Genomic DNA, 144,179 nt, shown 5'->3' with positions numbered 1-144,179 from the left:
TTTGACTGCATGTTTCCTAAATAAACAAATGTTATCCGCAAAAATCAACATATAAATAACTGAATCAAATCACTATGAGATCAATCTAAACAATTATTTTAGTATTGAGGAACAAACTAAATGGTACGGATAAGATTGGTTTCCTTTGCTTTAAACCAATACTGACAGAACAAAATCGGGCGAATGATATCACATTTGCGTATAAATGGATTTCAACAATGAAATGACTTTGCAGCTTATATACGATCGACATAGTTTTAAAAAAAGCTTCACAAACAACCGTGTCGCAAGCCTTTTCATAATCTATAAAAACACAATTAATTTAGATTTGTTCAATAAAATATTTTAAATCAATATATATAACAAAAATATACAACCACTAGTACTAAATGTTTATCTCTGAAGCCAAATTATGAATTCAAGACATCATTATATTCACACTATTTATCAATTCTATTTCGAAGAGTGGTAGAAAATATTCTTATTGACATGTATTTACGTAATTCCCCAATAATTACTTGAGTTAGCTCCATCGCTTTAACAACAAGATCTGACAATTTGCAGTAGATATAGTCTCGCCAAACTGCATGGATGCCAGACTAGCCGGGCAGTGCCTTGATAACGTGGACGACATTAATACTCATCTTTACTGGCGCTAGTGACATATCAACCATTTACTAACTAAATAATAGATAGTGTATATTTCAAAGTAATAAAAGAACACGTCACATTTCTATGATTTGTTTAATAAATAATAAGCCAGTATGTAGTTATTATGTATTTATTATAGAAAAACACCTTCTCCGAGTTATTTGTGACTTTCCATTAAGGATGTAATAAATGGACTTTTATCATATCTTAAAGTGAATTGGTTTATAACAGAAGGTCTGTATTACAATACATAATTATGTTGATAGTCTTTAGTATCATACATGACAACAAACCATGATCAGTTATATATGTTTACTGTTGGTGAGGGTGGAATATATGATCCGACTATATATACATTGTATGTACTTATATAGCATTTCATTTCCTTTTTTTTGTATAGCAAATAATAAAGTGCTCTAGAACAAAATATTATCAAATCATTATAATTATAAGTAAAAAATTATAATTATAAGCTCATACAAAATCACTTTAGAGTTTGGTCAATGAATATTTTGTAAGTATATCCAAATATTTCATTTCTACTGTTTTTATCAATATTTGAAAAAACTTATTGAAAATTTGCCCATTCTAAACTATCCACATCAAACGATGCGTATTACATTAAATCAAGATAAAATTTAAACACACAGCGAGCTTGAAATAAATTAAACCCTGGGACGAGAACTTTATATCAAAACACTATTTTGATAGACATTTTCTTTAATTTTCTAATAATATTGAATAAGAATATGCATTTTTCAATTGAGCCACCTTTAAACGCATTTAATGTATTGATCCGCTTTTGAAATAGCACGGCGAATGGGTAAAGAAAATAATACGGTGTCATATATACGTCGGCTTTGACGATCGCATCTTTTCAATGGTTTTATTTATCCGCGTTTCTTTACATCGTTCCCATGTGCGTTCAATTAATATTCAATTTAGTTTACACTTGACGATGTTTAGGCAAATACATACCAAATATTTAATATTTTCTTTTTGATTGTTTGAAAATGAATTGAGTAGGAAAGCACCAGGTAAGAATTGATATCTTCTTAAAAATGAATATAGTTTGTTTTTTTATTTATATACCGTAGATCGTTATTAATTTGTGTTTTTTGTCTTTTTGTTTCACAGTTATACGTATTATACTATATATTTGACACAACTATATGACGGTTTTTTTAATTTGTTTGTTTGTTGTTGTTTTTTTTTCATTAAATAAAAACAAACTATGTATTGCATGATGTTAACGAGACACAAAATCTAAACACACATAAATCGCAAAATCTGTATATTCTTTTCATTATTTCAAGTGACCTATTGTCATATTATACACCTTTTTCTTATTTTGTTTTATTATAAAAATATATAATTGTCATTCTGTATAACCTACAAAATATAAATATATTTTAGAGAAGTAAGATCATCCTTTATGTTTATTCTTTTACAGATTTATAGAATGAGCCGGTCACCTTACCAATTCAAAGACAATTACATCAAATGTCCGTTATGTTCAAAAACATTTACTGGCCCACGAATCTTGCCATGTCTCCATTCGTTTTGTTTGACATGCTTAGAAACTTACGTAAAGGAAGGCTCAAAAGATGGTCGCTATGACAAATCAACGGTAGATAAGAAGACAAAGAACAGTAGTCCGGTAAACCAAAGTACAGGCAGTAAAAGTGCAAACACAAGTCCTACCGATCAAAACAATCTTCCCGATGCTAAGAGTCGGCCATCAGGTAGTAAAACTGCAAATACCAACTCAAGTCCTACTGGCCAGAGCAATATAGCTGATGGTAAAAGTCGATTATCACCAACGAAAGCTAAGTCGCCAACCAAGTCAAAGTCACCAACGCGACAAGTGCCAAAAACGAGTCGTGACCCAATCGATGGAGCATCGTCCAAATCTGGCAATGTTCAGTTCCAGGGAACTTCGAAGGGATTCCCATGTCCGTGCTGTAAGAAATTTACTACAACGCCGCAGTTGCCTAAAACATCGCCTGACAAATGGGCTGAATTATTCCCAGAGAATAATCTACTTGCAGACCTTGTAGATTTACATTCAATGAAAGTCGGTACCAAAGTTTGCGACCCCTGTAAACGCAACAAGTCGACATCTCAGGTTCATTCATATTGCAAAAGTTGTCGAGATGCAATGTGTGAACCATGTGCAAAGACACATAAAGGGTTACGAAGCGTCGATAACCAAAGGTTCAACAAACGCTCAGATTTGCGATGCTAAAATTCTTTAAAAGTAGAGGAGAGTTATTAACGACAGTGAAAACTGAAAGAGCACTATTGTTATGTTCATTCCACTCTCTGCTGTTCGCAATGTTTGACTGAGAATCACAGGAAGTGTGACCGTGTTGTCACAGTTGCGGAAGCAGCGCTAAAAAGTAAGACCAGTGGAAATATTTCATCTTTAGAAAATGCACTGGACAAATACAAATCTCATATGGATATCGTACATAAGGATCGGTCCAATCTTTTAAAAAAGTTAGATAACAAGAAGTCAAAATTAATGGGAGAGTTTGTAAATGTTAAGAAACACATCATATCTCAGCTCGAGAAGATGGAGAAAGATCTCAACACGATATTAGACTCTACACATCGGCAAGAGACGAAGAAAATCAAGCAAGATATCACTAAATGCAAAGAAATTCAGTCAGCCGTTACAAATACAAATGAAATTCTATCTGTCGCCGACAATCACGGATCAAATTCTCAGATCATTGAAATGACCGAGAAAGTCCGAGGAGAGTGTGAATATTACGAAGAAAGTATTTCGATACTCTGTTCGCGCATGCGCACGGTCGACTACGATATTGCCCTAGATAACTCATTGCAGCAAGTGATGAAGAGACTGAATCAATTCGGTCGTATCGATGTTAATACTACCGCTACAAAACTCCCGCCAGCACCAAAACTTGCAGCAACGTTGGGTCTCCAGAGTTCAACGACTAAGACAAAGGCAGTTAAACCAGAGTTCACACTGTCTGGTAAAAATGCAAACGAGATAGGTGAATTCTGTGCAAGATTTGAGGAAGACACTCAAGACTGTTGGTTTACTGGAGCGAAGTAAGCATATGTTTTTATTTCCTTCATTGAAAATCATATTTTACACGTCTTTAGACGAATGCAACGGATACATATAGACATATACCAGAATAAAAAAACCTAGAATTTATCTATGATTTGAATTACTCCTAGAATATGATAACGGTTTTGAGCTTAAAAATCTGTTACACAATCATTTAAAATGAAATAATTAAATTTATTAAATATTGTAATAAATATAACGCTTATTTGTAGATTTTTATCAGACGGTCGCATATTACTAGCAGACAGAACAAATCGGAAGCTTAAGCTGTTTACAAGCAATTTCATGCCTATAAGAGAATTTCCTCTATCATCCAAGCCATGGGATATAGCACTTGTCACCGATAAAGAGGTCGCCGTTTCGCTACCGGCGGAATGCAGGATTCAACTCATTAGTGTTGATGGGGACTACCTAACCCAGACTCGATCCATTCCAACCGATGAACCATGTTTTGGTATATGTTACACTGATGGGAAGTTCCTCACTGTCACCTATGACGGAGATCCGCCCAATTTGAAAATCCTGTCTCCCACAGGGCAAGAGTTAACGTACGTATGCGTTGATGACGACGGGTTTACTCTGTTCTCTAAGCCCCTGTATGTCACATGTACACCTAAAGCCGAGCAGATATGGGTGTCGGATGATCGCCTGGGTTGTATTGTAAACTTGAAGGAAACTGGGGAGTTAAACTTTAACTACTCGGCAATAGACTTAGGAAGTGCAGGGGGAATTACTTTAGATCAGGAAGGTAATAAATACGTATGTGGTACCACGTCAAATAGCGTACACGTGATTTCTCCATGCGGTAAAAGAGTAAAAGTCCTCGTGACAGGAGAATCGATCTCGTACCCACGTGCTGTTGCATACGAACCACGTGAAAAGAAACTGCTTGTTACACAGGGCGATAAGGATATTGTTAAGGTGTTTAGTTTGGCATGATAGTTGTGTTCTTGTGAGAGTAAAATGTGCAAACAGTAAAAGATGATATTCCTTTAAAAGGAATCCGTATCTGTTCTGAAAATAAGTTGTATAGCGACCAAGTTCATTATTCTGAAAATTTGGTTTTTGTATAAAACATGCATATTTACACGTACGTTAATTATCGAAGCACATTTAACTATAATTACAACGACAACAATTCTCATTTACTAGTATTCATTTCTGAATATCCTAGATGTAATTTATTTCAGTTTAGAATTATATTTATTAAATTACTTGTATTTGTAAAGTAAATTGATCATATCATTCGGTACAATAATGCTCATCACATTATGTCTGCAATTGGTGTTTGTATCAATGGCTTCATCCAATAAAGTTCCATATAATTTCTTAACATGTTCATTAAATATTTCATTCAAATATGTTATAAATACATTTGATGTTTTTAGGTAAAAGGTCAGCTTGACCGGCATTCAGATAATTATCTCCTCTTAACGTCTAACATTCTCAGTGGTTTAGTCACCATTGTTTCAGCTGAGTGATAGTAGGTTCGGTCACGACCATGCATGTTCGTTATATGACGACTCCAAATTGCTTCATTAAGTTTCAAGTTAACATATATGTTTATTTAAATATGAATGAAAGAAAGTCATGAGCGGAAAATTGTAGACAGAAAAATAAATGTGTAAATATATATATTTAGATTCCTTTCGTGAATCACGCTTATTTGATTACGGAACATCCGAAGCACTAGCTTGCAAGTTGATATATGCTTACAATAACTAAATTCCCGAGTGCAATTAGAAGAATAATAGCAAGGAAATTTCAGATCTTATCATTTGACGATATGTTTTGAGATGTTTGCAGTTGTAACGAATATATTACGAATATTTTGAGCTACTCAATTATGTACATATATGTTCAGATTACATGATCAAGTCGGATACAAAGAAAGTAGAACAAGTGGTTAATTTGCTATCTTAAATGCTCTAGAAGCCACAGTGGAGAAAAGAACAATAACAGGAATAATGGTTCTTGTCATTCCTTTACTATCAATCACTTCAAACTTATACAATGAAAGTCCCTTGCCCATAATACATTATTGCATTAATTAGTTTCATTATGACAGTGCAAAATCAAGTTTGTTTCCAAAATAAATCAATTATAGGATTTAAGTACTCATATACACTAGCTAAGAAAAACATAACTTTTTTAAACTTGCTTTAGCTTAATTTATCAAATTTTTAAACTACAAAATGACGGGCTAGGCTGCTACTATAAAGTATTACCGTGTTTTAAATCAATTGCAATTAAAACAATAAGATATACTTTCAATGTAAGGTAAACACCTCGTCAAGAATATAGTCACAATAATAAATTTCTTCTCATATTTTTATGTAAAAAGAAAATCGGTGTAAAAGAATTTCCATAAAATTGTCCAGCAACATACGAACAAAATAATTTCGTTTTTGTTCTGTTGTAAATGATGTGAAATTCCCCCGGCAACGCCGCACCGTCTTGTTTGGATGATAACTTGAAACTTGAGAAAAACTTCTTCCGAACCATGTGTTATTGTAACTGACAGGCTGTAGAATTTTATTTTCACCACGGAGGCTGAAAGAAAAAGGTAATGACGTTTTTGAAAATAAGTATCAATTTAAAAAACAGTATATATGCATCAGTAAGGGAGAGAGGATGGGTAACTGGTACGGGGATTGACCAGACAACCTGGATAGAGGGAGTGGAATCAAAATACAAAAAAGTGTTTACTGTAATAAGCATATTTCTCATTCTAAAACGATATTTGCTATTTGTTTCATTGTTGCTCTGAAAGATGTTGCTAACTATTTATACCTGGGCAATTTGTTTGTAAAATATCTCCCTTTTAAGTTAAATTCTTAATAAATTTACAGCCATGTTGTGATTTAGTACAGACCTTAACCTTACCTCTTAAAACCAGTTGTGATTTTTCATTGATTTCAAAAGTACCAACCGGATATTGCGTCATGGAGAACGTCAGACCACTAGTGACAGTGCAGTTAAAATTATCTAATATAACTCCACCCAACTCTACAAAACATTTATATTTTAATGTAAATAAACCTCAGGTATGAAATATTTATAAGGTATATACAATTTATCTAAATAGTTCCTGTTTTCTAGTAGGTTAGGCTATCGGGTAAATATATTTTTTTCAGTGTTTTTTTCAGGTCTATATCTTAGTCATACAATTTAATGCCCTTTTTCTTGTTCCGTTTGAAAGAATTTTAGTCTATATAGACATAAACATTGATTTATATAATTTACAAAATATTATACTTTTATCATATGGCTATAAACCGTATATTGCTCTTTGTTTTTATGAAGCATGATGGGATACCCACGGCCGAACTATTAACATTTATCATGTTAATCAACAGTGGGTATCCGACGATGAGAGACATACAGAGAAGCCCATAAGCCTATTTTGGATAAATATACAACTTACCTTGATCCATGCGGACATACAAATTCCTTGGGTTTGCAAGACACGATATGGTGGTAACGTTCATTTATATACTGAATGTAACCTGCAAATTAGAAAATCATATTCTTACCTTTGGTTTACGAAAATCATTTTACTTTATCCTCAATATATACGCTTATGAAATAATAAACAACTTAAGGTATGATTGTTATAAATGTCATCACAAATAAAAGAGGAATGTTAATAGTATGTTTCATGTTTATTTATTGGATTTTTGTAAACAATCGTACGAATAAAATTGTTTCAATTTAATGTTGTTTTTGTTGTTTTTTGTGTGTTTTTTTATCAAGCGCTCAAACATATATTTTAAAATACAGACATGCATGGAGTTAAGGACAAAAAAAAACTTGGAAAGATTGGAAAACAAGCAGAAATATGACTGTACCGTTTGATTTATGGCATCTTTAACAGCAATATCTAGCATAAACTGTCTGTTTGGAACTTCGGCTGACGATATAGTGCGTAAAAGTGAGACAGTCCCGGTTGAAGAATCAATAGTAAATGCTGATGTCAAATTTGGACTGACTAAATGAAACAAAAGATTCAAAGACGCAAGTTTAAAATAATGAAATGAACGAAAGATGTTGAAAGAAAGGCTTTTGATTTTTTAGTCAACAATATTCGTAGTATATCTCTTTCCCTTAACTAGTACTCCATGTTTGAAATTAATTATCGAAGATTTGAAAAATAATCTTGGCTTAAATAGATGACCTAATTATTTGGATAATTCAATAAGCTATAACTCGTTGGAAAATATATTTGAAATATGAAATTTGTAATTAATTTGTTACTGATTTCTAATATCAATTCAATGATATACCAATGATATGTATATACCAAGATACTATTGGAATAGACCGAATACGTTTAAGTTTTTAGAATTGATTAAATCTGATAACAAAACTGTTATTAGAAATTCAGGAATATATGTATACAACGCTTTTGCTATTAGAAATAACGTTATGTACGGGCAATGATACATGTAAAATAATGTATATATCTCAGCATTTTTCTTCTTCTCTTCTTTTGGTTGCCACAGCACAGTGGAAATATTACTCCTTTCAAGGTATAAAATTCAATACTAAAAGTTTCAAAGAGAAAAAATATAATTAATGATATTTGAATCAATCTACTGTTATTTTGATGATGATGTTTCACGAATAGCCAATGAGTTGACCTTTTCTCTTTTGTTTTCGATTTCGATAAAGCTTGATTAAAAATTGGAGTTCTATTCCCATGATTGCATATATATTATAATGTATTGTATTGAATAATTGTTTTTTAAGGTTGAGTTTCAACCTTCTCCTATATTTCAAATATTTGAAAAAGAAATGTATTATTATCATTATCATGCATTACTCTGTCATGTCATATATAGTATGTTTGTAATATGTTGTCCTCATGGGCTTATTAGCCTATTGGAAGTGAAATAAATAAATTCAAAATTATACGAGTATGTTACCTGAAACTATGCTGTATGTCATCGTATCCCCTACATCTGAACAGCTCCAGGAATCAAAGAACTAATTGTGTTAGAAAAGAACATAACAATAATGATGATATTTATGATAAAGAGGAGGTGGAAGGATGGGAGGAGGACGATGATGACGACAACGATGATGACAGATAAATTATATAAAGGAACTGTTAAGAAATGCGCATATTTCCTTGCTCTAAATACATAGTACACATACATTACAAGTGATGATTATAAAATAGCTGTACTCGTTCATTTTCATAAACCATCGTTAAAAAACAATGTAATGATTACAAATTGTAATCAACACAAATTGTGGCGAAATTTAACGATCGCAACACGGTAGTTAAAAAAAAAGTTTAAATAACAGTTTCTTATATGCTCTCACAATGTTCATTCCTTACATCAAATATATAGCAAAAAACTCTTTTGACTATTATTGGTAGTTGTAAAACTATTTTTGCGATGATAAAATGGTAGCAACTTTTCACCAAATGTTATTATAATAATAAAAATAATAATAATGACTTTATTTAACAAAAGAACTCATTTGAACAAACATATCAATCTTCCATGAGGCCCTCAACAAGGAACAACATAAATTTAACATATTCAAACTATTAAAATACATAAATGTAAAAACAATTTGTATACATCAACGTGTGATATTAACCTCAAGTATAATGTTTTAAAATGGTTCACAGATGTAGCAGACTTAATATAATCAGGAAGGCCGTTCCAAATACAAGATACAAAATAAACAAAAGACTTACGAAATTGTTCAGTATTTGGTCTAGGGGTATAAAGTTGAAAATCAGATGATGAACGCAAAATGCGAGTATAAACATCTGACGATTAAATGAAATTATTCAATAAATAGGAAGGTGCCTGATTATTCATTATTTTAAACATCATAATAGCTTTTTGAAAAACAACCCTCTGTGAAAAGGTCATCCAGCAGTTCAGACAAAGTTCATAATCTTTGTCTATAGAATTACTCGTGCAGATCTTTTTTGGAACTTAGTGAGTTTATCTTCTAGAAAAGACGTACAAGTCCCGTAAATGAAGCACCATTAGTCAAGATGTGGTAAAATATATGCATTGTAGAACATTTTACGTACAGGTATAGATATGAATAATTTTATACGAGATGATAAATGTAACAATGAGAACATTATCAATATGACTTTTCCAAGATAAGGTGTAATTTATGGTAATACCCAGTGCTACAAACAATTTGCTCTGTTTTATATGAAATACAAGAATTACTTTCATACATATAATTTTGCTTGTGTTTTGAGGAAATATACATGACCTTAGTTTTGTTAACATTGATAGACATGCGATTCAAATCACACCATTTGTTGCCATTTAAAAGATCATGAGTAAGAGATTCAACTACTCTGTTAAGGGATACATCAGAGGTTGAAAAGGTGGTGTCATCAGCAAAAATATCAGTTTCTGTTTTTTTCCATAGACCAAGGCAGGTCATTGATATAGATTAAAACAGTCTAGGACCTAGCACTGAGCCCTGAGGAACTCCAGTAGTTACTGAATTTGACTCTGAATATAAACCGACTATGTAAGTTTGTTGGGTTCTGCAATCTAAATAGGAGGAAAACCAAGCAACTGATGTAGGGTCTAGGTTATACATTCTAAGCTTTTCAATAATAATAGAGTGATCCACATAGTCAATAGCTTTAAATAGAGATATCAAGGAAAATTGAACCAACTATTTCATTTTTGTCAATAGCTGTAATCCAATCATAAGGTGTATATTCAAAACATTCAACATAAAAGAACCACCCTTTCAACCTCTGATGTATCCCTTAACAGAGTAGTTGAATCTCTTACTCATGATCTTTTAAATGCCAACAAATAGTGTGATTTGAATCGCATGTCTATCAATGTAAACATAACTAAGGTCATGTATATTTCCTCAAGTCCTAGATTTTATGTATATCTGTATTCGAAATGTTCAAAAATTCTTTTCATCTAGTAAATAGAGGATATTGAATAAGTGTAAGTTCAATACTGAATTTATTGAACGAGTTGAAAAAAATATCATAGGCGAGCAAAATATTATTTTATTCAAAAAAGTCAATGAATATAGCTCTATTAATCACATACCCAAAAAAGAACTGTTTACAGTGAGGAACAGAATAACGTTTTCATTGACGTGCATATAGTGAAATGCTGAAATTAAGCACGTCTTTACGCTAAGTTGGTATAACGCAAATGAAGTTACATTAAAATAATTATATGCACGGCAGTGCAATACCGTTTTTACGAAGTCGCTAAATATGTTATAAAATAAGTTTATTGTCAGTAAATATTCACTTACTGTTATTATAGTTCCAACGGTCGCAGTGTTTATATCGAGACTGTTGGCCCATACAGTGTCGTGGGTGCAATTTGGGGCGTTGTTTGGGACAATGACAATAAGTCTTGCAGAATTCTCAATAGAAGTGTTTCCTAAATGAAAAAATATTTTTTTATATAAATTTCCATAACGAAATGTACTGTTTCTTTTCTATTGTGTGAATAATATTAACATTGTTGAATGTTAATTCTCACAAATCAATACATAACATTTCCCGATAAGAAACATTCTACGCTTCACTCATATCTGAATAGTGTATCTTGAAAGGGACTCCGTGAAGTTTTTTTGTCATGACTGGACTGGAATTTTTTTTCGAGATTTGTGTACCATCTGATGTAGGTCTGAACTAATTATTTGTGTTTAAATTTTCAGATCATTCCTCACACCGTTTTTTTTTATTCATGAATATTTTTTATTGTGCAAAATGACCAAAAAGTGAAATATTATCACTTTGATCGGACAAAGAATTTCGAATATGTTTCTTTATTATCCTTTGCAGATTTTTTCCATTAAAAGTGCTTCACATTGATCTTTTTTAAAACTTTCATATTTTATGTGTTTTAGGCTTTTTGACGTCAGTGGAATGAAAAGGGAAAAAACAGAGGAAAATAATAAGTTCTTACCACTGTATGCTGAGATATTGAGGGAGTACTGGTCGACAGTTGGTGGTATCTGGTTAGCATCCTTTATAAGCTTCACTTCTCCACTTGTATTATCAACGCTAAATATCCCATCTTCATTCCCGGCTTGAACAAAAATTCAAAATTTATTGTTTAAACTATATTAAGTATTGATTTATAGAAAAAAGATAAACTGATCATACAATGTTGAAAAACCTTACATACAATTTTTTTATTGTTCCAGACTTGAACAATATGAATAGCTTAAACATAAAAAATTAGTTCAATAAGTAAAATTTTCAATTTATAAAAGGCAAAAACAATCTTTTATTAATAAAATCTCATTATCGTTCTAGAAACAGTGGACAACAACAACAACAAAAAATGACTGTTTTCGCAAATTATCTCCTAAACTTTCTGAATCCGCTTTAAATTCATGAAAAGAGTACTTACATACGATTCGATAAGCTATTACTTGATTTTCAACCGTCCCATCAGCGTCTGTGCTATTTATTGTATAAATGTGATGACCTTAATGAAAGACAAAAAAGCAACATTTGTATAATAGTTACGTACTGTTTAGCTACATTTTTTTCTTATGATAGAATTTCGTTTACAGATTATGATCTATTTCAAAAATCGATTATAATCTAGAATTGAATAGCTTGAACACGGTAATTTTCAATACTGCAAACGTTTGAATATTGGGATTTATTATACGTCGCGTAAAAAATCTACTATGTAGCCTAATGTGACGTGACATGGTGCTATTTCAATTTATCATCTTGGAAATGAATACATGTACACCCGATCAATATTTTTGCAATATTCCCAAGGAGCAAGTAATCTATATAGACTTAAAAAACGTATTGTGTCCTAAGCGGTGTCCTAGTGATCAAGGTGTCTGCCTCACAACCTAGGGATCTAGGGACCTAAAGCCCTATTGCAGTCGCGACAATGTTTCCTCGTTTGACATCAGTACTGGTAATTTTTAGGCAACTCGAGAGTTGTTTAAATGAATTAAAACCATTGTAAAATCAAGGTGAAATGAATAATGCTTTAACTATAACAATTAAATGACCACAATTCTCCAATACGTACCGTCTTTATGACGTACCAACAAATGAGCATAAACCCACAGACATAAAGTACATATTTGATTAAATATTTGTACTTGTAAGTAATAAATTTAGTCCCTGCTACAACGGTTTTTCTTAAGACAGCGTAACTATTGCAAATATATGTCCGACATAGAATTGTTCGCTTGAAGAAATAAATATCGTACGCAGAGCATAATAATATATATATATATGTATTACCTTTTACCTCATCCCTTGTAAGAGTGACGTTCTCTGGTAGGTTTAGAATAACGGGGGCTACGTCATTGACGTCAGTTATCGTTATATCAAAGGTGACAGTATACGACACACCGGTGACGTTGGTATCACTTAGCCTGTAAAATGTAAGCTGTTTTAATATTATAGTTGGCGGACATGTTCTTCGTGAGTATCAATTCAAATTCATCAACATTAGTTCGTATTAATTCGAGAAGGCTGCCACTTTCCGTATAATACTGCTTGTTTGTATCGTAATATTTATACAATATATATTATAAAAAATACGCGAAGGAAAGGTCTCTTATACCATAAATCCAAATGCTGATAGTGTATGGTATCATAAATGAGATGAAATCATATACAATGTATTAATAATATATTAATGTTTTACAAAATGTGAAATATATCATACAATAATGCATTTCTATAGAAAACGATATATTGTTCTATAGCATACTTTTATATTAATTCATACTAAATCAATTTGAACTCAAATTATTTTCTTAACGAAATATGTTATAAGAATATCTAAATCATATATCTATATCGTTTTTATCATTTATTTGAAAACTAACTTATGGGCAATGTGCCCATTAAATTATAGACTAATCCACTTCAATTGTATTCATCAATTATTAATTAATTGATTAATCACTTTACGGCGGTGTGTAGACAGTAGTTATCAAATATCGATCATTGGCATTTCTAGTTTATAATCCAAAAGCCATATAAATTATAGGCCTTAGAATTTATCAATATATAGTGATTTGTATGAAAAGCTTCAAACTCATACTGTGGTGAAATTTCTCTAATAGTTATAGTCACAGATATTACTTTTTAAGAGCGGGACCTCAACCCGTTTTTAGTCACTTGACTAGCTGAGCAGAATTTATTTTGCAAAAGTTGTTTTCTGTATAAATAAATATCTTGTATGTATGTGGCTGATTTGGTACATTTTGCGCGTTGCGTTGTCGGTAGTGACAACACAACCTGTATTGTTATCGCCTTTTCAAACGGCGCATTGTCTCACTCGCACTGTTGTCTTGTCATCCTATCGCTAGCGAAGCACGCCAAACGGCGCGTTGTCGTGCGGCGCGTTGTTCCGATGTCGCCCTGTCGCTTGACAAATAGCCAATCCTCAGGTTTGAAGCTAGCGACAAGACGACAATGCGAAAAGGCGATAACGATATAGGTTGTGTTGTCGCTATCGACAACGCAACGCGCAAATTGTACCAAATCAGCAACCATAGTTAGAACTTTCGATTCAATTTAAATTATACCACAAGCATTTCACTTACGTCACAAGAAGACTAAACTTGTCTATCTTTTCATAATCTAAGCTTTTTCCCAAGAAGAGGTAATAATAAGGAGAATCTGTTTCAGTAAAGGAGAAGACTTGAACATCGTTGGCCATGTCAATTGGTTGATCTGTAGTGGATTCATACTAGAAAAAAGTAACAATATGATAATAATTAAAATCTGAAAGCGGCATACCTGAATACAAAGAAATATTATTGTTTGAAATTAATTTCTGTCCAATAGGAATGCAGTATTTCAAATGAAACGTAACACATTTACTTTGGTAAATCGGCAAACTGTTAATAAGTCTAGTAAAACACTAGGCCAGTTAAAATTCATTAGTATGTATTTACAAAATTGAACAGTTCGCGCGGACCAATATAATTTTGTAAATACAATATACGTACTAATACACTTTAACCCATACATAAAATGTGATACACGAGTTTTCTTAATTTATTATCAAAATTCTCCCCCGTTACAAACGGACATTTACAGACTACAAAACTCTTGACGTGAATCTTGGTATGGATTTTAAAAATTTAGATATTGTAATAAAAATAAATACAAACGGGAAAAGTATTAGTCAGACGATACCAACAACTAACCAATCATTATTGACCAGCGGGCTTCAATAGAAATGGCTCGCAAACATTACTTTAACCATCGATTTCTTTTCTATTTATTTTTATTTAAATGCTGACCCTTAATTATGTTTATATTTGATTAAAATTGTCATGTAAGGACAAATTCATAAGTTTTGATTTTCTTTACTTCACATTGTAATCAGCTACCTACCCTCGGATCAATTTTCAAATCTAGAACTCCAGTGGTGGTCAAAATAATCGCAGCAACAGATTTATTCACGAATCCAATTGACGTGTTCTCGGGTAAAGAAAATTGAACGTACGCTAACGGATACGTTAAATTAATTCCGAGTTGATCTTGCGTAACTGTTGTATCTGCTACCGCTGTTGTGCCCGCAACTGTCGTTGTTGCATCTGGAATTGTTGTTGTGCCTGCAGCCGTCGTTGTGGTATCCGGAGCTGCTGTTGTGCCCGCAGATGCCGTTGTGGTATCCGGAGCTGCTGTTGTGCCCGCAGATGCCGTTGTGGTATCCGGAGCTGCTGGTGTGCCCACAGACGCCGTTGTTGTATCCGGAGCTGCTGTTGTGCCCACAGACGCCGTTGTTGTATCCGGAGCTGCTGTTGTGCTCGCAGCCGCCGTTGTTGTATCCGGAGCTGCCGTCGTTGTTGTGTATCCGGAGCTGCTGTTGTGTCGGCAGCCGTCGTTGTTGTATCCGGAGCTGCTGTTGTGCCACCAGCCGCCGTTGTGGTATCCGGAGCTGCTGTTGTGCCCACAGACGCCGTTGTGGTATCCGGAGCTGCTGTTGTGCCCGCAGCTGCCGTTGTGGTATCCGGAGCTGCTGTTGTGCCCACAGACGCCGTTGTGGTATCCGGAGCTGCTGTTGTGCCCGCAGATGCCGTTGTGGTATCCGGAGCTGCTGTTGTGCCCACAGACGCCGTTGTGGTATCCGGAGCTGCTGTTGTGCCCGCAGATGCCGTTGTGGTATCCGGAGCTGCTGTTGTGCCCACAGACGCCGTTGTTGTATCCGGAGCAGCTGTTGTGCTCGCAGCCGTCGTTGTTGTATCTGGAGCTGCCGCCGATGTTGTATCCGGAGCTGCTGTCGTGCCCGCAGCCGCCGTTGTTGTATCCGGAGCTGCTGCCGATGTTGTATCCGGAGCAGCTGTTGTTGTATCAGGGGTTGGTGAAGTTGTAGTAGATCCTGAAAGTACATAAACCGTTCAGTTATGCTCTTTTTTGAATGTACAACACTCTGATTTGATGACAAACTTTGGAATTATATCACTACTGACATTGGCATGGATATAAATATAACTGACAGGGTATGTTTAGCGTTACAATATTCATTTCTACAAAGTTTCATTACTTCTTTTACTGACATGACTTTATGTTACACATAAGTACATGTATATAATATTGTCTTACCTTTTGTAATGATATGAAAAATGAAAATTAACGTGGCAAGTTTATGTAAGTCTGAAAGTACAAATTTAAAAATTAGTAATAAATCCATGATGGAGCACGTTTTCACTGAAACCATTTACATATGAAAATCATAGCACCTGGTGTGGCATTAAACAGACAATGATTTAACACTTTACACCCGTTCTTTTGATTTATTGTTGACTTAATCAAGATCTTTGAATGCACCGAATCAAAAATTACAAAGAAAAAAATTAGACTTACAACCATGCACGTGTTAAACAAGGATACCTTTGATAGTTTAAATATAGGTTTATCATGTGTAATCAGACACCATTGATAATCGGAAATACGAAAAATGATTTCGGAAAATAACATGCTTTTCAGGTGTCCTTTTGCATACATTGTATCTTGTACAAAGGCCAGCTACGCGTACGTTTGTACATATTTTTCTCTTTGTTTAACAGTATAAGTACCAATATGAACTCTTAGGGCTATCGGTTATTAAAGGGATGTCATAGAGGCTAATTATTCTAATTTTGATAATAAAAATAATTAGATTAGGTCCCCAATGTGCCTCTAATATTCTAGTATCTGATTGGTTAATTGCCATAATACACATTTTTGAAATTGTTTTGCATCGGGATTGGAATCGTTTGTGCAGTTAAAGAATTAAAACTTAAGGATTTGAAATTGAGATAAATTTGATAAACAAAATGTAGTAAATTAACACGGTCTTTAATGAGGAAAAAAAATCTTGATTAAAATGCAATGATACTAATAGTTATAATAAAAAAGAACATGTTTAATTTATGTGTTGCGTGTAATGATTTTTGTAAGCATATCTCAATCAGTTAGATGGTCGGTCAGATGGCCAGTCAATAACAATATACGTGTGAGTAGGCGAATGAATGGACGGACAAGTAGGTGGTTTGCTAGCTACATGGTCGGTCGTTTATAAAATTACAATTAGTAAGATAGTTCGATAATTAGTATATTCGTTAATTTAGTAGTTAGGTAGGTAGGTTGGTTGGTTGTAGTCAGTTAGTTGGGGTTTAGTAAGTTTGTTTGTTAGTTAGGTTTTTACTGGGTAATTTACTTAGTAGAGTTAGTTATTTAGCTAAATGGATAGTTAGTTAGTTCGGTAAGTTAGTAAACCAGTCAGTCAGTTAGTAAGATTAGTGAGTGAGTGAGAGAGTAAGAGAATCAGTTCTCAAGAATATATCAAACGATTAGGTGTGTTAAATGCTCACTATTTTGAGATTGACAATACTGTGGTACAAAGATGTCATGTGTATGTTTTTATTTACTCCTGTCCATGAGTTACTAAGTCTTGTGCACGAGATAATAAACCCATTGCTTCATGAGCAATTTCGTGCGCATGAGATACTATATCGTGCACACGAATAACTTACTCGTGCATAAGAGATAACGAAGTCGTGCACACGAGTTACTGTATCGTAAGTACGAGTTACTATGTCGTGAGCACGAGTTACTATGTTGTGAGCTGTAAGGTCACTTACGATTGACATAGTTTTTCATGCGTACGACATAGTATCTCGTGCACATTAGATAGATAAAAACACAAACATGTCACCTCTGTCCTACCATATGAAAACGGTGACAGATTTTAAACTTTTAAGTACGGGAAATAACGGTCAGCAATTTTTTTAGTCAATCCTTGATCCTTCTTCCAGTATTGTACATAACCCGCTCTGGGGCATTAACGCACAGGGTTTATGTACAAAGTTTTGTGCGGCGAATAAGTGAAAATTTAAAAGAAGAACAGGGTAGAAATGAAAACAATTCCGGCATATTAGGGCCCCATGACTAGTTCTCCTTTGAAGTCCTCAAGGTTGACTGCTGTGGCTAAGTGTTCTGGAAGCTGGTTCCACAGGCGGATGGCTGAGGGTACAAAGGAGAACTTCATGGTGTCAGTTCTGCAGAATGGGACATGGAATCTGTGTCCGTAGCCATGGCAACCAAGTGTCAGGGGATGGAGGTACTGTGTAGGTGGGATATCTATAAGGTTGTGCGTGATCCTGTAGACCATCACTAGCTTGGTATTGGAGCGGTGATGCTGTAGTGTTGGCCAGCCTAGGTCGGCCATTATTGCAGTGGTACTGCTGGTAGTCTAGTAGTCGCCTTTCACAAATTGGGCAGCTCGCCTTTACACAGCTTACAGCTGGTTGATGTTAATGGCAGTGTATGTGTGTGTGTCAGACTGTACCTGCGTACTCCAGGATGGGTCTCACAAGGGTCTTGTCGGACTTGGCTTTGTTATCTTACAGCTGGTTGATGTTGATGGCTGTGTGTGTGTGTCAGATTGTACCTGCTTACTCCAGGATGGGTCTTACAAGGGTCTTGTCGGACTTGGCTTTGATGTCTTGCGGGCAGCTTGTGATATTTCTTGTAATGAATGATAGGGCGTTGTTGTTCTTCTTGGTGGTAGATTCCATGAGAGATTTTTTGCAATGTTGACACCAAGGCACTTTCCACTTTAGACTGATTGAAAAGTTGATTGATGGACCTTGTAGGCATGAATGATGTTTTTTTTTCTTGGTGATGTATATTACTTCACATTTGCTGGGATTAAAAGACATCATCCACTTCCGTTCCCATTCCTGAAGTCAATCAAGGTCTTCTTTGAACAGCTTGTGCGTCATCTTCTGATTCAATTATTCTGTAAATCAGGCTCTCGTCAGCAAATAAGCGGCTGATGGAAGTCACACACCTTGGTAGGTCGTTGATGTAAAAAGGAACAGCAACGTACCTAATACTGTTGCCTGGAGTGACTGAGGAAGATGCTGACGACAACTTGTTGGCTGAGTTTAGACAGGGAGCTCCGGGTCCAGCTTCGGACTGTTCCTCTAATGCCGGGTTGGTTCACCTTGGAAAGGAGTCGTTAGTGAGGCAGAACGTCGAACAACTTACTGAAGTCTAGTAGTAAAGCGTCTACTTGTTCCTCTTGATCCAGGGCTGATGACAGGTCTTGAAGATTGGGAAGAAAATGACTTCCAGTTGTGCGTTGCTTTTTAAAACCATGTAGATAACTAAATAAATAGAAACACGTGAAAGTGTCAAAGAATTTATTTTAAAAATCACTGCTAACAGATCACCATTTTTCTTTGAACTATAGCGAAGTGGAAAGGTAACACTGTTAATTCATATCTTATAGAACAAAGTCATCGTAATAATTGAAAACTAACATTTGTCGCATGTATTCGCGACAGTGAAATGAGTTAATCTGATAGTCATTTAAACTTGAAGATAGAAAGATATCAAATAAATTCAGAAACATAGCGGAAATAGTGGACCGCGTTAATAGATATACCGGGTATCTTGTTTTCAGTCATTTCCAACAAAAAGAGTAACAACAAAAACATACCTTTTTCGTTCCAAGATGGCGGCGTTTGTTTACATTTAAGGATGCACTTTTGATTCCCAGCCCTGACCTGGCTTCTTTTATTATACTACGGTCTTTTTCATCACGATTATTTATTTAATGTACCACGAGATGGAATGCGTGATACTGAACGCACGGGACGTGGAATCGGGAAATGAGGAAACCGCTTTAGCTTTGATATTTGTCGTAATATGTTGCACTTAAAGTTATTGATATTAACACAGAGCTGTATTGAATAATAAGTCTCTTTTATTGATTAATAATTTCATAAAATCATAAAACATATTGACAGGAATATTGATTTAATTTTAGCTTGAAATATGATAAGAGCAATATACTAGTACCAGCCTGAACATTAACTAAAATTGAAATACGTGGAAAGGGCGTACCAAATCCCTGGAAATTTTCCCAACCACTATTACGACACGTGACCACATTGAATAAATAATCTTTTCTATTTATATCGGCTACTGCGTAAGTAACGCAAAAGATTATGCTACGAAGAAGCACAAATAACTGACAGTTTTTTCAACCTTCTTTCTTTCAGTAAAGATAGATTTATCGTTTACTTTAATTTTTTTGTTATCATTTTTTCTTATTTTATTTCATTTCATTTTTTACCATCTGAAGGCAGGATGCTATAATTTGTTAATAATTTCGCCAGCCTGTTTTAGACTCAATATTTTCTACAAGTACAAGAATAAAATTACCAACACCTTGCAGGAACGCAAACATGAAACCGTATCCAATAGCGTCTTGGCTTACTGTCCATTCTACATATGCATTAGAACCGGTAGTACTAATTGCAGGAAATTCATATACAAAGGCTGTTTCACATTCCTGAACAAGCAAGTTGCTGTCAGAAGAGGTCCCTGAAATGATCATATATACGCATTTAAAACGATGCTATAACGGTTCTTGAAATTCCAAGATAAAGGAACCGGAATGATTGGATAGTGGTTCTAGTAGTGGCCGATATGGGATAAATGTTTTTGAAGTGATATGGAAAAGGTTACACAAATGACGAGATAAGGGATTACACAAACTATGAGGTAACTGTTACTGAAGTGATGAGGGAAAAGTTACAGAAATGAAAATAGAAGGGACTACACAAACTATGAGATATGTGTTTTTGAAGTGATGAGGAAAAGGATACCGAAATGACGAAATAAGACTACAGAAATTACAAAATACCGATTAGACAACGGCTATTTGAGATTTAGTTAAGATGTTATTCAAACGAGTTTGCACTTCTATGAACATTTAACATAACGTTAGATATTTCTTACAAAAGTTCCTGTTAGATTTCAGCTGTCACAATTATAACAATGTAATAGTGAATGATGTTAAGCAAAAATGCGGAAGTGATAATCAAAACTGACTTGCCCATATAGAATGATAGGAACTCCGTTTTACAACTGGCCATATCCATGAATAAAGTTTCCTTTTAAAAGGAAAGGCTTGCACAGTTGTGCCTTCATAAAGTGTTTATTTAGTTGTTTTTTTTTTGTAAAAACGAATATTTTTTTGTCAAAACAATTTGAAATCTATTCTCTATTGTATAAAACTTGTAAAGAAAATAATCAATCATAAAAATACTAACTATTCTATCATACTGAAAAGGAAACAATTCTTTTCTTTTATTCATTTGTTCTTAAAAGTTCTAATGTCAACTAAATGAAGACTTATAGTAATTAAATACAGTTGTGGATTTGATAAAAGTTATTTTGATAAATTTGTATTGTTCTTGAGTGTTAGAATTCAAGATGGCAGCATATGTTCTTATCTTTAATATAGTTATTCCTAGAAATCACTGTTTCTATTTGTATTGCACTGATGTTTGTAAATTACAGTTTACAGCATAATTAACAGCACAGTGAGACAGGTGTGAGTGACAGAGGTATATTTACAGAGTCTGATCCACAATTGGTATGTTATATTATATTTATATGTTATTGTTTATATATTTTTAGAGCTATATGTATTTCTTAAGTTGAACATAATGTATATTGTTTTATAAGTAAATGATTAAGTGGTCACTAGATGCAGGTACAATATGATGTAATACATTAAAAGATGTACTTTATGTGTACATGATTTATTTACATGAGATAAAATGAATGGTCTATCCCTATAGACTGATCTGTTGATAGAATATTAGATTACGTATATTTAAGGTACTGTAGTATATACAAATGTATAAAACTATATATATTTCATGATAGTATGGGATGTTTGGTATTTATACTTTCAGGGCTTGATAGATGTGATATAGATGTGATATAGATGTGATATAGATGTGATGTAGATGTGATGTAACTGTGATGTGTATGTTGTATGATGTATGACATATGATGTTTGATGTTGAGATGTACCAAATTGGAATTATATATAAAGCTAGTGTCCACTACAAATTAAATTGATGAACCAGTAACCCTCAGTTTGTTCTTTACTTATACAAGGCAAAAAGACATCGGGGTCACAAGGAACATTTCATTTCAAGAGAAATCATTCGTTTTGGCAGTTGCTAATTTCATTTATATAGCATCTTTATGGACAAGTAAATGCACTAAAATACTTCGTTACGTGGTACCAATTAATAAGCATGTATCAACTATGTTACACAACCACAGATACGGTAAGGTTAATGATATGCATGGGCTATTTTTAGATTACCTTACTGCGTTCATTAGATCTAAATATAACTCGATCATGCACTAATATTCTCTGTGATTTGGTAAGCAAGACCACCCTTTGGAGACGTAACCATCCTCTATTGTATAAGGTATATATGTCAATTAACATACAAAACTAATACAGACAAAAACAATTATAAAAGAAACTAACTTTTGCGTCTTGAAAAAGAATTGAAACGTAACAATTTCGTTTATAATTTATTACGGTTTAAACCGATAAATCAAGTAAAAATAGGAATCCTATTTATATAAACAAACTGGGATTACCGAAGTAACTAAAATAGCTTAGATTTCCGTAATATTACCTCGTCTGATTCCGCAGTATGACGGAATCGCCCGAATTGTCACGATTGCAATCGGAACTACATCGGCTATAATCATTAAACCGAAGAGTGACGGAAAGGGCCAAAAAGTTGCGATTGGCACGATTGCAGTTGGTTTCTCGTTCAATCATGCACTAACAAATGTAAGCAGGAAACCACCTAACCGGAACAAGTTTTCCAAAACAAATGGGCTTGCAGCCGTGGCTGCAAGCCAAAAATATCTGAAACGAAATGGCTCCACTGGCCGATGTGAAAAGCCAATTACAACCATCGTCGCTGAAATCAAAGATTTTCCCATTGTGTCAGTATCCCGGTGTAACCTAAATTCGGCGATATAAGAACAAATGACAATGGCATTTTCAATAAATTACAGTAATATATAATTATACTTGATATAATTTTACTACAAATATTTAAAAATTACTTGAAATTGATTTCTAACAATGTAATCGTTCAGGGGTTGCCAAATATAAACATATATGGCTGATGTAAAATCTTACTACGATCTGAAAACGTCACCTAAATTCGGCGACTCTGATTGGTTGCAGTAATTTTTTTATTTTGGCGGGATTGTGACGTAGTATGTTGACCTAGATCGGCAGTAAAAATAGTTAGTTTAATATTAGATAAAAACGGCGACTGTCAAATTATTTTAAGCAACAACATCAATCAAATAGAGGAAAGTATATATAAACTTAAAATTGCATCAGGTAAAACACACAATTTTCTCCATGTCATATACAATTTTTAATGTTTACCAGCCGTATCTCCATATTTAGCGCAGAAAATCACTGGAGTTGTAAAAATAGACCGTGGGACATAAACATGATTGACCTTCACCTCTGAAATCTCACGTGAATGATGAAAAACAAAACAATGCCGAATTTAGGAGAACGCCGAATTTGGGTCACGGTAGAAAGCTAATGATTTTTAAGAGATGCATCACCTCTATAAAATGAAATGTGATAACGTTATGCATGTTTCATAAAGAAATACTTTAGTAAATAATAAAATATCTTTTTTGACTTTTTTGTATAGCTTGTACTTACGCTGTAAACTGATTTGGTAAATTCGGGGACATAAATATCTGTGGTGCTGATGAAACTGTTATAGTCTCGCCACACGCATGCTGATTGGCTTAAATAAAATATTATACATTGTATTTCGTTATATGATTGGATAACTAACAATAAAGAAAATTACAATACATGTACAAATGTGTTTTTCATCCATGAATCGAGTTTATTTTTATTCAATGATTTGGACATTGTACTTGTACTTGATTTGATTTTGAAATGATTGTTTTCAGCAATGATGTAAGATAATTAATTTTCGTCATTGCCTATCAATGGTTTAAGAATAGTGTAATGGTGTAAATGCATATCAGGTTAATGATAATACGCAATAAATTAGGTAATTTTGACATACACATATACCTGATTGATTCGAGAAGAAAAGAATATTGAAACCAGTAGCCTCATTTTCCCCGTCAGATTGGAACGTGAAATACAGTTCATCACCAGGACTAACAAATGCATTGGACTGTTTCTGATTTGTATCATCTATCTCTGCCAATAGTGTTCCAGTCACAGTTCCTGAACATAAATCAAAACCGATCGAACTCACTGAATAAATACATGTAAGACACGCGACTCGAAGTTCCCTGTCTCGAAACACGGGTTTAGTCTAGTAAAAGATAGTTTACAGATTTAAACAGAATTAAGTGGCGGCGTAGCCGAGTGGTTAACGCGTCGGACTAGCAATCTAAGGATTGCTTAACGCATGGGTTCAAACCCTGTCAGGGGCAAGCCGTTGTTTCCTTGAGCAAGAAACTTTACATTCATTGCTTAGTACTGGTTGGTTCCAGGAACGGATTTGAGAGTGTTTCTATAAGCTTATAGCTTCCAATACAATCAAACTAAAATAAATTTGTATAAACCAACAGAATTAACTACTTTAGAATTATAACAGATAATCAATAACATTATACTTAAAGCTCAAACATAAATTATCATCTGGAACAAGAAATAAAAAGGCATTACAAAGAAATTATATATCTAAAAACATGATGTTAACTATGGAAACTATTTACCGCCATCATATATCTTGAGAAACTCATCTTGTTGTGTACGGAACAGCTCTACATTCAAAATAATCTTGTCGTATTCATTCGGGGCCTGTATGTGCCAGGTACAGTCCGCATTCCTGGTGAAAATATTTAAATGATATCACAAAGAAGTAACCCGGGGGATAAAGTAAACACGCATCTCATTAACTATGATTATGAAGCGGAAAGTCATTAGATTTTAATGTAGGGTCTGAATATGTATTTTGCTATGATTGTACACGTCACAATAACACTTCCGCGGCAATGACTTAATTAGGAATGACTCTCCCGTAAAATCAGTTGAATACTCATAAAGCGTAATACATATTTTCTGTCAAAAAAGAAAGAATTAAATAACTCTAGTGTGATTAAAACACTAGAATTGTTCTTTTCGATAAAACCCTGAAATGAATGACGAAAAAATCAATTATGTATGTTTGTTTGTTTAATTATTTTTAACACATTTTGGGTCATATCTCGGGGAAGGATCCACATACCCGGCTTTCCTGGATAACTTGCCAGTAATTACCAAGTTCTCAAATTGTGACCAACTGATAATCTCACATGAGTTCTCAATTTTAAAGCACTGAGAGACAAATGACCGTTACACTCATTCAGAGAAATTACACATCTCCTGAGGGTCAAACCACCAACCCCTGGATATCGTTACTAACTCTACTCAGATAAACGCCTACGAGTAGACTTTGGTAAAGTACATACGGAGGATAGTCAGCCGGATACGCTGGAGAGGAGAAGTATTGGATGGAGTTGGATGAACTTAAAACGAGGGGCCTTGTATCGCTTGTACATTGACCTTCAGCTGAAAATATAATGAAACTCACAGCTAGATCATCACAAGAGTGATAAATATTTTAATATATTTTAAATGAGATATTCATCCATCTATTGCTTGTCAACTTTAACACATTCCAAATATAATGCTTTATTTGTTTCACCCTAGGAAGTTCGATCCTCTGCTTCTGTAACTAACCCGAATAATAATTTCTAGTTGTATCCGTTGCACTTTTCTCCATAAACTTTAATCATGTACAGTCTTAAGCTGGAATGGGTCGCGTACATGCGAAAATTTTTATTTGGAACTCACGTCGATTGTCCATAATCATCTCGGAAACAACAGGGTATAGAATTTAAGTATGATAGATATACAAGTTCCTGGATGTTCTAATTGAGAACGTGTCTAAAAAAGATTTGTGACGTCATAATTAGCATCCGCACGAGGGCACATTAAATACAACAACAACAACGAAAATAAAGCTGACGAAAAATACGGTATAAACTTTTAAGAAGTAACATACACTTCATTAGCATCTTTTTTATCCATACATTTTATTTTTATTAAATGGATTTATGTGTTTGTTTAGAACTTAGTCGATATGTTGTAGTTCACAATGGCATAACGTGTCTCTTTATTTTTTTTACAAGGAGTAGAATCTAGACCTAATTCTACATATACATGTAGATCTATGTGAGAATGTAGATTTTTTCTGAGCAGTCTGCTAAGATTAATTAATTATTTAAATTCTGTATGTAGATCTTTAAATGATATATAATTATTTGTGTTGCTTTATATTTTAATAGGATAGCTAGTAAGTAAGTACTGTTGTGGAACAAGAAGTGCTGAACGCCTTGAACTGCTGTATAGATCTATAGAAACTGGAGCAAAATACTTACAGAAATAAGAAGGGGATGTAATTTCAGGACTTCCATACAGATCGTTGAGGTTTGTTTTCTTAAACAATACAATAGATTCGACAATATTTAAATTCCAACATTGGTCTTACTCTTATATAAGTACTGTCTTTAACTTATACGGTTCTGTTGATCCCTTGAAATATCTATGAATACCTATGTGGATAGAACAATCAAATACTTAGCAAGTGTTGGAAATATAAATTATGTACATGTAAATAATTTCTATTTATATTTTCCAGGATAACGAAGAAGATGATTTTCCAGCTAAATTTATAGAGACAAATGAAAACACCCCACACAAACTGATGATATTCAGAGGAGAGGACAATTGCTGTGGATAGTGTTTGTTTGTGTTTAAAATTCAGTGACTTGAAATTAACTTTGTTTTCGACATAAAACATTGTTTATTGTTTATGTTTTCAAGACTCTCACAAGTTAACATGTACTAAAAATTACCGTAAGGACTTTGTAAAACATAATTTATGTTAATGTGTTCTAATCATAATTGTTAAAGTCTTTTAGATATTTTTTCTTTATAACTGTTTATAAGGCTTAGAGTTAGAAAAAATAAGAAATTTTGAATAACATTATTCATTTTGTTATTGTGAATAACTGAAAATAATTAAATAAATCTTAATATGATTTCTCCGTGTTCTATGCGTTCAATATCTGTTGCATCGGAATTGAACGCGTCTGGCATTTTAAAGTAGAACACCTGAATGTTCACAACATATTCTTTAATGGAATGGTTTTGTGTTAGGATTTTAACGTCAACGTTAAAATTTGAACACTAGATGTTCATTAGGCGTTAATATATGAACAGTTGGAGACAAAAATTGAACACTAATATTAAGAAATAGAACGCGTCTTGGCGTTCAATATCTGTTGCAAATAGGCGTTCAAGATTTGTTCTATTCTTTAACATTTACACTTACAGTGTATTAAATGATACTATTGTCCTGAGACATTTGAATATTCAATGACTTTTTTTTCGATTATCGTATTCCGAAGCAGTCTTACGAATTTTAAAGTATGGCATAACGGTAAACATGGTTAACGTATAACTTAACGTTAGTAACAAAACACTTGCCGAAAAAGTCTCACTGACAATGACTTAAAACTTTCGGATTTAATTTGAATCTTAGTGAAACATTATTTCATTGTTTTTTTTTTCTTCTTTTCTTTATTTTTCGAAACTTGATTACTATGTTTTTTACATGCCAATCACCCATTATACGACATTACATATTGAAATTATGTAAAATTACTAAGGCATATACATGTTTAATTAAAAAAAAATACCGAGAAATAATCAAATAATTTATACAATAATGTCGCATATAATTACAAAAAAAAATATAAAAAAAATAGTTTATCGAGGATTCGAACCTACAGTTTCGCGATAGCAATGTCATCATACTTAAAGCTGCTGTCTCAATTACATCCCGGCAGAGCCCCGGAAGACGTCCGGGGTGATCCAGGAACGGCCGGGAACAACCGGAGTACGTCCGTAACTCTGCCGGCAACGTCCGCGATGATCCGGGAACATCCGGCATTCGACCCCGGATGGAATAAAATATTTAATATCACCGGGATGATCCGGGAAGTATAGCTTTTCCCGGTTCCTCCTTAGCTCTGCCGGGAACGACCGGGGTTACACCGGGGAAGCATCGAAGCTCTGTCGGCACAAACCGGGGATGATCCGGGGTACGATATAGCCGGTAGAACTACAGTAGAGCCCCGGTGAATGCCAGGGAGCTCCGGTGAATGACGGCAGAGCCCCGGATGATGCTGGCAGAGCCCCGGAGCATGACGATGGTGCTACAGTTGATCCCGTTAGAGCCCCGGCAAAGCCCGGTTCATTTAAAAAGAATCACTACAATTTGCCTGCAATTGATTGCACTTGTTTGTATTAAAACCCCTCCCCGTTCCCTTCATAAGGGTTATTCAGAAAATCATCACGAATCTCTGTTCTGGAACAAGAGATATTATATTAAATGAAAATTATGTATCAACGTAATCATTTTCACGCGTTTTCAATCCAACGGGGCTCTGCTGGGATCATCCTGGGCTCTGCCTGGATCGACCGTCGCTTTGCCTTGGTCAACCGGGGCTCTGCCGACGTCATCCGGGAACGACCGGGGAAGCACCGGCATGAACTTTAGCTTCACGTGGTCTCTGCCTGGATGGTCCGGAGCGCATCCTGGTGGTAAGTTTGGAATTACTGAGTGCTGCCGGAGTGTGACCACAACAATAATTTCACCCCGGATCGACCCTGATCATCCCAGTAACTTACCGAGGTGGTCCTGGGCTTTGCCGGGAGTAAGCTAGTGAGACCGCGGGTTCACCACTAGGTTATCAGGTCACAATAATTATTATGCATATCAATGTAAACTTTACTATCAATAAAAATTAATGGGTAAATCGTAATGAATTACGGAAACTAACGAAACGCGTCTCGAAAATTTATCAGTCTCATGTCAATATTGCCAAACAATACGCTGTTGTATGTAAAACATCAAAGCATCTGCCTATCTTTTACTTACATCATATTATATCAAAGTTGTCTTACCTATTCTTATGATATGAACAATGAAAATAAACGTGGCAAGTTTATGTAAGTCTGAAAGTACAAATTTAAAAGTTAGTAATAAGTCCATGATAAGGCATGTTTTCACTGAAACATAAAAATCATAACGCTTCATGTGGCATTTTACAATGATTTAACACTTTACACCCGTTTTATTGATTTATTGTTGACTTAATTAAGATCTATTATTAATGCACCGGATCAAAATTAACAAAGACAAAATCAGACTTACACCTACGTGTAAGGATACATTTGATAGTTTAAATATAGGGTTATCATTGTGATCAGACACCATTGATACGAATAATTTATTGCGATGATTTAGGAAAATATCATGCATTTGAGGTGTTATTTTGCATACATTGTATCTTGTACTTGTACAAAAGGTCAGATACGCGTACGTTTGTACATGTTTTTCTATATTTCTAACAGTATATATACACCGTAGGGAACGTGTTACAGTATCGCGTTTTCCGGTTACAGTATAGAATTTTAAAGATGGAGGGTTATTTGTTTGGAGGACAGGTAGGTAATTTTTATTCAGGTCCATACTACAAGTAGTTTAGTTTCTAAAAGATGTTTTTGTGCTTTGCTTGTAAGGAACAGAATCCGGTATCTAGTCATATATTTCTTCAGACTCTGCACCGCAGATTTATCTCTATATTGTCTCGTAAAAATGCAGATTTGACATTTTGAAAATTTGAATCGAGAGACCAACGCATTTTTCTCCCATTCCGACATTATTTATGCATGCCTAGAAAAAGTAAATCTGCAAAACGTTAGTCCTTTATGTTAGAAAACGTTTATAAAAGTAAATGACCAGTTGAACCTATTTTCCTGTTCGTTAAATGCGTTTGAAAAAATAAACAATGTTACAGTATAGAGCGAGGTGATTTGTGCAGTGTTACAGCATAGACCTAGCAATTTTTTTCCGATTTTGTTACAGTTTATACCCAGATTTCGGTTACAGTTTAGACTTCGATATTTTCTATATAATATACAAGGTAAAATGTATGAATGTTACATAGACTTTTAAAATTGGTCCGATGGCTATTCGTCCGTATGTCGTACACATGTGTGTGCAATCTCATCCGCTCAGTAACTTCTTGACTAAATGTGATGAAATTTACATGACTTTCTACCAATTAAGTTGTTAGACTTCAATATTTTCTATATATACAAGGTAAAATGCATGAATGATACATAGACTTTTAAAATTGGCCCGATGGCTATTCGTCCGTCTGTCGTACACATGTGTGTGCAATCTCATCCGCTCAGTAAATTCTTGACTAAATGTGATGAAATTTACATGACTTTCTACCAATTAAGTTGCTTTGGTAGTTTAGCGCGGAGGAAGGTAGTCTAGTACTGGTGAAACTCTCCAGGAACGATGGTAAGGAAACTACCCGCCTATATGACTGAAATACTGTTGGGAAAAGGCGTAAAATGAAACAAACAAACAAACAAACAAACAAGTTGTTCAAATAGTTTCGGTTGCAATCGGAGATACGAAAACCTAAAACATAGATTTTATGAAAAGGCAATGTTTAAAGACCCTTCTCATCTCGAACCAAAATCATTCAAATAAAATCATGATCATGGCGTCATTTCGAATGCTTCTTTGTTGAAGTTACGATTATTTTGTCATTATTAAATTAAAAGTCGTTTTTTTTTTATTTCAGACATCCTGTATAGCAGTTTTCATGTTTCTGAAAAAGAAAATAATATTGAAAGTTATAGAGTATAAATTAAGGTCAGACAATTACAATATCTTCTCTAGTGAGCCTGATTGAGGTACATAATAGTGGCAGAGTCGGGATAAGGCCGTCCACATCAAATCATCTTTCATTTACTGCTGTAGTTGAAATCCAATCATGACTTTGGATTCGTTGTTTGTGAGGAATCTATCAAGCTAATTTACGGAAGGTCGGTGGTTCTAGTCAGATGCCCACTCGTGTCTGAAATGTTTCACAAAGGGTATCTGGGGTCTTTCTTTACACTAAAGCAGGAATGTTTTCACATGACCTCAGTGTCGTTGAAACTTAAAATCCAAGAAAGCCAACAACAAACCCTTTAAAATACTTACAAAATACATTATTCCAACTTAAAATAAAATTTAAGGTTGCAGTATTGCTCACTTAAATACTGTTTAATCATTCTTAGGGTATTGCCTGCTTGTTAATTGTGTCTTTTGGCAGCTTATCTATGGTATGCAGGCTTCATAACCTCTGATCCCCTCTCAAAATTTCATTTTATTTAGTTTCACTCATTGTATTCTCTTTTAGGGCACACGCAGTTTTTAACCTGGGAGTAATATGCCGCTTTTCATAGAATGGCAATAACGTCTCACATTGAAGGTTCCATGATAACCGCCATATGAACACATCCACAGCCGGTGCTAGGAGGCGTGGACGGTAGGTTGCAGTTACCACTACCGTCCATGAACAGGTTTAATCAAACTGAGCCTGCAACATTTTCATGTTTTCTGTGTTGGACTTCTGTTAAGGATTCTTTTTTCTCTATATTATTACTAATGGGCATTATTATAATGTGTAATGAAATCAAGCAATAATCTTTCTTCTCTCAATACAATTCGATAAAAGTTACTGTTGTTGTCGTGAAAACAGTCCTTACTTAGGACATTACTTATTCTGCAAAAAGTCTCAATCTGAAACTTAAAGTAAGAAAAATAGCAAACTATAACTTTTCTGCTGAAGAAAAAAAGTAATACAACCTTTCAAGAATGTATTAAATAGAAGGATATGAGTCATTTCATAACGAACTTTGTTTGAAATTTGGCAAGTATCTAAACTGTAACCGAAATCTGGGTATAAACTGTAACAAAATTGGATCATGTACTGTATTGAAAACTCAATATAAACATTCTATTCTAAGATTTATTTACAAGAGTATTCACAGAGATGTTGCTACATTGCATGTGTAATCCAAACTGTCTATCAAAGAGGGCTCAGAGAGAGAGTTCTCAGAGTGTGCATATTTAATCAAGTAGGCGGAGCTAATCTCTAAATACTAACAACACTACATCTCCGCCTTGCTTAGGTTTAAAGTTCACTGGTCAGTCCTAATGAAGGACATTAATTATTTGTCTGACAGTAATGTTATTGTCTCAGATATCCATTGATTCACAGGTGTTTATTTCACGCTGGCGCTGCCACTACAATTTAATGATTATTTTATATCCAGTAATGATAGTCTCTTGATTGCTATCACATTAAATCTCAGTTTATGTTCTAGAGGCAATAAGTCTAGAAAGTTACTGACTGTCCGTAGTCCAATAAATTAACTTAACGTCTAAACTGTGTTGAGTAAATTTTCAATGTTTACAGAATACAAACAGGTTTTATCAGCATGAAATAAAACAAATTAGAATAAAGATTGAAGATAGAATCTAAATGATACACAAATAGTTTAAGTATCAAAATGCTAATTGAATGTTTCATTTATACTTGTATTCCATTTTCCTCTGGAGATTTAAGCACATAGTAAAGAATTGTATGATTATCAGCAGTTATATTAAATCCCTGTTTTGAATGTTTGTGCACACCGACAGTTAAAATAATCGAACTCGTTTGTTTGAATGAATGTTGAAGCTAATTTTTAGTGGATTATTATGCCACTGTTTAACACTGTTTATACATTTATTCTTCTAAATAGTCATATATATCATATATATACAGGTGGTTTTCACTCATTTAGCTAACTTTTAGTGGATTATTATGCCACTATTTAACACTATTTACACATATAATCCTTTAAATAGTCAGATGGTTTTCTGTGCCTTTCAGATCTTCGCAAAGAGGTATACTCATTTGATGTAGGTAAGGTTTCAAACATTGTGCTTTCATCGGATTGTGATTCTATGCTCGTTTCGTTGTAAATTGGTTCTGTATTGCTGTGTTCACCCTCGACATTTAAAGGAGAATTTCCATTTAGACTTTGGGGTTGAGAGTTGCCGACACGTTTAAAATGTGATGAATTTCTAGTGATGTGTTTGTCTTCTCGCTCTGCCGTTATCATTGATCCTTTTTTCTTGGTTACTTCATACGGTTTAGGGTCGTATGGAGTTGTGAGTTTGTTTTGTTTGGTTTGCTTTACTAACACACTGTCGCCTATTTTAACTTCAGTTTTCCGAGCGTTTCTTCGTTTATCAGCGTATTCTTTCATTTTTTGTTTTGATTTTCTGTCATTTTCTCTGGCCTTTATGTCATTTTTAGATTTCTTTTGTTTTTGAACCATGGGAATTTTGATGTTAATAGGCCTCCCGTAGAACAATTGTGCAGGAGTTTCGGCCGTTGTCCCATGTGGTGTAGATCTATAATTCCTTAAAAATGCATACATGTCTTGTTTCCAGTTTGTATGGTGCACATGAGAAGCTCGTATTGACTTGCCTATGGTTTTCATGAATCGCTCACATTCGGCATTTGCTTGTGGCCATAATGGGGTTATTTTCCTATGTTTGAAGCCCATGTGTTTTGCAAAGCTTTTAAATAGGTGAGAGTTCATAGGACTGCCGTTGTCTGACTTGAGAATTTCAGGAATTCCGGTTTCTGAGAATATTTTGTCCAGCACAGGGATCACTGTATTTCCTGTTATGGAATTTAAGACTTCTACGAAAGGAAAACGTGAATATTCGTCAATTAGTACAAGCAGATATTTTCCATCTGGAAATGGGCCACAAAAATCCAAACTAATCATTTGAAATGGGTATTTTGGCATATCACTCATGTTTAAAGGTTCATGCTGTTTTGAATTTGTTGCTGCTAAGCACGGAATGCAGCCTTTGCACATATTTTCAACTTGTTGATCCATGCCTGGGAAGTACACTTTCTCTCTTAACAGTTGTTTGGTTTTAACAATTCCCTGATGACCTTCATGAGCTAATGATATCGCTTTATCTTGCAACTGCTTAGGAATAACAATTCTTGATTCATGCAGTAAGATTTCACCTCCCTGGAGATTTACTACCGATAATTCATTCTTACAGCGAGAGAACGTATCAAATACTTTATTTTTATTGGTGTTGCTCCAACAACCCGTCTTTATGGATTTAATGGCCATTTGGAGGTCATTGTCCGTAGAAGTTGCCTGAATAATTTCATTCATGTTCATTGCAACAGGTACATCATGATATGCAAGAAAACTTACATATTCTTCAGCTATGCTTGATTTGCTGCCTTGTCCTGTGTCTGGATGTCTGCTTAGATAATCTGACATGTTTGACTCTCCAGGTTTGTGCACGATCCTGAAGTCATATGATAACAGACGCATTCTCCAACGTTCCAGTCTTGCAGATCCAAGTTTTGATTTAGGATTATTGTAGATATTCTCAAGAAATTTTGCATCAGTTATGACTGTGAATTTATGTCCAAATAAGTATATGTGCCAATGTTCTAATGACCAAACTAATGCTAAGTTTTCTTTCTCTTGTTGACTGTAAGAGCTTCGTTCAACATCTGTCAGTGATCTGCTTGCATAACACACAACTTTACCTTCTTGGAGCATAATTGAAGCTACTCCGACTGGAGATGCATCTGTGATTATTTGTGTTTCCTTATTAGGATCAAAGTATGTCATGACTGTATCACTACTCAAAATAGATTTCAGTTTGTTGAATGCTTCGTCTTGTTCATTTTGCCATGCCCATTTTGCGTTTTTCTTTATCAGACGACGTATTGGCTCTGCTATAGTGCTGTAATTTGGGATAAAGCGTGACACGTAATTTGTCATTGCTAGGAAACTTCTGACTTCTGAAACTGTTTTTGGAGGCTGTGTCTTTTTAATTGTGTCAATTTTCTTAGGGTCTGCTGACATTCCATCTTTACTGAAAATGTACCCAAAGAATTCAAGTTTTTGCTTATTAAACTCACATTTGCTTTTATTCAAAGTTAAGTTTTTCTGCTCAAGTCGCTTTAACACTGCCTCAAGTCTTCTGTCATGTTCTGCTTGGTCGCCAGCCCATATAATGACATCATCGGAAATGTTTCTCACGCCGTTCAGACCTTCTAGAGCCGTACTTAAAGCATTTTGGAATATTTCTGCTGCACTATTGATTCCGAAACTGAGGCGTTTATATCGTCTTAATCCAACATGTGTTGTAAATGTTGTAATGTTGCGTGATTCCTCTGACAGTTCTAATTGGTGATATCCATGATTTAAATCGAGTTTAGAGAAAACTTTGGCACCACTTAAGTCCACAATCATGTCATCAATTGTTGGAATAATATGTCTTGTACGCTTTATGGCTTGATTCGGTAGCCTCATGTCGACACATATCCTTATTTGGTTAGTTTTTGGCTTTGGAGCTACTACAATGGGTGATACCCAGTCTGTGGGACCCTCAACTTTTTCAATGATATCTAGGTCCTCAAGCCTCTGAAGCTCATTTTCAACTTGTTTTCTTAAGTGGAAAGGTATTCGTCTATGTGGTTGCGTAACAGGTTGAACATTTTTATCCACATATAGTTTGACTTTTGTTGCTTTCATTTTCCCCATGCCTGTGAACACGGTTTGGTACTTTTTGCAGAGTTCATCGACCTTGCTGTCTGTGACTGTGTTTATTTCTGGAATGATATTGAGGTCAACAGATGTCTGATAAGAGAGAAGATTACCGCTGGCGCCCTTTGTCACATATACTGGAGCTGTTGTTATTTTGTTTTTAGATTCAATTTGTGCTTGGAACTTGCCTAATAAGGTAACTTTACTAGCACCATATGCATAGACTTTGGTGTGTGCTCTCTTAAGATGAACTTTATTTTGAAGCTTTGAGTACGTGTTTTCGTCAATTACATTTATTGATGATCCTGTATCAATTAATGCTTTAATTTTACAGCCGTTGATATGCACTTTCAGCCTTGGTCTTTGTAATTGCATAGAATTGACAGATAGTCCATATATTTCGTTTTCATCTTCACTTTCTTTGTCCTTATCACTTTCACTTTGTGAGCTGTCATTAAGCTGGCATGTGAAGTTATTGTCCCGTTTCTTTGACAAGCACACTGCTTCAAAATGATTTTTCTTTGAGCAATATGTACATGTTTTTCCACTGGCTGGGCATTTTCCTGATTTGTGTGGATATTCATAGCCACAGTATCTGCATATTGATTCCTTAATGATGTGTCTGCGTCTTTCTTTTTGCGCCTTTTGATTTTGTCTTTTTCGTGATTTCATAGCATTAACGGCGTCATATTTTGTTTGACCTTCAATTTCAGATGCTTGTTGATCTGATAGTTCTAGTGTCCTTGCTTCTTTGATGAGACTGTCTAATGTCAGGTCATCGCGTAGTGCTTTGCGACGCAGTCGAGTTGAGGTGCAGCCTTGAATGATTTGTGACTTAATTTCTTTGTCTGTTTCCGAAAATTCACAGTTTATACTTAAGTGTCTTAAACGTGTGTGAAAACTATCAATGTTTTCATTAGATTCCTGTTTTGCCTGTCTAAATTTATATATCTCAAATTCTGTGTTTTTCTTGGGGGCAAAGTACTCTGTTAGCTTTATCTTTGCTGATTCGTAGTCATCCCCTGTATTCTGCAGTACGTCGAAAATGTCATTTACCTCTTCCCCTGCATAGTGTAGAAATAAGGCTCTCTGACGTTTTTTATCTTTAATGTCCATGCCAATCATTAAGTTTTCGAATCGACCTGTCCACTTCCTCCATCTTGTGTCAACACCAGGTTCACTTACACCAAATGATGGAAAAACTGGCAATCCTTGTGCCATACTGTCACTGTATCAGTATTATTGATAGAGCTAAGTTGTAACAAAGTCCAGGAAAAGTGTTTTAAACTTTAAATTCCAAAATGTGTAAATTTCCGGTGTTCACTTATTTAATTTAATCAACAAATATCATGTTATCCAATTTTCTTTTTAAATCCTCGTCGCCATTGTACTGTATTGAAAACTCAATATAAACATTCTATTCTAAGATTTATTTACAAGAGTATTCACAGAGATGTTGCTACATTGCATGTGTAATCCAAACTGTCTATCAAAGAGGGCTCAGAGAGAGAGTTCTCAGAGTGTGCATATTTAATCAAGTAGGCGGAGCTAATCTCTAAATACTAACAACACTACAGGTCAAAGTCGCTAGGTCTATGCTGTTACCCTCCAAAATTAAACTCGCTCTATACTGTAACATTGTTTATTTTTTCAAACGCATTTTACCAACAGGAAAATAGGTTCAACTGGTCATTTACTTTTATAGACGTTTCTAAATATAAAGGACTAACGTTTTGTAGATTTACTTTATCTAGGCATGCTTAGATAATGTCGGAATGGGAGAAAAATGCGTTGGTCCCTCGATTCAAATTTTTAAAATGTCAAATCTGCACATTTATGAGACAATATAGAGATAAATCTGCGGTGCAGGGTCTGATGAAATATATGACTAGATACCGGATTCTGTTCCTTACAAGCAAAGCACAAAAACATCTTTTAAAAACTTAACTACTAGTAGTATGGACCTGAATAAAAATCACCTACCTCTCTTCCCATAAATAATCCTCCATCTTGAAAATTCTATACTGTAACCGAAAAACGCGATACTGTAACACGTTCCCTACGGTGATATATGAACTCTTAGGTCTATATGTTAGGGTGTTTATAGAGGCTAATTATTCTTATTTTGATAACAATAATTAGATAAGGTTCCCAATGTGTCAGTCAGTCAGTCAGTCAGTCAGTTAGTCAGTCAGTCAGTCAGTTAATTAGTTCTTAGTAAGTCAGTTAGTGGATTGGTTAGTTAGTTAGCCGGTAAGTTAGCGGGTTAGTTATAGTTAATTAGTTGGGTTATTTAGATTGTTGGTTAGTTAGTTAGTCAGTTGTTAGTTAGTTAGTTAGTTGTGTTAGTTAGTTAGTTAGTTGTTATTTAGTTGGGTTAGTTAGTTAGTTAGTTAGTTAGTTGGGTTTGTTAGTTAGTAAGTTAGTTAGTTAGTTAGTTGGGTTAGTTAGTTAGTTAGGTTAGTTAGTAAGTTAGTTGGGTTAGTTAGTTGGGTTAGTTAGTAAGTTAGTTAGTTAGTTGGGTTAGTTAGTTAGTTGGGTTAGTTAGTTAGTTAGTTGGGTTAGTTAATTGGGTTAGTTTGTTAGTTGGGTAAGTTAGTTGGGTTAGTTAGTTGGGTTAGTTAGTTAGTCAGTCAGTCAGTCAGTTAGTTAGATCGTTAGTTAGTTAGTTTAGTTAGTTAGTTAGTTTAGTTAGTTGGATTAGTTATTAGTTGGGTTATTTAGTTAGTCAGTCAGTCAGTCAGTCAGTAAGTTAGTTAAACTAGTGAGTGAGTGAGAGAGTAAGTGAGTCAGTCATCATAGACCTACTATTCTCATGGGTATAACAAATGATTAGATCTATTTAATGCACATTATTTTGAGATTGACAATATGGCACAAAGATGATATATGTATGTTTTTATTTATCTCGTGCGCACGAGATAATATGTCGTGCGCACGAGATACTTTGCGCACGTGTTACTAAGTCTTGCGCACGAAATAAAAAGTTGCTCACGAGGTGCTATGTCGTGCGCATGAGATACTACATCGTGTACACGAGTTACTTAAGATCGTACGCACGAGATAAAATTTTAAGTTGTGCACACGAGTAACTGTGTCGTAAGCACGAGTTATTATGTCTTGAGCACGAGTTAGTATGTCGTGAGCTTTGAGCTACTTACGTTGACATGGTAACTTGTGTGCACTACATAGCATGAGATAGATAAAAAAAACACAAACATGTCACCTCTGTGCCACCGTATGAAAACGGTGACAGACTTTAAACTTTAAAGTACGGGAAATAACGGTCTGCAATTTTTTAGTCGATCCTTGATCAAAGGGAGATAACAAAGTAAAAAACAACAACACGTGAAAATGTCAAAGAAATTAAAATCACTTCTTACTGACCACCCTTCTTTAAACTATAGCGAAGTGACTGGAAAGGTAACACTGCTAATTTATATATTATAATTTTATTTTCTTATAGAACAAAGACATCCTAATAATCGGCAATTTACATTTGTCACATGTATTCGCGACAGATCTGATATTCAATTTAACTTGAGGTAGTGCTCCACAGTTAATTTCAAGTTCCTGCCGTCAATGTCCATACCAAACTACACAACCTAGAAAAAGAAAACACATTTTGTTGAGAACATATACGACATAAGATTGCAAATCTACAATAAAATGAGGAAAAGAGTCAACTCGGCCCTATACCAACTCGGCACGGGTCAACTCGGCCCACTTTGCAAAAGTATATATAACGTTTTAACTTTGCTTTGCATGTTGTTAAGGTAAATGAATAATAAGAAATATCTTATTATTATATAATTATTCACATACATTGTACTTCTTCTGAAATAAAGTATATTTAGAAAAAAATGTTATTTATCTGTCTTGCAGATTCGATAAAATTAATATAGATGTAGATTCTAATAAAATGTGTTTGTAAAATAATATTTAAAAAATTAAACAAAAACGTGTTTACTTAATATCATGACATAAGCTTCTAATTAAATCTTCCGTATAAGCGCATTGATTGTTGCCGAAATTTATTTGCATGTGTCATACGTTTTTTTTTCTTCTATCAAATAGAAAGACCTTGTCTGTGCATTATCTAGAACGTTAAAGTAATAAAGAACAGAACAGAAGTTAAATATGTAGAAATACAGTGAGATACGCTATTGGTTATCTTTACTCGCAATTCTACTGATAAGAAAAGCTTGCCTGCTGCTAGTTCGAAACTGTCAATCCGTGCATGTATTATAAATAATTACAATAATTACAATAAATAGTGTTAACACAAACCTAAATATTAATAATTGAAAAGTGGGCCGAGTTGACCCGTGCCGAGTTGGAAAAGGGCCGAGCTGACTCGGGGGCCGAGTACGTTTTAGGGCCGAGCTGACCCGGATTCTTAAATGATCCCATCTGCAATAGGCAGGCAGTCAAAAAAGTTGCAATTCATTCAGTTGAAGCCCAAAATATACAGTCAGTGATTTTCCTACATATATAACAGACTCCGGAAAAGGGCCACTTCCCAATTGAAATTTTCTTTAAAATCATGCAGTTTTCCCAAAAATCTGAACTGAAACATGCTTTTTTCTTCCCAAATTGGCAATTTTAGCGATAATTTTTCCCAATTAAGCGAGAAAAATCACTGACGGTGACCCAAGACCCAAAACAACACATTTCATTTCTCTGGCAAAAAATCCATGCGACTATACAGGCCAAAGGAACACTGTCTTTGCTTTAGCACAGGAACTTGAAATTCTATCAATTTTAATGATAATATCCAAAATATACCCCCTAGACTGTATAAATAAACACAAGGAATGAAATGCCTTTTCCCCACCCCAACATAATCTACGCCGAACAAATCAACAAAACAATAGATCAAAATAATCTATCGGGCCATTTCGATAAACAATACATAAATGCATCAAATACCACCTATGATTTTTAGCTCGACTATTCGCAGAATAATCGAGCTAATGCAGTCACCCATTTGTCGGCGTCCCTGTGGTTAAGTTTTTGTATGTAAGCTGGTATCTCCATAACTACTGAAGGGAATGGATTGAAACTTCACACACTTGTTCTCTGTGATTATCTAAGATGATTGGCACAAGTCCCCATAACTCTGAATTGTTTTATTTCATAATTATGCCCTTTTTCGAACTTAGAAAATCTTTGGTTAAGTTTTTGTATGTAAGCTGCTGGTATCTCCATAACTACTGAAGGGAATGGATTGAAACTTCACACACTTGTTCTCTGTGATTATCTAAGATGATTGGCACAAGTCCCATAACTCTGGTTTGCTTTTTTTCATAATTATGCCCCTTTTTCGACTTAGAAATTCTTAGTTAAGTTTGTGTATGTAAGCTGTTATCTCCATAACTACTGAAGGGAATTGATTGAAACTTCACACACTTGTTCTCTGTGTTTATCTAAGACGATTGGCACAAGACCATAACTCTGATTTGCTTTTTTACATAATTATGCCCCTTTTTCGACTTAGAAATTCTTGGTTAAGTTTTGCGTGTAAGCTGGTATCTCCATAACTACTGAAGGGAATGGATTGAAACTTCACACACTTGTTCTCTGCTGATTATCTAAGATGATTGCCACAAGTCCCATAACTCTGGTTTGCTTTTTTTCATAATTATGCCCCTTTTTCGACTTAGAAATTCTTAGTTAAGTTTGTGTATGTAAGCTGTTATCTCCATAACTACTGAAGGGAATTGATTGAAACTTCACACACTTGTTCTCTGTGTTTATCTAAGACGATTGGCACAAGTACCATAACTCTGATTTGCTTTTTTACATAATTATGCCCCTTTTTCGACTTAGAAATTCTTGGTTAAGTTTTTGCGTGTAAGCTGGTATCTCCATAACTACTGAAGGGAATGGATTGAAATTCACACACTTGTTCTCTGTGATTATCTAAGATAATTGGCACAAGTCCCATAACTCTGATTTGCTTTTTTACATAATTATGCCCCTTTTTTGACTTAGAAATTCTTGGTTAAGTTTTTGCATGTAAGCTGGTATCTCCATAACTACTGAAGGTAATGGATTGAAACTTCACACACTTGTTCTCTGTGATTATCTTAGATGATTGGCACAAGTCCCATAACTCGGATTTGCTTTTTAACATAATTATGCCCCTTTTTCGACTTAGAAATTTTTGGTTAAGTTTTTGCGTGTAAGTTGGTATCTCCATAACTACTGAAGGGAATGGATTGAAACTTCACACACTTGGTCTCTGTGATTATCTAAGGTGATTGGTACAAGTCCCATAACTCTGAATTGTTTTATTTCATAATTATGCCCCTTTTTCGACTTAGAAAATCTTGGTTAAGTTTTTGTATGTAAGCTTGTATCTCCATAACTACTGAAGGGAATGTATTGAAACTTGAAGAGTTTGTACCTTTTCGGACAATTTTATGTATTCATATAGGTAAGCATTATTATACTCAATGAAACACCCTTGTGACAAATTTTGAATAGTCGAGCTTTACTGTCCTCCGACAGTTCTTGTTTAAAATCGCATAGCTATGTAGGAATAATTCAACATTTTCTGATTATTTCCCGCGATCTGAGTTTGTCGCTGACTCCATTTCGTGACGTCACTCGATTTTGATATGAGGAGAATAATATATATTAAAATTATTTTTAACAAGTTTTTAACAGTTTGTTCCCCTCTCAAAGAAATCATATGTATTTTTCCCCTATCTCAGAATAAAATCCCTTCCAAATTCTAAATCAAATTTCAGGATTAACAATTCCATTTCAAGAATAGGATATCGTGAATCAGGAACCTACCGGAAGTTGATATTGACTCGGCATCTATTTTCTATTTATTATACCCCCACAAACGAAGTTTAGGGGGGGTATATAGGAGTCAGCTTGTCGGTCGGTCGGTCCGTCCGTCCGTCCGTCGGTCGGTCCACATCATGGTTTCCGGACGATAACTAGAGTTTGGAATGAGGTATTGTAATCAAACTTGGTATATAGCAACCTTATGTGGAAACTCCGGTTGGTATTGCATTTGGACCCCCTGGGGTCAAGGTCAAGGTCACCGTTACTAAAAATAGAAAAATGGTTTCCGGACAATAACTAGAGTTAGGAATGAGATATTGTTATCAAACTTTGCGTATAGCAAGCTTATATGAAGACCTGGGTTGGTATTGCATTTAGGCCCCCTGGGGTCAAGGTCAAGGTCATGGTTACTAAAAATAGAAAAAATGGTTTCCGGACAATAACTTGAGTTAGGAATGAGATATTGTAATCGGTCGGTCGTCGGTCGGTCGGTCCACATCATGGTTTCCGGACGATAACTAGAGTTTGGAATGAGGTATTGTAATCAAACTTGTATATAGCAACCTTATGTGGAAACTCCAGTTGGTATTGCATTTGGACCCCCTGGGGTCAAGGTCAAGGTCACCGTTACTAAAAATAGAAAAATGGTTTCCGGACAATAACTAGAGTTAGGAATGAGATATTGTTATCAAACTTTGCGTTATAGCAAGCTTATATGAAGACCTGGGTTGGTATTGCATTTAGGCCCCTGGGGTCAAGGTCAAGGTCATGGTTACTAAAAATAGAAAAATGGTTTCCGGACAATAACTTGAGTTAGGAATGAGATATTGTAATCAAACTTGGTGTATAGCAAGCTTATATGAAGACCTGGGTTGTTATTGTATTTGGACCCCCTGGGGTCAAGGTCACCGTTACTAAAATTAGAAAAATGGTTTCCGGACAATAACTAGAGTTAGGAATGAGATATTGTTATCAAACTTGGTGTATAGCAAGCTTATATGAAGACCTCGGTTGGTATTGCATTTGGACCCCCTGGGGTCAAGGTCACCATTCCTTAAAATAGAAAAATGGTTTCCGGACAATAACTAGAGTTAGGAATGAGATATTGTAATCAAACTTTGTGAAAAGCAAGCTTATTTGGAGACCCCAGTTGGGATTACAATTAATTGAAATATTTCTTTGTACACAGTTGATAGTTTGTGTTGAAATTTTTCTTCAGACTACTTATTTTTCAAAAAGTTGCTGGTGGGGGTATTAATCACCTTCAGTGATAGGTCTAGTTCTATATTATCTGGATAAGTTCTGTATAAATAAGATTATTTGGACTGTAATTTATTAAATAATAAACTGTGTACTTGAATCAATCAAAATTTAACGTTTTTTATGATTAATTCATCAGAAGATCTTGAACATGCTAAGAGCTCCATTTTTAGAAAAAAGTTTGTTCGAGAAACTTCATATTTGGACTGACGGTAATTTTAGGCAAGGGATTCAGAATATCAATTTGAAGGGAAACCATAATAAGATAGGAAACAAGTAAAACTTATCTCCAGTGTCCTTCGATTTTTGAAAGATTTAATTTTAATGTTAGATTATTTCATATTTTATCTGTATATATCGCTAAAAAATTAGTTTCAAATCACAGCTAAACTAATAGACTTTTAATTTTAAAATACTTCCAAATTTCTATTTACAGGTAACATGTTCACTATCTGGTCATGAGATGCCATATAAGGAAGAAGCTATCAGAAGTTATGTTACCGGGAAGAAGTACATAAAACTCTTGGAAAGAGAGGACAAAAACTATGAGAAGTACAAGCCTCATCTGGTACCCAGCACAAAGAAACATCATGAGTGAGTAGCTTTTTAATGAGAAATTATCATAACATCTTGCTTAGTTTAAATACAAATGCATGACAGTTCATGACAATCTGATAACAACATTTTAATAAAAGTAGGCACTACTTGTTCACTTACCAATCCATGTGCCAACATTTATCTTTAGGCATCAGTTGTTCTGTGCATTTATTTTCGTGTCAACATTTACTTTCAGGCACCAGTTGTTCTGTACACTAACCATGTGTTGACATTTACTTTCAGGCATCAGTTATTCTGTACACTTACCATATTACAGCATCAGTTGTTCTGTACATTTATTTTCGTGTCAACATTTACTTTCAGGCACCAGTTGTTCTGTACACTAACCATGTGTTGACATTTACTTTCAGGCACCAGTTGATCTGTACACTGACCATGTGTCAACTTTTACTTTCAGGCATCATTTGTTCTGTACACTGACCATGTGTCAACTTTTACTTTCAGGCATCAGTTATTCTGTACACTGACCATGTGTAAACATTTACTTTCAGGCATCAGTTATTCTGTACACTTACCATGTTACAGCACCAGTTGTCCTGTACACTGACCATGTGTCAACATTTACTTTCAGGCATCATTTGTTCTGTACACTGACCATGTGTCAACATTTACTTTCAGGAATCATTTGTTATGTACATAGACAATATGTCAACATTTACTTTCAGGCACTAGTTGTCCTGTACACTGACCACATGTCAACATTTACTTTCAGGCACCAGTTGTTCTGTACACTGACCACATGTCAACATTTACTTTCATGCACCAGTTGTTCTGTGCACTTACCATTTGTCAACATTTACTTTACGGCACCAGTTGTTCTGTACACTGGCAATGTGTCAATATTTACTTTCATGCACCGGCACCAGTTGTTCTGTACACTGGCAATGTGTCAATATTTACTTTCATGCACCAGCACCAGTTGTTCTGTGCACTTACCATTTGTCAACATTTACTTTACGGCACCAGTTGTTCTGTACACTGACCATGTGTCAATATTTACTTTCATGCACCAGCACTAGTTGTTCTGTACACTGACCATGTATCAACATTTACTTTCCACTTGCCCCTCACCGCTGTGGGTTCGAATCCCGACAGGGACTTTGGATTCTTTCATGTTAGGAAGCTATCCAGCTAGCTTACGGAACGTCGGTGGTTCTACTCATGTACCCGTTCCTGCCTGAAATAATGCACGGAAGGGCACCTGAGGTCTTCCTCCACCAGTAAAGCTGGAACGTCGCGATATGACCTATACTGTGTCGATGTGACGTAAAACCCAAATCAAACAAACAAACATTTACTTTCAGGCACCATTTGGTGTATACACTGACCATGTGTCAACATTTACTTTCAGGCACCAATTGTTCTGTACACTGACCATGTGTCAACATTTACTTTCAGGCACCATTTGTTCTGTACACTGACCATGTGTCAACATTTACTTTCAGGCACCATTTGTTCTGTACACTGACCATGTGTCAACATTTACTTTCAGGCATCAGCGGTTCTGTACACTGACCACATGTCAACATTTACTTTCAGGCACTATTTGTTCTATACACTGACCATGTGTCAACATTTACTTTCAGGCACCAGTTATTCTGTACACTGACAATGTGTCATGTAAATAAGACATTAGCTCATGTAGAAAGACATGTTAATGGAGGAAAATTCAAGAGATTTTTGGCAAGATGTGAGTAATAGATTACAAATGTTTTATGAAGTATAAAGAGGATATTTTATGAGTTGAGTATCAAAAATACTGTTTGCTTGTATGGCAAAGCAACAATTGAAAGTAATTTTCTGATTTGAATTATGCCATTAGATCAAACCATAATTTTATGTTAAATCAAACACAACTAAAATTGTTTCATGTTGTGCTGTGTTAAAAGTTTTAGCATAAAGATATACAAATTGGATGCTTTGAATGTCATATGATATGGCATCATGCCTTCTTACCAAAGCTGTAACTTTCTATCAAATTGTAAAATGCATGGATTCAGTGATTACTTGCAGATAGGTTAAACAAATTTTTATGTTCCCCAGCATAAAGTGAGGTTAAACAAATTTTTATGTTTCCCAGCATAAAGTGTTTTATTATATATTATATAACATCCATCTGTCTACTCATCTGGACAAGGTTAACATCCACCAGCCTGTTAGATTTTTCCTGTACCAAAGACTTCATAATTTACACACAATACAAAGTTCATAATCTTGGCAAGTTACATAACTTTGGTTTCCATTTTCCCCAGTTATTTCTCTTTAAAGTACTTTGTAACTAAGTATGGTTAAACTGTTTTGAAGAAAAATGAATACATCTAAAACTTTATCTATACCAAAATTTGTATATTACACACTCTTATAAGTATAAAGTATCATAATTGTTACATCAATTTTTCCACAATTATTTTCCTTTTTATCACCTGATATGTTTTAACCTACTAGTATTCTGGCAAGTTTAATATATCTTAAGTTCTCCAATCAACTTCATTAATTGACTATAGTCTTTCATATTTGGTTGGTAGAAACCTTGGGTCATCGTCCTTAATCTTTGAGTGTAATTTTAGGTCACAGGGGTCATGGTTAAGGTCACTAGTTTTACCATTTTGCTCATACAGACTTTATTTATTAATTGATGCCTCTCATAAAAAAACATACCTTTGGTAGTTCTCTACCTTAGTATGGAGTTAGGAGTTACTGGGATCAAGGTCACTGGTGCTTAAAAATATATTTTTACACTTAAGCTTGTACAGGTCTGAGTTACTAGTATTGACTAATTTCTTTCATTAACTTGGTAGTAAGATACAAAAATATGTACCCTATTAACTGTTGGTCTTACAACATAGGTGGGGTTTGAGGTCACCTAGTTCAACGGCTTTCTTTGGGAATTGTTTAACATCATCAAATAGCAAACATGCCAGTTAACATTTTTTTTCGAATAAAAATAAAGACACAAGTCTGTAAAGTAATATAACTTTGTTAACAAATTTTATTGAACAGACTCCCCTCCCATAGTTGAGAGACTGGATGAACCGTTTTGGCAAATTGGTTACTGACTCAGGCTTTTGTTGTAATATCTATACTTACAGGATTTTTTTATGCAATGCATGTCACTTATATGTAAATGTTGACAAATGAACCAGCTTTTAATTATACCCCCACAAACAAAGTTTTTTTTTTTTTTTTTTGGGGGGGGGGGGGTATATAGGAGTCAGCTTGTCGGTCTGTCCACAGCATGGTTTCCGGAGGATAATTAGAGTTTGGAATGAGGTTTTGTACTTGGTATATAGCAACCATATGTGGAGACCCTGTTTGGTATTGCATTTTGAACCCCTGGGGTCAAGGTCAGCATTACTAAATATAGAAAAATGGTTTCCAAACAATAACTAGAGTTAGAAATGAGATATTGTAATCAAACTTGGTGTATAGCAAGCTTATATGAAGACCCCGGCTGGTTATTGAAATTAATTGAAATAATTCTTTGTACACAGTTGATACTTCATTTACTATAGCTTGTGTTCAAATTTTCTTTAGACCACGTATTTTTCAAAAAGTCAAAGTTGCTGGTGGGGGTATTAATCACCTTCAGTGATAGGTCTAGTTGAACCTGCTTGAGGGTGTTATGCATCTAACTAAGTTTTTGCATAATTGAACATTTTCCAGGGGAGGAATGCCAGAGAACTGGGAAAGAGTATCGTCCACCAAGAGGTAGAAGGAAAGTTCAGGAAAATCTAGATTTGAGAAAGAGAGCTTACTCTGTGGAGGAAGGTGGAGAGGATGATGAAGGGGAGATAAGTGATACTGACAGTCTAAGTGATCTATATCCAGGTAATTTTTATGCCCAGTCTTTATAAAACTACTGGAAAACAGGTTTTATGTGGTCTCAGTCAAACCTAGTATTTTTTAGCTCTCCTGAGCATGAAAGTGAGCTTTTGTGATAGTTTTGCGCTGATCCTCCCTTGTTTGGCAATTTCTTTAACATGACATCCTAAATAAACAACATTTGTGCTTTTTATCCAAACTAAATGCAAAAGTTTTTATGAATGTTTCCAGTCTAATGCATATGTACATGTGCGTAAAGTCAAAATGGTTAACCTTGGTGTCATTTAGTTTACATAGATTTATTTTTTAATTAGCATAAAATGTAGTTTACAAGTCTTTAAAGTCTTATTTAAAACAACGAAGCCCAGTACAGAAGTATTTTAAAGATAGCATCACATTGTAGCTCCCTAGGGTCAAAACTACTATGTCCTGGTAGTCAACTTAGTGGCTGATATTAACAGATTTAAAACCCTGCAGAAAACTACAATGCTCAGAGCTTAGATATTTGAAATGAAGCATTTCCTAGCACACCTCTACAAATATTTTACTAGTCATGCAGGTGGTGTCAAAAATGAGACACCTTAAATTTGACATATCTATTTTCTTTATTAATGAAATAAGAGTTAATTTACTAAGAGTAGTGTCAAATACTGTATAGTAACTGGATATGATGTGTATTTCAGCAGCTGATAAAGTGACTTTAGAGGATCAGGTTGAGCACGGGGAAGTAGCTGGTGGTAGTCAGGTAGATGAAGATGATGATTCTGATTTTGAGTTTGAAGAAATGGAAACAGAAAATATCAAACAATCTCCAAATAAAACTGATACAGAACAGAGAGGACAGAAAAGAAATGTATGTTCCTAAATCTTATTCTGAAAAAAAAGTTATCAGATATTTTAGTAACTTGAACTTATTTTTATATTCACTGGCCAATAAATATTTTTATGCTGAACTTATCAGGACAGGTTGGGTGGTGCAAGAATGCAAATTTTCCTGTGATATGTTTTAAAATTGACTTTGTGTTCTATCCCCTAAAGTTTAATGTTTATTTGGTTTGTTATCAATGTAAGATTTTAATGAATACATTAAAAACATGCATGAGTTTGCTCATATAAAATAGCTTGCTGTAATATTTTACTGATATATAAGAAGAAAAGAATCTTACCAAACTGAGCAGGATGTCTATAATCATGTTGTACTTAAGCATTAAGTCAAACCTTTGCCAATTTCAGTTTTTAGCTCACCTGAGCTTGCTCAGGGTGAGCTTTTAGGATCGATGAATGTCCGTCGTCCGTCGTCCGTCCGGCCGTCCACAATTGCTTGTGAACACTCTAGCGGTCGCATTTTTGCCTCAATCATCACCAAACTTGGTCAGGATGCTTATCTAGTTGAAAGCTCGGATGAGTTCGAACATGGGTCATCTCAGATGAAAAACTAGGTCACAAGAGCTAAAAATAGAAAAACCTTGTGAACACTCTAGAGGTCACATTTTTGAACCAATCATCATCAAACTTGGTCAGAATGCTTGTCTAGTCAATTGCTTGGATGAGTTCGAACATGGGTCATCTCTGATGAAAAACTAGGTCACAGGAGCTAAAAATAGAAAAACCTTGTGACCACTCTAGTGGTCACATTTTTGACCCAATCATCATCAAACTTTGTCAGGATGCTTGTTTAGATAATAGCTCGGATGAGTTCGAATATGGGTCATCTCGGATGAAAAACTAGGTCACCGGAGCTATAAAATAGAAAAACCTTGTTAACACTCTAGCGGTCACATTTTTTGCATCAATCATCATCAAACTTGGTCAGGATGCTTATCTAGTTGATAGCTTGGATGAGTTCGAACATGGGTCATCTCGGATGAAAAAGTAGGTCACCGGAGCTAAAAATAGAAAAACCTTGTTAACACTTTAGCGGTCACATTTTTGCATCAATCATCATCAAACTTGATCAAGATGCTTGTCTAGGTAATAACTCGGATGAGTTCGAACATGTGTCATCTCGGATGAAAAACTAGGTCACAGGAGCTAAAAATAGAAAAACCTTGTTAACACTCTAGTGGTCACAATTTTGACTCAATTGTCATCAAACTTGGTCAGGAAACTTGTCTAGGTCATTGCTGGGAATAAATCGAACATGGGACATCTCGGATGAAAAACTAGGTCACAGGAGCTAAAAATAGAAAAATCTTGTTAACACTCTAGTGGCTACTGTTGTGATCCAAATATTCTGTTAATTGGTCTGAAAGTTTGTTTTGATGATTTCTAAGTCAAGATCGAACATGGGTCATCTTGGATGAAAAACTAGGTCACACCGCCCAAATATGGAAAAACCTTGTTAACATTCTAGTGGTCACATTTTCGACTCCATTATCATCAAACTTGGTCTGTATGCTTGTCTAGGTAATTGCTTGGATGAGTTCGAAATCGCATGTGAAACTAGGTCACCGGAGCTAAAAATAGAAAAATCTTGTTAACACTCTAGTTGCTACTGTTTTGATCCAAGTATCCTGGAAATTGGTCTGAAAGTTTGTTTTGATGATTTCTAGGTCAAGTTTGAATATGGGTCACCTGGGTAAAAAACTAGGTCACACTGCTCAAATATGGATAATCCTTGTTAACACTTTAGTGGTCACATTTTTGACTCACCTGTCATGAGACTTGGTCAGAATGCTTGTCTAGGTAATTGTTTGGATGAGTTTGATAATTCAGGTGAGCGATCTAGGGCCATCATGGCCCTCTTGTTATTAAAATCACATATTGCAGATATAAAACATGTAGCAGGAGAAAATCTGCGGCAGATAATGTTAATCTTGTGTGTAACATCATCATATAAGCTAGAGCCATGATAGGAACAAAACATGCCCAGAATATACCCAGAACATACCTGTAGCCATTAACTCTACTCTCATCATTCAAGTTTGATTTTGCACTGTCAATCAGAAATGAACTTTATCTTCAAGGTCAAACTTGAATTTCAAAATTTTGATTTGAAACATAAGTTTAAGTCATAACTTTTCTATGCATGTGTTGTATGTATATACATGTATATCGTTTCAGAAATTCAAGGCTGGAAGACATTCAAAGCAATCTAAGAAGAAAATGCAAAAGATAACCTGAAAGTTCTGTAATTATTTATTTTTGATCATAGCTAATAAAGTCACTAAACATTGTGTTTGTATTGTTGTAAATTTTTATACCTCCGCACAACAAAGTTGTAATGGGGCTATACTGAAATCAGCTCGATGGCCGTCCAGCGGGTTTTCCTTGTCTGCCCAATAACTTAAGATTCGTTTTACCCACAGTCTTCATATTTTGCATGCAGGTTAGTCATGATTAGTAGATGACCCCTATTAATTTTAAGGTCAAGGTCACAGGGGCCTTGACTAAAAAAATGCTTGTCTGCACAGTCTTCATATTTGGCATGGAGGTTATTTATGACTAGTAGATGACCCCTATAGATTTTTAGGTGACTGTGTCAAAGGTCAAAGGGAATTTTTACTATAATAAGATTGTCGGCTTAAGAATGCCTTTAACATTACTTTACAGCAAGAGGCAGTCAATGAAAACTTGGTTAATATTTCAGGTTTTGCAAAACGTATCAGTTTTATGTGCCACCAAAACTGCTGCCATTTTGAATCAGACAAGATGACTTGTATATTTCGAAAATTTCTATATGCGTGTTGAAAATAATTCCTGCCATAATCGGATGTGCATTTCTTCTAAATATACACTTATGATCTTGTTGAGTATGATGTATTCTTTCAATATGGCACCTATCTTGGAATCATCTTAAATGTTTCTTTTTGTCCAGTTGTGCTAGATTATTCATTCAACATTGAAAGAACTATAATTAATAAATTCAAAAACGTTACCTCCCTTTAATAATATAACAAGAAGTAAGGTAAATCCAGATTTTAATGGGTCCTCAACAGATCCTATCTTAGAATGAACTGGTTTTTAATTAGATGGAAATATGTGTGATAATTATCGACACACGGTAAGACTTAAATGATATGTTATCAAATGTATCATTACACACTATCAAACATTTTTATACTTTAAGGCCACTATCCTATGAGATCAATAATTAAATTATTATAATAAATTGCAACCCTTTTTTAGATATAACAAATTTAAATAATCTGTCTGCTATTACTGACTTAATACATTTCGCCTACTTCCTTCCTTGTTTTTAGTTTTCAATTGGCATTTAAAACATCACTTAAATTCATTGATTAATTTTTATGACCCCAAAAAGACTCTAACTTTTCACTTCCACTCGCCCTTTTCATCCATTAAGTACAAGTACTCTCCTTTATGGAAAAGAAAATTTATCAGTCGAGGAAAACTCTTTTTTATTTCATGAGGTTCAAAAATATATAAAAAATACACATAGATTTAAATAATAAGAAATAAGTACATGTAAAAATAACAATCGTTGTTCCAATTTTAATTCTTCTAATTCCCCTTATAAATGACATATTTTGACAGCCATACAAACCATCACATACTGCAAGTGCAGGAAAATTACTATTATTTTTTTATATTTAAAAAAATTGATAAGATGTAATAATGTTTTCTGGTTTTTTTTCTCTTAAATTTGATGTCGAATTCTATTTGCTACTTTGTTTTTGTATCCGTCTTGATATTTGTAATTGCTCATGTGTATAGTGTTTAAACATGTTTTCGTTTCTATATTTTATAATGCTTAAGGGAAGGACAGTTACTAATGTTGCTAGATCTTGTTGTTCAACCCTTTTGCCGTTTGTTATTTGTAAAAATAATGTTCTAAATTGTATTCAAAGAGCAATAAAATATTATTAAACTAAACCCCAAATAACGGTCGTTTGCCTGATTTTAAATATGCATATTAACTGAGTAACGCACTTTGGGGTCAAACCTCGACACCAAAGCGCGTGACGCACTTTGGGGAAGTGCGTAACGCACTTTGGGGTTGGACGTACTTTGGGGTCGGACCACAAAGTGCGGTGTTACAGGGCTATACCTGAATCACTTTTGTCAGGTTTGTCCGTTAGTCCAACAGCACTACTGAATGAAATAAAAGGCAGGCTGTCCAGCGTCCCTAAAATTCCTAAAAAATTCTATTTTTTTCAGTTTGGCTAAAATTCCTAAAGAAATGAAAAATTCAAAGGGAATTCCTAAAAATGCCATATTTTTTCACTTAAATTCCTATTTTATATCTTTTGTGATGAATATATCCCGAAATAACCATGTTTAAATCACAACCTGAATTCAAACACAGTCAGTGGAGCTGATGTCATGTCTGACTAAATTGCATAAAGTCACATGTATTTACTTCAACTCCTGCAGATATGCTATACTTGAATGTCAGATGTTATCAGAAAAATAATAAAAACTGTTTGTTTTAAATTGAACAATGAAAATTGTACGACTTTGACTATATCAAAATAGTCACCTGTTTAAAATTGTGATAATTTTTTTTTCAAGGAAGTTACATTTTATTGGCTACAGAGTTTTACCATTTACCTCAGTCTTAGGTGTATTGAAAGCAGCTATTTACATGATGTATCACTAAATTTCATCAGACTTTATGTAGGGGTCCTTATTAATAAAATCTTAATTTATAATCAAACCATTTTCAAGTGATGACTGTAGAACAGATCTTTTGTAAGTGATACCAGCTGGCAGATCTAGACAAGTTTCCATATTTGCTAATTATAAAGTGGATAAGATAAACTGGCAGTAATGATTTGATGCTTTAACCATTTTGCTACCGAATAAGAAGTGACACCTTCAACTGCCCTTTTTGTACACATTAACATGTATTGAACATAAGTTATAACATAAAGTGTAAGTTTTTTAAAATTGGGGAAAAACATCTATTGAAAATCATTGAAAAATCTGACACTGTTGTGAAATTTTCTACAATTTTTAGTAGCCTGATTTATCTTGAACAAATTCTTCATAGGTGTATACCCTGCTGTTTGAATTTGAGTTTTAATATTCCTGGGAATAACTTGAGTGGGTCATTCGTTTTTATTGTTTTTTTTTAAGAAAGATCAAGACTTGTTGAAAATTTTCCAACCTTAAAATGAATAGATGTTGATAAGAAATGCATTTATAGCTAAAATAAATTTAAAGCATAATTTCCCCTTCCATTTATTATTGGCTAATCATAGCTTAACAAATTGAATATTGGTTGTTCAGGGATACTTATAACTTTGAAAATGTTTTCATTCTAGTTATGTTTTAATGTAGTTTTATCAGCTATTTTTAAAGGCAGTTGACCAGTGAATCCATTCATTCACTGGTGACTATGGAACACTGGTAACACCTTATAATCAAACTAGAGCATTATTTGTGCGCTACTTTTGTGTCAAATAATTATGCAAAGTTGAGCCCATATCATGGTCTTTTGAGGCCATATTTTAAGTATAAAATTCCAAATTCTAGCCCTAAAATTTCTTTTATTTTCTCTTAAATTCCTAATTTTAGCACTAAAATTTCTTAAAAATTGCCCTAAAATTTGCCCTAATTTTTTGTCAGAAGGTACTGGACAGCCTGAAAAGGTCATCTAAATGTAAACTATAAACATAACAAAATATAACAATAGAGTTTATTCCGTTACAGTAGTATAAGGGGACAATTGCCCTCTATTAAACAGGGGGGAAAAGAAGAAATTGCCCTTTTTACCAGTCCGGTCACGTTTCCGTCCGTCTCTGTCATGTCTGCTCTCTAAAAGTCCAATATGACCTGGAAAGACTTTCTTAACGCTTTGTTCTTAATGGTCTTTTAAATAAAGCGATGTACAGAACTCATGCCACCGCTGTATAGACTTAAGGTCACCATTAAAGGTCAAATATCCTATCGGACAATTTTGTGTCCGCTATTTAAGGCATTTTCTTCAAACTTGGCAGCAAGGCGGTGTTAAAACCATGCTATCAAGTCGAGGTCACTTTTCCAGGTCAAACCCTAACATTTTGTGTCCACTTATTCTATCCTTTCAAAGGCATTTTTTTCATACTACTTAAATATTTTCTTTATAATATATATATATATATATATTATTCCAGATACACTATATACGGTTCATTCAATCCAAAACACAACTAAATAAATGTACAGTATAATGTATTGTTTCATTGAAAACCAAAAGTCATATTGGACTCGCCTATCGGCTCGGCCAATATGATTTTTCAAGCTGTTTACTCGTCCAAATATATTCCCGTATTGTACCGTAAAATGTATAATAACCGATGAATATTTACTGTCGCAGCCCTCCAGTTTATCAATGAACTAAGCAAATTTTGCTTACTTTAGAAACACAATTTTCTACAATATGTCAAATTGTGGTATTGCAGTTAAAATATATACCACAGACAAGTAGGGTTGATGCCTGTTAGTGTCTTAAAGCGCGAGTCGAGTCTACCTCAAAGCGAATAGCTAGCTCGGCCAGTATTGTCATAATATATTTTACATCTGATAAAATGTTCCAACAGGGACCATCTTTAATATATTGACAGATTTTATAGTTTTAGTATTCAAAATTCAAGGTCTGCTCATTTCAATACCTGATTTGAAAAGAAAAATTCTTAGCTTGAATTTACTGCTTCTAGCATTATCTGAAAAATTTTGCATCTTAACACAGTGTAAAATTAGCAAACTCGTTTACTTTTGTACTGCTAACATCTATTAAATATTAAGATGCGGGTATCCAATGCATTTTACTTGCTCCCGTTGATTGTTGTGCCCTGTCATGCATTTTGCCGATCGGATTAGACCATAAGGAAGGTGTTACGATATTCGCATATATTAGACAAGAGCACCCTTCCAGTTTCCTACAGTAGAAATGTCGGTTAGTCAGCCAAGTAATGGCCATTCCTATTTTTATTATCCCCCGCCGATGGAATCGGGAGGGGGATATAGTTTTGGCGTTGTCCGTCCATCCGTCCGTCCGAATTTCGTTTCCGGAGTAGTTCTCTGCAACTACTGGCTGGAATTCAACGAAACTTTATGGGAATCATCAATATCAAGAGGAGATGCGCATATCGTCGGCTTGTTCCGGTCCGACCCTTTAACTCAGAGTTATGGCCCTTGATTAGTTATGTAGTATGCATATAAAGTAAAAATAGTTTCCGGAGTAGTTCTCTGCAACTACTGGCTGGAATTCAACGAAACTTTATGGGAATCATCAATATCAAGAGGAGATGCGCATATCGTCGGCTTGTTCCGGTCAGACACTTTAACTTAGAGTTATGGCCCTTGATTAGTTATGTAGTATGCATATAGAGTAAAAATCGTTTCCGGAGTAGTTCTCTGCAACTACTGGCTGGAATTCAACGAAACTTTATGGGAATCATCAATACCAAGAGGAGATGCGCATATCGTCGGCTTGTTCCGGTCAGACACTTTAACTCAGAGTTATGGCCCTTGATTAGTTATGCAGTATCCATATGGAAAAATATTTGTTTCCTCGCTACTTCTCTGCTACTACTGGCTGGAATTCAATGAAACTTTATGGGATACTAAGAGGAGATGTGCATATAGTCGCCTTGTTCCAGTCAGATCTCGATACTTATATCTCAGATTTATGGCCCTTGATTAGTTATGTAGTATGCATACATCTCATTGGCATTTCCAGATTTTACTATTTAACACAAAGTTATGGCTCTTTTATTTCCCTGAATATTTATCAAGTTCAAAGAATATTACTGTTTATGCCATGATTAATATATAAATAACGCCTTATGTCTTCAGTTGTTGTGTTAATAATAACCAGTACTCGGCGGGGGATATAAATTCAACGAATTTGCTTGTTTACCTTAATTTAATCACTTAATTATATAAACGTCAAGCAGAAAAAATTATAATTTTCAAGAAATAAATAGAGAACAATGTATAATATAGCCAAATGATGACAATTTTGTTAGTAGTCCAATTTTATATGTTGACAAGAAATTATCAAAAAATAAATAAAGAAAAAAAGCTGGGACATAAAATACATTTATTATACATATTGGTTTAAACATATTTATTTAAGCTCGACTGCGAAACAAGCTCTTGCAACTTATATTAATCACTTTCGAGTCCGCTTCCTGAAACCAACCAGTACTGGTGTCATATGAAGAAACATGGTCGTGACCCGAGAAGAGCTCGAATCGATGAACTCTGGATTGAGAGGCAGACACCTTACCCACTGGCCCTTTATACATATTATTACAATACATGGTTAAACTCAACCGAAGATATGTAACAGTAACCCACTTTAGACAGTCCACTTTTTGGCTTTATGTCCTTTTAATGATAACAACAAATCTTAGAAATATAAAAATCGTTTTATTTTGTTACATGAAAATATCGTACAGTAATTATAACAAATGCTGACACATTTAACTAAGAAATCTTAACAGATAAATTAACTATAAATACAAAACAGATCTACAAATCTTAGATATGAAAAATTGCAAACCTGTAACATATAAAATAAAATAAAACTGAAATTTAATTTATCTCCCTTTTTCTTTTACATATCAATATATCACTTGATGTTTAATAAGAAATGTTCTATTTACGGTATGTATTAAACTAAAAGTATTTACGATACTTTTAACAACAATCAAAGTATATTTGAGATAAAAGAGAGGTAATTAACATTACTGATATCTCATTTTTGTCGACATTTTTGTAACAACGACATTTAAACTAAAATAAAAATAACCTTATATTCTAACATTGAAACTTAAAAAAATAAATATATATTGTGCAGAAAAAATTGATGCTATGCAAGCAGGAGTGTTATATTTATACACAAGCAGACAGAAGTTCATAGACTACATTGCGTGCCCAGTGAATATGGTCACACGGTTTAGTTTCCAGATAATCAAAAGGACAATACTAAATTTCCATATTTTATCTGATACATTACATGTCACTTGCAGTTAAATTTAAATAATAGTCATGTTGGCTAGTTCAAAAGCAAAGTACTAAAATTTTAAAATACAAAATCATGAATAGATGGTGAACGAATATATGGTCTCATTGCGAATACTTTACCCGTACGTACGTTGTACATATTGTAACAAACATATATAATATACTCTAGGGGTAAAACTTTATAAAGTAATTATAGTGTTTTATTCTGTATATTCGTATATTTTACTACTCCATTTTTTAAAGATAAAAATGCAATGAATAACTGGCTATCACACATTTCAAGCAATTTTACTATTATGATATGCTGCCAACAAGAAAAAATATACCATTTAAAACAGCTTAAACGGTGGGGACTGGAGCAGAGCAGCATACTTTGGTTGTTTATCCAAATATAAATGCCAATTTTACATGGACACTATTGAAGGGAGGTTATGGGAAATAGACAGTCGGAAGTTTCTTAAATAATGCCCTCTCATTGACGATAAAGTTGTGCAAATACTAAAATGAATAATACTAAATAAAGCTGATATCTTTAATGGTTTAGTCAATCAGAAAACTTTACATGAGAACTAAAAATGAAGTGAAAAAAAGCTTAATATTACAGAAAATGAAAATACAACAAAATGAAGCGCAGTTGAGCAATTTTTTTCCGACAAAGTTTTTTCAGAAGACATACTAAAGTTATAAGCACCATGATTACCCAGTAGACATATTTTACTAGCGGTTTAGATACCATGTATATGCACCTTTAAAATTTGCACCAGCAACTTCTATATATAGTGATATGAAAATTTAATTTGTACTATGATAAGTAGTCAAGTATACAAAACAGCAAAAAGAAGTATTCTCCGAATAACAAAAGCGTTTACGTCCATTTTAATTTCTATATTTCATCGCTAGTAAATAAAATGTCCGCTATCTCCAAAAAAACACAAATCTTTGGTTTCCAGTAAGACACTTAATACGGCATATAATCATGCGCGGACGCATATGAAGCCAGGCTCAAACTGCTGTAAGGTTTATCGGCAATCGTCTTGCTCATCTGCTCCGTGAGTGTCCCGCCCGGCATACGCATGTTGATAAAATCCCATAATGCTTTGTAACAAAAACGATATTGATCCTGAAAAAATCAATAAAAGAAATAAAGTAGTCCTTAAAAGAATCCATTCAATTGCAATTTAAATAAATAACATACATATAATATACTTTTTTTCTAAAACCACACGTGTAAAAATTAAAAAAAATGTCAAGGCCATATCTAAATACATGTATAGCAAAGTCTGTATAGTATAAATTATGGTCAAGATTTTTAAATTTATGTAATAATGGCTAGGCGACCTGATTTTTTAAAGAAGGTATATATCAGTGTGTAACAGTGAGAAAATATATATCTGATCGCATAGTTAACAAATTAAACCTACCAGCATATCAACAATCTGAGTTCTGCGACGCTTCAAATGCTTTATTGTATGGAAGACATCCACCTCGCCTTCATCTAGGACTTTCTCGCACAGAAGACTCACCGCAATAAACAACCCACTGTGCGTAGCACCATCCTTACAGTGAACCAGAATAGGCGTAGAATCATTGTTATTGACGCGCTGCCAGTCGTCTACAAGATCAATAACATCAAGAAGCATGGATTTAGACTTGGGTACAAACTCCGAATCAGCCCAAGCGTTGAACTGAAACTGACGGATATGGCGGGTATCTTTTGGATTTCCCATGCTGGTAAGTTTGAAATTACGTATGGTGATGTTTTCTTGTTGATAAACATCGGCAGTTTCAACAAAGAAAGGTTCGTACTGTTTCATGTGATCTTCCGGCCAATATTCCGCGCTTGTATCGTCATCAAATGTCATAGGCTCCATCATTACGATTGTATAAATGTCATGGTCGTAAACAAGCTTCCAAAAGTCTATGACGGTCGTATGCAGGGGTGTTTGTGTGATCACATAGTGGCAGGACTTCCTGTGACTGTCTAAGTAGACAGCGTTTATGTAATCAGTTCTACCTAAACCTCCAGGTGTCGTTAGTATTGGTCTGAATTGGTCAGGTGGGACTATTTCACAGAAACGATTTTTGTTCACATTCGCCGGAAAATAGGCATGAGAACACGCGGATGGATACAGTTTTCGCGTATACTCTTCTAGACAATGGAATTGTCCATGCAAGTAAGAATGCTTAGTGTTTGGATTTTTCTTTGTTAGACTTTCGTACATTTCTTTAAGATCACCAGGTCCAGTTAGTGTGTCACCGACCACCATGGCTTCAAATATAGCCTCGTAGATAAATATGTATTGTTTTGCTGTTCTAACCATAGCTGGTCTGTCTTTTCGCATTTTCTTTACAAAAGAGTACACACTAATTCTCCCCTCTTGTTCGTATTGCTGCAGCAGAGAATCAACTGCTATGTAAACACCGCTTCTACTTACGCCAGTTCCGCAATGAACAACAATTGGTGTAGTGTACCTATTTTGGTAAACATTTATCTTTCTTCTCATTTCAAGTAACGGAATTGCGTCACCGGGAACACCATGCTCGGGCCACGAAGTATAGTCAAATATATACACCATTTGCCAGTCTCGTTCAGTTGAGGTTCGAACTCGTAAAGATCTGAGTGTGTAATCTGCATATTCTTGTACATCAACAAGGTCTAATATAAACTGTCCATACATTGCACGACCCTGGTCAGGCCAATACTGCGTACACTTTACAATATTGTCTTCCACAATGTTTGAAAGCATTACTATCACTCTAACTTCATACTGGTATATCATCCGCCAGAAATCTAGGACGGTATCCTCATCGAACGGGCTTTGCGCGGCAATATATGCTCTCTGGTGTTTGTAGCCCTTGATAAAACTGGCATTTATGTAATCACTTTCAGAATTGACATCTGGGTCTAAAATCACGCGACTGTGATCATATGGCAGCAAATGACTAAACCTGTTTTTAAGTTCATTATCTCTTTTCTTTGCCACATTAAACGCTGATAAACGTCCATGGGGAAGATTAGAGAATTCATCCTGGAACAGTAAAGGCTGTTCTCCAGTAGCCACGCCGACCGATCCATTCATTATCCGTTGTCCGTCACGTATGTGCTCTCTCCCTTCCACTATGTACCTACTTTCACGCAAGGAATAAATTGTGTTCCAATATTTCTGTGCATTATAATTGTCAATTCTCTCGTAGATTTTAAGATCAAAGTGATCATCGCTCTCATTGTAATATGGTTTATAGTTTTGGTCGGATTGTCGTCTGCGCCACCAGCAGTATATAAACACAATGATAAAAATTATTATAATAACAACAAGAATGACAATGCCGACAATTAATACGACATTTGTCGAAGAGCTTTCTGTAGTGTTTGGTACCATAACAGCAGCAGGGGCCACTTTCACCGGGCTTGATGTCTTTACATACGTGTATTTACATACGTCTTCAAAATAACTCGTTATAACATAATAAATGTCATACAAGTTATTCTTTGTCAAAGGCTTATTTTCAAAGTCACCATATTGTTTCCCGTCGCCTATTATGAAGGAAATTTTAAACGGTATTTCGGCCTGAGTAAAATTTTTAACAATCGTACCAGGTATTTCATTAATTCCAGGACAGGAAATGTTACTTGTGCTCACTGCTCGCTTCGTTTTTCCCGTAACATCTTGTATTGAGACTAAATAGCCATATTCGTACAAAGTGTTTGTCACAACAACTGGAAATAACGCAACGCCGATAGTAGTCGACGTTGTATTTATCACTTCCGGTAATGGCGGAATTGGTGGGTCGGGTTGCTCGGTGGAGATGGTAAGTATAGAAGCTTCACTGAACCCAGTTGGATTAGAAGCTTTTATCATGAATGTATAATAACGGCCTGATTTAAGATCACATATTTGTGCATAAGTATTTTCTGTTGCAAAACTTTTAACCGTGCCCTGAGTAACTCCTGTTTCTTGGTAAGACACCTGTAATAGAAGAACATTTTTCATTTCTTTAAGTAATATTGTTTGAAGGGAAGACTAGTATCAATTGTCTTTCCTATCTAGATAGGAATAGAATATTTGGTCCATATTCAAAGCAGAGCAAATCGATTCACAAATTCAGCAGGTTATTCAGCAGGATATAAATTAGTCTTACTTACATTGTAACCAGTAATGTTTCCGTTATATATATCCTCATGAGACCATTGTAGTTTAACACACGAAACGTTCCGACTACTTTTGTCCGATGTAATGTTAGCTGGTGGTCTTGGCACCGACTGCTTTGTTTCAATTTGTCTCGTAGGGCTCGGCTGACCGGGTCCTACACTTGTGCTGGCAGAAACCTGAATGACAAGAGAACCCAGTCCTAATGAATGGTTATGCGTCTACAATTACTAGACCAGTAAATAAAGCATTAACGTGCATATTATTTAAAAAAAATAAAAGAGAAGGAAAGCTAATATGGATTGCTTTTAGAACGTGAACCGAATATTAAGTACATGAATTAAAAAATATATTACTCTATCCATGACTCATTAACACTACATTTAAAAGTTTATATGAAATAAAAGTGAATACAAATACAAAACTTTACATATAGACACTTTATAAATATCGCTAGATCCTTGAAAAAATACAAAAAGAACACAGACACTTCTGACCAAGTTCGAACCAAACTTCAAATGTACATGTATGTGATAAAGAAGTAAGAATATTAATAACCTTGATAAAATAGGTAGTGTCTGGTAATAAATTGGTCATTATCGCTGTGAGGAATCTGTCATTACTTTCTCTAAGAAAGCTTTTTGTTACAGAAGATTGAAAGTTCACATTTTCCGCAACTGACACATGATATTCAAGGACAATTCCATTCGGTATAGCAGGTTCTTGAACAACCAGTGTAATTGACGTCATATCTGCCCTTATACTGGATATACTCGGAGGCCCTGGTACTGAAAATAACAAGATTTTTCCTCCAGATTAAAAGAGAGAGAGAGAAAAAAAAAGAAAACGTAATTTGAAATGAATCATTTCAAAAGAAAAAAAGCATTGCTAGAAAAATTTTATGAAATAGGCCAGTGTTCATTAATAGATTTCATCAAAGTAATGTTTGTCAACGAAATTAAAGTATTATTACATTTATATGTTCCCAACATATCTTTATCAACAATTTTAAATCTGCTTCGAGCAATTATAATAGGAAAACAGCTACAGTATCTGATGTAACATGGTTGAACTATTTTAACGGTCTCTTTTTAATTAGTAAAGCGTGGATTTGTAACTTTCGCAGGGGTGTTGGTAATGGCAAAATTAAATAAAGCCAGCAATACATTAACCTCTGAAACAATCTTCTTCGAACAAACTTGAGAAAGTTTAGAACCTTTGTTAACGGTGAGAAAACTTGAACATTTCTATTTAAAATACATGTATACTACATATTTACCGTAGATCAAGCTAAGTCTAACTTGAGAGTTACTAACCTGCTTCTAAAGTTCTAAACGAAACGAGAGTCGCCACTTGACGTCCTCGACCTGCAGAGTTGACATACACAACGGATACACTATAGTTTTTGTAAGGCATGAGAGACGTTATTTCAAAGAATGGCGAATCTGTGTCGTACGTCATAGCTATATGTGTATCGTTGGGTAACGCGTAAACATCTAATGTGTAGTTCTGAAAGGCGCCATTGCGACCAGAGCATTCTGGAACATACCAGCTCACTAAAGCAGATCCGGCGGCTATGGAAGAGACTTTTAGATTCCTAACCGGCGCCGTTGGTACTAAAATGAATAGAAGGAATATCTTTTCTTTTCTCCATTTTATATTTTCATATCAACTCTCGTCAGTATATAGCTTAGCATAAGCGAGCTTCATGCTGCAATTCATTGTGCATGTACCAAAAAGAGCAGAAAACAGTGGTAATAAATGAGATCTAAAGTGAAAACTGCCGAAAATCTTTTGCCTAGTAAATTAAACATATGTATAATATATTCATTTTGTTATATGTGGTATAAGGCCTATAAAAAGATTGTTATCTCTGTCCTCATGAAACACTTGATTTGAATTGGCTGTGTTCATATTAAATATGCATCATACAGGTAACCATACAGAATTTTCAGCTTTACTTCCGAAGGAAGACCTTACGCGCCTTTCCGTATGTAGTTTCAACACATGAGATTGCCTGACGAGAACTATAAAGTGTAATAAAATAGTTGAATTCTATTACGATATGGTCTTTATTTTTGTAATGAAAAATGTTAATTAATTAAATGCTTAATATTCACACACTTTCCACATCAAATATTTTAAAGGTGTTTTCTTAAAACCAGAATTTAATACCACACATGTGAATTCACATGTGAGTCTGTAATAATGAAAGTTAAGATATTTCATGTATGATTTTACCATCTTCCGGCGTTCCAGCATCTTTGTGTAGTGAATCTGTAAGGTTGTGTGTCTCACTCACAGCTGTTAAATTAAACCTATACAATCTCCATGGCAACAGATTGGTAACATTGTAACTGCCTGACTTTTCTAACGTTCTGTATAAAGAAAGAAATAAAAGATCTATTTAATTTCCTCAATCAGAAATCGATAAAGGTGTTCGAGCACGGACATGTTTGTTATTCTCACTAATCAGCCTAATAGGATTTTTTATTTCATTATTTCAGGCATGCTTTTCCGCGTACATTATTCTTCATGTTTGCGTGTATGTGGCGGGGAGGGGAAGGGGAATTCAAAGTCCCATGGCAGGATTCGAACCCAGCTCAATACACTAGTGGCTAGCAATAAGTGACCTAGGCACGAAGATCCGATTTCGGTAAACCATTCACTATCATTTTTATGAATATCTAATGAATTGATCAGAATAGGTATTGTTGAAAACTAACGGAAGTAAGTAGGAGCTTGAAGGTATTTCGTATCAACTCTGGCGGCAGGCCATAGTGCTTAATGCCTCGAACAAGTCCGAATCCTGTTCTTTTCTCGAGTAAGGAACTTCACACTAATTGCTTCCCACTAGTTGGTGCCAGGAACAGAAACTAGAGCGTGTTTATAAGCTTAAAGCTTCGTAATCTTACTTAAAACTAACGTTTAACTAATTTACGTTAAGTTTAATCCCCAAACATAATTAGTAACTAATAATTTCATTTTTTCTTCACGTTTCTTAACTTACATCACGTCTATATCAGCTATGTAGTTTTCCGGACAGTCCGGCTCTCTGACTTTTACTTCAAAAATGTTCAAGGTCACACTGAGTGTAAAATTTGCTACGTCTTCTAGAACCGCCCATTCAATTTGCAGTATATTCGGATAGCCTTCAAAACTCTGGATGAAGAATTTACTCTCATCAAGGAGGTATGGACCTGCAATATGAAACAAAAAGAAAGGTTGCATTAATAAAGAGGCATAATCAGTGACATCGTCGGATACCCACGGTTGATTACCATGTAACTTAACATGTAATCCATGTTAATGGCGAAGCCGTGGGTATCCGACGATGAATTAGTGAAAGTCGTTCATTTACTCAATTCTGTTCAATTTAATTATGTATAATTTTACAACAAATCGGCTTAGAAATTATCATAACATATAACAAAATCATTTTTTATTTAATTTTGGGGCCACATTTGGCGGGAAAAATGCAATTCGTTGGCGCATTTGCCTAAGAATTATCTATCCGTCTTTTTACCCACCTACATGTTTTGTGCATGCATCTTAAAATAAACTACTTTTGATATTATTTGGAATTTTAACTTGACTATCAATAAAACAATAAAATAAATTGGCAAACACAATTAAAATGCTTCGTTAAACACAGAGAAAATGCTTTTATCATATTTTCTAACAAATTGTACTCACCTGGAGGTCGCGTAGTAATCGGTAATGTAACGGTCGTGGTTGTTGTTGTCGTGGTTTCTGAAAAATAAACCAGAATAAATCATTTAAATCAATCAAAATTAAAAACAACGTCAATGAGAAAATCTGGAAACAAAGTGATACCTCGGAAGCATAAATCACAACAAAATTACAAGAGAATTGCAGACTCGGTTTGATTGAGTCTGTACATGAGGGATAATGAACCGAAATGAACCGAAAAAATATTTAAGAATCATTGAACCTTCCTAGAACGGCCGTTTTACTATTTATTTTTGTTTCTGATACTTTTCTATAAAACAACTATTTATTTTGGTATGTCTCTTCCAAACAGCTCTAATAAGATAATTATGTGTCTATGAAGTTTAATAGGATCAGCTCCATAAATGTCGGGCTATTACTCCATCCAAGGAGAAACAACCGGATGTGATACCTGCAAGGTGTAGGCATCGTAAAACAGAACATTTTTTTCTTCTTAAAATCTCGATAGTTAGAATTGGAGTAGAGTGTAGTGGGGATAGGGTCAATATTGCGACCCCTAGATTTGTAGTCAGGCGATGGTATCATTAGCACACTGCCTCCACTCTCTTTATTTTAAATATACCTACTGTTTTACTTACAATGTTGTAAAATATGGACAATGTGAAAAGATTTGTTGCCAAAATTAGTTATACTTAAATGCCACACACTTTATACCGAATTATATTCTGTATTATCTTAATCTAATTTGATAATAAGACGATAAATGTTGGCGTATATTCATTATGTCTTGTAAGACATTCAAATACTGTTTGGTGGAAGGGAGGTTGTCGTAAAGTCAACTTTAGTAGCATGTAGGAAAGTCACTTTGAAAAAAGTTCAGTAACTGTGGTCGCATTGTTAGTTGTCAGTCAAAGTTGTTCGTAATGAAATTGATTTAATGGTAAATTTACGACCACAAAGTGACAAAACAATGACCAGTTTATTTAACGACAACTTTAACAATAAAAGACAAAGACTTGCTAACGTAAGTCATTCAAATTTATGGCCATTTTACTAACACATGACAAAGTGTTGCCCCTGTGGACAAGTTGATTTCTCGAACATCATTAGATTAATCAATGTTTCAACAATGAGTTGAACATATGCTTAAGTATGCTGGCGCACTTCTCGCACGATCACTGACAAAGGTATTGGGTTGATAAATATTTAATGCCATAAATGAGAGATGTCGTAAATTCCTCATGACAATAACACTTGAGTAAAATACATGTTGAATTATTAATACTTACAGAAAATAACCATATCCAGATGTCAAAATTCTCGAGTGGAATATTTTTTAAACTGATTTATCACATTTAAAGGCTTTTTAAAATAATTTATCACTTTTGAAGGCGTTGTTTAACTTACAGGAGATTTTTACGATATATTTAGTGCTTTATTTTTGGCTTACATACAACTTTCCTAATGGTACATAATGTAAAAGGGAGGACAATCATTAAATATCGATATTTTCGAATACCGAAATCGGAATCGGAATCAATAAAAGCGAAAAATCGTTTCATATAATTATCAAATCAAAAGAATGCCGATGGAAAATTAAATTTGCCGACGATAAAATACATAAAATGGCCTGCGTAGCAGTGATTTTTCAACGACTTTTAGCTTTGTAACTTTGTAATAACACACATAATTTTACACCCAATTGCAAGGCTCGCAGTATAACATTTTCTTTCAAAGATTTGTATAACATTTTCTTTAAGTATGTATGAAATGAGTTATTTTCAATAATTTCTACAGTTTTGAAACTGTCAAAGAGTTAAATAAAATGAAAAAAAAAATCTGAAACAATGTTAGTTCCCCGGCTTAAAATGTTTAAAGGTAAATTTGCATTTCAAATAATAATGCGTCGTTAATTAGTAAATAGCTTATTAGAAATTAGGTTATTTCGAGCTCCGAGAAAACCATGAGACCTCATAGGTTTGGTTGAAAAAAAAAAACAGCAAAAAGAAACAGAATATTCAATCGAGTCTAATAACTGAAATTAATATATTAACATACGTGTGCAAGGTGTGAAAAATTCCTCCGAAATTTTCCCATCTAAGATGTGTCCAATAAGTTTGTCACCGTCATACTGTCTGACGTCAACGCGGAAAACGTAAAACACGTCAGGTTCAAGACCGACAACATTCTCAGTATATTGCTGTACACCAAACACGTGCGGGACATTTCTTACGTGCCGCCATTCCGGTGCAAATTCACGTGAAGCGTTGTATGCCATATACAGCCTGAAATAAACAAGTTTATTTCATTCATCGTAGCAAAAAACAAAAAACAAAAAAGCATGCATATTTAACATACAATTCTAGCATATATTGATATATAAAATAAATGATACTGAAAGCAAACAAAGCGCACATATACATGTACATTCCTTGCAAAGTTACATAAGAGACGTTAAAACAAAACATTTTTATCTAATAACTCACTGCAATTCTTTATTTTCATTGGATAAGAGCAATCACATGGTTCTATTGGGGGTCCGTATATTTCCATAGTGGGTAGCGGTCAGTGGCCAATGTATCTCATCCTTATCCATTACTTCTTGACTTCTCGTGTGATTAGAGCATTTTAATAGACATGGAGCATGTAGACTATATCCATATGTAATACTCGGAAGATATTTTAGTTCAATTTTGTATGACATACTCTTGAATCCGTTCGTGGAACTAGCCAGTACTGAGCAAAGTGTGAAGATTCTTGTTTAGCAAACGGCTTGCCCTTGATTTGTCCGACGCCTGGACCACTCGGCCATGCCCCCCACAATATTCTTTTAGTATTCTCAATGACTATCATGCATAAACTTTATATAGTCCTTGCTTTACAAATAATATTGTAATTGACATATTAAGTATACTGACATGGTTCTAAGAGAAATCTAAGACTTACTTATTTACTTAGAATATATTTATTGTATTTCTATACCAATGATTTGTTTTACTTTGTTTGCCGCTATACATGCTTTTGTGCTATACAACTTTTTTGCAAAACTATTCATGTAGTATTAATTCAAATCGGGTTCCATTCTGAAGCTAATTTTTCAAATTGATTTGTGTATAATTAAAAGGTACTCGGGTATTTAAAAACTCTTCTGATTCAAGCAGATTACTCTAATGCTTGCTATTAAAATGATTTTAACAAAATACTCTATATTGTAGTTGAAACATTTAAATTTAACCTGCTATCTTAATCATTTTCATTCTTCCAATCTCGTTTCCTGAAGTTAATACGGTACTGATTTAATACGAACAGACATTGCCTTGAGCAAGTTAGACTCGAACCCTGCATCCTTGAGTTGAGAGGTAGGCAGTCTTACCACCTTACTATTCTCCGCATGTGACTATGCCCAACCTCATTTCAGTCTCAGATTGACTTTTTTTCATGCCAGAACTAGTTATGCCTGTGACAGAATAATGCATGCATGTGACAGAATTATTTGTTCTTGTGACAGAAATATTCGTGTATGGACAAAATTACTTGTGCCTGTGACATAATTATTAGTGCCAATGACAGAGTAACTCATGCATGTGACAGTATTACTCGTACTTATGACAGAATAACTCGTGTATGTGAAAACAATATTCGTGCATGTGAAAAAGATATTCGTGTATGTGACAAAACTACTCGTGTCTGTGATATAATAATTAGTGTATGTGATATAAATATTAGTGGTTGTGACAGAATTACTCATGCGTGCGACAGAATTACTTGTTCATTAAACAAATATTAGTGTATGTGACATAATAACAGGTGCCTGTTACATAATTAGATATATTCGTGTTTATGACAGAACCACATGTGTAGGTTGAATAACTTGTGGCTGTGAACTTTTTGGACATGAATGGTGCCTGAGAAAAGTTATTCCTATTTCAGAATAAATTGTGCCAGTGACAATATTACTCGTGCTAAATAGTATTTTATTCGTGCCTTAGATAGACTTACTCGTATTGAGCTATTCTTCTGTCCGTATTGCCTTTATCAACCCCTTTCCGCCAACCTCTCCATATGACGGTCATGTTTGAACAAGTTACGTTTTCCGCCGTCGGTGGGTCGTTTAACTGAGGTAGTTCTGAAAGAAAGGGCATTTTGTTTTTGTTTGTTTATTTCTATCTTGCTGAAATAAGTAAGCATGCACAAATCAAGTTACTTGCCCTGAATTCCATTTTATCTCGTTTATCAATGTTTTCTCGTTTTCGCCACTAATAGGTGTTTATGGATTTTAGTAACTATACATACTAACTCCCTTTAATAAATTTCTTAGATGGACTTGCCCAGTTTTTCATTTTTGAAAATGTCCATAATCAAGTTAGAGGAAATCAATGGACAGTGTTGGTCAGACTGCACGAATAGCTGTCTCACTACTGGTCACAAAGGTTAATGTAATATCATTGTCATTTGATCTACATCTACATCTACATTATACTGCTTAACAATCAATTCTGATTATGACTAGCAGGCGCGTTGTCAGGGAACTGTTAATAAAAGAAATTATTTATATGCAAATTAAAAAGTTAAAAGAATAAAAGTACTACAAGACTATTAATTTAAAAGACATAGCGTGCAATTTAGAACTTATAGAATGGGTCAAGCCTCTCAGTAAAGATGTTTAAACTGGGGCTAGACTGAACAGTTAGACGAAGGCCATTCCAAAGACGTATGCTCCTAGGAAAGAAAAAAAATGATGATATTGTGTCCTTGAGTAGGGTATCAGGTAGATTTAGATATACACATGTATGTAGGACTTAAAATTGGCTTTCCATATAACAAGTATGAAATTTAATGCACATGATTATAATTTAAGATCGGTTCTTTATTGGTCTTTTTTCCATTTTCCTTCTTTATTGAATAAATGCATTGTCAATGAAATATTCTCTACGTATTTATATTTTCGATGAATCCGCATAGGTAACAGTAACAAATAAAATATTTCGGGATTCTAAGAATAGATATTTAACTTTAACGACTTTTTCTCAATAAATTTCGTTCCTTTTTTAAAAAGTTTTTAACTTGACAATTGAAATACATACCGTTCTGGCACCCGGCACTTGCCCAGCCTACTGCACATCCGTTACTACTGCACAGTCCGTTGACAGGAGAACAAGTATCGTCTGGTGGACAATGGCATTGATACACGCAGTTTGATCCGAATGTGGTGTTACTACATGCTGTAAAACAAACAGTAACTAGATTTAATAGTTTCACTTTTTTCGTCGAAAGTAAAAAATGGAGCACGTGACAATTCCACAGTACTTTTTAGTTTGGTGCACATTACACGATCATGGTACATTTTATTCAACATAACTTCATGCAATCTCATTTTTATTCAGATAAGAAGAAAACAAATCGATAAAAATTGTTAAGGAGTAAAGAATTGGAGAATGTGATGATGTGGTCATTTTCTTTAAAAATGCAGGTTAAACATGTTATATTCCTGTTATTCTTTAATTATTTTACATTCGTAGTATAACTATATAATTATAAGGTTGATACAAAAACAACAATGATAAGTTTGAATGATTTGGAAAAAGAGATAATAAAATTATTGTTAATAATATAGATAGGACCTTTAAATACCTGTACTTAGAGTGCGGAAACAGACACACAAAAGATGAAGTAAACTTACGTGTCTGACATGATGGAGGACCGGACCAGCCCTGGAAGCATGTGTTACTCTCGCAAAATCCCGTCTGCTGGTTGCAGTCATTTAAAAGACAATGGCATGTGCCAACGCAGTCGACGCCATATGTGTTTGTAGGGCAGGCTGGAATTGTGAAACATCGTTTACAGACAAAAATAAATTTTTATCATCATTTTCTAGATATGGCAGCTTAAATTTTCATCTGTTTTAAATATTAAAGTTGAGAAAAACTGTAGACCTATGTCAATGTATAACATACCGTAAAGAATTTGATAGATTATATAAAGTTTTAATTTTATTACATTGTATGAAAATAAGATCATAAAAGCAAAATTTTGAAAAATAGAAATAGATACTTATTTGTAATGAAATGTAATGACCTCACCTGAGTGAGTGGCATTATTGATTTGTTTTATTATCTCTACTCCTATCATGTGGGGGTGAAAGGTGGGGAGGGGGTGAACGAGTGTAGAGGTACGATACGATAATTTTTTTAAGCGACCCAAAAAGATAAGATAATTTGAAGAGGCGGATTTTAGATTTTGCCAAGCTTGAAATTTTATCATACGCTATATGCGTTCGACCCCCAGCTTACTTCATATATTATCAAAAGTTTTCAGGGTAAATTGAAAGACTAATACTGTAATCAACTTACGTTCGCAGGTTCTTGTATTGGTATTGTTACGGTATCCCGGATTGCATTCTTTGCACCGTGTAGGTCCGTAACCAATACAGCCACTGCATGCATCATCACACACTAAATAAATAAAATAAAACTGTGAAATTTAAACTTAAAAGCCCATCATACCTCCAAAATGCTACAATTTTTATTTCTCAAAAAAAAAAATAAATAGAGGATATTTGTTTGTTTGTGTGTAAGATGAAATTTTATTTCATCGAGTGGGCTTTAAAAACAGTATTCTCACGAGTGGCGTAGCCACGAGTGAGAATACTGTTTTTAAAGTTCACGAGATGAAATAAAATTACATCTTACACAACAAACAGACAAATTTTCTTTTTATTTTATGCTTTAAAACAAGTTAAAACAAAATTTCCATAATTTTAACGTTAATGTTAAAATTTGTATCCCCCATTGAGAGCCCCATTTAGAGGGAATTTCTCATTAAAAACAAGAAGTCTTGAGCTGAAAAAATAAGTCCGCCAATCAAGGTTAAATGACGGTGAAATTTATTCATTTTATTAAAAAAATATGAATGATCGCTTGTTTTAACAATAAAAACAAACAATTCTTGTAGGAGAAAAAGTCCAACCATCCATCCATATTTCTGTTACTTACTGCGAATTTATATTAGACCTGGCTTTGTAAAATGTAAGCGGCAGCCATTTTTTAAAGTTGTGTATTTCATGGGATGAAAATAATTGTGTAAGATTCAGAAGGATATAATTTGGATTTGTTAGTCATACACCTTTTTAAAAGAAAGAAAACTTATTTGAGGATTGTAACAGACAAAAAATAAGTTTTGACAGAAGTAAAAACATTCAGAAAAGGAGCTAGGAAAATGGAAAACTTGGAAGCTTGCTAAGGCATTGTAAGGAATGCTGGGTTGTTTTACTTATTTTACGAGTGATGGCTGTCAATGCTTTTCAATTTTTCAAAAAGCTTACGGCAGTTATTGCTCGTAGGATACTTTAATATGCCCAAATGTCATCAAGAGCAGTTTAGCATGGGGAAGGAATGTATTTTTCAGACTGTAAAAACGAAACAAAAAAAATTAGAGACGAAATTTTGTGATTGGAATTTGAAGGAATAGAAGTAAGTTTTCTCTCTTTATTTCTTTTGACATTTAAGTTATTTATTTATTTCAGCTTTGCTATTTTTTAACAGCCTGATATTGTCAGAATTGTCAGTAAAAATAAAATTGAGGTACCACATGGGGAAAATCTTAAAAAAGTAGTTTCGTCATTGAAAAAAGTGAAATTATATTTTGATAATTTTCACTGTGAAATTATCAAATATAATTTTCACGGATAAATCAGTAATCCACTGAAAACCATAAAATAATAACAAATAAATATATAAATAAATAAATATTTTTAATATTTTATTATAGTTTCCAAAAAGTCACCTATTGGCCATGTATTGTGAAATTTCTCTGGCAATTGATATAATTAAAATGATTTTGTATGGCAGTCAAAGCACTACTTAGTTTATATTTTGCTACCTTTACAACACATTACTGCACTTTCAGTCATAGATGTTGAATATCTGACACATGTATGACCTTTCTAGGGAATTGTTAAAGAAATCATTGTTAATTTGATTTCTGAGGCATAATGTGCCTTTAAACAATAGTTTTTTAGTGTCGACAGATAACGCCGTAAAACAGGATATCTTTATAAGCATTTTTGATGATTAATTAAATAAAGACAAAAAATCCATTTTGACTTATTCATCGAGTGCCACAGATACTGTGTGTGGACGGTGAGGGAGTGGTAGGGGATGGGTTGGTAGTAAAAAGATAAATTCGGAAATTCCTCGTTATGTCATATCGCAATATTGACATGTATCATTTGAATTGGAATATTAACAAAATAAATAGGACATATCACGGTGGGTCTTTAAAATCGTTATATTTAAATAATTCAGACTGGGTTGGGATTTTGACCCGTTTAAAAAAATCTTATTACTAATCAGTCCAATATGGCATGATTAACATTAAACATTTAAAGTTCAATGTATATAAATACATATTAACTATATTTAAAGGCCGGGCAATACATGAAGATTTTAATAAATTAAAATACGATACCGTGTACTGATATAACAATAAAGAATATACTACAGTATATACCATTGAATGGGCATTAAATGATATATCATGTTTACACATCAGATCGGTTTTCAAGATATTTGCCGATCAATCCTATTGTATCATGTTTCAAAACAATAAACAATTATAATCATATATGTTTACTAATGAAAAAGATTACAGGTAATTTCAAAAACGCATTCCGTTTATGTTAACCGGATAGTAAACCTAAAGAATGAGTATTACATATAATGGGATAATTTAAGTTAAAGAGCATTAAAAAATTGACCACGCACTATTGAAAGCAAGTTGTCATATCTGCAATATTAGCGAAAAATAACGCTAGGTAATTACAAACGTTTTGGTATCAATTCGATTGGTGTTACAAAGGGTGAGGATAAATTAAAAAATTATTACGTCTGCAAATTGGACCTCCTTGGTTCTGCTGACAGTACTGGTTTGCCGCGCATGAAACAGTTTCACATGTTAGCGGTGCTTGGGTAGTGGTCGAGCAGGTCCCTGAAATCGATATTGATTGATTAGTGATGAATAGATCAAGCTCTATAATTGTGAAAACGTTATCAGTTCAACTAAAAAAACAACGTTCAGTTCCGTTTCTGAACGTCAAACGCTTGATTAAACAATAATATGACTTATATAATAGTTATACCTATTTTAATTCCGTCTATCAAAATTAACTTAATTGTATATGAATTCCATTGCAAAGATAAAACATAAGGTAACATGACGATAAGCATGATTACGACAAGTTTGACAACAATAACAGAAATGTAATAATAATATTGACCATGATTTGATAATAAACTAATAATGATGATAAATTTAAGATAATAATGATGATGATCATGATGATGATTGTTGTAATGTTTTGAATAATAATAATAATAATAATAATAATAATAATAATAATAATAATGCAGAATGAGTGTTGAGGTTGTTGAATAACCGCATGCTTAATTTGAAGATCTAACTATTGAAATCCCTCTTATAAAATTCAATTGTATATGTGTACACAAAGTTGAGAATAATTAAATAGAAAGATGCCTTACCTTCAGGTATGAAGATGAGAAAAACGCTGATGCAAATGATAAAATACATTTCCACTTTCCATAAATCGGGCTTTATCCTGCACAAATGATAATAAGTATAATCCGGTTAAATAAGAGCATATATCCAACTAAGTTTCTGACTTAATTTAAAATGTACATGTACATCAAACCTTGTTTACGTAAAGTTTTAATGTCCTCTGTTTAAACAAAACAATTCACGCTCGAAATATTGGTAAGTATCAAGAAATATGTCAACCATCGTTAAAAGTGTAACCATAAATCAATATCCCTGGTCACGTTTGGTAAATTTTAATTCTACATACCTAATTTCAAGTTTTCAATTTTCATGTTACGACTAATAAAGCAAATTCCTGCATTATAGATCTATATAAATTGAATCATTCATTGCATTTGAAGGTAAATAATCGATACACAGCTAGGATTAAATTGACGAGACTTCAATACATCGAGGAAAATAGCGCCGAGAGTAAATGCAAGATCACTCTTGTCTGAAAAGAAGGCGTTACACTTTCGAACCTCTGCGACAAACTTAAAAATTCATAAACTTTGTGTAAAATTTGGCCACCAATAGTGTTGAGATGAAATGCTATGGTATAAATTTGATATCTCTGCTTTTGTCCATTCATACTTTTCCTTTGGGAGCAGCGACTTGTTGATAAATTAAATGATTTCGATCAATAATTGCAAGCTGTGACAGTGAAGTGTCGCACCTGTTTATCGGTTTCCTATAACAACGGTGTTACAGTAAAAGTTTACTTATCACTTTCATCCTACCTAAATAAAAAATCGATCTCACTTTCTATACACAATATAATGTGTTTAATCACGATTTATTTTTAATCACACAAGTGTTTTCGTAATTTTAGTTACTTTAGATTGATATCATAAAAGATCGCGTGGTTTTCACAAGGTGACTTAATTTGATTAACTGGTGATCTGCAATGTAGAAAGAATTAAGAATAAGATAGTGAAATAGACGGTTTAAACGTGGTATGGTATGTTACAAGATGGGAGGAAAGTATGGAGTGCATTTCACCGGTGTTTTTACGATTTTCTCAATTTTAGGTCTAATGCTACCAGCTGAGGTTTCGACACAGCAGAGTAAGTAGATCTGGAAATTGTTTTCACTTTCCTTAATGTTTAAGATTTATGATACACGTCTTGTATATGACTTATTGAACAACTTCAAAGCTATAATAAAATTGCTTTGACGGATGTTAAAAGTTTTTTACATGTAGACCCTACTTTCATTTTTGAATGTTTATGGAGCCTCGACGGCTCGAGTCGAGGTAACCGGGTATTCTGACAGAAACTTTTTGAGATGAATTTTATTTTGATCTAGAAATATTGTAGTTGGCTATCAAATTTTATAACCTTTAATATACTTGAGAAGTACATGAAAAGAGGACCTGTTAAAAAAACTAACCTGAATGTATCTGGCCTACGTCATCAAATTCAAACGTCATCGAGAAACACTGGTCAATGACGTCACTAATTTTCACAGGGTTTAACTAATTTATAAACGGTGGTATTCAACTTCTTAATATTTCCTTAAAATGTGTGTGACTATTTGCCAGAATAACTAAATGGGCAATACAAGCTCTATGTACAAGGACTGGCTAGAAGCACAGACGCTTGGGTCCATACTGTACTGTACCCTGGCTGACCCTTCTGTACAGTACAGTACTGTATAGATCTAGATCTACATCCCTGTAAACACTAGAATCAAAGATATTTAACATTCAAATTTAAACGAATGGGATGATCCCGATTGGATCGCTATCTGCATCGTCGGATACCCACGGCCGAATCATTCATCAGCATGTTATGATATGTTTATCAATCGTGGGTATCCGACGATTCGCTATCTGTTACAACGGTAAAACTGGTTTTCAAACAATTTTCACATGTCGAATAAAAAAAAACTTTTACCATAAATTCTCAATAAGATTTTGAGGGTTACAGCTGCTTATCACATGGGGGGGGGGGCAGGATCTGACACCAAGAAGCGTCTGTAGCTAGAAAAACTGTTCTAAGTCTGATAATTGCATAACCCTTTGCGACTATGTGACTATATGGTTCATCAAATAATAGTCACAATTTATAACATTGGCAAAAATTTGTTTACAGTATTTTGCTTCACAGTAGTTACCCTACGCCTGTCCAGCAGGTTAGTTACGTACACGACTTCTAGTAGTAGCATGGAATAATCTATTATTGTCATTTACCACTGCAGATATAACACTACTGTACTGTAACTCTGTTGAGATTGAAATTTTACAATTTCAGCCGTCCGGTTAGCTCAATAGGTAGGGCGTTGAAGTGTGAATCAGGCGACCCAGGTTCGATTCCCGAACGGTGCAGGTCACCTGTCCGGGAATCGAAGCCGGGTTGCCCGAAGTTTCGTTGTCATTGATTATGAATTTCTTTTCTACGGTCATTCGCACTGTATCTCTGGTCTGGCAAGTACAGAATTTCAGTTACTTTCGAAAGTGGAGGCAACTAATACTGGTAGACTTGTTGACAGCCTGCACATGCGTGGCTGATCTGTGCTCTGGCAAATCCAATGTGGCTTACTGCCGTGATCCGGAGTGAAAACTTCCAACACCACCAGACTGAAATTTTACAACTCAAAAATTCTACTGTTATCCTGGAAAATCAACTATTATCATGGAAAAAAAAAACAAGAAAAATAGCAATTAGAATTAAGATCACATAATATATAAGACGCTGTGTGATCTGATTCTACCCACGAACCACTCCCTCTAGTCCCTGTTACAACTCCATAAGTTATAAATAAAAATCAATTTCCCCATTTAATTATTATTATTTTTATTAAATTACAACAACAACAACAACAATAATAATAATAACTTTTAAGTTTTAAACTTATAATAAAGTATGTTGAAAATTGTCTTGTAGAGTTTTATATATAGTCATAATATTATTATTGTTTGTACATATGGAAATTAACCTTTATTTATTATTTTTTACGGGTTGTAGCAGGTACTTGAGGGAAGGGAATTTGAGGGAGAAGGAGGGAGGGGATATCAGATCATATTGTCTTGCCCCTGTGATTAAAATTAGAGAGACAAACAAATAAAGCAGTTACATGGAAGAACCATACAAGCGCTATAAAGCAAGAGGTCTTATTTTGAAGAAAACATGAATTAATCAACAGTGCAAAGAAACAGCAGACAAAAGCTGCTCTTTAAACTTTGAAAACAAACATCATATGATCTAGATGGATTTCTCAGAAGAAAAAAAATAAACAAACTGTTTTAACAACTGATGAGCAACTTCATACTACAGATGGCTGTACAAAAGAACTTTGCATTCGACTCTAGGTTAAACCATTACAACACAGCATTCATGATTTCTATTCTTACTGGTAATAAGATCAAGTCTTGATAGAAGTGCACGAATTGTATTGATACACTAGGATGGGTACACTTCCTTCACAGTACCGAAACCAGTTGTAAGGAATCACAAACACGATTTTGGAGTCAAGGCATGCATGCTCTGTGGAATTATATGCAAGTCATGGGGGAGGGGTGGGTGGACGCGAACAGCGGCTGAAGCAGCCAAACCAGGACTATCGCATGAACGAGAAATCGATTTCGTATCATTTCAATACATAATTGACGATTATGAAACAGCAGTAAAGCATATTCTGTTACATAAATGCTAAAGTAGTGCAGGGATTATTGAAATTACAGGAGGCAATTGATAACTGGAGCAACATCATGCTATACTGTGACTCCTGAATTTCGGGACATTGTGATACATGCATGAACAGAAACACAGAAAACATAACACAATAAAACATAATCACTTTGATACAAATACAAGTTAGAAATCATATTGCTGTAACTTTCGAAACTGTCTGGCAGTGTACAGAAATAGTAGATTCTGAAGATAATTGTAAAGATTATGCAGAAAAAGAAAATGCAGAGGAACATATCTGAACATAAAGGTTCAGTCGGCTAAAAAAGGGTGAAAAACGAACTGTAGACTAAAGCGTGTAATGTTCATGTCAGTCCGTCAGATTTTTCCCAATAATCTCTTGATTTTAGGGGAAATTATCGCTAAAAATGCTAATTTTTGGAAGTAAAAAAGTTGGTGTAAGTTCAGATATTTGGGAAAACTATATATACATGCTTTCAAAGAAAAGTTCGATTTGGAAGAGGCCTTTTTATAGGCCTTTGTTATATAAGGTGAAAAATCACTGCCCGTAGATAGATTTAGGAAATTTATAGATTACCTAGCTATGATTTGAAATAGATGATGGAAAATCTGCTTGCTGAGATTTTATGATAATATCTAACACACTCGTTTGTAACTAGTATATTTGTTTAACAGTTAAGGTGTTATGTTCGAATTTCAGTGTATTGGCTTCTATAAATGTGATTATATTTTTGATAGCAAATTAATTGGTCATTAAAAAGACGCATGTTTAATATATCACGTACAAAGTATACCAAGCTCAATAAACTGTTTACATATGATCTGGTCTATTTATTAATCAACTGATTGATTCTAAAGTTAGGAGATAAAATATTAAATATTTCATAAACTTGTATGAAGGACAAGGAGAAATTTAATATCCTGTTATTTTGAAATGCAATGTGTGTATTCTATTAATAGAGGGTAAATTTCCATGAAAGCACTTTAAAATTCGTTTTTTTAGGTTCCTTGAAATTCATTTTTTTTGCTATAAATCTCCAAAAAACTATAATCGTTCTTTTATTCAAAAAGAATTAGTAATTCAAGTCTGTTAGTTTTAAGAATAAAAACAAGAACGAAACTAATCAATAACAAAGCTTTAAAAAAGTTTTAGAAATATCTTAAGTTTTTGCTTGAAAATAAGCAAAACAATGTATATCATATAACAATTTTGTATATCAATGACTAATTTATTATCCATTGTTTTGTTCTATATTACTTTGTTTACGATTTCCAATGTCGTAATGTGACCTAACAAATAACCGCCCTACTTAACGCCCAGCCTAAATCGAATATTTATGGGTTGACAATTTTTTTATGATTTTTCCATGAATAATGTACACAAATAAGAGGTACAGTTACTTTCGCTTTGTTGAAAGATAATTATGTCTAAAAAAAGTATATCTATACCAAAGTTCTCATTCATTATAATGTTAAGTAATAAAATTTATCACTGTGTTTGTTTAATGTAGGTGGAACAGATTTTAACAAATTGTAACCAACCCTAATGTTATTACTTAAAAGACACTTCAGGTGTGTTTTATATAAAGATAGCATGTATACTGCGATCTTAAGGATATTTTAAATGTTTTAAATGTTAACAAATTATAAATCTGCCAGAGAATGGGGTCCCCCTCCCCCACACACCTTGACAACGTTCAGGCCCATTTGTCTCTCAAACATCATTTAAAGAAAAGAAAAAAATTATATTATCATTAGTTTATATCATCGCAAAGACTTTTAAGTGCATTCATTAGGTTACATCATTATAAAGCAGACGGCATTAAAGGCCTCCTAAGATTGTAGAAACCAACATCGTGCAAAAATGTAAACGGACCGAGGCCTGCAATATTTGGGGCTGACTTATGATATATAACTTTAATTAATTATCGCAATAAATAAATGTATTGGGATGTGTCTTTAAAAAGACTATTTTAATTAAATTTATTTATTTAAAAAAAAAAACTTCTTATTATCGAATGCTGGATCTACGCCATTTTTCATTGGCTTCCGTATAGTTTTCGCCTCAGTGCCTCTCAGTATTAAGTATACGCGTACTTATGTATATATATGTACAGTGTTTTCGCGGTTATTACAAAACCCGAATTGAATCAATAGTGTTTTTTTCTAAGTTTTTATATCGATTGGTTTTAATCTTAATAATTAAAAAAATTGTGAGTTTATAGACGACTAAAACATTCATAGTTTTATATTAAAAGATGGGTGGAAAATATGACGTGCATTTTACCAGTGCATTTATGATTCTCTCGGTTTTAGGCCCACTGTTACCAGCTGAAGTTTCGTCACAGAGTAAGTATAGATCTAAGTCTTAAAATATTCCTTAGAGTGGCGGCGTGGCCGAGTGGTAAACGCGTCGGTCTAGTAATCGCAGGATTGCTGACCGCGTGGGTTCAAACCCCTTGAGCAAGAAGCTTACTCCTGGTTGGTTCCGAAACGGATTCGATAGTGTTTCAATAATCTTATAGCTTCCAACATAATCGAACTAAAATAAATTCGTATTAACTAAATTCTTTTTGATAAGTCTAGTTTATTCAACAAGTATATAAAAATAATAATATAGATGCTTACCGATAGGCATCATTTCTGATTTTTTAAAGTTATATTTAGACTTACGGTGGTGACCTGCTATAATTCTGTCACAACATTTTCATATAGAATAGATATTTCTAACTGTATATATATAATATAGATGGCAGTCAAATTTATTAATTTTACTGATCAATGCGGCATTTGCATGTTTTGTTGTTGTTTTTTGTTTTTTAATCGTGACTCATGGTGCTACGTATATATACAGCTTTCTGCAATGAATACCCCGCAGTGGTTTCTAGCACCCAAACCAACTTTCGGCCTTTTCCGTCAAATAGTATGAATTCCTAGAACGGATACAATTTAGAATTCAAAGACACAATATTATAATGTTTTAAAGATTTTATTATCTAGATACACATCCTAAGCTACACAATGTAAACATGTAAACAAATACTAAGTATTAATACTGGGAGTTGTTGATTTACGAGAGATCGCCCTTTTTCCTGAATGACCCCCCCCCCTAATTATATCGTGTTAAAGTCGACTTGAATAAAGTAAAACTATGCATATAAAAGTAAAATGTACATTATTTACATACTTATTATTCTCTCTATGTGTGTGTGCTTTTCAAACCCAAAGAAAACAAAGTATTTTTTAGTTTTGGTTAAAAATGTATGTCATGACCATGAAGGGGCATTAAGATCCTTTTTATTAAAGAGACTTGATTAAACAAATTGAAAATAAACTTGTTTTTTGCATGCTATCTATATATGCTCATGTTATATTATGCCAAATATGAATTTATCAAAAATTATTATAGATAAGGCATATTATATATTAGCTAACTCTATGTTAGTAAATATTTATCATATATTGTTAATGATGTACACAATCTTTAAAGTTGACCTATTGTAAGGCTTTGTGAGAATGTGAGATAGAAAGATAAATTATTTATTACATGTGTAGAAATAACAATGTATTATAGAAATTTGATATTTTGAAGCGCACGTGTGTATTAATTCTATTGATAGTCGCCCCATTTCAATGAAATTGTCCTCTTAATATAATTGTACTCTTAATATGAATAAGTAATTAAAAACCTAGTATGATTTGTATTATGTTACCCTGTAGTTCTAATTGTTAAGATAAAAAATATAAACCTTCTCAAAATATGATCGTTCTTTTATTTAAGAAGGATTATATATTAACTTAAGACTGTGTTAATTTTTAGCATGTCGATAGCTTAGCTGGGTGGACTGCCAATTAAAGACCTTTTTTATTTTTCTTTAAATATGTTTACTTAAAAATAAGGAAAACAATTAAACTTGTAAATCAATGACTAATTTATTATGCGTGTTTTGCAATGTCGTAATGTGACCTCACAAATTACTGCCCTGTTTAACGCCCAATGCAAAGTTGCCAAAAAATCAGCCTGATACTGTTTGAGCGTGCATATAAATTGAGGGTATATGCTGTTGTTGTTTTTTTTATCGAAAAAGTATTATGTTTATACCTGCGTATTGAGCCGGCATTCAAAGTTCATTTTATAATACTGTTGAGTAATAAAATTTATTATTTGTTTGTTTTGTTTGTTTAAAATGGGTGGTTCAGCTCTTGCCAAATTTTATGAAATGTATATTTTTTGATTTATGACTTTATTTTATTTATCTAATTTTTTGTGTAATTTATATCTATTCTTTTCATGTGCTCCTATCTTAAGGTCAGCTAAAATGGTTACCCATTATAAATCTGCCAAGGAACGGCGTTCGTTAATATACCTCTTCACCGTTCAAGTTTAATTCAGTTATAGATAAAAAAGATCATTTATTACAACATTCGGAACGCCTTCACTTGAGTATAACCTGGGTCTTTTTATTTACTTCACGAATATCAGTGCTGTGTCGCAACTTGCCATATACATGTATATTGAAAGCTTTCTTAATTGAAGGGAAGTAAATGCAACTATATATTTCAAGTAAAGCCATTTTATTATCTCCCCTCATCTGTGCACTTTCTTATATATTGAGGGTATTCAAGCATTCGTCTCATTCCTTAACCTTTTTATTGTTGTCACTTTATACTTTGTACTTTGTTAACTTAAATCAGTTCAATACTTTTAATGCACCATGACATTGTATTACATGTAATACTACGCATATACTCTTATTATTTTTTCTTTTTCCTTCTATTTTAGTTTCCGTTTTTCTTTAATACTAGACCTACCAGTTTCAATTATATTTTCACGTCTTTCATTTCAATCGGATCACATTGGTAAAAGAAAATATTAAAAAAAAACACACACACAATTCATACAAAGAAAAGAGATTGAAACACTATTTTTGAATGTCAGATGAGCTGAGATTTAGTCATATTTACTGTATAGTTACTTTGTTTGTACTCTGTATGTAAATTCTTTTCTCAGTTACATATTAATCATTCTAACTGCTTATAATCTAAAAAATTTGCACACATGTTATTGCAAAATTCAATATTTTTGAAATATGTGTTTTCCGAATAAAATGTGTTTTCCGAATAAAGAGTATGTTCTGTTCTGTGCAAAACACATTTACAGTTATATGCAATACCATACATACATGCACTTAATTTTTATTTCTTTACATAATACATTTACAAAAAAAATTGTTAAAACTTTTCCACTATTATACCTTAAATTTATTCTATCTCTCATATGTGGTAACATTGCACAAATATGAATGACAAAATATAATTTGAAATCCATTTATTCATTAGTTCATTCTTAGTTGCTCCCGGGTGATAATCCACCCTCGTCGCGAGTTTCCTCCCTGGCTTTTCATGTACTAAACTTATGCACTCTCTATTAGATCTGTATAAATATAGCTTCTGAAGTGAAACATCACCCATGTGGGCTTCTAGAGACGGCTTGTATATGAGCCGCGCTATTACAAAACCAACATAATTTGTTTGCGACCAGCATGGATCCAATCCAGCATGCAGTCTGATCATGATCCATGCTGTTGGCTTATATTCTCTATAACAAGTAGAGAAACTTATATGTGAACAGCATGGATCCTGATCAGACTGCGCCCATTTTGTTGGTTTTGTCATGTTGCGGCTCATATATGACTTGGTTATCATTCTAGATAATGATGGAGATATTCGATTGAGAGGTATCAACAGTACTTCGACACAAGGCAGAGTTGAGGTGTATTATAGAGGACGATGGGGTACAGTATGTGACGACGGGTTCGATAAGTCAGAAGCTGTTGTTGTTTGCCGACAATTAGGGGCTTCGTAAGTATTTGAAATAAGTATTTTGGGCTATCGATGCTTCAAAGAAATTCCCAATAGTACTTAAGGTCTCCCAATTATTTTCTAAGAATGTTGATTATGTAATTTCAAGGAAGTTTTGTTTTACGTAAAACAGTAAAGCACGGGTATATGTAATTGTATATTAAAAATAGATATCTATTGCCAAACTACCAGCATAATTATTATTATATCTTTTGAAAAGCACAACATTTGAATAACTGAGGTAAATCTGTTCCATTTCAAAACAAAAACTTCTTTTTTAGTGATCCGTCAAACGGTATAGAAGTTCTTGATGGAAGGTTTGGACCAGGAACTGGTGATATTTTAATAGACTCAATTAATTGCCAAGCAACGGAACAACGGCTAACAGACTGTCCATTTGGTGGTTGGAATGTATCTGATTGTACACATGCTGAAGACGTTGGCGTCATCTGTCCGCCATCATCCGTCACGCCCCGACCAACCATAACCCCAGCTCCCACAGAAGCCCCGGTGATTCCGGGCACTGGCAACTGTAAGTAGTTCTAAATCTATTTTTCTATGTTCGTTAAACTGTAATTATGCGAGAAAAAAAACTTTCAAAATATGATTGTCTGTTAAGTATTCATTCATTTTACTATAACGTCGCTCTGCTTTAACATTTGAATTGCTGGCATTGATGCCGCAACCTTTCGCCGCTGTCCGTAAAATTCCGGAAAAGGACACTCATTTGTAATCGGTAAGGTATTGCAAATATGTAAATTTCTATACAACCGTTTAATAGAAATAATTATTCATAAATTCGGGATTTGGATCATTTTACCTAGATACATGTTATGACCCGTAGCTGTTTTACAATGTAGTAGACCGCAAAGAGATTGATAGTTTCACACTTGTTTTGCAGGCACACAACCTGATGAAAATATAAGAGTAATTGGACCTTCCAATTTAGATGGAGTAGGCGTTGTCCAGATTAGAAGGAATGGCGTTTGGGGCGGGGTATGCGATAATGGGTGGGATCTATCAGATGCTAAAGTTGTATGCCGTATGCTTTGTTTTGAGTAAGTTTTTTATTATGTTAAATAAATTACATGCAGTAACATAAGAAACTATGGTGGCTGATTTGTGCCACTCGTGTTTTCGCCCCGCGACGCCGCCAAGCGAAAAATCGAAAATTTACAAGTTAAAACTGGCGGGGGCGCGCAGCGAAAACACGCTAATTAGCGAGGGCGCGGGGCGAAGTTTAATAAATAAAACTTCGCCCCGCGGGGCCGCGGAGCGAGATTTAAAAAATAAAACGGCAGGGTCGCGGGACGAAAACACGCTAATTAGCGGGATCGCAGGGCGAAGTTTAATAAATGAAACTCCCCGCTAATTAACGTGTTTTCGTCCCGCGACCCCGCCAAGCGAAAAGTCGATAATTAACACGATAATAAACATGTTAACTGGTGGGGGCGCGCAGCGAAAACACGCTTATTGGCGAGGGCGCGGGGCGAAGTTTAATCAATAAACTTCGGCCCGCGGGAGCGCGGAGCGAGATTTAAGAAATAAAACGGCGGGGTCGCTGGACGAAAACACGCTTATTAGCGGGGGCGCGGGGTGAAGTTAAATAAATGAAACTTCGCCGTGCGCCCTCGCTTATTAGCGTGTTTTTGCTGCGCGCCCCGCCATTTTTAACTTGTAATTTTCGACTTTTCGCTTGGCGGGGTCGCGGGGCGAAAACGCGAATGGCAGAAATCAGCCACCATAAGAAACCGAGATTTTTAAACGAAGATAAAATAAAGTTTCTGCAAAGAAGTAATATTTTCTCCCCTTCCTGTCAAATTATTGGATATGAATTATTATTATAATATCGAATATTTTTATTCTAGGACATTAAGAAAATGAAGGGTATTCTAAACAGAAAGATATAACTTCCCTGTTGAAGACCGTTTATCCGTATTAGAAGCACTGTATCATTTATTGCGAGTCTTACGTTGTGTTTGAGTTATTAGGCTTATGTTATGTGCATGTTATGTGTATGGATTATTGTGCTAATGTTATTTGTATGGATTATTGTGCTTATGTTATGTGCATGAGTTATTGTGCTAATGTTATTTGTATGGATTATTGTGCTTATGTTATGTGTATGGGTTAGTGTGCTAATGTTATGTGTACGGGTTATGGTGCTAATGTTATGTGTATGGGTTATTGCGCTAATGTTATGTGTACGGGTTATGGTGCTTATGTTATGTGTACGGGTTATTGTCCTAATGTTATGTGCATGTGTCATTGTGCTAATGTTATGTGCATGAGTTATTGTGCTAATGTTATGTGTACGGGTTATTGTGCTTATGTTATGTGTATGGGTTATTGTGCTAATGTTATGTGTACAGGTTATTGCGCTAATGTTATGTGTATGGATTATTGTGCTTATGTTATGTGTATGGGTTAGTGTGCTAATGTTATGTGTACGGGTTATGGTGCTAATGTTATGTGTATGGGTTATTGCGCTAATGTTATGTGTACGGGTTATGGTGCTTATGTTATGTGTACGGGTTATTGTCCTAATGTTATGTGCATGTGTCATTGTGCTAATGTTATGTGCATGAGTTATTGTGCTAATGTTATGTGTACGGGTTATTGTGCTTATGTTCTGTGTACGGGTTATTGTCCTAATGTTATGTGCATGAGTTATTGTGCTAATGTTAATAGTATGGATTATTGTGCTTATGTTATGTGTATGGGTTTGTGTGCTAATGTTATGTGTACGGGTTATGGTGCTTATGTTATGTGTATGGGTTATTGTGCTTATGTTATGTGCATGGATTATTGTGCTAATGTTATGTGTATGGGTTATTGTGCTAATGTCATGTGTATGGGTTATTGTGCTTATGTTATGTGTATGGGTTATTGTGCTTATGTTATGTGTATGGGTTATTGTGCTAATGTTATGTGTATGGGTTATTGTGCTAATGTTGTGTGCATGTATTATTGTGCTTATGTTATATGTATGGGGTATTGTGCTTATGTTATGTGTATGGGTTATTGTGCTTATGTAATGTGCATGGATTATTGTGCTAATGTTATGTGTATGGGTTATTGTGCTTATGTCATGTGTATGGGTTATTGTGCTAATGTCATGTGTATGGGTTACAGTGTCATATATTGCAATCTTATATAATGCAAATTGTATCTTTTATTTTGGCAATCACAGAGAGTTGATGTGTCTCTGTACACAGTACACTGTATTATTTTATTTTACTTATTTACAGTGTAGATAAAGCTCTCCCAGGAGGCCCGGCGTTCGATACATCAGTTGTGACGGAACCAATGACAGTTGATAACGTTGCCTGCACTGGAAACGAGAGATCAATAACCGAATGCGGACAATCAGCGTGGACAGAGGGCATTTGCCAGCGTAGTGAAATGGCTAAAGTGACATGTGTTGATCTGAACAATGCGCCACCCGGGAGCAAGTTCCAATTTAATTACCATATCTTGTCAATGAACTAAATTTTAAGAAATAATACACAGCACCGAGGGCCTCATAGAATAATGATAGTGACCGATCAGTCAGCCAAGTTAAAGGAGCATATAACCGACGGAAGCCGAAGGCTAGGGCGTTCAATCTTTCAGGCTGACTGGGAGGTCACTATAATGTATGAGGGCCGAAGTACTGTGTGCTATTTCTTATATTATACCGCACTTTTCTAGCATAAAATGGTATATGGAAGGACATATCATCTAAATTTCTAGTAAAATGGACTGAAAACTTTTGGTATTGAGCGTTTTGTAAATTATCCCTTGTGGCTATACGCCGCTAAATTCGGTAATTCATTATATACATTAGAACCATTTTTTATGTGTGTAAAAGGTCACTTTGTTTCTATTAACTTTCTGCAAATTAGGTCTATGCTCAGGCATAATAATAAACCGCTGAGCATCTTAATTTATTGGTATTTTATTTAAAAAACACTGTAAAATGAACAGACAAATTTATTTTTAAATTAAAGTTACAAAAAAGTTAAAAAATTGAACCCTTATTGTTTTACAATAGGACCAGAACCGTTATTGGACTGTACGAACGGACTTCTGTCGAGTAGCTTTGCCAGATCAAGGGATGAGTTCTTAGACGAAAAACATTTGTCTGTAGCCTTGACCTATACCGGACCGTGTAACGTGGTTAAAACAAAAGACGATGACTACGTCACAATTCAAATTCCTTTCGATGAATGCGGTACCCAGAGAAGTGTAATTTCCTTTTACATGTATATTATATTTGTGTAAATAAGAACTTTTTATGATAATTGCTCACAAAATTTCTTAAAAATAGTTTTCTCAGATTAAAAAAAAATCAAGGTAAGGTATTTTACATCGCAAGATTAACAGAGCAATGCACGTTTAGCCTTAAAAGCATGCTGAGATTCATGATGCATGTTTAGATTCATGAGGCATGTTTACATTCATGAGGCATGTTTATATTCATGATGCATGTTTAGATTTATGAGGCATGTTTAGATTCATGAGGTATGTTTAGATTCATGAGGCATGTTTATATTCATGATGCATGTTTAGATTCATGAGGCATGTTTAGATTCATGATGCATGTTTAGATTTATGAGGCATGTTTAGATTCATGAGGCATGTTTAGATTTATGAGGCATGTTTAGATTCATGAGGCATGTATAGATACACAAGGTATGTTTAGATTCATGAGGCATGTTTAGATTCATGAAGTATGTTTAGATTCTTGAGGCATGTATACATTCATAAGGAATGTTTAGATAATGAGGAATATTTAGAACCATGAGGCATGTTTAGATTCATGAAGCATGTTAAGATTCATGAGGCATGTTTATACTCATATGGCATGTTTAGATTCATGAGGCATGTTTAGATTCATGAGGCATGTTATAGATTCATAAGGCATGTTTAGGTACACAGGGTATGTTTAGATTCATGAGGCATGTTTAGATTCATGAAGCATGTTAAGATACATGAGGCATGTTTATACTCATATGGCATGTTTAGATTCATGAGGCATGTTTAGATTCATAAGGCATGTATAGATTCATGAGGCATGTTTAGATTCATGGGGCATGTTTATATTTATGAGGCATGTTTAGATACACAAGGTTTGTTTAGATTCATGAGGCATGTTTAGATTCATGAGGCATGTTTAGATTCATGAGGCATGTTTAGATTCATGAGGCATGTTTAGATTCATGAGGCATGTTTAGATTCATGAGGCATATTTAGATCATGAGGCATGTTTAGATTCATGATGCATGTTTAGATTTATGAGGCATGTTTAGATTCATGAGGTTGTTTAGATAAAGAAGGTATGTTTAGATTCATGAGGCATGTTTAGATTCTTGAGGCATTAATACATTCATAAGAAATATTTAGATAATGAGGAATATTTAGAACCACGAGGCATGTTTAGATTCATGAAACATGTAAAGATACATGAGTTATGTTTATACTCATAAGGCATGTTTAGATTCATGATGCATGTATAGATTCATGAGGCATGTTTAGATTTATGAGGCATGTTTAGATTTATGAGGCATGTTTAGATTAATGATGCATGTTTAGATTAATGATGCATGTTTAGATTCATGAGGCATGTTTAGATTCATGAGGCATGTTTAGATTCATGAGGCATGTTTATATTCATGATGCATGTTTAGATTTATGAGGCATGTTTAGATTCATGAGGCATGTTTAGATACACAAGGTATGTTTAGATTCATGAGGCATGTTTAGATTAATAATGCATGTTTAGATTTATGAGGCATGTTTAGATTCATGAGGCATGTTTAGATACACATGGTATTTATACATTCATAAGGAATGTTAAGATAATGAGGAATATTTAGAAACACGAGGCATGTGTAGATTCATGAAGCATGTTCAGATACATGAGTTATGTTTATACTCACAAGGCATGTTTAGATTCATGAGGCATGTTTAGAATCATGAGGCATGTTTAGATTCATGAGGCATGTATAGATTCATGAGGCATGTTTAGATTTATGAGGCATGTTTAGATTCATGAGGTTGTTTAGATAAAGAAAGTATGTTTAGATTCATGAGGCATGTTTATATTCATGAGGTATGTTTATATTCATGAGGTATGTTTAGATTCTTAAGGCATGTATACATTCATAAGGAATGTTTAGATAATGAGGAATATTTAGAACCACGAGGCATGTTAAGATTCATGAAGCATGTTAAGGTACATGTGTGATGTTTATACTCATAAGGCATGTTTAGATTCATGAGGCAAGTTTGGATTCATGAGGCATGTATAGATTCATGAGGCATGTTTAGTTTCATGGGGCATGTTTAGATTCTTGAGGCATGTTTAGATTCATGAGGTATGTTTAGATTCTTAAGGCATGTATACATTCATAAGGAATGTTTAGATAATGAGGAATATTAAGAACCACGAGGCATGTTAAGATTCAGGTACATGAGTGATGTTTATACTCATAAGGCATGTTTAGATTCATGAGGCATGTTTGGATTCATGAGGCATGTTTAGATTCATGAGGCATGTTTAGATTCATGAGGTATGTTTAGATTCTTGAGGCATGTATACATTCATAAGGAATGTTTAGATTCATGGGGCATGTTTAGATTTATGAGGCATGTTTAGATTCATAAGGCATGTTTAGATACATGAGGCATGTTTAGATTTATGGGGCATGTTTAGATTCATGAGGCATGTTTAGATTCATGAGGCATGTTTAGATTCATGAGGCATGTTAAGATTCATGAGGCATGTTTATATTCATGATGCATGTTTAGATTCATGGGGCATGTTTAGATTTATGAGGCATGTTTAGATACACAAGGTATGTTAAGATTTATGAGGCATGTTCAGATTCATGAGGCATGTTTAGATTCATGGGGCATGTTTAGATTTATGAGGCATGTTTAGATACACAAGGTATGTTAAGATTTATGACGCATGTTCAGATTCATGAGGCATGTTTAAATTCGTGAGGCATGTTTAGATTCATGGGGCATGTTTAGATTTATGAGGCATGTATAGATACATGAGGCATGTTTAGATTTATGGGGCATGTTTAGATTCATGAGGCATGTTTAGATTCATGAGGCATTTTTGGATTCATGAGGCATGTTTAGATGTATAGATTTATGAGGCATGTTTAGATACATGAGGCATGTTTAGATTCATGAGGCATGTTTGATACACAAGGTATGTTTAGATTCATAAGGCATGATTAGATTTATGGGGCATGTTAAGATTCATGAGGCATGTATAGATTCATGAGGCATGTTTAGATACAGTTTTAGATTTATGGGGCATGTTCAGATTCATGAGGCATATTTAGATCATGAGGAATGTTTAGATTCATGATGTATGTTTAGATTTATGAGGCATGTTTAGATTCATGAGGTATGTTTAGATTCATGAGGCATGTTTAGATCATGAGGAATGTTTAGATTCATGATGTATGTTTAGATTTATGAGGCATGTTTAGATTCATGAGGCATATTTAGATCATGAGGAATGTTTAGATTCATGATGTATGTTTAGATTTATGAGGCATGTTTAGATTCATGAGGTATGTTTAGATTCATGAGGTATGTTTAGATTCATGATGTATGTTAAGATACACAAGGTATGTTTAGATTCATGAGGCATGTCCAGATTCATGAGGCATGTTTATTTTCATGAAGCATGTGTAGATTCATAAGGCATGTTTAGATTCATGAGGCATGTTTAGATCATGAGGAATGTTTAGATTCATGAGGCATGTTTAGATCATTAGGCATATGTAGATTCCTGAGGCATGTTTAAATCATTAGGCATGTGTAAATTCATGAGGCATGTATAGATTCATGAGGCATGTTAAGATACACAAGGTATGTTTAGATTCATGGGGCATGTTTACATTTATGAGCCATGTGTAGATTCATGATGCATGTTTATATCATTAGGCATGTGTAGATTCATGAGACATGTTTAAATTTATTAGGTAGATATTCGGTTTATACGGCAGTCTTATATCTAGGCAAATCAGGCAGGTTTAGATTTAAAAGATAGAAATAGTTTATATGGGATTTTTGTTTATTCATAGCGTATATATTTAGGTTCACAATGCATGTTTAGATTTATAAGTGATGGTTAAGGTTTCGGCAGGTGATATGCATGTTCATGTATGGTTGATAAGCATTTATTGAAGACACTCTTTAACTTTTAAAACTGAAATTAATTTAAAAGCTAAACTAAGTGCACATATTTTTTATTCATTTTAAGATTTAAAAATTCAATTTCATTTCCAGCTTAATAGGGCTACACATTTCTTATTTTTTAAGTATTTGTATATTTATATATATATATATATAAATTTCAGTCAAATTCCACACATATCATATACAAAAGTATCATAAGATATTTACCTACTTCATCGACTGGTGACGTGAGCAATGCTAACACATACATGGTGCACGTGCAGTGTGAGTTACCACGTGACGTCGTTGCTGACAAGCCAATTCAACCTCTTACAGAAACCGTAACACAAGTGGCTCCGGGAGAGTTTTTAGTCAATATGCATTTCTACAGGTAAGCCGAAATTCTTCGAAAATGGAGTCTAAATAAAAAAAGTTATCTGAACACCATTATGTTATATTCATAAATAAATGTCTTATATATATATACATCGGCACGCCGCAGCCGCGGCCGTTGTTTTTTCTTCGTGCTAATTGGCCTTATATATCAAAGTTATTTTTACCTTATTTTGACGTCATCACTTTTATTACCATAGCGGCGAGCTATTTATAGCTTTTACCTCAGTCACCATTAATTTTCTTATTACAAATATCTTATGGCAAACACATTTATTGTTTTATAAGACCATTCCCGCCCAAGACTGAATATATATGAAAGAAATAGCGGCATTTGCACCCCTGAAGTCAAAATCCCCACTTTTCCCCGGGTATTGATGGGCTTGAAGCGCTATTAAGTGGTGATTTGAACAATTAGAAATATTAAAGTTTGAAACCTGAAATAGATATCCCTTAATCAAACTATACACCTATTAGTTGAAATTTTATGAAATAGAATAATGTGTTACTTTTGTATATATAACTAAAACACCACTGAATAGTAAGTAACACGTTCACGAAACATACGAGAAATTACTCTGCCCTTTAATTTCAGGAATGGTTTGGTACTAGGGAGGTAATCCTAAAACAAATTATATTTCATGTAGTTACCTCCCTTTCCTTGATCTTAACATGTTTTTAACGGTTTTGGTCATACTAGTATCTGTCACAGATAGAAATATAGATCTATTTACGATTCCTATTCAATTACCTTTTTATGAATGGTAATTTTCGATTGAGTTTGGCCGTTAAGTTATCGAATTTGAATCTATTGACATTCCAAGAATGTGCATGGGGCATTGTGAATCAAAATAGGTATGTATCTATCATATTGACCGACCGGGCTCGATAAGTGACCAATTATTTAGAAGTTCTTGTCATTGTTAACTCGATCAATACCTGACAACCACATATCGCAGTACATAATATTCCTAAACCTTTCGGTTAAAGGTGACGTTCTTGTATCCCAGACAGACAGAAAGAAAGACAGACAGACAGAAAGACAGACATGCACAAACGAACGGACGAACAAACAAACGAATACTCTTACGACTCGTTGAACATACTAAATACTTCAGTAAATTTAAGAGTTTCAACATTCGTTATACAATGATTGTTTCAAGGGCACATAAATCTGTCTATCAAGAATATAAAAGTCTGCAGCAGTTAACTCCCCTGATTTTGAAAGGGCTACATAACTCAGAAAGTAGTCCAGTACTGTAGATAGTAGTCCAGATTTTAGAATCAAGAAGCTTACTTGAATAAGGCCATCTAGAACTATTTCCCACACAAGTGCGAACTTAAAATATGTATGCATATGTACATGTGTATTTTTTCATAAATCGAAAAATCACATTCTATCAGTACTTTCAAATTCTTTGATTACATGCAGAATCTATTTGTTTCCAAATAAGTTAAAAATGTGATCGTTGAATGTGTATCAGCAAGAAAGTGTGTGCGTGAAAACTTAAGTCCAACAACGTACTCTGTAGCATTCTACATTGTATTTTCGGTACATCCACGTAAGTTATCATGACACCAGTGTCCTCGTCACACATGACCACAAAGCACTAGTGACCTCATAACGTTAGTGACCTTATAACATCAACGACATCAGAACCAGTGAACTAAAATATAAGAGACCTTGTGAAATGCGAACACCAGTGACCTTAGGATATTAGTGACCTTTTAATATCAGTGGCCAACTTTCATTAGTATCCTTGAAACATCAGTGACCTTTAAGCACCACTGATATCCATGTTTTTTTGTTTTTTTTTTGTTGTTGTTTTTTCCATTATTTGGTCGATTGACACTAGTGTGAGAATCTGTGACATATACAGCCCAACAAAGTGTTTGATGGTTTTAAGTAGCATTTTTCGTACATGTGTGGCTAATTTAGCAAACTCTAACGGATGTAGCTCGTTGTAGTGTGTTTGTAATAAATAACACGTTGGTGAACTTCTTTGTAGATGCCCTGACATTTAGCCCTGGCCTCAAGATTATAAATCTTTTTTTCTGAGGTCAGTCTCAAATATCAGCATTTTCATTGGTCAGTGTTCAGTCAAAGCTGGTTTCGGACCAATCAAATGCTGGAGATTTGAGTTTGAGCGCAGAAAAAAATCTTTCTTACATTGAACCTTTGTATTTGTGATATTAAATTGTTGCTGGCGTTAAACGTTTACTTTTTAATGATCTATTTAGCTTTTAAACACAAAATAATATTTTTCTCATATTGTGGCGGTATAAATGAGATATATATAGTAGTGTGTTTAGAATGAGATTTTGTCATGAATGTGTGTTACTTTATGCCCGACTGTCTTTTAGTTTTGCCCCGGATCGGTCACTATAAGTAATGTGAAAGGTTTGAGTCGTTGTAGGGTCCATCTTATACAATTGATACTCTCTAACATCTTTTTACATTTGTCAAACCTCAAATGAAAAAGGATCTAGTACCATGATATAAGTTTTTCTGCACTCACATTTACGTTTTCTTCTATTGGAATAAGATAGAAAGGCTATATAATATAGCGTTATGTAATGCAATACAGTACAATACAATATAATATGATAATTAAGATGAATGTCGTTGAGTATATGATTATGCATGCTGTTAACGTTTTTGTCTATTTATCCAAATCATAAAGATATTTTCTTATATCTAGTTATTTTTTTGCTTATTTATTTATTTTTGTTATTTTTTTTATTCTATTTTAATTAAATTATATTTTTTAGCTTTTACCTCCGTCAAGATTAGGTCAGAATGTATGCTACGTAATTAGGTCACATTATATCATAAATGCACAGTATTCATGTAAACTTTACATTTGATTTCAGGAATAATAGCTTTAAGGTCCCAGTTAGCGACTTTCCTTTGCAGTTACCACTGGGAGAATGGTTAAACGCGGCCCTGGAGCTGACAGATGTCGACAAAAACCTTAAACTAGTCGTGCCAAACTGTTACGCTACTCCGACAGCTGATAAGAATGATCCCATCAGATATCCATTATTTACAGATAAGTAAGTAAAAAACAACGTTATTTTTAAATGTTGTAAATCATTGTTACATGTCTAACTTGCATTGTTTATCACTCTTTCTTATAACGTACTAAAACATAGGTACAAAAGGCATTCACTACATTCAAATTAAACTGTTAAAGATACCCAAACATACACACAAACACGAACGCCATCTTTAAACAAACACGTGTCGATACTGTATAATTTTTCATTACATGCTTATAAGTGGTTTATAGAAATATATCAGTGAAGCATAAAACTGATATTTTACTGTTTCAAACAGTGAAATTATCAATTTGATATTTTTCACTGTTTTAAATTTAAGTCCGTTACGTTATTTCAGTGAAATACCAGCGTGCAAAGTACCGGAAATCAACTTAATTTACGTGGCGTCGTAAATGACGTCATGTCGTATTAGTATTTGTCACGTTTTTCATTTATTATTACTATTTTTAAAAGTTTCTTTGCATATAATGAAAAGAAAATTTGTTTAGTTGGTGTTAGATCGAAATATATTTCACCTCGTGAACACCAAAAGTTCACATTTCATTCGTTGCTGCGTCACTCGTGAAATATACCTTTTAGTGCTCACTCGATGAAATACACTGAACTAAACAAATATCCTCTGGTTCTTTAATCGGAAAAGGGAAGGGTTGAAACGGTATCTCCTCCCTGGATTAGAGCGGCGTTTTAAATCAAACAATTACATGTAATATTCTTAATTGGATGCCTAGATATCTATCAAGCGGAAAAAAACAACATTTTGTTTTATCTAGCTTTTCAAAAGAAAGAAACAGTAATGTCGGCGTGTCATAGGGCACTTTTCTGGGACCTATATACATTTTCATTTATGTGAACAACATGTGAGAATCACTCACTAGCGTAACACTTTAAGTTAAACATGCTTCCCTTTCTGTAGTATTTATAATCTGTTTTGTATTTAGTGTACCCTTTGCCTAATATGTACAAGTTTCAAAACAGTAAAAATGATTAAACTCTATATACAAATATAACTCGTTAAAATAATTGACCCAATAGTTCTGCTTCTTTAAATTAAGAATTGGCCATTCAAAGCAAAGGTGGCAGTATCAGTGTTTGGGCACCCAACCCTATCAGCGCCAGGACCCCTGCTACCACCCAGAAAAAAGTCACTTCTAAGGCTTACTCTAAGATACTAAATACAAAACCACCGATAAAATCATAAAAAAAAATCCACTATCAAAATTATAGTAATAGAAAGGTGAAAAGCCTACTATTTGTTTATTTGCCAAATAATGTGGAACACGGGAAATCGTCGTTTCGGCGACTGAGTCGGTGCGGTGTCCTATTATGGCTGTTTTGAATATCACTTTTTGACAGGCGAGATTTGGACTATTTAATCTTTTGCATTGATAATACAGAGACAATTAACACTATCTCGAAGAAAATATGGCGACATTGAACATTTAATTTGTCGCATGTTTTACTTTTATCATTGCGAGAATCAAAATATACTCTCGTCAGTCTGTTTTAGACGTTCTCCAAACAGACAATCGAGCATTAACTAAGATAAATTAACAACTCGAGGAGGTCGTAAACTAGCGATGTTCCAACTGGCACAATCAGGACACCGTAGTATCAGACATATATCAGATATGACACCGATTAATACCTGTTCAGTAGCAGTAAACTGTTTTACTACATGTACTCGTCACATTCTTGTTATATTTAGTTATTGTAATTTTACTGTCATATATTTAAGGTGTACTGATTGACAAGACGGTTGGCTTCTTCCCGTTGAATAACACGTGGTTTGGCTACCGTTACCAGACGTTTAAATTTGTACAGTACAGTGAGGTGTATATACATTGTGACGCCTATGTTTGTGAACATGACGACCCAAATCCACAATGTGACCGGAGCTGTTTCGAAACTTCAACATCTGCAGCTGCTCCAGGTACGTTCAAAGATTGTGATTAAAAAAAAGAGTTGGAGCACCACACTAATTACCGCATTCCGGTATATACCGGACAAAGCGCTTGATTGATTAAATTATAAAATCTCGCCTTTTCACCCGCCGAAATTTTTCTGCTTTGTCATCATGATTTTTGCAAGCGTCTAGAGGTACTGCTCCAACACTGTAGTAAATTTAATCAAATTTCAAAACATAGACCGGAATATATCTTTACTAGAATGGCTATTTCAGCACATATGGAGGTGATTCGACATTCAACATTAAGTTGTAGAAAAAAGAATTTTTTTCGAACGAAAATACTACTGTCAGGCTTTACAGTTTTTTTTCCTCATGCTACACGAACCTTAAAATCAAATAATTATACACGTGTTTCAAAAAGATTTTAACGGAACATTTAGAAAACAGTACGCCGAGCTAAAAGTTGATTTGACTATTTTTATATATATCAGCATAATATCTCTTAAAAGCAACTTTTATTTTCATGAACCGTTCTCATATTCTTGACTAAAACAGAAAAGCTTTGAAAGGGAAACAATCGCGATAAAGACTGGGTTGTTCCCCTTTAAATTTGTGTTATTAAAATTGTGAAAAAAATCCGGCATAAAGATGCCGCAGTGTCAAAAGTGTCGCATTTTTTGTGGCGAAAACGCTACAAAATTTATTTTCGAGTATATCAGCCAACATATATTTTCCTTACAAGGCTCTTAACTGGTGGCATATCAATTCATCAAACTTTGCACTTCCGTAGTGAATATTAGCTAGGGAAAAAATGTCGAAGTATGCCGAATTTATGTGAACTAATGACGGGAAAAAATGATTGTTTGATTTCTTACAGAGTCAAGGAGAAAAAGAAGTAGTTTTAGGGCTCCCCAGCACGTGTATGTTAGTAGTGGTATGATGATTGTCTATGATCCCCTCCCATCAAACGAGATCATTCGACCAGACCAGAAAACATCGAGTGAGTCATTTATATACATGTACATATTGTGTAACCCGCTTGACTTAAGTGGTGAAAGATAATGCCTTCGAGTCCCAGTCTTAAACCATATTTGTTTCAGTTCACTCGCAACTTACATTATAACTTCTTTATAAGTCTGCTTCAGAAATTATCCTGTTATAGTGTCAAATGAAAAAAACACTTTGCATGGTTGAGGCCCGAGTAGGGCTCGAGTCTACCTTTCCTGGTTTGAGGGGAAAACGCCCACCGCTTCCCTTGCATTTCAGAACTGTTGGTACAAGCCCAGCTATGGAGAAAATATTTGTATGATAAAAGTTAAAATAAACCCCAGTGTTTAACGTAATGCATCCCCTAAATAGTTTACTCTGATTTATTTTAGAATAAAAACATGAGTTAAACCACCAGCCTTTTGTAGGCTTGCGTGGCTGCTTTAACATATCACAGAAGTTCGATCCCCCGAGCTAGTCTTGATCACTATGTAAAGCAGGCTTTTAGAGATTAAGGACCCTTTTACCTTGTAAATCGACATTTGACAATAGAGATTCTTACGTTTGAACTTGAAAAGCGTTAGAGTGTATAGTTATAAAATGTAAATAAAAGTGGAGTAACCTCTCGTTTAAACAGATTAAATTGCAATGACAGATCTACACACCGCTTTAACGACATTGAATTAGGGAACTCTATTTTGAGATAAATTTTACTGTCACTTAAGATACCATGTTATAAACACAAATAACACATTATGTGATGCTTTGTACTTGTTACAGGGCTTCTGTTAAATACACTACTATCTAGCCTTATTGTAATTATTATTTGGAACTTTATCTAAACTATTAGTTTTTGAATGTTGCACTGTGGGCTCGATGTATCGACAATTTCACATAGAAATATTTCGGCCTTGAATCAAAATCACCGATTGCCTTTATACACTAGATGATATTGCACATTCATGTTTGCACTCGATATTGCTTTACAATCTATAAAAATGTTTTGTACTTAAACCTTACACAAATATTACTTGTTAAAATTAACATTGCAGTTGTTTTTAAAAAAATATTTGCTTAGTGACACTAGAATGATAACAAAATATGATAGTTTTAGATACGGATTGGGCAATAACATTTGATTTAATGACGATTTTCTTGTTCACCTGCAAGTGCTGCTACGTGCATAATTGCAAACACATGTGGGCACTTGAATAAGATAATCAACAATTCGTAACATTTCTGAATTGCTTTTTCGCATTGAATAATCCAAAGCCGTTAAAGTGCTAGAGATAATTTGAATCGATCGAGGCGAGAGGCAAGTGATTAACCACTTGCCGGTCCCCACTATTAAGAGATCTTAACCACTTGGCCACGCAGGTCCCCTCTTGTCAGATATCTAAACAACTTGGCCTTGCAGGTCCCCACTAGTCAAATATCTTAACCACTTGACTTCGCAGGACCCCACTAGTCAAAGATCTTAACCACTTGACTACGCAGGTCCCCACTAGTCAGATATTTTAACGACTTGGCCTTGCAGGTCCCCACTAGTCAAAGATCTTAACCACTTGACTTCGCAGGACCCCACTAGTCAAAGATCTTAACCACTTGACTACGCAGGTCCCCACTAGTCAGAGATTTTAACCACTTGACCTCGCAGGCCCCACTAGTCAAAGATCATAACCAGTTGGCCATGCAGGTCCCCGCTAATCAGAGATTTTAACCACTTGACCACGCAGGTCCCCACTAGTCAAAAAACTTAACCAGTTGGCCATGCAGGTCCCCGCTAATCAGAGATTTTAACCACTTGACCACGCAGGTCCCCATTAGTCAAAGATCTTAACCAGTTGGCCATGCAGGCCCCAGAAAATAATGTTCAAGGGTATACATTGCAATAAATCATCCGCTCATCTTCGGCACTTTTCTAATTTTCTTGATATGTCAAGTTAGAACAAATGATATTGGCAATTTCCTGACAAAGTGCGTAATAATTACTTTTAATCCACTTCAAAATTCACAAAGTAACAGGTACATGCATTAATTTTTTTTTGTAGCTGCAAGACCTTCCACTGAAAGTTCTTCAAACCATTCAACCCAGTCACCAGCCGTTATTACTAAGGCACCGTCAACGTCGTCTAAAACAACAAGCCAATCGCAGACTGTTTCAAATCACGTGACTTCAGTGCCATCAAAAATGAGTAGCCAATCACAGACTGTTTCGGATCATGTGACACAGAAAACTAGTCATGCAACTAATCATCCTGAAAACGGCTACTCAAAAAATTGGATTGAAGAAAAATTTATAGTTGGTAGCGGGTCAAGATCAATGTTCAAGCCTTGTTTTGTTGTAGTTTTGGTCTCTTTTTGTTTACATTTTATTCGACTTTGATAGTTAACAGTTGTCATGAGTGTTTTAGAAACAATTCAGGGATACTTCAATGTAACACGTAATTTCCTTGAACAATAGTGATTGTAATATTATTTCAATTTCCTTCGATGTTATAAAAAAGCAAGCTAAGTAATTTTCTTTTACAACCTTTCATTAATATATTTTCTTTTGCAAAGTTGCCTTTAAAATCAACTCATACTTGCAATGACGTTATGAAATTTTATAACAAAATTGAAATAACATTTTATTTATCGGTCGCAAAAAATTCATTTAAAAAAATTAAGTTTAAACGCTAGGGAATTGTTTTTCTTTTATGTTTTACAGATCCTTAAACTTTCAATATAATATCCTTATAAATTTGATACATAGCAATAAAAGCTAGTTCTCACTTGATCCGCTTTTTCACATTAAACGTGTTTATTTGGGCTTGAGGTTATCAGAGATTGACATATTTAGTTTAAATATTTATATTGAGCATCAAGATTAAGTTTGCTTTTTATCATAAATTTTTAACCCCCGATTCATTGGTGCAGTGTAAACTTTTATCAAAGAACAAACATTATTTATTATGCTAAATAACCGCAGCTTTAATTAAATCCGTGCAAAAACGAAGATTAAACAGGATGTAAAATGAAAAAGTAAGGCAACAAGTTTGCATTAAAAATTCTCAGAAAATAGACGAAAAGAACCGAAAGGATGAGTAATTGGCGACAAGAAGACAGGACCTCCAGGTGCATTAAAACATAACTATGTAAGGCTATATAATATATATAAAATATTTTCCAGTTGGTGCCATACTTTAATTATTTTTTTAAAGATTCATGTACTAGAAACATAATTGAACTGCATTTTAAAGGGATTTTGATTCATGTCGGCCAAAATTACGTTTGTTTCATTATGTCGGTACAAATCTGACACCAATATCCGTTGTGATATTTCAAATTATGACGTCATTTGGTTGACGTCTCTTTTAACGCTAATGTACGCGGATAAAAGGCCATTAAGACCAATATGTTAATTATCATATTTAACGATTTTATTTGCGATTGTATTAACATAACAAATTTCTTAGTCACGTTGTACACTTTCATTAACAGTATAAATAACCCCCAGTGGCCTATGAGAAATTAACATTACTAAAAAGTGAGGGATAATAAAGTTATATGTTATTAACTTCTTCTTGTATTTTGTACTACCGCCCTCATTTTATTAAATGTCATTTTACATAATTTTACGAAAAACAAGTAGTTTGAATGAGAAGAGTGTGATTTTCCTGTATGTGGTGCTATAAAGGTACTGTAAATTTCAGTCTAAAAACCACTTTAGAAACTGTTTACTTTGCCACTTACAAATACTATCGTAATGTTACAGAATAATGATATTGTTATGCATTTTAAACTTAATTTTACAAGTGCATGAGTAAACAATGCAACTATTATATTTACAAATTCACATTCAACAATTAAATTATACAATGATATTAAACCGACGTATAAGGTTAGACAAAATAGTGTCTTATAGGTGGTTGGGAGAGGATGCGATTTTATTTTAGGGTCGGGCCGCTACGACTTTCTTTCTTTCCTTACAATTCTTAAGTTTTTAATTAGATCCTGAAATGAAACTAAGCTGTATAACGCTGACGCTCACTGGCATTGAAAACACCATTTGAGCCGCGTCACGTCAAAACCAACATAATGCGTTTGCGACCAGCATGGATCCAGACCAGATTTCGCATCCGCGCAGTCTGATCAGGATCCATGCTGTTCGATATCATTTCTCTACTTGTAATACATTTGTAAGCGAACAGCATCGATCCTGATCAGACTGCGCGGATGCGCAGGCTGGTCTGGATCCATGCTGGTCGCAAACGCATTATGTTAGTTTTGTCGTGACGCAGCTCATTTATTAAATTGCTTCAAAAATAAATGCTTAAATTTAAACTTGCCAAATTCGCTTTATTACATTTTTTTTTTCTGATTTCATTGAAGATTGTGATATGTAATAATATATCATATAAAATCATAATTGTGTTTTCCACCATATTGTATATATTGACGTTTATTCAACTCGCATCCTTCCGCCATACACGTCCATACAGAATTGTGTTGCCTAGAAAAAAGTCATAATCATCATTTTACTATTGTTTTTACTTAGACAATATTTAAGCCGTGTCACGACAAAACCAACATAGTGTGTTTGCGACCAGCATGGATCCAGACCAGCCTGGCTCTATACTGGTGGCAAAGGCTAATCACTTTTGGCTTCCAAAAGGTTTATGGTAAAATAAGTTAATGTATGAAAAAAATGTAAATGTAAATATTGTCTTTAGTTTTATAGTTGAAAGATAACTGTTATTGTTCTTTGTCTATTTTGGATTGATAATCTTTTTTATATGAATGGTGCTTTATAAATTTGTATTCACCACTGTTTTTGTTTACTTTATGATAGAATTTTCTACTATCTTTACCAAAATCTTTCCCCCTTAACTAACGGGGTATGAGGAATTTATGTATAACAATTATTTATTTGTTAACATGCAACATTTGACCGAAGTTACTTTATCCTGCCCTGTATTTAGCAGAGTATGGAAATTTTCTGGATAGTAAGTGCCTTAACTCACGTTAAATCACCTAATTTGTACAGTTGGCAACATTTTTTATTCATTAGAATTACAATATTTTTTTAAGTTTCCATGTATATAAACAACACTTTAGAATACTGGGTTTGAAACTTAATTTCATCGATCTGAATCAGACAATTACAAATTTTTGGAATAATTATATTATATAATATTACATTACATTTCATTATATTCAATGACATACTATAAAAACAGGGAGCATGGGTTTCTGATTTCAAAACTGAAACAACAATTAAGAAAACTTAATACACAAGTTGTTTTTTATGTACAATGCACTCTAGTGTACTATTCTCGTCCCCTTATCCGTCCATTCATTCAATATACTTACTTATTAAAAGTCAATTAAGCTATATCCATTACTTTATAATTACTTTATTATCATTTAACCGTCCAAAAGTTCAGAAATGTCCATTTTATTGTATTACGTTTTTGTTGTTGTTTTTTACAGTTAAGCATAAATATATATTCGTAGTTTGTTGATTCAAGTTTGATTATGAACTTTTGTACTTATTGCCTCGATTCGAAGCGATGCTCAGTTACTAATAAAGATAATAATTGACTGATGTGTTACTTGTGTTGGGCCCGCCTGCGCACATGATGCTTATGGTGAGCTTTTATGACAGTTGGTTGTTCGTAAACAATTGATTCGGATAACGTCTCCTCTTTATACTCCTGGTCAACTTTGCCAAGTTTTTTCCTTGCATGAAGCTGTACCAAAAATGTCCAAGAGGTAACAGCCATGGTCCGTAGCATAACCTTAGATTTGACCGCAATTTTGCAAGCTTTTACATTGAGACGCCAACCTCCAAGAAAAGTATCTCAGTCTGAATGGGTAGTAACAAGGTCTTTCAATTATAAGAAGTTGGTTTAAGAAGTGTGTGACATAAACGCGCGCTATAGAGCACGTGATTACAACACTTAAGTCATATGTAGGGTACCATGGAAATGTATGCTACGCCATTTAAAAGAATATAAAACGGAACTTATTAGCAAATAAAGGTGTCACTTGCATACACTTTAACTTTCCTACCTATTCCTAACATATTATTTTGCGAGAACAGTCACGATTCACGCATCTGGTCAGGAACACGTGTTTCAAATTGAACCTTTACATTTAGTTCCGCGAATGTTCAAGACGAGTCGTTTTAAACTGGATAAAGTGATGTCCAAAACTTGTAATTGACTTCGATGACGTATCATTCTGTTTTATGCTTCAAAGATAAGGCAGAATTGAGGGAAACAAATGGAACTTCGGCAATCAAGAGGTGTTTTCGTTTGCGCTATGTGGTCGTTGAAGGGAAATCCTAGTCACAAACGCTTAAATTGATTTTTAAAAAGTTCAATCTTTGAAAATCAATTATTTATATGGAGCATTTTTCAAGTAAAACTCTGTTAACTTTGTTAAAAATTGGCTCTACTCCGGGGGATTTGAATCTATAGACCGTCATTGAGCTGTTCCCTCTCAATAGCAATAAGACCTAGAGCTGAAGACATTTTGCATTATATGGTTACTATTAAGTTTATTCAAATCATGACCCCGGCTCCCAAACTTGCCACGCCTTGGTAGTCATTTTATTGGATTAGATTAGACTTAGAGTTCAGATATCTGGTGCACAACATTGCTAATCATTACTAAGTATAAGTTTTGACCCTTCATGACCCTTGGTAAAATAGTTTGGCCTCAAGGTCGTTTTTTGCATAGATTGAAATAGGTACAATCTTTAAAAATTGGTGCATTACTTTAATGTCTTGAGGTTAAATGTTTTGAATGGAGAAAAACTACCAATTTTATTCAAATCCTTACAATTTGGTGTGTAGTTTTGTCTAGAGGTCATCAAGGGTATACATAACACATTGCGGTAAAAAAACCCACCTCCTGCTCACCTGAACTTACGTCTCGTTCAGGGAAACCCATTAAGAAATACAAGGCTTAGAGCTAAGATATATTTACGTCGGTTTTTATTTATATTGATCTAATGCTAAGAATTTTAAGTGAGCGATCTAGGTTCATGTTGTCCCTCTTGTTATTATGTTCGTTATGTTTCCTAGTCAATATAAAAAGTGCAGTAACTGGTCAGTATGTGGTCAAATATGGTCAATTAAATAATCACAAATCTAAAGTGTCTTGGAAACATTTTAAAACGGTGTTTCGATGACATGTACAGTGATAATTTGTCAATAGCTGGTCAGTGGGTGTCCGAAAAAAACAACAACACCAGAACCCATCTAGACACTCTTATTCAATAGTGAAATATTTATAAGTGACGTCTTATGGTCAGATGAAAACACTGAAGAGCAATGTCTGCAAAAACAGAGTGCATGTGTAATCTTTTCGCTGAGAACAAACTTTTTGCTATACTGATTTATCTTAAACATCAACGCTGGAGATGGTCCATACTTGACAGTTGAGTTTGTGATAAAGGTCTGTTAGGTTAACGCACATTCCTAAAATATACACAAGGCTTTTCTCCTTGAGAAAGTAATATTTTCATTTCCGTTATAAAATTTTTGCAATAAATGAGAATTATTTGAATTAAATAACGATAGAGCTTCCTGCTAGTAATATCGACATTGGCACATGAATTTTCATTTTAAAGATAACTTTACCTGACAGAGACCGGTCCAAATACATATATTCTGCAGTGAATTTAAACAGCCTTGGTACCATAAAATGCTTTGAGAACAAAAGACTTAAGTAAAACAAAAAATAACAACAACAACAACAAAAATCATTCAAAATACCTTTGTCAGAATGTTCCGGAAAACAGTCCGATTCTGTTAACTTAGTTGACATGGTACAGCATCTTGTAGGCTCCATTGTATCCTTGCGCGGCGTATCACTGAGCTCTCAAAACATCTTTGTCATCATAAATACACATTTGTCCTCAATTGTATGCGCAAATATGTACACTTATTTTAAAATCAGCATATATAAACGTAGTTTTATCAGTACCACTTATTTTACCATGACTGTTACGTCGTTTTCCTTTCCGACTTTTTGTATGCGATACATTAAATCAGTTCAAAGTGTTGAGTTGAATTACGTGACTGCAGAAGTTAAAATATTAAATATATACTATAAATTGATATGTTGAAGGTTGGAATGAAATCTTTTAGCTATGTTTAAAAGTCGGATAACCAGTTTTCAGATATTGTCCAATGCAATATCACACAATACCGTTATTTCTGTTCTGCTTTAATTGAGAATTCCATTAAAACATCAGAACAATATTATAAAAAGATCTTTACAAATATTATTGATATTTTAAAAGAAACAGAGCATGTCCATGACTGAATACTAGGAAAGCTAACATTTTGAATACCAAGAATTCAGTACAAATATAATCCCCAGCAAAGCCCTTATCTTCTATCTTACCCTGCCATACCCATCGAAAATTGATATTACATTACGCATGCGTGGAACGTGATTTGACGACCCAGCCGTTTCTTTATTCAACAATCGTTGCCGCAAACAAATCATACAGTCAAAAACGATATCATTTTTTTACGATTTTCACCATATAAAGTCAACGTGGAGGGTGCAGTGTGATGATGGGTATTTTTGTGCTGGTGCTGCTTTCGATGATTTTGTCAACGGGATTCTGTCAAGGTAATTTTTTATATATGTATCAGATTATCACACGCTTTTGAAATGAAACAAAGAATCATAAAAAGTTCTACTTTTCATTTATCTATTCCAAGTTTTTTTTAATTTATTTTTACTTTTTTTCATTACATTGAAGATTCTGTAAAAATATACCACTGATCTTGGTCCGTGCTTTTTTTTTCTTGCTTTTTTAATAAAGGTTTTCAAGTTCAAACTCATCACTGCCGTCCACGAACAGGCTTAATCAAACCGAGACTACATCATTAATAATCTTGCCGTTTGAGATTTACATCTATTTAAGAATTCCGTTATTCCGTTTTATCGGTGTTTTTTTTATCAAAATAATTCACTGAACTGTGTTTTATTCTTCATTGTAAACTTTAATCAGTTTTTTTTTTCAAACATTCTATTCTAATAATTTTTTTCTTTAAAACTTTAATGAAATATTGCTCGTTTGCGAAAAAACGGCGACTTAATGTCAGATTAAAGGGTTTGGAATATTTTTAAAAAATATTTTTTAAATTTCTCGAACAGAAAATACAATGATAGATAATGGACACGCATAACCTACGTGGTGTTTTTGCGACGTGATTTTTTATATTGTTTTCTTTAAACCTTACCAAGCTAAGTGTCTGTCTGTCTGTCCGGCTGGACATTTTAACTTTTTAGTGAGAAAGTCGGAATATTGTCTGCATTACTTGCATCGGTAGAGCCTGTTACCGTCATCAGTATATATTTTGTTAAATTGTCAAAAAAAGAAACCGAATAGGACTTTATATGTTTTGAAGAAAAATTATAAAAGAGAAAAATATATATATATTCTTTCAGAAAACATCTTATTATACACTTATTAATGAAATATTGAGAAATATTGATGAAATAAAATGCGCATTTTTTTATTTTCCGTATTTTCATTGTTAACATATATTTTTCACTGCAGTGAAACATATTTTCCGTATTTTTACTGGTGTCTTGCCGGACTACTTTCTAATTTCGGCCAATACTCAAAATTAAAAGGGAATTCTTCCTGATCATAAGTTTAAAAAAGATAGAAGTATATAATAATAAGAAAATTCAAGTTTTTTTTCTATTAATACTGGGTTTATTGTAAGAAAATATAAAATATTTTTGTATAAGATGGCATATTTTTTTATGGTTTTGTTTAAAAAAGCAAGTGAAAAAGAAAAGACGGTTGTCTTTTCTTATCACAAACAAACAAAAAGACTTTGTTTGCATTAGAGTATTTGCAAAAGTTAAGAATTTCATTATGATTTAGTAAATGATTCGTTGTTATTCGTAAAGTGTTTGACGTTTAGAAAGAAAAATAGTTTAGTTGCTAAATTAATTATAATAATAAAATAAAAAGTGATAACAGAGATTAGAATGACAATTCACATAAACAACTCTTTTTTCCGTTTTAACAAGTAGAGAAACTGATAGCGAACAGCATGGATCCTGATCAGACTGCGCGGATGCGCAGGCTGGTCTGGATCCATGCTGGTCGCAAACGCAGTGATGGTTTTGTCATGGCGCGGCTCATATTAGTATTTATATAAGGTGAGTTAAATATTTTCCGATTATGATTTTTGTGTATGCGTTTTATTATATTTTAATGACGGATTTAGAGCATGTTAGATGTTTATCACGTGGGAAAAAATAATGATGATGAAAATAATAATAATAATAATAATAATAATAATAATAATTTAAAAATAATGATGATGATGATGATGATGATGATGATGATAATAATAATAATAATAATAATAATAATAAGTTGTCATAAAAGGTGCTAAATAATGATTATTCTTCTAAACACCCTGAAATACGATGTCATATTATGTCCCAGTTAATAGCTACAACATTCCTAATGGTCAAAATGTGAAAGTAGTAATATAGGGTTCAGCTATATGTTAAAAGAGCAAAAGCACCGTTTTGTAAACTGCAACAGAACATCAAAATTTAAAAAAAAGCTTTTGAGAAATGAAAATAATTGCATATTTAAGGCTTATGGGCCTTATTTAGGGAAATGAGTGTATGATAAAAAAGAGTTCATATCTCTTATCATAAACAACCAAAACCTAACCACACCATGTTTCAACACTTGTGAACGTTTCAAAACGAGGCAGTTTCCAAGCAACCTACTTACCTTTCTAATCTGGCAAATCGCATACGTAATATTACTGAACAAAGCAAACATCGGAAATAAATGTGCATTTCATTTTATTAAGTAGCATTTTTTTGCAATAAAAAAGGTACCTGTATTAAACATAGTGAAAATAGTTTCATATCAAACAAACGAAATTTTCCGAGAAAACATGTAATTAGAGTATGAACATCTTAAAACGTAGCTTAAGGTCTTCAGCGTACCCGTTTATATACTATGACATGACGTGAACGCTGAAGATAACCCCATAGGGAAAGTCCACCAATAATCGTGCCAGGAATCTGACACGCTCGTATTTATTCATCGAACATGCCATGAAGTAAAGTGAAGCATACCTTGATAAAACTATATATAATATGTTGATAAGCCAAGGATGGACAAATAAAAGTGTTATTACGAACATAAACTACCTAATAGTTTCCGACAGGTAAAATTTTCGTCACTTGGCCGCCATATTGCCAAAATGTTTGATCACGTGATTACGAGATTGACCTTTACGAACTCATGTGCCTCCAATATTTTTATAAATTACTTTTTTTTAAAGATATTGAAAAAGGTGATTTACTGACTTTAATATTCAATACAATCGTATTTAAGTACTAGAAAATTAATGAAAATAAGTAAAAACATCATCTTGAATAAAAGTATCGAAATCATGTCAACAAAATGTTCTTAATATAGTACACGACTCTATTCAAATCTGTTCCCGCGAAGGACGTCATACGAAATCTCGCGTGGCACCCGAATGTCATGGCCACTTGTAGTCGGTACTTTTTTCAAATTGGCTTCTGCCAGAATGCACATGCTAAGTACTGCGAAAAAAGACGCGGTTCTTTGTTCTAGTCTTCAGGCAGTATCTGACGTATTAACCCGCAAAGTTTCACTGGTTTCCCGCTCCACAGTGCTTGTTTTATGCCTTCAGTTTTGCTGACTTTGCTTAGCATAGTGTTTAATTTACGTTCTATAAAATATACTTTATCAGAATGAAATATATCTTTTTATAAAGGAAATATTATCATTGTATATTCATAGATAACATTTTTATTTGAATTTAATGTAAACAAATTAGTTTTTAACCTTTACTGGCATGCGAGCAGTTCCCGTACAAAAATCGTAGTTACTTAATCATTATTTTTTATTACGCTCACTCACCAAAATTTGAATGTTACACATCAATATTCGGCTCGTCACACAAATCATGGAAATTCCATCATGTTCTAAACATAGAATAACCCTTAGTTATGAGGCCTCAGATGGGGTACAGAAATTATCCATTATTTTGTATGAAGAGAAGTAGTTCCCGTATATAAAATTAAACCCATTATAATTATACAATTTTATTATATCGGACCTATTTTTCATTTATAATTGTTGAACAGACCATTTTCTAAGAGATAAATAGATGTAATTCAGGAAATAGAAAGTAGCGTGTATCAATTACCCGGTACCGTTACCCCAAACGCATTCACATGCGATGGCATGCTTGTATGCATGATATTTTACGCATCAAAGCCATAAAATTATTTTATATAGTAATATTGGTCAAAATTCTGATAATTAAACAAGTATTCATCACATTGCCTTCTTATCTGTAAACAGGTCGTATTAGTGGAAAACCCTTTAACATGCCTCACGTGTAAGTATGTTTGCGCATGCGCGCAAGGACGGAATCCTCCAATTAAAACAAGGTCACGTTGTGACAACGCACAGGTGAAAGTGATTTAAAATGAGACTTTTTATACGTACTGCCGAACTGACACTTAGATTTTGTCTCGTTTATGTATCTGCTTGATTTGAAATGAACTTTTGAAGAATGCATGTAAAAATCAAGCGTTTAAATGAAAAATACGGGTACTGCTTCTGTACGGGAACTGCTCGCATGCCAGTAGTGATCATGCGTAAACATCACATGATTTTTCCCACGTTATATAGAAGCCTGCACGTCAATCAAAACAATAACGGTATAAACGCTAACTCCCCCACCCCCCCCCCACACCCCCAAAAAAAAAAGAAAAAAAAAAAGAAAAAAAAGAAAGAAAAAAAAACACGATGAAATAGAAAATATAATAATAATAATAATAATAATAATAATAATAATAATAATAATAATAATAATAATAATTATAATAATAATAATAATAATACTAGTAATAATAATAATGATAATAAGATAAGAGTTTCAAAAGCCTAATAAAGTCTTAAAATCTCCTAATGAGGGCTATAAAAATTGAAATAGGAATTACTAACCCTAATAAGGAGTAAGTTCATTTTATAGATCATTACGCTTCGGCTCTAGGACGTTTCTGAAACAAAAATACCCGTATGTTCTGAGATTGTAAGCAAGCAGATGTTTTTATGCCACAGAAAATATCTAAGTATCTGGAACCTTTTCCTACCAAGTCCTCTTAACCTCTTAACAAAAAAACAATAAATGTTACATCAAGACATCAAACAGTATAAGATTTATTTTATTTTTTCCCAACTGACAAACTGCGTGGTATCTGTCGTAAATCAAACTTATAACCCTATCTTACGTGCTGTTAATCTGTTCTGCTTAAGGTTTATCTTTGTCTTTTATCTTAAAGTATCTGAATTATTAATCCAGTGTAATATATTTAAGTAAAATAGTTTGCGTTTATTTGTGATTGATTGAGTGTGCATGACACTGTTTTTATAAACGTACGATAGTACGTGTATGGACCCGCATTAAATATTTTCTGAAATTCATACACTTGTGTATATAGGTTATCAAAACGAACGAGTTAAAGATTGATGTCGGTGACAAAAATAATATTATAATCATCACCATCACTTCAACTACCATACTACAAACACTTCTACCGCTATCACATCCAACACAAACACTTCTACCGCTATCACATCCAACACAAACACTTCTACCGCTATCACATCCAACACAAACATTTCTACCGCTATCACATACAACACAAGCATTTCTACCGCTATCACATCCAACACAAACATTTCTACCGCTATCACATCCAACACAAACATTTTTACATTGTTTACTTTGATTTTGTTTGAAAATCGGAAGGGTTTCTGATTTATAACCAAAATAGTTTCTGACTTGGAAAGAATTCATTCCGTCATTATCAACTTTCAGAAAAGTGGCTGACTTACCATCAGCGCATCACCAGGACCACTACCATCATAACTGCATTATTTTATCTTAAGATTATTGATAATTTACATGTTTAAACACTTGAACCTTTCGATTTGTGCTTCAACCGTAAATTCAATGCTATTGACCTGGATAAAAAAGAGATAGAGATAGAGAGAGACAGAGAAATTATCACACTGCATGGATAAATACACTTAGCATGGCTTCTAAACTATCGCGTTCGAGTCCTAGCAGATTAAATATGGGGGTTAAAGAATTTGTTTACTCAACATATATTCTAGGTCAATATCCCAACAGCGAAATACCAAGAAATTAAGTCTTCAATTACCTTCCTCGTTCATGCAGTGTTATCATGTGCGCTCGGATAAGATAAAAAAGGTATAAATGTGAAAATAAATTGATAAGGGTCATAAATGTTATTTCAACTGTAAATGACAAACTGTAACTTGTTGTTATTCGCAAATTAAACTGATAAAGCAGCTATAAATCGTGTCTTTCATTAAATATAATAGTCATAAATCTAATAGCGTCCTTGGAATGTGACCTTCACGTAATCTGTATTATCTTGTATCCCCAAAATGGCGGGACATTGACGATATTTCACATCTGATTTATAAACTTTAATTTAAATAACACACCGTATTACCGGCGGCAGTGATGGCAGATCACTGCAGTGATGGCAGATATCTTAAAATTACCGATTGATACAGGTAGGTTATAAATTTGGTTGGTTTAATTATATTACACAAATACGGCCCATTTCATTGCTATAAAACTATTGTCCATTGAATGGAGATACTGTAAGGTAATTTTGGACTCGTTTTTTTCCTGTTTTCAGACTATTTTGAGCAGGTTAAAAGTGGAAGCCTTAGAAAAATCCGTGAAAATGTCTGTTTTCTGTTCAAAATATCTCAAGTTTTAAGTAAATGGCAGGATTTCCTGTTATCAATATAGACGTTCATCCATTGGGGTCACGCAAGCCAAATATCTACCCCGTGAGTCTTTTCTTGAAAGTTTTACAGACGCTCAATCTTGTCCGGTCGAAGAAAAAATGCTGCCGTTGTAGGCAGATACATATTATAAATGCTGCCGTCGATGGCAGAAATACCATGAAAGTGGCTAACATTCTGACAGAAAATCAAGTTCAATCTTTTATCAATTCCTCTTTTCTTTGCGTCCTTTTAGTCGGAATTGAGACGTTAAACTATCATTTCTAATATTTTCTCAAGATAGAAAAGTTATTAACCCATTACCCCATGAGCATCTTGTGAAAAATGGCTGTTTTCATTGAAAGGTCTCCCGTTACAAGTTCAAGTTGCTATAAAACTATAAAAACTGCTTCAATACTAATCAAACTTGGCACAAATGTTGACTGGACCATTGCCTTTGTAACAACATGTTCAGTCTGAAATTTCCTGTTACCATAGCAACTAGGGGACATCTCAAAATTGCCAAAAATCACTATTTTGCGTTGATTTTTTCCATCAAAATTGATTTCAAAGTGCTGCCACTTCTCAATGGATTGAGATAGAGTCAAAGGCTTTTCAGCATTGGTTACACGTTACCTTGTGATCGACCTGGGGTCATTTTTAGCCTCCCACAAGTCCAAAGTTTTCTTGGCGATGAGGGGGACTCAGCCCCTCTTCAAACCCCCCAAACAGAAGGGGGCACATCCCCCTTCTGGCAACCCCCTGATGTATCTTTTGGTTGGGGGTGGGGGCCGCGCCGAAAAAGTGGTCAATTTTTTAAACAACATTTATCAAACAAAAACAAGTGTTTGGGGGCCTAAATAAGGCATTTTTTCACCATTTGAGAAAGCAAAAAAGGAGGGGGGGGGTGAAACAGGCGTAGAAAGGCGTATATATCTGGTAATGGGTTAACAGAAAATGATGAAGAAAAAAAACGAAATTACCCAAAAACGCGTTTTTCCATGTTAAAACATGGCCTCACATATAATTTTGAAGAAAATTGCTGTTTTGTAGATTTTTTGATTTTTTTCATTAATGCGGTATGTGCATCGAAAAAAGCTTATTAGCAACATGCAGTTACAATACAAAATGTTTTGATTTAGTACCACAAAATTTCACTATAAATAGAGAAATGAACATGAAAAACTTCATTTTTCTATATTCATGCATGTGTGCTTGATCTGTTGTGTCTGTCAGTTACATGCATACAATACTATAATTATGTATCTTAAGTTTAGCAGCGCACTCCCTTTTTAAGACATAACGCCAATTGCATATTACAGCAAGTAACTTCTGTAAGTGGATATTCATTTGCTAGCATATGACATTATTTTCTCGAGGTAATAATGTTCATCGCTTTATGACAAATAAAGGCTGAAATTTACTTAATCGGCGCAGATTATAAATTATTAAATTGATGTAATAAAGGGGAGACTATTAACCTCGCAACTGGTATCAGTGTTAATGTAAAATGGAAAGATAATATTATTGACAGTTCAAATATTTTCCTATATTATCAAGTTCTTGAAAAACACGACAACGTGGATTCATTTCTTTAAATTTTCATGTTTGTAATAGCGTTGTAGTTTGCCTTTGAATTACATTTACTATGCTAAACTATTAACAACAGTTCTAACATCACGTGCTCCCATTTAACTATGTATTTTTTCATTCATTTTAGTTGTAACCATGACAATTTATAAAGATGAACCTTTCGATGATTCATATCACAAGATGAAAATAAATCCTGTATTTATAGGAAAAAAAACTAGAATTTTTTTATTTGTTATATTCTTTTTCTCTTTTTTGACCTTTCAATTCATATGAACAGATCAAGCACACATGCATGAACATAGAAAAATGAAGTTTTTCATGTTCATTTCTCTATTTATAGTGAAATTTTGTCGTACTAAATCATCACTTTTTGTATTGTAACTGCATGTTGCTAAAAAGCTTTTTTCGATGCACACACCGCATTAATAACTTTTCTATCTTGAGAAAATATTAGAAATGATAGTTTAACGTCTCAATTCCGACTAAAAGGACGCAAAGAAAAGAGGAATTGATAAAAGATTGAACTTGATTTTCTGTCAGAATGTTAGCCACTTTCGTGGTATTTCTGCCATCGACGGCAGCATTTATAATATGTATCTGCCTACAACGGCAGCATTTTTTCTTCGACCGGACAAGATTGAGCGTCTGTAAAACTTTCAAGAAAAGACTCACGGGGTAGATATTTGGCTTGCGTGACCCCAATGGATGAACGTCTATATTGATAACAGGAAATCCTGCCATTTACTTAAAACTTGAGATATTTTGAACAGAAAACAGACATTTTCACGGATTTTTTCCAAGGCTTTCACTTTTAACCTGCTCAAAATAGTCTGAAAACAGGAAAAAACGAGTCCAAAATTACCTTACAGTATCTCCATTCAATGGACAATAGTTTTATAGCAATGATATGGGCCGTATTTGTGTAATATAATTAAACCAACCAAATTTATAACCTACCTGTACCGATCGGTAATTTTCAGATATCTGCCATCACTGCAGTGATCTGCCATCACTGCCGCCGGTAATACGGTGTGAATAAGCACAACACGACTTCTTTCATAATGTACATGTTATTAATTTGCTGCAAATAAGGAAATAATATTATGACGGTCAATGAAAATAACAGTATAAAACCAACAAACGAAACAGCGCTCACGTAATACAAACAAAGCAAGTTTTGCAGCACCACAATTAAATTATCAAATTTTAGTAAACTTTAAATTGTATAAAATCTTGAAAAAGAGTGATTCCTCGGAAGCATTAATCACAACAAAATTACACGAACATTAATTGTATACACGGTTTGATTGAGTCTGTACATGAGGGATAATGAAAATGTGCAAAATCCCTCACGCCCCATAGCACCGGCTTGAGTGGTACTCAATTTTTCACTTAAAGGTGTTTGAATCAAGAATCCCGAAGCTAATGCTATTCGTCTACTGCTTGTAGCTACTTCTTTGTATTTTGAATGAAAATATATTTAAGAATATATTAAGTAAGAAGGAAATGTGTTTGGATATTTTGTTATGATCGAAATTATTGCGAAATGGTTAAAATCATATATAAAATGGCTGTTAAATAAATGAAAAACTTTATTCGTGCATGTGTGTTAAATGACAGAGACAGGGACTATATAAGGCAAGAACATAAGATAATGGACACAGCGTATTTTTACCGTTTATACGTTTTATATAGATATTTCATTAGCTATAGTTTAGTATCCTTTAAGTTGTGTCTTGTATGCAAAGTCAAAATTTGCTCCACAAGTTATTGATTCAAACGCTTTACGTCACTGATAAATCTTTGAAACACTGAATTATTGCGTATGAACAAAAATCCATACTAGCATAATGATGACTCCACAATATTGTCTTCTAGGAAGCTATATTTTACATATCTCACTTTCCCGACCTCACATCACTGTAAATGTTCGTGACTTATAGCTGCTCAAGATAAAGGACATCATTGACTTAAGCGAAAGATAAATTGCCTTTCACTGATGATTTATATTTTAAGATCCCAGGCCCAGTTATTTTACAATCTTTTCATCCACGGTGTTTCACTAAATTATGGTCTTGTCAAAAATCTCAAACAGTGTGTCGAAGCTTGAAGTCGAACCCTCTGTAATCCATGTATGACAAGATGATAATTGAGCCGCATCACGACAAAACCAACATAATGGGTTAGCGACCAGCATGGATCCAGACCAGCCTGCGCCTCAGCGCAGTCTGAATAGGATCCATGCTGTTCGCTTACAAACCCTATAGCAAGTAGTGAAACTGATAGAGAACACCATGGATCCTGATCAGACTGCGAGGATGCGCAGGCTGGTCTAGATCCATGCTGGTCGCAAACCCACTATGTTGGTTTTGTCGTGACGCGGCTCAAATGGTTCAGCAATGTACATTAAACTCTCGTTGTCAGTCGTAAGCACTCAGATTTGTTCCGACAACCCTGTAGAAAAAAAAAAAACTTATTGTCTTCGAGAGGTATTCCGATTGTCTTTGTGACATGCCTTCAAATGGCGCAATTTAGTTGATACAGAACTTATCTACTCCGGTTGTGTCGGTGAGGAGCCGTAATTTTAAAGACATAAACCAGTACTAAGCAGAAGGAAACAACGGTTTTCTTCTGGCGGGGTTTGAACCCACGTGTACAGAAATATTTGGGTAACTGGTGCGACATATGATACAGGGAGAAAGATATTCCGCCTTTCCAGCCTGTCAGGAAATTTTTATCTCATTAAAAGTGATTTTATGTTTATTGCGCAAAATTTTACAGACTGTCGAATTTTGTGAAAAATAAGATCATTTAGATAGCGGGAACTACACATGACGGCTTTAAATAAAACACGTATAGATGTCTTGATTATAGTTATATGTATCCATGTGAATGGTAGTATACGTCTTACATTTGGTGAACAAGAGGGCCATGATAGCCCGTATAAGCTCACCTGAGCCTAATTGCTCAAACGCATATTCATTCTTCCAAAGATTAATAAAATCCAAAGAAAACATTGACTTGTTTCAACATCTGCAATATCTTTGTGGATATTTCATTGTCTGGTAGCTTTGAAAAAAGATTTCCAAAAAATAATTTTGTGAAAACTACAAATTCAAGAACAATAAAAAAAACTGTGACCTGGGTCTTATCTTTCAATTTACGTTATAAACTACCTTTTAGCACATAAAATTATTCTTATTTGAGTAATACATCATAAAGACAAAAATTCTAACAATGTTTGATGAATACGATCTTTAGACTATGAGCAATGTTTTACAAGATTTAATGTAGTGACCAAGTTCTGACACAAGATGTCCCATTTTCGAAATTTTCTGAGTTATCATCAAAATAAACATTTCTAACAACGTTTAATGCAGTTCAGATCAAACTTAAAGCCTCTAGGCTCTTAAAAGTACTAGTATAGGCGTAAATAAAATGTTTTCTTGACGCGGAGACCAAGGATTTCACCTAATATATGACCAAGATTCGAATTATCTGAGGTATCAGAAAAAATCATTCTGACAAAGTTTTGTGAAGATCAAATAATAAATGTGACATTAAGACTGTTAAAAGAATGTTTTTTATTTGACTTGTTGACCTAGTTTTAAGCCAAATTGACCCATCTTCGAAATAAGCTGAGATAGCACTCACATTTTGACAATGTTTTGTGAAGATGAAATAAAAAAACATGTAAACTCTAGACAATTAGCAGGGATTTCTTCGCTCATTGACCTTATGACCTAGTTTTTGACCAAAGACCTTTAAGGTCATGTTGAGATAAGTATTATGACAAAATTTGATTGTTATGAAGCTTCGGTGAGCTGAAAAATAATTAATCAACAATAATATTAATAGTAATAGTAATAATGAATAAGAATGAAGATAGTGTTGATAATAGTAATAATAAATTAACAATAATGATTAATGCGCTAATGATGATTGGTAATTTTTAAAAAAAAATGATAATAATAATAATAACTATAATAATAATAATAATAATAATAATAATAATAATAATAATAATAATAATAATAATAATATATAATACAAACTAACTTTTACTGTTATAGCTTCACGGTGCACTACCCGTCACAATAGATTAGTCAACCTGTTTCGCTTATTTTCGAAGTTGTAACTGTAAAAGTTTGTTTGTACCTACGTTATTAGCTGGGAAAACCCCAAATATTCTTAATTCCGGAGTAAGTCTATTAGAGCAAAGTTATTGCTCAATATGTGAATGTCTGTATCGCAAGTCAGGAAATATATCAATAAGTTATTATTAAGAATATACTTCTTCTTAACATATAATGCTTTAGTAAGAACTTAACTTTGTTCTGATTTGAGTGAATGTCTAAGTCCCTTGTGACTAAGGGGTTGTTCTCAAATGATCGGGAATGAGAATGGAAGCCATCGTTTGTCCCTGGGTGAACGTTTGAGGCGACTAAATGGGTTCTAGTTTCTGACTTCTATGCATCTCTTAGCTCCAGCAGGTGTGGTGGCTTTGATACCTTGTGTTGCCTCAAGTTTGTAACATCCGAGGTTAGCCAAAATTACATTTCCTGTTCTGCCGCAATATAACATAGACTGTGTTGGTGCGCCGTAAATCCTGACAGACAAATTTATATGCAACCATAAAAGATTAAGTTTATTATAAATAATGTCGTATTTGCTTTGCCAATGAGGCAAATATCATTTACTGCTTTCCTTTTTAGAGATATATTATTGTTCTTCTTCTCGTAATAATTGTTGAAAGATTACAAAATATCTCTCTGTTTTTCGTTACCATGACTACTATAAATAAATAAAAGAAAAGTTTTTAAATTTCAGTGCCTGCAGGAAGCATTAGATTATCTGGCTATAACCATAACTTATACGAGGGACGTGTAGAATTATTTTATAATGGCTCCTGGGGTACAATTTGTAGTCGTTTTTTTTCGGAGTTTGAAGCTCGGGTAGTATGCAGACAACTTGGAATAAGAAATGAGTAAGTCTTTATAGATAATATACATCCATATGGTTAGTCTATAAATTTAAACTATACAAAACAAAATCAATAGCTTCTGGTTCAATATATAACGTATATGATGTGAAGAGCCGCGTTTTCCTCATCGAGATAAATTCATCGTTTTTCCTGGTAAAATGGTAGTAAATTTTATTTTCTTGAATGTCAGGTGATGTCAAGGCAAATATTTTTTTTTGTTATTTTAGGGTAGACGTCGCAAAGTCAGTGGCTGTTATGGATGGTCGATATGGTCAGGGCGTAGATATTGCAATAATTGATGACATAAGATGTCTGGGAAATGAACTGTCAGTTTTACAATGCCAGCTGGCGTTCTGTATTAATGTACCATGCACTCACAGCACCGATGTGGGCGTCATCTGTCATCCACCATCAACTGTTACTTATCGGCCACCCACTACCATTCCGTGGTTTACGCCAGTAAGAGGAACAGTAGCTCCAGTAACTCCAGTACAAACAATACAACCCCAAACTCCGCCAATAATCATAACTGGAAAATATACATATAATTACGGAATATGTAAGCACTTACATCTTATGTTGTTGTTGTTTTTTCTTATGAATTCTAAAAATATAACTGAACAGGGTCTTGTGATATAAGCTCTTGAAGAGTAAAAGATGTGAGTGATATGAAGTCATGTAAAACGTCACAGTCTTGTTTAACATCGAGAAACTAATTATTGTATTTAATCCATTGAAATGTCTGTTTTTCTGATTACATATGATTTTCATTTAGACAATTCAAGCATATTATTTTGATGAACATATCAATTACGTTACAAAAGTCATAACGTTACATGTACTTTATAAATGATATGCATATAAACTTACATAATTGAGCCGCGACAGGACAAAACCAACGTAATGCGTTTGCGACCAGCATGGATCCAGACAAGCCTGCGCATCCACGCAGTCTGATCAGGATCCATGCTGTTCGCTAAGAAACTCTATTCCAAGTAGAGAAACTGATAGCGAACAGCATGGATCCTGATCAGACTGTGCGGATGCGCAGGCTGGTCTGGATCCATGCTGGTCGCAAACGCATTACGTTGGTTTTGTCATGGCGCGGCTCATATTTATTTCTAGGCGCGAACGCTGGACGTTTGGTTCGGTTGGTTCAGGATACGTCAGTTGTATGTTGTGACTCAGGAGTGGTCCAAATTTTTATAAACAACCAATGGGTAGGCGTGTGCGACGATTTCTGGGAAAGAGTAGATGCCCAAGTTATTTGCCGCTACCTTTGCTATGAGTATATATTATATATGTACAACTGACCAATTTTTAATATAAAGAATACATCTTCAATAATTGGTACAACTGTTTAGGAAAAAACAACACCTGAAACTTAAAAATTAATAATTCTATAATATATAAGGCAGGGGAAGCTTATGACTATTTCTAAATTTCTAATGAAGACAATGTCACGAGAATAAGAAAGTTTTCTATTTTTTGTTTTACGCCAAACCAACGTAGTATAGATCATATGGCGACTTTTCAGCTTTTACTGGTTGAGAAGACATCAGATGCTCTTTCTTGCATTATTTCAGGCACGAAAAGGCACCCAAATTGAACTACCGACGCGTTCTGTAAGCTAGCTAGTTAGCTTCATCACATGAACAAATCAAAAGCCCTTGTCGGGATATGAAGTCAACGACCTTAATCACTCGGCCACGGATGCCCCACTCTTAATAATTATCATTACTAAAATACGATAGCTTTTTCGAAACTAGTTTAAAAAACATGCTGTTCTCTACTTTTAACCAGACCGTCTCAGTCGTTGGCCGGAAGTGAGAATTTTAACATTGACTACATTTTGGAGCCAATGATGGTTACAAATATGACCTGCACCGGAAGCGAGGCAAGTCCTTTTAATTGCCGGTACAGCGTCAGACAAAACAGTTGTGGTCGGAATGAAATGGCCATGGTCTCGTGCGGACAACTGCAAGTTACAAACATCAGTAAATATAGCTTTCCTTGCATGACGTCATTAGATTTGTCCTTCTGCTTCGATGTTGGCGGTGACCGGAAGCAGTGTTTATTTATGTTCTACATATATTATCATTCAAACAATTTTGCTTTTATATGCTTTTGTCATTATTTGACATTTTTTACAGTATAAGACACGAACATAATTTCATAATTTAAACATATATATCAGATCATTTTTAACATGTGTTGTTTAAAATCATAGTGTCTGTCACATGTTTTCTTTCCTGAATTTTCCATTTTTGTCAACCAGTTACTCGTATAAATATATATATCATTTACGTTCTATTCCGTATTCAAGGTATTACTTAAATGACTGGTAATGTTCGTATCGATGACACATTCAACGTTTTATTTGACGCAGAAAGTTCCAAAGCATTCCGAATTATTTTAAGGTCATTATGAGAAGGCCACATGAATTTAAAAGTATCTTATGATGTTGTTAATTTATATTACAGTTCAACCACCTGATCTGATATGTAAAGATAATATGATCATAGCAAATTTCACGTCGTCATGGGCAGGTTTTGTGGCGCATAGCGCAGTGTCTATTGTTCAGCAGTCAGGCTCTGTGTGCGCGGTCAACCATCAGGACTACGGCTCACATATTACCTTCGGTATACCATTTGATCAGTGCGGAACTAGGAGAACAGTATGGTTATATATATATATATTTAAAATTTTAAAAGAAAATCATAACCACGGACTTAAACAATAAACTTCTATATAATCAGGTTCATTTTACTTGGTTTATACAGAATTTATTTCAGTTCGATTGTGTAGGAAGCTATGAGCTTATACATACACTCTCGAATCCTGGAACCAACCAGTACTAAGCAATGAATGTAAAGTTTCTTGCTCAATGAAACAACGGCTCGCGCCTACGCGGATAGCGATCCTTAGATTACTAGTCCGACGCGTAAACCACTCGGCCATGCCACTACTTATTATGTTGGTTATGGTTGCTTACTATTGTGGGTTCGAATCCCGAAAGAAACATTTGCATGCTTGATGTACACTGAAGTCATGCTTAAATCTTATATCGTATTTATGATTGTATAACTTTAAGAGGTCAAACATTATTTCAATAGATTTTCAATTGATTTTAGAAAACCTATATCAATAATTATATATTTGTGTCTGTGCTTTGCTACGGTACCATGTTTTTGAAATGTGACGTGTATTTTATATGACGCATTATCTTTTGAAATATAAAGGTATTATATCAATAATTTATATTTTTAGGCAAAATAGGTCTTTAACATTCCTGTATATCTTTATTCAGTACAACAGGACACATATAATCTATGAGAATGCTATTCTATATGTACCATCACCGACCGGATTGATAACTAGAGTGAAGACATACATTATATATGTGAAATGTGAAATGGACCGTACGTACTATGTAGAGAAGACATACATTCCAACCAATGTTAATATCAGTGTAGCTGCACCCGGAAACTATACCGTTATAATGGCGTTTTTCATGTAAGACGGATTTTATACATTATTTTATTCATTATTTTATCTACTGACATAATTATGTTGTATCCTTTATTTATGGCGCTGATTTGGAATGCTTTTGTGTTACGTGTTGTCACTCGCGAAAGCACGACAATTGCAAAACATCGCGTTGTCGGACTTTCGTCTTATCGTCCTGACGCTAACGATGCACGATAAATGGCGCGTTTCGTTCGGTGTGTTGTCGTGATGTCACATTGAAGCTAGGCTCAAATCGAAGGATTGGCGACAGGGCCAAGCAACATCGCGACAATACGACGCACGACAACGCGTCGGTTGGCGTATTACGCTTGAGACAGAAAAACAAGCCGTTTGGCGCGTTTCGATTACATCAAGACGATAAGGCGATAAAGAGATACGTTGTGTTGTCGCTATCGACAACGCAACGCGCAAAGTGTACCAAATCAGCCATGATATTTATTTCATTATTATCATGTTCACTATTTTATCCATTGTTTTATTAATACCGTTTAAGTTTATCCATTCTATATGGTGGCTGATTTGGAACGCTTTTGTACGTCGTGTTGTCGCTAGCGACAGCAAGACAAAACGCCAAACGGCGCATTGTAGGACTTTTGTCATGTCGTTTTGTCGCTAACGATGCACGCCAAACGGCGCGTTGTCGTGCGGCGTGTTGTCGCGATATCACATTGTCGCCAGACACAAATCTTTTGATTGGCTTATAAGCCAAGCGACAGGGCGACATCGCGACAACACGACACACGACAATGCGCCGCTTGGCGTGCTTTGCTAGAGACAGGATAACAAGACGACAGTGCGACATCGCCCCGTTTCGCTAGCGGCAAGACGAAAACTCGGTATTGATATAGGTTGTGTTGTCGCTATCGACATCGCAATGCGCAAAGTGTACAAAATCAGCCCACCATCATAAATGTCTTTTAATTAAATAAATATCTAATGTATAATACGACAGTAAGTACGATATAAAGTTAACACTTCAGTTCTTTTTGTCCTTATACATGTACTTGATTTCTATTATACATATTAAATGAATATGACATTTATGATACGGCTATCATATAAATGTATAATTATGTATTTAGAGTGGCATTAACGTTTTACTTAATATTTTGACATTTATATTTATTATTGATATATTTCTTTAATGTGACATTCATGTTTACTATGTTTATTCTCGCATTATTTTGTCTACAGTAACCCTAAATAATTCTAGTTAACATTAACATAATGTATTCTTTTAAATTTGACATTCATCTAATTTGCATGATATATCTTATTTTTTTGACATTCTCGTTTATTCCATGATAATTCGTCAAATTTAACAATTATTACATCTGATGTATGATATATAAATGTATTTCATTAGTTTGACTTTCATTATACTTGAGACAAGTCCACATTCTGTTCAAGGATTTAATCTATTTTATCTATAGATATTTAAACACCATCAACATATTTCTATATTTAAAGATCCTGTGAGTTTTAAAGTTTAAATTTTAGTAACTTCAAGATATATTTCTATGTTTGACATTAACATTTAAACCTTTATTTTTAACAGTGACAACTTTATCACACAGATTACGCAATATCCGGTGAAGATTCCAGTCGGTAACTGGCTAAATGTACAGATATCACTCATTACTTACGAGATCAATCTGCTCCTCATAGTAACCACGTGCTATGCCACGCCTTCATCCAACAGATTCGACCCCATTAAATACGAATTATTCACCGACAAGTACGTTTCTTGACTTTCTTTCTTGCTTCTTCCATTGTTTCATGCTTCTGATTAAGAATAATGAATGAATATTAAGAACTGTGACAACGATTTAATTAACATGTAAAGCTTAAACTAGCAAATGTTATACAGATATAATATATAAGTTCAGGGGTGCATAAAAAGTCCTAAGGACATCTTAAGTCCTAAGACTATCTTTAGGACTATCTTCAGACAGTTTTGATAAACATTTTTATCTGTGGTTGAATACTTTATACGTTAATCACAGTTGTTCTTCCAAGAAAAGTAAAGAAATACAATTTCACGCGCTTTAATGCACTTTGTGTTTGTTAATTGTAATGCAATGATTATGCTATTCAGAAACTGAAGGAATCATAACATAGTTCTGATTCATAAGTTAGGAGATTTTTTAAACGCAAATTTGTGTCAGTTTTTGACCTAATGACTGATTTCCGACTAAGGACTTTCCAAGAAAGCGAGCCATGTAAAGTCCCTAGTCTTAGATATGTCTTAATACAAATACCAAGTCCCTTTGTTAATGCATATGAATATCCTAAATCAGACCTCAATTTGCCCTGACAATATGGATCTATTTCATAACTTTTTATTGTCATTACGGTTGATTTATGCATGCACTTTTTGATTTTTTCTGAAATTTTAATTTAAGTACTCTGGTAGGATTCATATTACTTTAGGCAAATAAATTATTTTAGCGGTTACTTACAGCACAGTAAAGCTTTCTTTACCATTGAAAGATCGCACATTGTATTTATTTTATTTCAAATGGAGAAGTTTTTTTGTAATATCAACTCTACAGCCTACTATAGATAATATATTCGGTTTTCCCATGGAAAATATTTCATTTTGTCTATGTTTGACTAATAAATACACTAATGTAGTTCGTTCATGTTTCATGCGGTTTATCGAGTGGTTTTTTAAAGGTTTTAATATCTTCAAACAAATATACCTTTAAAAATATATAACTTTATTATTATTTTTGTCTTTTATTTAACAAAGAAAAGTTGTTTTCTTAAATCGCATGGAGTTTTCCGACTGGTACCTGATTACATTTACATCAGTGATGTATATCTATTGTAGGTGCATTATTGACGAGACGGTTTGCTTCTTCCCCATCAGCGCTTACATTTTCGGATTCCGTTTCCAGACATTCAAATTTATCCAGTACAGCGAAGTACATATACATTGCGAGGCATACGTCTGTCCGATAGAGGATAGGAGTCCGGAATGTGATCGCAGTTGCCATCAACAAGGGCACGTGCAACAAGGACAAAGTTAGTTTATAGAAAATAAATCTCTGAAAATAATCCTTTCATATCCTTGCTTGTATCTCCTATATATCAATGTTTTTTACAGTCTTCTAATCGAAAGTGGAATATATATTTTTTTCAAATTACATTAATTTTGCAGAACCTAGATTACAAACATTATATAAAGTACTTGTATATTGATAAGTTGCGAGTTACCATCATTTCGTAGTTTGCATATTAACGAACATACCTATGATATATACTGATACTTCAAACTGAATCTTACGTTTTACTCGACATGCATGTTTCTGTCGTTTTTTCAAGTTGGAAAAAGAAAAAGAAGAAGTGCAAATCGTAAACTAATGTATATCACGAGTAAGGCAATTCTGATGTACGACCCAGTGGGAGATGAAGATGCCATACACAATATAGATATAGGTTTGTTTCTTCTAACTGCTTGTTAACCTTGATATGTTGTGTTTTTTATGCCCCCCACAAAGTGGGAGCATATAGCGTTGCACTTGTCCGTCCGTCCGTACGTACGTCCGTCCGCACTCACAGGAGAGTAATTATGTGGCTAGAGGGACAATAGGTAACTGTTCTTTCTCTTTGATGCCATTCATTCTGTAATGCTTTTATGTGGCTATTTTCTTTTGTGTGGCTAAAAAGAACAATAGAGAGAACAATAGAGTAGCCACATAATTACTCTCCTGTGAGAGCTTCCGGACGTCTGTCCGTACGTCCCGAAATCTTGTGAACGCAACTCCTCTTAAACCGAATGGCAGATTTTGCCTTAACTTCCAGGGATGAACAACCTTAATGTGTAGATGGTAGTAAAGGAAGGAATTTTTGCTGCGACCAAATTTAACAGAATTATGGCCCTTTAGTGATTTTTTCACTATATACTATGTAGAAATTTTGTGAACGCAACTCCTCTTAAACCGGATGTCAGATTTTGCTTTAACTTCCAGGGATGAACAACCTTAATGTGAAGATGGTAGTAAAGGAAGGAATTTTTGCTGCGACCAAATTTAACATAATTATGGCCCTTTGTTGATTTTTTTTCAATATATACCATATATATATTGTCACTGGGGGCATCCGTGTCCTTTGGACACAGTTCTAGTTTAAAAATCTGTTAAAACGTTATTGATGATAAAATAGAGAGGAAAAGAATCCCTAAAGAAAGCCCAACACGGCAAAATTGAAAATGTTGCAGACTCGGTTTGATTGAGCCTGTTCATGGACGGTGCAAGTGCAAGTTACCGTCTACGCCCCATAGCACCGGCTTAAGCAGAATTCAACATTTTAACACGAAACTGGTAAAATTTTGAATTTACAAACAACTATCGTTGGCTAACAAACCCGCTGCGTGACAATACCGGACTGATTATCGCATGTGCATGCCTGCAAGGCAGTTCACATTGTTTCTACAATGAAAGCCAAATAGCCCCAAGAATAACAAAACACCCCTCTCAATCCCATATCTCAATAACAATAATATCACGGATTCCGAAAATGAGATCGACATCTTCTTTTGCTTAAAACAGTGTACATACAGATGTATAACATAAAATAGAATTGTGTGCTTTGGATCAATGGACTACTTTAAATCTAAAACAAAAGATGCATTTGTTGTTGTCCCCCATCAAAATTTGGTTTTACTTTTATATAAAGATCAAATGTCGCCATTTTAATATGCAAATTTCAATTTCTGGTCGTGTTTCATAAACTGAAACAAGCATATCTTTGAGTGTTTACAATAAAATTATCGGTCACTAATTTAGGATACCTGCTATTTAAAGGGAAAAATATCAGTATGCACTAACAATTAACCGTCAAGATTTCAAATAAATTTACACATTGTCTTGCTTCTACGCCAAAAATTACTTCTCATTCAGAAAGATAATTTCATTCTTGTTATCTTTTAAATAGATCCAACGAGGACTGTCTACACAAGTAACTTCTCAACAATATCTCCAGTTACAACTACACCAAGCAAAATAGCTGACAGCGTTCTTGTTGCATCCGGTGATGCATCGAAAGGAGGTAACAAAGACAGAGGCGGCAGCAAACATCGTGGAACAACCGCCATGCCTATCCATACAAATACCACCAAGGGCGTACATGAAAAGATCACAACCAAAGCGGTTATTGAAGGAGATGTTAATCAAGAGAAAGAGGAACATATTGACGAATCACATGCAGCTAACACAAATGAAGAGGTGGAGCAAAATGCTGATCATAAAGCTGCAGAACCAACTGTACAAGCCAATTTGTTACATGACTCCGTCGATAAGGTTGCCGAGGAAAGGCTTGGCACAGCAACCGCTAGTGTGAAAGAACTGACAGAAAAGGAACTTGATGAGATATTAAAGTCAACAAAGTCTTGGAGTGAATCTGTAGATATAAGTAGGAAACCTGAACAACCAGTATTTCAAAAATTGGTCGGAAGTTCTGCTAGCAGACTGCATCTGCCAAAAGCTGTTGTTGTCTTCATTATAGCAGCATTCCTTCTCCTTTAGGTGTTATACAGGGAGAACTTTACGACATTTACTTTTTAAATAAGTTTTTGCTTTGCTAATGTCAGTTTGTTTGTCCATTTTAATATTTAAGGAAATATTCTATCACAATCATTTAATAATGCCGACATCAAAACTCTATTTTTATTTAAGTCTATCTCTTTTTCTCTGTCGAAAACAAGTTATGTATTGCCTCTGGAATAAACAGTTGGGACTTTTATACAATCAATAAGGACTAAATTATGGACAAACTTGTGTGTTACATTATATTCTGTGATTGTTGTTTTAATACAATGTGTACTCAAGAGCGCCATGTGATATCACTCATTATGTAAGGTTTTTGTTTCATTGACATTTTTTTTCTATACATACATATATATTTTACATATAAATTTATAATTATAATCTACAACAAAGTCAAACGACAGCAATATTTTCTCCGTCCAAATATTTATTCAAGAAATAAACAATTTTAAAATGCGAGTGCTTTACTTGTTTTATTCAGTTCATGTTAATACCTCTAAATCAATCCTCTTTAACAGTATGGTTGTTTATCACTATACAATGAGATGATATATATTTATGATATTCTCCTAAAATTCACATCTTTAGCAAGAAAACTAACTCAATTTTATTTTTGTACACTTTAATACATAGTTCAAAGTAGTTATGTATGTACGAGGGTTGTTCAAAAAGTAATAGGACTAAGAGTCTTGTATCTCCATATTCAATTCAATTTAGAATATTTTTATATGTACAGCTATCGACAAATGTTTTCTTCAATTTAAACATAAAAATATTGAATTCGTATGCTTAACGCGTGTTCCCTGAGTTATTGAATAACCATGGTAACACGCACCCGGCGCAGCACATAAAAAAGGTTATTGAAGCGTAGTTAAACCTCTATTTTATTCTTAATTTATTTTCTTTTTTCCCCATTTATTCCACCAACACCATTCATTATATTTAAGTGACATTATGCCCAAATTTGACGTCATTCAGACATGAAATGGCTAAATCATCAAGTTTTCAACAGCAGTGGTCATAACGTTAAATGTAGAAATGTGGCGTCGTTAAAAAACTGAAAATGTGTGCGATCGTTAAACTTTGCCAACACATTGGCGATACTCCTTTAGATACATATGAAAACATAAAATTAACACAGAACAATTAATCAGCTATCAGGATACTTGTTCTAAGCTTGCGCAAACAACTCAATAACTGCACATACGAAATCACAAACAGGAAAGGATGAGAATGATAGCGGGAAATTGACGGGACGTTAGCGACGTCAAATGAAAAAGCGCTACAAAATGATCGACGGTAAACAGCCCACGAACTGTCCGGCATGTTTGATTTCTGCATTGGGTCTATTGATTCAGTTCTGCCTAAATTATTTGTTTCAAACAAAATTCGATTTCATTAAACTAGATATATGTGTTATTAATAAATTAATGTTATAATGATAAACGGTTATTATTAATATTTTCCCCGATTTTCGTTTAAAATGATACGCTGTTCTTAGAAGGAAAATATACTTTTAAGTTGATAACTATTGTTATTTTACTTACATAATCATATTGTTTTAAGAACGTACGATGATATGTGTAAAATAACTCTATTAATCACTTTTTCATTAATATCATAAGTTCATGCCTGTTTAATCTATATTGATTACTATAAGATACAAGAATACGAGAAAAAGCGGAAAGTGGCCGGCTATCGGGCTTTTTTTCTCGGAGAGTGGTACAAGAATGTGATCGTTTTCTTTCTTGCTTCATCTCCACATATGAGGTCTGGTCAAATTTACACGATTTAGACACCTAGAACACTAGGGAGGATTCTTTCAGAATGGATTACGCTTGATACATTTTATTTTTATTTTACGACGTCATAAACGTCATCTGTTGTTCTGTTAGCGTGCGCCGGGTCGCGTACCCCTTGTCATTTGAAATTTTCACAGACTCGTTATTTCTAAACATATTTTATTGATTTTTTCACTGTATATAGAGGATATGTTCCGATATTATTATCTTGTAAAATTGTGCACGTAAATTTAAAAATGTGAACAGTAGAACTGCAGTCCTATTACTTTTTGAACAACCCTCGTAGATGGTGTCCTTCATAGCTGATAGTTTATATTATAAAACTCTGTTGCATCTAAACATGAATACAAAGTTTCATAAATGGAGTTACAGAATATGAATCTAAATTAAAGTGCATTTTTATCACCGTTGTAGAATTTTGAATTACTATCCATGAACAATAATGTTGTTTATATAAACTAAAATTTAATTATCAAATCATTTATCATATTCCAAACATCGTTATTATCTGTTCCCGAGAATCGCAATCCGTTAATTAATCCAAAGTTCATAAATTAACATTCAATAAGCACTTTTAGTTTGGAAACGACCAACATCTACGATAACTCATAGTTTGGAAACAATTAATATCTATATTATAACTCATCATAGTCAAAGTATGTATATGTACAATGGTAAATGAGTAAGTTAACACAATAAGTGACTGTCAATGCTTTGCAACGAGTTCCAGTCAACAAAAATACAATTACTCAGTCTTACAGCATATCAGCAGATTGTATCTTAAAAGTTTTCCTGATTTTCATATGTACACCCTGAGCACGTGTTAAGATTTACATAAACTGTAGAAATGTTTGAGTTTTTTTGGGTATCTCCTAACTGATGGTGAACTTTCTCTAACATATCCGAGATACATTGACGTATGGAGGTGAAGGTCGGGCGGTCGTCGGGATTGATGGCCCAGCAGCGTCGCATCACCTTGTATCTACCAATGATAAGAAACGGTACAGTTTGAACTATGTATCTTTCGATGAAAACAGATTTATTGCATGTTAAAATATGCTAAACTGCGAAAGAAACACGTCTCTCATATTGAAAAAAAGAGTGATTCAAAACTAAAGGTAAATAATTTGCCTTTTAGAAAAAAGAGATATACATTGTTTTCATATAACAGCATCTTGCTTCAGCCTGATCGGATTTACAGCGCGTGACCGAGCTGGGCAGACGACAGATACTCGTACGAAAGAATTTTACCAAATATTTTTTTCCGTTTATAAATCAATATAATAGTAATGACATTCCTGGAACGCCATTCCAACTTTGGTTAAAACTGTTTTATATATTCATTTGTTTAAAGTTGGGACGAACTTACAATTGTGCCGGGCAGTATAATGGTTGAGGTAGTCGGCGCCCAGACTTGAGGTATCTCTCCATGTCCCAGTTGTCAACGGCAGCATAGGGTCGTACCCCTCGGGTCATCAATTCCCAGAGAGTGATGCCATAGGACCACTATAGAAAATCAATTAAAACACGCTTTATTAAAAAAAATTTTTTTTGAAAGCGATCTTTAACTCCTTCTTTTAATAGAATTTGCATTAATCTTCGCATTTGCAAGCCGAAAATTTGAAAATATTAAATTCAAAATTAAATATTATAATACCAAAGTGCTATAATATTACATATAGAAAATCTAATAATAATGCACATCCTGTTTGAATATAAAACCAAACGGATGAAAGCCTTCTAAATTATTTCGTATTCGTGATTGTTATTAAAACTTAAACATCACATATAATGATTTGTAACACTTGCAGACGACATCCGACTATGGAAATCCAAGGAGTAATCTTCTCTGTCACTTCAGGATAGTATTAGACCAAAAATGAACTATATCTTTCGTTCTTACCACATCAGTTTTCTCATTGAAGACACCGCCTGCTAAACTTTCAACGGCCATCCATTTAACCGGAAGTTTTGTTCCCTTACTTTGGGTGCTATAGTACGACGTTTCGTAGACATCACGTGATAACCCAAAGTCTGCGACCTTGACTTTAAAATTTGAATCAAGCCTGAAAGTCAAAGTAATGAAACCTATAATCTGAACAATTTGATAATGACATAACATTGACATTAGAAATATTTTGTTTGTTAAAATATTTACTTATATTTGAGTGATTGATTACAAAGCATTTGAAAGAATGACAGTCAATGTATGGTTATACAGGAAAGTGTAATATCTATTTCCATTTCGACATACAGTGGTTTACTTTACGTCATTTGATATACCGAGGTATTGACGTCATTGGGATAACTGATGTCTCGTCAAAGTTTTATATTGCGTGCGTATATTTCCATACTTAAGAACCCAGTCTTTCTTAAATGGGAATCAATGATTTTTGATAACATTAAAAAGTAAGCCCAGATAGAACAATGAACATAAACACTGCTTCTTACGACGTTCCCCTTTTTTATGAATGTTAAATAACTGAATATTTCACAATGGACTACCTTATATAAAAGCCCTTTCATTCAAAGCATTAAAACATTTAAGAATTGCAAACAGAGAAAATAAAGTGACAAACAGGTTCGTTCTCAAGAATAGTCGTACATACATGCAATTTCGAGCAGCCAGGTCTCTGTGTACAAACTTGAGCCCAGCGAGATATTCCATGCCTTTAGAAATGTCTAAACCAAACGAGACAAGGTCCTTAACAGTTGGTATCTGTAATAATAGAATAATAATAAATCTAATCTCAAGCCACATCTATTACGGTATGGTTTTCAACAGATAATGTTATTTGAACTTGTGGTCCAACCCTTTTTCTTTCAAAATGTATTTATATATTTTTCTCTCTATATATTTGCATTGCACATATTGTAAAAAAATTGAAAGGAATAAAATATGTTTAAACTAAACAGATTCTGATTTCCACTATAACCAGTTCACTTGAACAATACAGCTTTTTTGTAAAAAAAATAAATATATCTAATACAAACTCTGAATAAAGATTGAAATTGATTAAAATGAATTCACATATGAAAATGTATGCATATGACTGACGGTAGTACAATTCTAAGGCAAAGTAAGCAAATTCTAACATCGGCCAATATCGTAGAAAATCGGTTATTTCCGGAACGTTATTTTCTCAAAATCTTGGGCTGTTATATATATTTTGGCGGGAAAACATTGCTTACATGTTTGTCCTCGTGGAGATAAGACAGAAGATCTCCGTGCTCCATGAACGGAAGTACGACCAATGGCGTCTCCTCCGCCTCGAGACAAATCCCTATAAGCTGCATGACATTCTCGTGAGAAAAGTTCTTCATGACGTAAGCTTCCTTCAGAAATTGCAGCTGATTCATATCTCGGTGCTCGTTTTCTGCAAATAATATTTGAGCCGCGTCATGACAAAACCAACATAGTGGGTTTGCGACCAGCATGGATCCAGACCAGCCTGCGCATCCGCGCAGTCTGGTCAGGACCCATGCTGTTCGCTATCAGTTTCTCTACTTGTTATAGGGTTTGTAAGCGAACAGCATGGATCCTGATCAGACTGCGCGGATGCGCAGGCTGGTCTGGATCCATGCTGGTCGCAAACCCATAATGTTGTTTTTGTCATGACGCGGCTCATTTTTTTATATAAGATAGTATAATATCTACATCTCTATACAGCAATACCCTGGTTAAAATAACATATTATCAAGTATCTTCCCAAAGTAATTGACCCCTGGTGTGGTTTTGAAGTTTGTAACACCCGAGGTTACCCAAAATCATCTTTCCTCTTTTGGTGTTATATGATCTATACTGTGTTGTTGCGCCGTAAAACCAAACCAAACGCTAACTTTATCCTCTGCATAGCAACGCCTCGCATTGGCCCATGCCATTTCCCACCCAACTGATGGGTGTTGATTAGGACCTTTTTTATTGTACTACAGTTGAATATTATTTTAGTAAACATGCTTTTAATGTATTTATTTTTACTCTATGTATCCATTAAAAGAGTACCTAGTCTTGCATATACGACATGTTTTTGAAGGTCAATGTGAGAGTATGTTAATCTATATTTTAATTTTGAATTCAACTGTGTTTTGTTTTTGTATCTTTTTTCTTTTTGCAGAACAGAAAACACTTTGTACTTTTGGCATCCCGTGCGTCCCTGGTCGTTCAAAACATGCTCAAGCACAAGAACAAACTACCGTTTTGTGTTATAAACAACCAAAGGATCTCTTCCGCAAAATAAATGATCTTTTGATATTACTAATACTTTCACAATTGCATAACAGTTCTCTAAATTGGGTATTTCCATAACATTTAAACGAATTATAATTCTGTTTTTGGTCTGTTTGTCAAAAAAGGGATACTGTACATGTGAGGAGATGAAATAATACTTACTATGTAAAGTTTTCACAGCTACGCACACTTTATCATCGGATGTCAATAGATAGCCCTTGAATACTGAGCCGAAATTTCCTACATAACAGAAAATAATACGTTTATATGTACCTAGATATATTAAAAACAAGAAAATATCTTTTTTTTTCAACGATTAGCTATAGTTTTGGAAACACGCAACCGTTTTGTAATGACTATTGTTTTATGCTGGATTTTTTTCAGTCATTTATTGCATATCAGACCACCAACGCATGATTCACGTGTTTTTGCGTGAAGAAATATTTTATATGCAACGTGACGTGTCTGCCTTAAAACAAGTTACTTGTTTTAAATATAAACATATATTGAATCAAATTCCTTCAGAAATGCTCGTGTGTTATGATGAAGACTCTCGCTTATACCAGCATTAAATAGCAAGTCCAGTGTAGGCTTTATACTGACTGTTCCACTACTCTTGTTGCTTTAATATCTATTTGTCTCTTTTCTATCTCGATTGCAAAGAAACTGTGTAACTTACCCGAAACGCTCTCTCAAAACCAATCAATTTTAATGTGCCATTTATGTGTGTAATATGAACCAAGTACATGCAAGGCTCTAACCAACGATAGGGCTGGGACGTCAACACATTTACCATTAAATCACCGTTCCCAATGTTAAACAACAGATCTGTATTAACATAGCATTATAATACCTTGTCCTATGAGTTTGATAAGTTCCAGACAATTTCGTTTAATTAACAACTTCTCCTCCTCGAATCTCTGAATTAACGTAGTTGTCGAATCATCCATAACATCTGGTGAAAGTAAAAATGGGTTTATAATAATTGTTATAGAGAAATACATAACATTTTTTAAGATTGACAACTATAAAAATATTTAATATTTGTATGCCAACTGTCTTCGATCTTCATTTGTGTTAGCATACATTTAAAATCACGAAAATATGAATGGCTCTATCAATCAAAGTGAATTAGTAACTCACTTTCAGGCATAATGCCAATAATCAGCATGTTTTTTTTCTGCAATTTTACTACCTGGTAACAAACATAATATGTAGCTAATAATGACAGTAAAACTTAATTCGGAGCATTTCATACAGTAAAACTTCTAGTATCTACTCTACTAGATAATATATCGTTAACAAAAAAAAAATAGTTTACAATAGATATTATCCGGAACCCGGCAAAAGTGGGTTTTCCCCAGGTAATCTGTAAGTACAAACTTTTACCATTATAGCTTTAAGTTGCACTATTGTCCAACAACATTGACTTGTCACTCTTGTATTTGACCCTATAATCGGTAAATTCCGTAAACGTTACGATCTACTTGTAAATCGATATAAATATAACCAGTTGTTAAATGGTCCAAATTATAAATCCCTCTTAGCACAGTCGTTAAGGGCTTTTACTTCAAGAATATAGACTTACGTTCATACGTTCGAATCCTGAATCAGCCACTTTTATATTTTTTCTTTTCTTATTTTAAAATTGCCATTTCTCTCTTAACTCGTGCAAAACGTTTTGATTTTTATGTGTGTATTCTATCTGTGTAGTATTTTTAACTTGTATTATGAACGCGCTGTCCTTTTTATGAAAGATAATGTAAAGAAATAAAAAATAAAATGTATAAATAATCACTTCTTAAAAGGTATCCTAAAAACCAGATGAAGTAAAACGATATCAAATTAATTCTTGCAAGTAAATTTCAAAATAACTAAAACGTGGTGTTGGTAAGGTATCGAAACAGAGAACTTCAGATCAGTAGTCAGAAATCTATACCAATACACCACAACTCATTGGCGTGTGAAGTTTACAAAGATATCGATATATTCGTTAGATACCAATGTTTATCACCTGACCTTTATGGAAATTAATGAAGTGCCAGGTCAATATTGTTGGACAATACCTGTCAAACCTTTTGTTCTTATTTCCGAAGCTGTAACAGTAAAAGTTTGTTTGTACATACGGATTAGCTGGGAAAATATATATTCTTAATTACAGTTTAAGTCTATTTATCCTACAAAACGGACCCTCATCAAAGAACTAGTTAGTTAGTTAGTTACCTGTAAGCAAAGGGTCGTCAGTATAAGCGTCCGACACCGACAGACTTTGTTGTCCTCCCAGGTCTCCTAAGAAAACTCTTTGTGCTCGGTAACTGACGATAGATGGCCGGTCTCGATCAAGTCTATGGAAAAAATCATATATCAAATGATATATCAAAAAATGAGCTAATGTCTCTGAAACAGCAGATACTATCATCTTTTCACATAATGTAACATGTTTAGTTTAATGATCATTACACCATAAATAATACCAGTATTTCACCATGTGAGTTTTGTCATAAAAGAATATTCTATCACATAATACCAGCATTTCATCATGTCAAATGTGTCATATAATAATATTCTATCAAATCATACCAGTATTTCATCATGTCGATTGTATATATAATAATATTCTATCATATCATACAGTATTTCTTCATGTCAATTGTGTCATAATAATATTCTATCATATCATAAAAGTATTTCATCGTGTCAAATGTCATATAATATCTATCATATGATACTAGTATTTAATCATTCAATTGTGTCATAATATATCATCAATCATACAGATTTCATCATGTCAAATGTGTCATATATAATATTCTATCAATCATACCAGTATTCATCATGTCAATTGTTAATATAATAATATTCTGTCATATCATACCAGTATTTCATCATGTCAATTGTGTCATATAATAATATTCTATCATAATCATGTATATCATCAGTCAATTGTTTCATTATAACATTATCATATCATAAAGTATGCAATAATAATAATTCTATCTATCAAACCAGTATTTCATCATCAGTCTGTCATATATGATATTCTATCATACTATTCAAAAAGTATCATCATGTGTGCATATAATAATATTCATCTATCTATCATATCATAAAAGTTATTTCATCATGTCAATTGTGTCATATAATAATATTCTATCATATCATAAAAGTATTTCATCAAGTCAATTGTGTCATATAATAATATTCTATCATATAATACCAGTATTTCATCATGTCAATTGTATAATATAATAATATTCTATCATATCATACCAGTATTTCATCATTTCAATTGTGTCATATAATAATATTCTATCATATCATAAAAATATTTCATCGTGTCAAAATGTCATATAATACCAGTATTTCATCATGTCAATTGTGTAATATAATGATATTCTATCATATCATAAAAGTATTTCATCAAGTCAATTGTGTCATATAATAATATTCTATCATATAATACCAGTATTTCATCATGTCAATTGTATAATATAATAATATTCTATCATATCATACCAGTATTTCATCATTTCAATTGTGTCATATTATAATATTCTATCATATCATAAAAATATTTCATCATGTCAATTGTGTCATATAATACCAGTATTTCATCATGTCAATTGTGTCATATGATAATATTCAATCATATAATACCAGTTTTTCTGCATGTCAATTGTGTCATATAATAATATTCTATCATATCATAAATGTATTTCATCGTGTCAAAATGTCATATAATATGTTCTTTCATATAATACTGGTATTTCAATCATGTCAATTGTGTCGTATAATAATATTCTATCATATCATACCAGTATTTTGCATGTCAATTGTGTCATATAATAATATTCTATCATATCATACAAGTATTTCATCATGTCAAATGTGACATATAATAATATTCTATCAAATCATACCAGTATTTCATCATGTCAGTTGTGTCATATAATAATATTCTATCATATCATACCAGTATTTCATCATGTCAATTGTGTCATATTATAATATTCTATCATATAATACCAGTATTTCATCATGTCAATTGTGTCATATAATAATATTCTATCATATAATACCAGTATTTCATCATGTCAATTGTGTCATACAATAATATTCTATCATATCATACCAGTATTTCATCATGTCAATTGTGTCATATAATAATATTCTATCATATCATAAAATATTTCATCATGTCAATTGTGTCATATAATACCAGTATTTCATCATGTCAATTGTGTCATATTATAATATTCTATCATATCATACCAGTATTTCATCATGTCAATTGTGTCATATAATAATATTCTATCATATCATACCAGTATTTCATCATGTCAATTGTGTCATATAATAATATTCTATCATATCATAAAAGTATTTCATCGTGTCAAAATGTCATATAATAATATTCTTTCATATAATACTGGTATTTTAATCATGTCAATTGTGTCGTATAATAATATTCTATCATATCATACCAGTATTTCATCATGTCAATTGTGTCATATAATAATATTCTATCATATCATACCAGTATTTCATCATGTCAATTGTGTCATAAATAATATTCTATCATATCATACAAGTATTTCATCATGTCAATTGTGACATATAATAATATTCTATCATATCATACCAGTATTTCATCATGTCAATTGTGTCATATAATAATATTCTATCATATCATACCAGTATTTCATCATGTCAATTGTGTCATATAATAATATTCTATCATATCATACCAGTATTTCATCATGTCAATTGTGTCATATAATAATATTCTATCATATCATACAAGTATTTCATCATGTCAAATGTGACATATAATAATATTCTATCAAATCATACCAGTATTTCATCATGTCAGTTGTGTCATATAATAATATTCTATCATTATCATACCAGTTTTTCATCATGTCAATTGTGTCGTATTATTATATTCTATCTTATCATACCAGTATTTCATCATGTCAATTGTGTCATATAATAATATTCTATCATATCATACAAGTATTTCATCATGTCAATTGTGTCATATAATAATATTCTATCAAATCATACCAGTATTTCATCATGTCAGTTGTGTCATATAATAATATTCTATCATATCATACCAGTATTTCATCATGTCAATTGTGTCATACAATAATATTCTATCATATAAAACCAGTGTTTCATCATGTCAATTGTGTCATGAATAATATTCTGTCATTTCATACCAGTATTTCATCATGTCAAATGTGACATATAATTATATTCCATCTAATCATACCAGTATTTCATCATGTCAGTTGTGTCATATAATAATATTCTATCATATCTTACCATAAAAATATTTCATCATGTCAATTGTGTCATATAATGATATTCTATCATATCATACCAGTATTTCATCATGTCAATTGTGTCGTATTATTATATTCTATCTTATCATACCAGTATTTCATCATGTCAATTGTGACATATAATAATATTCTATCAAATCATACAAGTATTTCATCATGTCAAATGTGACATATAATAATATTCTATCAAATCATACCAGTATTTCATCATGTCAATTGTGTCATATAATAATATTCTATCATTATCATACCAGTTTTTCATCATGTCAATTGTGTCGTATTATTATATTCTATCTTATCATGCCACTATTTCATCATGTCAATTGTGTCATATAATAATATTCTATCATTTCATATTAGTATTTCATTAGTCAATCTGTCATATCGTTTTTATATCATATCATACTAATATTTCATCCTGTCGATTTCTTTAAAATCATTCCAGTATTTTAATAATGTCAATTTGTTATATCACATTCTATCATTTCAAACTTTATGTCAATATGTCATGATATATTATATCATACTTATATTTCATCATATCAATTTTGTCATATCATATTCTATCAAATCATACTAGTCTTTCATTAATCAGTTTTGTAATATCGTATTATACCATATCCTACTAGTATTTCATCATGTCAATTTCGTCATATCATTTTACTGCATATTATACTAGTATTTTATGATGTTATTTTATCATATCGTTTTTAATAAATTGAAATATAGGTATACTTTATTTCACCGTGATTTATCATATACAATATATATATTTATGTATATATATATATATATATAACTTTTTTTAATTCAAGTTCTATCGTATTATGCTGTGTCCTAGGGGGTGTATTTTAAAAGTTCTTTTAATTCTTTAAGCTGCTGGAAACGAAAGCCACCGTTAAGAAACCGGCTAATTGCACATACGAGCATGTGGAGTAGGATCTATACTGTTAAGTAACACATTATTTTTTTTTTGTATTTTGATACGGGCCTCTTTCATTATGAATAGAAATATGGATTGAAATCTGTTTAAATCTTAATAGAATCTTCCGAATTAAAAGCAGGTCAAATCTGTAACACAACGTATGTATGTTAAGGGTGAATTATCTTAACTTTTGTTATATTACATTAAATCATTTTAAGTTGTTGTTGTTTTTATATATATATAGCCATAATCATTATATTTCATAGAAATATGTTTCATACAATACAAAAATGCAGACAAATATTTACAGATAAAATCTCTAGTCTTATACACACCTGTGCTGACTATGCTTGAAGATTTTGAATATTTTTCGTCTGCACGCAAATGATGCGACTACAAGGAAGACGACAACGCTAGAAAGGGAGATAATAAGCGCTAAATTTTCCGAACTTTCTGGTTTCATTGTTGCCTCCCCTGGCTTTGTGGACTGTAAGGACTGCGTTGTTTCCGTGGTCATGGTTATAAGGTCACTATAGTCGGAACTAGGAGATGTCGTGTCGTTGTAGTCAGTTTCAAAGACGACAAAGCCTGGATAGTATACCAAATTGCTTCCAAAACGTATCTGAAAATTCAAATTTAAAGTTTAGGGATAAAAAGCGTAATAAACTTAAAAAAACAACAACATAAAAACGAAGCCAAGGCTGTTTGGGTGGCGTGTCACCATTTTAAATCATCATCACAACTCATAACCATCATCATCATCATCACCATCATCATCATCATCATCATTTTTTTAAGTATTATTATTTTAATCATTATTATTATTATTATTATTATTTTAAACAAAGGAGGTTTAGTTTATAATTAAATATTGCATGGAGTTTTCGGACAGGTATTTCGGTTGACATTTATACCAGTCTTGTATATCTATTGTAGATGCATTATTGACGAGACGGTTCAGCGCTTACGCTTTCGGATTCCGTTTCCAGACATTCAAATTTGTCCAGTACAGTGAAGTACATATACATTGTGAAGCCTACGTCTGTCCGATAGAGGATATTATTGTTGTTTCATAATTATCATCAAAATTATCACCATGTTCACCAACCCTATCATCATCATCATCATCATCATCATCATCATAATCATCATCATCATCATCATCATCATCATCATCACTAAAGTTATTTCCATTACAATTTATTACCATTACAATTTATTAGTCATCGTTGTTGTTGTTGCTATCTTATTCAAATCATTTATTGAAAAATAGTGATATAAAATGTATAATTGTATATAGATTGTTTTTAATGTCATATTTTGAAAGTCTTTCGGACCTTTCTTATTATCCTTGATTGAAAGATCATAGTATTGCTAAAGTGCTAAAGGACATGCGATTTGAATATAATAAAATTAGAGATACCGAAATATGATGTGAGGTTTTGTTTTTTGCTATTTTGCATTCCATCTTGTTGTCTGATAAAGTATCTATTTTTAGATGTCCATTTGTGTCAGAGGTCACGCGAATTTCTGATTTGTCTATAGATGTAAACCCTTTTCCCTGAAAAAAAAAAGAAATAGGTAGTTAACAATTTTTTTTAAGATAATTGCATGCGTTTTTTATTGACCGCACATAGAAAAGAGAATGTTTCTGTGACAAAATTGCACGCCATACCAAACAATATTTCGACGATTTGAGTAGTGGTAAATTGTTTCAAATTGAAACGTAAACT

At 33.8% G+C, this 144,179-nt stretch overlaps 9 protein-coding genes across 13 annotated transcripts in view; 4 read left to right on the top strand and 5 right to left on the bottom strand.

The window, feature by feature from the left end:
* Positions 1-1,450: 1,450 nt before the first annotated feature.
* LOC132732689 (uncharacterized) lies at positions 1,451-5,107 on the top strand. The gene is made up of 4 exons (XM_060719160.1): positions 1,451-1,688; positions 2,105-2,868; positions 2,941-3,735; positions 3,970-5,107. The coding sequence occupies exons 2-4, from the start codon at positions 2,114-2,116 to the stop codon at positions 4,694-4,696; spliced, it is 2,277 nt and encodes a 758-aa protein (XP_060575143.1). The 5' UTR covers positions 1,451-1,688; positions 2,105-2,113; the 3' UTR covers positions 4,697-5,107.
* Positions 5,108-15,304: 10,197 nt separating this feature from the next.
* Positions 15,305-17,888, bottom strand: LOC132732688 (mucin-7-like). Its single transcript, XM_060719159.1, has 2 exons — positions 17,870-17,888; positions 15,305-16,125 (listed from the first exon to the last, which is right to left on the bottom strand). Exons 1-2 carry the CDS (start codon positions 17,886-17,888, stop codon positions 15,305-15,307), a joined length of 840 nt encoding a protein of 279 aa, XP_060575142.1.
* Positions 17,889-22,258: 4,370 nt separating this feature from the next.
* LOC132732691 (deleted in malignant brain tumors 1 protein-like) lies at positions 22,259-29,285 on the bottom strand. The gene is made up of 6 exons (XM_060719162.1): positions 29,164-29,285; positions 25,599-25,698; positions 24,864-24,976; positions 24,208-24,366; positions 23,821-23,908; positions 22,259-23,047 (listed from the first exon to the last, which is right to left on the bottom strand). Exons 1-6 carry the CDS (start codon positions 29,249-29,251, stop codon positions 22,906-22,908), a joined length of 690 nt encoding a protein of 229 aa, XP_060575145.1. The 5' UTR covers positions 29,252-29,285; the 3' UTR covers positions 22,259-22,905.
* A 3,649-nt stretch (positions 29,286-32,934) lies between these two features.
* Positions 32,935-36,918, bottom strand: LOC132732687 (uncharacterized protein K02A2.6-like). The gene is made up of 2 exons (XM_060719158.1): positions 33,591-36,918; positions 32,935-33,359 (listed from the first exon to the last, which is right to left on the bottom strand). Exons 1-2 carry the CDS (start codon positions 36,916-36,918, stop codon positions 32,935-32,937), a joined length of 3,753 nt encoding a protein of 1,250 aa, XP_060575141.1.
* Positions 36,919-38,969: 2,051 nt separating this feature from the next.
* LOC132732685 (surfeit locus protein 2-like) lies at positions 38,970-51,377 on the top strand. Of its 2 annotated transcripts, none has more exons than XM_060719156.1 (6): positions 38,970-39,120; positions 44,198-44,355; positions 45,966-46,069; positions 48,043-48,207; positions 48,888-49,054; positions 51,265-51,377. In XM_060719156.1, the coding sequence occupies exons 1-6, from the start codon at positions 39,052-39,054 to the stop codon at positions 51,322-51,324; spliced, it is 723 nt and encodes a 240-aa protein (XP_060575139.1). In that variant the 5' UTR covers positions 38,970-39,051; the 3' UTR covers positions 51,325-51,377. The 2 variants fall into 2 exon arrangements, with proteins under 2 accessions (XP_060575139.1, XP_060575138.1); XM_060719155.1 differs by having other exon boundaries at positions 48,885-49,054.
* A 6,502-nt stretch (positions 51,378-57,879) lies between these two features.
* On the bottom strand, positions 57,880-93,628 carry LOC132732694 (receptor-type tyrosine-protein phosphatase kappa-like). Of its 4 annotated transcripts, none has more exons than XM_060719166.1 (16): positions 93,488-93,628; positions 75,500-75,576; positions 74,847-74,948; positions 72,314-72,415; positions 71,644-71,781; positions 71,048-71,185; positions 69,963-70,089; positions 68,022-68,248; positions 65,967-66,023; positions 65,281-65,470; positions 64,512-64,648; positions 63,587-63,886; positions 62,829-63,058; positions 62,267-62,449; positions 59,544-62,090; positions 57,880-59,242 (listed from the first exon to the last, which is right to left on the bottom strand). In XM_060719166.1, exons 2-16 carry the CDS (start codon positions 75,546-75,548, stop codon positions 59,081-59,083), a joined length of 4,689 nt encoding a protein of 1,562 aa, XP_060575149.1. In that variant the 5' UTR covers positions 75,549-75,576; positions 93,488-93,628; the 3' UTR covers positions 57,880-59,080. The 4 variants fall into 4 exon arrangements, with proteins under 4 accessions (XP_060575149.1, XP_060575150.1, XP_060575148.1 ...); XM_060719167.1 differs by lacking the exon at positions 93,488-93,628 and adding an exon at positions 76,947-77,192; XM_060719165.1 differs by lacking the exon at positions 93,488-93,628 and adding an exon at positions 75,823-75,962.
* Positions 76,309-105,194, top strand: LOC132732698 (deleted in malignant brain tumors 1 protein-like). Its single transcript, XM_060719170.1, is given in 11 exon segments — positions 76,309-76,621; positions 84,919-85,069; positions 85,351-85,601; positions 85,971-86,127; positions 88,321-88,520; positions 89,106-89,299; positions 93,442-93,650; positions 96,527-96,725; positions 98,468-98,645; positions 99,499-99,621; positions 101,660-105,194. Coding segments are annotated over 11 exon segments (2,106 nt in total). The 5' UTR covers positions 76,309-76,512; the 3' UTR covers positions 101,995-105,194.
* A 2,869-nt stretch (positions 105,195-108,063) lies between these two features.
* LOC132732695 (deleted in malignant brain tumors 1 protein-like) lies at positions 108,064-130,597 on the top strand. The gene is made up of 11 exons (XM_060719168.1): positions 108,064-108,245; positions 120,904-121,060; positions 121,285-121,616; positions 122,183-122,345; positions 122,861-123,054; positions 123,541-123,734; positions 124,368-124,573; positions 126,147-126,326; positions 127,425-127,618; positions 127,919-128,032; positions 129,530-130,597. The coding sequence occupies exons 1-11, from the start codon at positions 108,185-108,187 to the stop codon at positions 130,117-130,119; spliced, it is 2,385 nt and encodes a 794-aa protein (XP_060575151.1). The 5' UTR covers positions 108,064-108,184; the 3' UTR covers positions 130,120-130,597.
* A 1,633-nt stretch (positions 130,598-132,230) lies between these two features.
* LOC132732697 (hepatocyte growth factor receptor-like) overlaps positions 132,231-144,179 on the bottom strand; it is a 19,259-nt gene continuing 7,310 nt past the window's right edge. The window contains exons 6-15 of the mRNA XM_060719169.1: positions 143,870-144,007; positions 142,782-143,068; positions 138,394-138,515; positions 137,024-137,125; positions 136,333-136,410; positions 135,135-135,319; positions 134,552-134,661; positions 133,846-134,008; positions 133,312-133,448; positions 132,231-132,924 (exon numbers count right to left, since the gene is read on the bottom strand). Coding sequence (XP_060575152.1) covers positions 132,723-132,924; positions 133,312-133,448; positions 133,846-134,008; positions 134,552-134,661; positions 135,135-135,319; positions 136,333-136,410; positions 137,024-137,125; positions 138,394-138,515; positions 142,782-143,068; positions 143,870-144,007 — 1,524 coding nt within the window. The 3' untranslated portion in view covers positions 132,231-132,722. The remainder of the gene's footprint in view (positions 132,925-133,311; positions 133,449-133,845; positions 134,009-134,551; positions 134,662-135,134; positions 135,320-136,332; positions 136,411-137,023; positions 137,126-138,393; positions 138,516-142,781; positions 143,069-143,869; positions 144,008-144,179) is intronic.

Source organism: Ruditapes philippinarum, unplaced genomic scaffold (assembly GCF_026571515.1).
Source record: "Ruditapes philippinarum isolate M1 unplaced genomic scaffold, ASM2657151v2 ctg987_1_1_1_1, whole genome shotgun sequence".
Lineage (NCBI taxonomy): Eukaryota > Metazoa > Mollusca > Bivalvia > Venerida > Veneridae > Ruditapes > Ruditapes philippinarum.
Note: the sequence above shows the minus strand (reverse complement) of the source record. Positions and strands in the feature narration are given on the sequence as shown.

Coding starts and splice junctions, on each gene's coding strand:
- LOC132732695 (XM_060719168.1), top strand. CDS start 108,185: ATGATGGGTATTTTTGTGCTGGTGCTGCTTTCGATGATTTTGTCAACG. Junction 121,617..122,182: donor TACATATAATTACGGAATAT/GTAAGCACTTAC, acceptor ATTTATTTCTAG/GCGCGAACGCTGGACGTTTG. Junction 123,055..123,540: donor ACTGCAAGTTACAAACATCA/GTAAATATAGCT, acceptor TTTATATTACAG/TTCAACCACCTGATCTGATA.
- LOC132732689 (XM_060719160.1), top strand. CDS start 2,114: ATGAGCCGGTCACCTTACCAATTCAAAGACAATTACATCAAATGTCCG. Junction 2,869..2,940: donor CGAAGCGTCGATAACCAAAG/GTTCAACAAACG, acceptor ACGACAGTGAAA/ACTGAAAGAGCACTATTGTT. Junction 3,736..3,969: donor TGTTGGTTTACTGGAGCGAA/GTAAGCATATGT, acceptor GCTTATTTGTAG/ATTTTTATCAGACGGTCGCA.
- LOC132732687 (XM_060719158.1), bottom strand. CDS start 36,918: ATGGCACAAGGATTGCCAGTTTTTCCATCATTTGGTGTAAGTGAACCT. Junction 33,360..33,590: donor GCGATTCATGAAAACCATAG/GCAAGTCAATAC, acceptor AAAAAATGAAAG/AATACGCTGATAAACGAAGA.
- LOC132732691 (XM_060719162.1), bottom strand. CDS start 29,251: ATGGACTTATTACTAACTTTTAAATTTGTACTTTCAGACTTACATAAA. Junction 24,977..25,598: donor TATCCGGCTGACTATCCTCC/GTATGTACTTTA, acceptor TATTTTCACCAG/GAATGCGGACTGTACCTGGC. Junction 24,367..24,863: donor TCTCAAGATATATGATGGCG/GTAAATAGTTTC, acceptor ATTTATGTTCAG/GAACTGTGACTGGAACACTA.
- LOC132732694 (XM_060719166.1), bottom strand. CDS start 75,548: ATGTATTTTATCATTTGCATCAGCGTTTTTCTCATCTTCATACCTGAA. Junction 74,949..75,499: donor TCTCATCTTCATACCTGAAG/GTAAGGCATCTT, acceptor TATCGATTTCAG/GGACCTGCTCGACCACTACC. Junction 66,024..68,021: donor ATTTTTCACACCTTGCACAC/GTATGTTAATAT, acceptor TTTATTTTTCAG/AAACCACGACAACAACAACC.
- LOC132732685 (XM_060719155.1), top strand. CDS start 39,052: ATGTCAAAGAAATTAAAATCACTTCTTACTGACCACCCTTCTTTAAAC. Junction 46,070..48,042: donor CAAGAGATTTTTGGCAAGAT/GTGAGTAATAGA, acceptor AACATTTTCCAG/GGGAGGAATGCCAGAGAACT. Junction 49,055..51,264: donor AGAGAGGACAGAAAAGAAAT/GTATGTTCCTAA, acceptor ATATCGTTTCAG/AAATTCAAGGCTGGAAGACA.